The 122,450-nt window shown below is 41.1% G+C and overlaps 3 protein-coding genes and 1 long non-coding RNA gene across 6 annotated transcripts; 3 read left to right on the top strand and 1 right to left on the bottom strand.

The window, feature by feature from the left end:
* Positions 1-6,828: 6,828 nt before the first annotated feature.
* On the top strand, positions 6,829-13,840 carry GJB7 (gap junction protein beta 7). 2 transcript variants are annotated; one of them, XM_037391330.1, is made up of 2 exons: positions 6,829-7,522; positions 13,147-13,840. In XM_037391330.1, the coding sequence occupies exons 1-2, from the start codon at positions 6,829-6,831 to the stop codon at positions 13,281-13,283; spliced, it is 831 nt and encodes a 276-aa protein (XP_037247227.1). In that variant the 3' UTR covers positions 13,284-13,840. The 2 variants fall into 2 exon arrangements, with proteins under 2 accessions (XP_037247227.1, XP_037247228.1); XM_037391331.1 differs by lacking the exon at positions 13,147-13,840 and having other exon boundaries at positions 6,829-7,645.
* A 128-nt stretch (positions 13,841-13,968) lies between these two features.
* Positions 13,969-68,278, bottom strand: ZNF292 (zinc finger protein 292). Of its 2 annotated transcripts, XM_037391328.1 has the most exons (8): positions 67,934-68,278; positions 38,691-38,845; positions 38,084-38,162; positions 36,613-36,748; positions 27,469-27,671; positions 24,649-24,785; positions 23,309-23,450; positions 13,969-21,570 (listed from the first exon to the last, which is right to left on the bottom strand). In XM_037391328.1, the coding sequence occupies exons 1-8, from the start codon at positions 68,093-68,095 to the stop codon at positions 14,389-14,391; spliced, it is 8,196 nt and encodes a 2,731-aa protein (XP_037247225.1). In that variant the 5' UTR covers positions 68,096-68,278; the 3' UTR covers positions 13,969-14,388. The 2 variants fall into 2 exon arrangements, with proteins under 2 accessions (XP_037247225.1, XP_037247226.1); XM_037391329.1 differs by lacking the exons at positions 23,309-23,450; positions 36,613-36,748; positions 38,084-38,162; positions 38,691-38,845; positions 67,934-68,278 and having other exon boundaries at positions 27,469-27,580.
* Positions 38,859-41,523, top strand: LOC119149722. Its single transcript, XR_005104844.1, has 3 exons — positions 38,859-39,430; positions 40,239-40,292; positions 40,518-41,523. It is a non-coding gene; the product is annotated as an uncharacterized LOC119149722 (long non-coding RNA).
* Positions 68,279-86,790: 18,512 nt separating the features above from the next.
* Positions 86,791-95,911, top strand: CGA (glycoprotein hormones, alpha polypeptide). Its single transcript, XM_037392556.1, has 4 exons — positions 86,791-86,889; positions 92,792-92,898; positions 93,875-94,059; positions 95,514-95,911. The coding sequence occupies exons 2-4, from the start codon at positions 92,799-92,801 to the stop codon at positions 95,589-95,591; spliced, it is 363 nt and encodes a 120-aa protein (XP_037248453.1). The 5' UTR covers positions 86,791-86,889; positions 92,792-92,798; the 3' UTR covers positions 95,592-95,911.
* The last annotated feature ends 26,539 nt before the right edge of the window (positions 95,912-122,450 follow it).

Below are 122,450 nucleotides of genomic sequence, written 5' to 3'. Positions count from 1 at the left end.
TACTATAAAGGGGTGATGAGTCAAGAAGTGTATCACGAAGGCCTTTTTTGCTGTTTTGATATTGCAGTAAAGTTAATATTGAAGAGACAGCGTAAGCTGGATGAGACAAAAGTTAGTAATGAAGCAGCATCTGAAATGGGGAGCTACCCAGATCCTCCAGGTCCTTCCCGTAGGAATGGCATATGAAAGACAGGCTCTTTGCAGGGAGTCTTCTGCACACGTTCATGCATGATTGACTTGGTCAAGTGACTTCTTGGCTTGCAAGAGCACAGGCTGCATGGGTCTCATAGAAGGTCACTGATCATTGTCCGCTGCTTTGGACGCCCCAGCATGCATGCCTTCAGGTTGTGCAGTTGCTAACATGAAAGCACAAAGCATGCAGCGTTGGAGCTGATACCGATGAATGCTCAAAAGATGCAGATAAAGCCTGCGACTTTAAACAAATGCCATAGTTTCCTCCTATCTTTCTGATAATACAAAACACATCATGGTTCTGGTTTGAACAGTGTGCCAGGAGATGTGATCAGGTTTCACTCGTTTAGTTTATATTACCTAGGAGACGAGCAGTTTCCATTTTCAAGGCTTAGAGCAGTAACTCCCTTTCTCGGAAATGAATCGTTGATTGTTAATGCCACTAGAAAGCTGGGGTTCAGCTATAACTGATCACTGAGACTCAGGTAAGTTAGCATTTCTTGTTATAAAACAGTTTTACCGAACGAAAAGTTGTTTTTCTAATGTCAAACAGGCTTGATAAGAGTCTCGTGAAAGTGTCCCATCAGCCAGCATAAATCACAGATATAATCCTATTTTCATTGTGTTATTACAGTACTTTATAACTACTAAAGAGCTACAAACTGTAATGTGGCCATTGACAATCACTTGTTCGAGTGGAAATCTTCTGACTTAGTCAATTCAGTTTTTTTACAAGTTGATGAAAATGTTACAACAGTAGCCTGAATGGAGCAGTAATACTTAATGTTGAAGATCGTTTGATGTAGAGGGATTTTTTGTTGACATTGGAAGAGTATGGGAGAGGTGGCTTATCTCTTTGGTGTGAAGGTGATGAGAAATGCAGTAGTAGTTGTGTAGACGAAATACAGACATCATGACTTCAAAAAAAAATTAAGTCATTTTGGCTTTAATTTTTTTTAATTACATAGTTTACCAAAGTAACAAAGAAAACAGTGAACTGTGTCTGCCCTCTCTCAAAACCCATTCATTGCTGCAGAGGAGAGACCACAGCAATTAGCAGCTGGCAAAGCATCACACTCAGCAGCTGCTGGGTTATTAAGTGGTGTTTGTGGTTTCCCTAAGTACAAAACAAGATGGGATTTTGCCATCACTGGCTATAAAAAAGAACGCCAAGCCTGCTTAAGGTTACAAAGCCTACTGAAGATGTAGTTTAGAAGTGATATTTTCAGAGAAGTGAATGTTTGGCAGCTAAGATCCTGAAGCCCAGAAAGGAAGGAGATTTGTCCCCAGCTGCTGTGGAAGCTTATGTGAAAGTCAGGTGTAAAGGCCAAAGCAACCAGCTCTGGTCTAGTGCTAAATGACCAAGTAAGCTCTCTTGCATCTAGTCTTTTCCTTCCCGTAGTTAGTTGGTAAATAAATACCTAGGCTAATTTTTATGACTTCTCTGTTTTCTCTTGTTGACTCTTTCACAAGTGCCTGGAAATCGCCTTACACTGGCACTCCCACTGTTGGACAAGAAACAAAGGCACTGCAAGGTTAGTGACTCGTAGCAATAGTTTTTCAGCTCCTATCACAGATGTGCAACGGTTTGGATAGCTGGTGCACACGCAGCTTGGTTGGGTGACTTAGAATGGAGTTACACTGCACCTTGGTGTAGCCAGGAGGTTTCCTGCTCCCCCTTCTTCTGTAGCAGAGCACTGGAAGAGATGCACTGTGCTGGGGTGGGGAGGCTAGTGGAGCTTCCATCAGTTTAAGAGCAGACTGAACTGTCAGGAACAGTACAAGCGCAACCAAGCCTTCTTGGGGCCAGAGAATGAACCAAATCTGTTCCATGGGTAGTCCATGAAACAAGTGCAAAGACTCAGTGACCACAAAATGGTTCCTTGTATCAGGAACCAAAGAAAATAAGGGGAAAATGCAGTTACTGAATGAACATCTGAAGCTAAATTTCGTTCCTTGTTGTTTATGGAACCCACTGTGGCAGTATTTTTTTTTCTTTTCCTCGTAACACTGAGATGATCCTTGGTGTTAAAAAAAAGCAAAAAAGAGCCGCAATGATGCTTTAGGTTGTAAAACAAAAACAACAGAGGGTGAACTCTCAGGATTGTTACCAGCTCTGCTTTTTTATGATCCTATATTCTTCTCCGTGATTTTCTACTTTTACTCTCTGCTTTATCATTTTTGCCACAATTTATGGGTCTCTTTCTTCCCGTAAAAAAAAAAAAAAAAAAAAAAAAAAAAAAAGCTAAGTTGTAGGTGCAGCAAAATACTCCCATTAGCAATCTTTGTATCAGAATAAGAAAGTGTTTTTCCATTTCTCAGCATGTGAGGATTATTCAGCTTGCTTGTACAGACTTCATACTATTCCCAAGCTCATGTCCTTTCTGTTATTTCTCACCGTTCCATCTCCATTTCCTATAATACTGCACCTTCTTCCTGTAATTTGCCTGCTGCCCAAGCTCCAAGCTGCCTGCCCTCTTTGTGCCCCTAACACTCTGAATGCTTTCCCCACTTCCTCTCTACTTAGTTTGATCTTGCATTTTCTTACTTTTTTCCCCATTTTCTTCTACACAAAGATACCTTTTCTGCTTTTAAAGTAATTAAATTAGCAAAGCTGATTGAAATCTAGGTGAACTAATTCTCTGAGTGCTATGCTTTTCAATGGACGCGTTGCTCAATACACATTAGCCAGCCTTCTGTAGACCTCATTGAATGCCAGAAATGATTATTTGATGAATATATTCAACAACAACAGCATTATTCAAACACTTTGCCCAATAAATTACATTCAGCACAATCAGAAGTTAATGGTGTATTCAGGTTGCTGTTTGCTCATGAGAGCATGTGTGCAGCCGTAAGGAGGGAAATCAAGTCACTGATAACATCTGAGGGAAACGGGCTGTGGAGGCTCTTCTGGTCATTTGTGTCTCTAGTGAGCAGGACAAACTGTGTGGGTGTTGAGGGGTGTGTGTGTTTAAATCTAGGGAATAAATGATACATGTGAGGAGGAAGAGAGATTACCTGCCCCATTGCCTGGCTGGTAGCAGAAGCAGCCCAGGCACTTGTTTTCACGCTCATCCCCAGTACTTCAGCTAGAAAGGAGTACAACGAATCGACGTATCTCTAATCTTCAGCTTCTGCCCGAGCTGTGGTGTGTGTGCGTGTATGTGTGTGGAGCAGGTGGTTGAAGTAAATTGCAATAGAGGCTAAGTCTTTTTGTGGTCTTTATGTCCACAGTGCCAAATAGATCCCCTTTTAACCCTTTTGTTGCCTTTTTTTAAACCTTTGAGTAATTTCATTGTTAGCCCCAACACTGGATATTACCTTGATGCAAATTAATGTCATCTACATTTTCCACGATCTGCTCAATTTCTTTAGCCAGCTTCCTTTCTTGACTCCCTTTGATTCATTCTGAACCTCCTTGGAACGCTAAGGGTGAAATTTCTCTTTGGCTACAAGGATTTGGATCGCATTTTTTCATCTCTAGTCTTTATATTAGTCAGAATATAATTTTGCTGAAGTGTCATGCTCTGACACTACGCTTGGCATCTGCTTCCACCTGTACTGCCACTTGCAGAAGTGTTGAAAACCTCATACACTGTCATCTTTTTCCTGCTGCTCAATTGTGTGCTTACTTGAAGATTTCCCTTTTTTTGTTGTCTGAATCCTCACCTTGCTCTGAATTTCATACAGCCCATGTAATGTCTTTGTCTCCTCTAGCCTCAGCTAACTTAACCTCTCATCAGTCTGTGCCTGCGAAGTCAATTTTATTTTGTTCACCTGTTGAGTAACTCTTTATCTTTGAAGTCCATTTTATTTTTCCCATTCCATATGTTCTTTGCAATGCTTCAGTGAATTAATTGTATTTTCAAAGGATACAAAAGCGTCAGTTAACATCCACAATCTTCTATAGGAACAGTGGTGCATAAAGCAAACATAAGCTTTTAAAGGCACATTTGCAGCTCCTTTGAACAGAGGAGCTGTGCTGGTTACAACCCCAACAATACCATGAAACAGGGTTATCCTATACAACCGCTGCTCGACATCAAGTGAGGGCTGCAAGTGGAAAAATATAACCAAAGCTCTGCAGACTTCTGGCTGCAGAAGCACCGCTGGCTACAAGACCTCCCCAGCAGTCCTTCAAGAAATGTCAGTTTCTCATCCACAGAGCACACAGACCAGGAACCACCTTTAGTTCTGTGAAGTCCCTGCTGCCTCACTGCCAGACATCTAGGCGGCAGAACGTGTTGCTGTCTTTCAAATAGCTTTGCAGAAATTTAATCCATCCGATCTTCTGGCTGGCTAGAATTTGCCCATTGCTCAGGATCTGCTGGACATTTTCATCAAATCCTTGATCTGCACTTCTTTGGGCAGGACTTTCTTTTCCCCTTCACATCCTCCTCCTCAACATAGGATTGGCAAAATAAAGTTGTTCTTTTCTAATCCCTTTTGTTGCTCAGGTAAAGAAGCAGTGGTTCAGCTTTGGGAAAAAAAAGAGACCTCAAGGTAAATGTCTCAGTCTGTGTTTAGGTATCTGCATGGCCTGATTTCCACCAGTGTTGGTTCCCACTGATTTTTGTGCCTTGCTGGTGACCCAGCATGGCTTTCATTTCCGTCCCGACTTGTTCAGCTGGAGGCTCAGAACTGGTGTAACCCCAGTCATAGATTGACAGCTGACATTATGGGTTTTATATTAGTAAAGGGAAGGAGCAGCTCTTACGGCCATTAGCAAAAGGCCACTCACAGCTGTACTAATTTTCCATGGGATAACAAAATTCAGTCTTCCCTTTATCTTAAAATCCTAGGAAAGGCCTTTTGAGGTTTTCCTTCAGATCTCCTCTAGAGGACAGCTCATCCACAAGATGTGTTCATAGGTGTTAATATTCATGCTCGCTCACGTGAGCGTTTTGTTTCCTTGCCTGTGCTTTATCACATAGCAGTATCTTCATGCTTTGCCATTCACCTCCTTTGAGACTGATGTATTGACTGCATTACTTATCTAGAAAGCATTAAAGCCCTAGTGCTGATGTCTTGAAGGGCTTGATTTAAACTTCTTATTGAGCTCTAATTGCAGACATGGAGGACAGAAATAGCTCTTTAATGATAAAGTCACCACCCTGCCAAACATATTTAAAAGCATACAAGCGTATGTCTGATAGGATATAAACCAACTGATATTCCCCTGTTATTCTTTTTTATTTGCAGCATAAAGGAGTAGCTTGGTAACTGTTCTGCGTGAGAACACCTTTTTTTCAACATCCCTCCCAGTATAAATCAGCAACATACTAATTTCTGCAGCAGTCCCTCAGCTCCTCAAGTAAGTCACCAGCTCTCACGGTAGCCATGTAGCAACACCCAAATAGGCCATAGGCAGAGGTAATGATGGGCTGCAGAATCAAGGGAGAGCAAAAGAAGAACTTTCCATCTGTGTTAAGCTTTGTGATGCTGTGGCCCGATTACTTCTCGTACTTGCTCATACATCAGTACTAACTGCAGCTACAGCATTGGCAGCAGGATTTGCACGTGCCACTGCTGCCCCAGAGAGGTACATTTTTCTCTCCTGCTAGGCAGAGCTTGCAGGAGCAGTAGATAGGATGAGGACATTAAAAGATATTATTATATTTTATTCAACATATATATTAATATATATAATAAGTTACAATTATATATATAATATAATAGTATTATATTATAGATAATATTAAAAGATAGAAAACACAGATCTGGAAAATTCTCAGATTTCCCATCTCATGTCTCCCAGCCATTCTGTGTCCTGGGAATACAGCTACTTTTTGCTCTCACGAAACAAAGGAGCTTGGTATCCTTTAAGATCTGCACAGACTTCAAAGGTGGGGTGAGGTGGGAAGGTGACTGTATGCTTTCGGTGGTTATCTCAGGTCTTCTTTTGACTTTGAGTGTGGCTTCCAATGGCTTCTTAGGCAGCTCTTCTTTTCCAGAAGTGTTCTAGGACATGGTTGAGACTTGTGCAGAAAAAAACCTATTAAAAAATCCCATTTTTGAAGTAAAGTTCAACACATTTCTTAAATAATGAGAAATATGACAAATAAAATCTAATGAAGTAGGACAGGATTTAAAATATTGCACAAGTTTACCGAGAAGTTAGATCACAGATAAAAAGCAAACAATTTGCATTTTGTTAGTCAACTTATTATGGGACACGTGGCTCCTATACAAAAATTTGAACTTGAAATCTGATTTAACTGTGCTTAGTATTTGCATAACTGACAGGGCTAAGTTAAGTGTACCTCAGTGGTAGGCTGCTAGCCTGAACTTGCCAGAGAAAGCTCTACCTGACGCTTGGGAGACCCTTGGGAATAACAGGCACGTTTACTTGCAGAGGACAGTTTAACAGTACAATTAGGCTTCAGTCCAATTGACAAAACCTATTTTAACAGTAAATAAATTTTGTGTAACAGCCTCAGAAGGTACAAATTATCAGAACTAAGAGCAGTTTGTTGCTGTTGTTTTCCTTTTTAAATAATAATTTTAAGTTGCCTAGCTACTGGTTATGTTTCACCTTGAAATGAGCGTTTTGTTTTTCTTCACCCAAGAGAAAGCATCTCTCTGATCTTGTGTTTCTTCAATAGAGCTTTCCTTCTTTCCTTGAGAAGAAAAATGAGCTGGGGATTCCTACGTGACCTGCTGAGTGGAGTGAATAAATATTCAACAGGAATTGGAAGAATTTGGGTAGCAGTTGTGTTCATGTTCCGCTTACTGGTTTACATTGTGGCTGCAGAAAACATCTGGAAATATGAACATGATGAATTTGAATGTAATACCAAGCAGCCTGGTTGTGAAAATGTCTGCTTTGACCATTTTTTTCCTGTCTCCCACATCAGACTTTGGGCTTTGCAATTAATCATGGTCTCCACACCTTCACTCTTGGTTGTTTTTCATGTTGCTTACCGAGAGAACAGAGAGAAACACCGCAACCAGAAACTTTATAAAAGTCCAGGACAGATAGATGGTGGATTGCTGTGCACTTACCTTGTCAGCATTATTTTAAAAACAGGATTTGAAGTAGTGTTTCTTGTTCTGTTTTATAAATTGTACAATGGATTCAAAGTGCCACGTCTTGTGACATGTGACATAAGACCATGTCCCAATACCGTAGACTGCTATATTTCCAAACCCACAGAGAAGATGATTTTCCTCTATTTACTGGTGGCAACGTCATGCCTGTGCATTTTGTTAAATTTAAGTGAATTGAGTTATCTCATTTTCAAATACTCCATAAAATGTTATCTGAAGAAGTACATAAAAGAACATCAAGGCTTGAAAAGCAATTGCCACAAATCAAAAATCATCTGTGACGACAGACGAGCAGCTGCAGGACATTTCCACCACAGCTCCCTGTCCTTGTCTCTGAATATACAGGATGAATGTGGAAAAAGTTCCCTATTGCCTTGAAAGAAGGCTAGAGAGCACCTTCCTGTTACACAAGCTGTATCTCATGAATTGTTTTTCCAATCAGTGCTTTACAGAACTGGAAGGATAGCTACGTAAGAAATACTTTTTCTCTATTAGTTCCTCCTTACTTGAGCAGATATATTCAGTTGCATTATGTATGCCATACACAGAATAATCTAGATCTTTTCATGATGAAACGAGAGGTGTAGCGGTCTGAAAATTCTGTGAAGTTTTAATATAAACACAGATGCTTATGATAAATCATGTTGAAACAATTGCTCAGACAGTTGTGTCTTGAGTATTACACAGATTGCTTTGGTACAAGCAAAGAGGCTTTTTAAATGCAGAGCTGGAAGAACCTGGAATTGATCAAGACACTGAACAGTACGGTGCTGTACAGCGTTTGTCAGGTGGGTGGATGTGATAACTCTTGAAGTTGCAATTGGAAAGTGCTAGCATACAGTGGTTGCTAGTGTCTTGGAAGTGAGCTGGATGCTCACAAGCCCATTCCACTCTACCACTGTAAAACATGTCCAAAAAAAAAAAAAAAAAGAAAAAAAGAGCAGATAGACACATCTAGTTTAGCCCGTGGTGATAAAGACAGACCTGGTTATTTAGCTATTTGTGGAGCACCTCCTTCTGAAGGTATGTGAGTCCTTTACAGTTTTTAGGGTATTTCTCATCAGAACACATCATGTACAAAAAGGTACTTGCTCAGACTTCTACAGGCAGCATATATCAGAGTACGGAGTTAACTCCTGGTCACCTGCACAAAGCAGCTCCTGAGCCCCCAGACTTTTATTCTGCTGTGCAGCTGTGGCATTTAAGGGAAAAGATCATTCCTAGTTCCCTAGGATCTGAGTAGAGAAGTGTAGACTGCACAATATGGCAAAACAGTAGCCAGTAATCCTAGTATTCAGTAGCCAGGAATCTGGTCCCTTTAGTAAGGCTGAAGGCACTGCTACTCCTTCGGTAGGTTGCTCTGCCATAGAAGAACGTGTGAAATCTAAAAATATGAAAAGCCTCCAGGAGAAGCAAAGTAAAAAAACCCCACATCTATTTCCCCCATATCCCCCCCCCCCCTTTCAGAGCATCTCTTTGACACCACACACCTCTGCCCTTTATTATGTGTTGCTTGGGCTAACAGGAAAGGGACAGAAATTAGCCAAGACATTTTCTGGTAAACCTAAACCTAGACTTCTGAAATGATAGAAATGAGTGCCAAAAATTACTTATTTCAGGGTAGTGTTCTCTTTCCATTGCTGGGATGAAAGGCCTTCAGATAAGTACTGAGCCTCACTGAAATACACCCTTTAGAGATAACCACTGCCTGCAGTAAGCAGAGCTGCCTGAATGTTCAACCAATTTTATTGTGACAGGATAAAAAGAAACAGTACCAAAAGCATGTAACCCTTTTTTCACCCTAAAAGCCTCCAGCTTTAGTTACAGTGTGTTACTTTTATGAGTACTGGGGTAGCGGTTATTGAATTAAGAACAAATGAATAAGCTATCTGCTTTTGACTCTGATTTTCAAGCTTTTTTTTGCTAACGTAAATCTGCTTTTATAAAAGGTGAAATAACATTTGTTGCTGCTGAACTTAAGAGAGACAGCTTGCCAGCTTGTGGCCAGTTAAAGTTTTACATCATGAGTGGCGCTGAATCAGTGTGTATATTGAGACAATGCACTTTAGACAATTCAGAACATCTTCTGTTAAATCTCTACGTACACAGAATATGGCTTATGACAGAAATGCCGTTAGAAACTCTTGCAGCTACTGAGCAAAACCCACCAAGCAGTGCATGAAGCAAAGCCATTGCCCATCAGCCCTGTGTAACCGTGACCGCCACAGTTTGAGTAACAGAACAACACGCAAAATTATCTTGGCTCTTTTGTACCCTAATGCATCATTTTTTAAGACAAGGGCAACACTATCAAAATAAAAAATGCTTCCAAAATGTCTGTTTTTTACTTATTGAGGCCAGATTTTAAGACAGTACATGAATGAAAAAGTATTCATTCGTTTTTTAAAAACAAGTTTTATTTGAGGGAAAACAAAGAGAAGCAAACACAGTTTACTCAACACAGGTTTCTGATTAATTTTGTGCATTAGCTGCTCTCTAATAAAAATGTATATTAAGTCAGGGCTTCAGTGGTTTTAGAGCATCCCCTAAAGCCCTGTGGCGTTAGAGGTTCCCACTTAGACCAAAAATTTTCCTGTGAAACAAGAACTTTTAATTCTTTGGAATGTATATTCAAGGTTTTATTTCTATCTTCAATAGCCATGAAATGATAAATAAAATTCCAAAATCACCAGGTTTTCAAGTCTTGGAGGATACTTCAGTATTGACAAAGCCAGTACCTTACATAAGAAATATTCTGAAAAATTGTGTACAATCTTTGTGTAACCCCTGATGAACTCGTAGCAAACCACCAAGTGGCTTTTATGTCATGCGCTGCAAAATTAGGAGTGTTTGACAGAGCTGCTAATGAAATGAGCATCACACAAAGCAACTCTGTCAGATCTATCTAACCTGAGAGAACAGAAACAAACTAATCTACTTTCTGAACCATTGTTCTTGGCCAGTATTTGATCTTTTACTGGCTTCTTCCCATCCACAATCCTTTCCCCCACCTTTATACTTCTTTGTGCTCCAGTGTAATTTTCACTCACCCATCCGTCCCTGAAGTCATTTGCTCTTACACTTTTGGTTCAAATGAGTTTGTAGGCTCAGTCCCTAAACTAAAGGTTTAAGGGCTTTTTTGTGTATTCAACTTTCAAGTCACTTGGACAAGTTTAAGAAAATTTCAGTTCAAGTGGTATGGTTATTTATGAAGTGTAAAACTATGTCTCCTCAAACACACAGCAAATGGTAGGAAGCTGATCTAAGCCCACACTGTAATGAAGAAACATGATCACTTCATATACATTCATACAAAAAAATTACTTACCTCGCTCATATTTCAAAACATCTCTGCAAACACTAAAAGATCCAAGTCTTAAATAGATCCTCATTTTCTTTAAAAGCCAAGTAATCTCCTTGCCTTGTGACAGCTCAGGTTTGAAAAAAAGTCACAGAAAAAAAAAATTTGTTACTTGCCAATAGTTCTTTCCTCTGCTCCCATCTCCAGTACCCCTGGCCCTGTTTCCCACCCCTTCTACAGGACCATCTTCTCCGTACCAAGGCTCCAGCAAGCAGCAGGCAGAGCAGGAGCAGAAGCAGAAGCTCCTCTCGCCCAGCCGGCCTCAGCCTCGGGGCAGCGTGTCCCTGCGCCCGCAGCTGGGAGCCCCAACCAACTCCTGGGCATAGAAACCAATTGCAATACAGCCAACTACTTGTCCTCACCTGAACCAGTGGCTGTTTCTAGAGTTAAGTTTTACAGGCATTGCTCCCTTGCTATCTAACAGCTGTAGGCAGGACATCCCAGCAGAATACTCTAGGACCAACAGTCCTTCCATCCCGCTGATGACAACCACCCCAACACATGTGAGGACAAACGCACTACTCAAATTAGGCCTCAGACAATTTAAGATTTCTTTAGAAACAGCCAACCACAAGAGGCTGATTGCCAGTTTAAAGATGTCTTTCCATCACGTAACAGTCTGTATCCAGACTCTTTTGCCTTGGTTGCTTCCTGATCAGCAACTCCTGTTGTAGTCGTCATATTCCTCATGGTGACAAGGGTTTCAAAAAAAAGCACCTCTGCTCAAATGCACCACTGATGTCTGGAAGACAGAGACACAGAGGGGAAGGAGAGAGAGGGGAAGAGGACGGAGAGGGACCAGGTGTCAGGGCAGGGGCCAGCAGCACCTATGGGTGTCAGGGCAGCCCGCAGGCTGAGGTGGTGCTGGTACAGCTGGGCTCAGCCAGCCCGCAGCCCCATCCCGCCCGGCAGCCCCAAGGGCAGGGGTACGGCTCCAGACTCTGCAAGAGCTGTCAGTTCAGGCATGCTACTGCACCTATATAGCAGGAGATTCTTATACATCAGTCATCATAATACAAATACCGAATATATTTCCTCAAAAACTTTTGTTGGTGGCTTCACTAAACCACAGTGCCCTCCCCTTCCATGACATCTTAAATCACACCCTGCCTTTGGCCCCTTGCTTTAAGTTTAAATTTGCATTTTTTTTAAAAAGGAAAAAAAAAAATCATGATAGCTTACCTGTTGGAGAGGCTGTCAATACCCACATAAAAGGGAGTGTGCTGTGGAGGGCACAGACTATATTGGTACTACATCTACTTTAATTGGATTAATTGGGATAAGAATGAGACAGTATTTGAAATTTCATTCTCAGAAATTCAGACCCTACTTTCAGATCCAAACCAGAAATTATTTCCTGGCTATTTAGGACACCGGATTTTGTTTTTTCTTTTTTAAAGAAATAGTATTCTAGTGTAGCACTGTGGAGCTAAATAGTTGTATGCTATTCTCAGTCTAAAAACGGCAAATGATGCACTACGTACATTAGGAATGTCAATGTTGAAACTATTTAACTTACACAACACAAAATTATTCTAAAAATTAAGTTGTGAGGTCTGTCAACAGTTATTACAGTGGTTAGGTACATCTGAAAACATGATTTCAGGCAAGCTTTGTGAATCCACTCCAGAGGAGGTTCTTGGTCCTCTTCTCCCCTGCAGAAGATCCCCTCTACAATCACCGCGGCTGGCATCCAACAACAACCCCCATCCAGGGAGACGGCGCAACCTCTGGCAGGTAGAACATGGTATCATGTGCTTATAGCAAATATAATGATCTCTCCTCGAGTTAAAATGTAAGGATTTCTTTTGGTTTTATCATTCTCAGATAGCACCTTTGATTTACTAACTTTGCAGAATTATCAGTTTAGTCACTTGGGAGGGATTAAAGCGAGAGGAGCGAAGGAGCTTCGTTCAAATGGAAGCACGGGCCTCCTGTGCGGGTATGCAATTTAGCACCAGGTAGGAAACCAAGGGCTATGCCCAAGCTGAAATGTTGTCGCCTTTCTGATTTTCATACATAATCCTCACTCTCACAGGAAGTCGCTTCATTTGGTTGTAGGAATGTGCCCTCTGCATTGATATTCAAGTAAACTGTCAAAGATTCCAGGTGAATAGCTTAAGAGCAATCAAGTGTAGCATTTAATGCAAAGCTTTACATGGCAAGACAAGTTTATAGAAAAAAAAAGTATCAAGCCAATCTCTCCCAAGATAAAGACTATTTTATATTACTGAAGGTAGGTCACATCCAGTAATGAGAATAAGCCAAGAAAAATTTTTGGTACCACACAATCCAGCTGGCTCTTCCCAACCGAGTTAGGCATAATCACGCATGAAAAACAACATTTGAAGATTCCTGGGTACTGACCACTCCCACCAACGCATTCACACTTTTGGTTACTCAACAAAGTGGATACCTGTCATTTCTGTTAGCAGCATACAGAGAAATTGCTCCAATCCCGGGCACTACAAGCGGCACCGCTTCTGAGGCTTGTTCCAGTGTGGAAAAGAGAGAGGTGGCGAGAGTGCTGCCAGATACAGTCAGCGAGAGGCAGAAGAGCACGGAGGGAGTCTATGCCATCAATAGAGCACAACCACCGAGTTTATCTGTAAGATCACAATCTCACTTCCCTTTCAGAAAGTGCCTTGTTTATTCAGTTTTTAATGGTATGGCATAAAGACTCACGTATTCTATAGATAGATACCAAATTGGTATTATCAAAATAAACCATCTGTTTTATAAACCCACTATTTACAAAAACGGTTTCTGAAGTTTTTTTGTTTTGTTTTTTTAACAAAAATTAAACTATACACCAATCTAAGTTACAGAAACAAAAATAACCTTTATAAGATCACATGTATAAAACAAGAAATGAAATGTGATTTTATTTAAGGCAATACTGGGCTACTTCACAAATCACCACCTCAAATATATACACTGCTCCACACTACTAATTTTCTATCACATTCACAATGGATTCTTTAATACCAAATATTGTTTTAAATCTCCAATGTAGCAAACTATTTTTATTCACATTTCCATTTTTATTATGGAATCATAAATGCTTTGTATCCAATTAAAAGCAATGAAAAATGTAGCTATAAGAAAACTATTATATTTATGTGTTAACTACATATGAATATCATCCATAGATACTGGATGTTAAAATTTACAAAAATGAGAGCGTGTCAGTACGTTTAACCTATGAAATGTGATCTTATCCAGCTCCTCTCCTGTAAATAAATGCTTTATGCAAAATAAACTGGATATGACAGACTTAGCTAGTTTTAGTTCAAAAGTTCTTAATTTAAAATGAGTAAAGGACAGCTTTAAAAACTTGCTTACTTAGTTACAAATTAAAATTCCGAATATAAATGTGTCATTTAATAGTTTAGACTTACAGACTGCTGGTGGCAGCAAATGATTTACAATAATAAATATATACAAAAAAAATGTATCTACAAATAAAGAGTACTGTTATATAGGAGAAGTAACCTGGTGAAAGATACCAATCACAGACAACTCACAAAGATTTAGTTCATGGAAAGGACATCTGATAGAAAGTTGAGGTTTCGATCAAGTATTTACAAAACTGAAGCAATTACTCTGTTCTTCAAGTCCCATAGGGATAAAAACAAATAAGACATTTACATGACTCATGTCATGTTTTTTGCTAGATTAAATCACTTCAAAATAAAAGAGCTCCACAGTTACTAGCATGCTTGATGGCTTCCTATTCAAAATAAATTTTATTACAGATCGTGGTTAAACACATTAGGTTTTCAGTATTTTGCCTCCCCTTCCTCGGCACCCATAACAATTACTTTTGCAGCTGTAACCTCTGGATTATCCTCCCAACGTCCTTCGAGCTTTCTCAAACTGACGATAGGTTTCATTTCCTGAAGTTGCTTCAACACACGCTCAGCGCAGTCTTTAAGAGTCTTGTCTAAAACTATCTTTACATTATCACCACATGGAAGCCGTGATGGGTTGGCAAACGGTACGAGGGTTTCAGTTTCAGAACATGACCAAGTGACATTACTTGCTACGGAGGTCTTCTCATTGGACTTTCGCGAGTTTGAATGGGATCCTTTTTTGGTTCCGCTGCTATGGTACTCTCTTTCAGTGTTTTTCTTTTGCTTCACAGCAGACTCTTCAAGGAACTTAAGGAATGACACTTCAAAACCCATTGGCTTAAATGAGCTCCAGTCAAAAGCTGCAGGTTGCTCTTCAGCCGTTTGAATGGCGACCGCGGTCTCTTCCTCCCTGGGCATGCTGCTCACATCAGCAGGCAGTACTTCCTCAGTTTTTTCAGCTCTCCTCCTCTTACTCTGAGATACATTTTTTTCTTTGTTTGCTCTTTTTAAGTTGTTTGATTTTTGCTTTTCTGAGGGGCAGGAGGCGGTTTCCTGCAAGTCACTATTTACACTAGAAGAGATTTTCGCTTGATTTTCAGCGCTTGAACAATCCTCGTTAATCAGTTTAGTAATGAATAGTTCTGTCAGTTCATCAACTTCATCCTTCTCACCTTTTTCAGTTTCCTTTTGCGGTAACATAGTTGTGCTTGAATCATTATTGCTCACTACCACACTCTGTTCAGGCTCTTTCACATCACTTTTTTTCTCAGTCTCTTGCTCACCAGAGGCTTCCTTCACTTGTGAGACAGAGTGCTTTTTAGATACAATAAGCAGATTTCTGTGCTGGGAAGTAAATGCTTTGGACAGCTTGTGACATTTGTAATGCCTTATTATGTTACTTTCGCTTGTAACTACAGATGAACATCCCTTTATCATACATGGATACTGAGTTATGAACCTGCTTGTACATTCCGATAACGCATCGTTTCTAGCCTTTATTGAATAAACATGCTTGCCGCGTTTCAGTGAATAGGCCTTATTTTCTTGAACTTGCATTCCTTTTGAGTTTTTGTTTTCCAGGCTGACATTTTTCTTTCGTTTTGTTTTCGCTGACAGCCTGTTACCTTCTTTTCCCGATCTGTTTTTTAGTCCTCTCTGTTTGGACTTCAATGGTTTCTCCTGATTTGCTTTGCTTGAAATGTTTTCCTGACCTGGTGTCAGTCTCCTGGGTCTTATTAGGTGATCTTTATGCTTGTCATTATGTTTGTTAAAAATATGCCTCAAGAGGTTAGACCTAGTAGCATAAATACGGTCACAGCCTTCACAGTCACACTTGAATACACCGTCATCTTCTACTTTGTTTGGCCTTATCTTAATACCGTGATCTGCCTCAAGATGTACAATGTAGTTAAGATATGCTGTAAATGAAGACTTGCATTGAGACTGATCACAAGAAAATCTTCCTGCCTCTGGAGCAGATTTCATATTTCCAATTTGCTCTGGGGTCATGTCATGAAGCTTCATGTAATGTTGTATCAAGCTGGTAACTTCCTGGAAGATGCGAGAACAGTCGCTCACCTCACACCTGAATTCTCTGATGGTGGGTTTGGTTTCCACCTCATTGCGTTCCTCTTTGCCTGGCTCGTTCTCCTCCTCCACTTCAGCAGAGAAGGCAGGGAGGTCTGATTTGTGCACAGCTTGGTAATGAAGGATTAGGTTTTGTTGTATCGTAAAAGCTGCGAAGCAGCCCTGATGGACACATCGGTACGGTCTATAAGGGCTGTATCTAGTAGGAAACTCCAGAGATTTTGTTACGGGTTTCCTACGTTTCCTCTCCTCTTTTTCCTTCCTGTACCTCCTAACCTTCCGTACTTTGGCTTGTGCCTGTGTACTACCAATAGAGGCTCCATTATGTTGCCCTGGTGGAACAGAAGCCACTTGGGGAGGTTTTTCCAGTCTTTCAGGGATATTGTTTTCTGGTGTAAGTTTTTCCAAGATTTTTACAGGCTCTACAGCTTCCTTTATCTGAGCTTCTTTGACCAATGGAGCTGCAGCTTTGTTTTCTATTACTAGTGTCTGCAAAGTTTTTACATCAACAGGTTGTGGGGCTGTGTTTACAGTCTCATTTTGAGATCTTCTGCCATAAGGCCTTTTAATTTTTAATTTTACCATCTCCTCTGTCGTAAAATGATGTACAAGCTGACAGTGTGCTCGGAGATTAGAGTTTCTTGTGAACGTTTTTGGACAGGTAGCTACAACACATTTGAACGGGGCATACTTCAGTTGATGTTTCTTAATTTCTAGTATCATTTCTGCAGTGTACTGATGAACCTTGCCATAGTGTTTAAATAATGCATCTTTTGTCATAGCACTATAATTGCAGCCTGGATCCTGACATACAAAAGGCTTATTAACTTTATCACTAAACTGAATGTTACTTGCCTCCAAAGATATCTGGACAAGGGGTTTACTTTCAGTTGATGATACAACAGGAACTGCTGGTGCTAGCGTATCTGCTGGAGGACACTGGGAAACAGGCTCAGAGACCTGAATGGGTGAATCATTTTCTAGTTTCAGTTTTTGCAAGCCCTCCAAAATTTCCAGTATTTGAGTATCATCCTTTTGAGATGTCTCAGACTGAGCAGGGCTACTCTTTGCAGTGGTGACATTCCCCACGTGCACAGCAAATTGTGTAGGAGTAGGTAATTTTACACTATGTGCAGAATTTCCCAAGGAAGCCTGTGCATTATTTGCTTGTAAGCTCTGTCCTGAAGCAGCAACGGTATCCTGAATTTCAGTTTTCACTTCAAGTATCTGTGAATTCATAGCAGTTTTGATTATTTCCAGGGTTTTTTCAAAGTTCTGCATAACACTGTCTTCTGAAATCTGCTCCTCTGAATTTGCTTGGACACAAGAATTTACAGCCATCATTTGGGAATCCCCATTTTCAGTTTTTACTCTTAAAGGGGGTAGCATTGTATGAGCATCGGTATTTGTTTTGAAGTTGTCTTTGATATTGGCCACGAATAACTGATTGTCAACATTATTAAGTTTCTGTGTGAGATTTTCCACCACTGCTTGAGAGCCACAATTTGCCAGTAAGTTGGACTGAAAGCCTTCCCCCTGTATTTGCACATTTCCTTCAGTGCTTTTGGTTAGAAGTTCCATAGTTGTATTATTTACTGCTACTTTCTGTGATATATCAGGTACAAGCAAGGGTGTAGTTGCTTTCCTCTTCCTCTTTGAAGCACTGGTTCCCTTCTTATTCAAGTTGCTTGATCCTGAACTCTTGGGACTACTTATAACTGAAACTCGTGAACTGTTCCCTGCGAAGTTGTGTGCTGCTGCAACAGCATTAGAAAATGAGCTAGGACATAAGCCATTTTCAATAGTCTTTCGCATTAAGTCCTCTGTTGCAAGAACTGGCAAACTCTTGCATTCGTTTATTGGAGGAATTTTGGCATTGAGGGTCCTGTTTTGGTCTGTTAGCAGGGTACTGGGGTTACAGACTGTCTGCAGCAGAGGGGACGCAGATGAGTTGGAGAGAACAGCTGCATTTATTGGAGTCGTATCTGTGACGCAACTTGTTGTAACCACGTGTGGAAGTACTTCTGTATTATCAAAGGTACTCGGGATGCCTGCAGTTTCCAAAGCTTGTTTTATAATTTGATTTCCTTCTTCATTCCCACTGGTATTAAAGTTACTCACATTGGCCCGTGGAAACATGGTCTGCAGCAAGGCTGCAGAACGATTTTCAGCTGCAAGTAACTGCAGGAATGATGGATCTTTAAAACATGTCTCTGGATTGAAAGCAGACTCCTGGGGCTGCTGCAAGTTTAGTGAATTTGAGGAAAGAATCATACTGGCAAGCAAAGACTGTCCATTCGCTTGCAGAGCTTCTGGAGAAATTTCTGATCCTTCAAGAGGCTTACAGTAAGATCTCTTAGACAAGTGACCACCAAGTGATCTAGGATTAGTGAAAGCTCTGAAGCACCTGCTACAGATAAATTTGCCATCCCTAATTATTGCTGGCCACTTTGCCCGCTTGTTATGTTTTGGCTTCCTTTCTTTCCCATTTGGGCCCCGGCCACGATCTTTTTTTACTTTTTCTGAAGCTGCATGTTGAGAGCTAGTTTCACTGAAGTTATTTTCATTACCCAATCGCGAGGGAAATATCTGATCAACAATTTCCTCTTTTGGGAAAGCAGAACTAGTGTTTCCTTCTAGTTGTGATGAAAAGTTATTTGTGTCATTGTCCAATTGTGAGAAGACTGAATTTGGAGGATTCTCTGCTGATGAAGGAAAGAGAGACATTGGACCATTTTCTGCAGGCAAAGGCAGAAAAGGATCTGAACCCCCGTCAATATTCAGAGGCATAACTGTTTTTGCCAGATCGTCCAACTGGGAAGGTAAGGTTGCACCAGACATATTTTCCATTTGTGAACATAAAACACTCTCAGGCTCACTTTTAATACGAGTAGACAAACTTGGATTTATGACACTTTCCGCTATAGGTAACATAGGACTGGCCAAATTCTCTAGGTGAGTTGGGAAAAGTGTACTTGAGACATGTGGCACTTGACTGGAACAGGTGGGATTCAAATTAGGTTTGTTCTGTGCAGTAAAAGCAGCACCACTTGCATTTCCCACTTGTGACGGCAGAAGATACACAATCTTCCCATCATTCAGCACATTTTGCAGATTGCTGGATTTTCGTGGTTTCTTATTTTTACGCTGCATTTTAAAAGCAGCATATTCATCAGGGTGTGCTGCCTTCATATGTTTGCCAATGCTCTGTGATGAGTTGTATGTTCGAGTACACCCCTCAACCTGACAATTAAATTTCTGAATTGGAGCTGCTGGTAACACAGCTGGAACTAAAGAGCTGTTTATGTTAGGCTGCGAAGGAATAAACGTAATACTTTCTAAAGTTTTTAAAGGCAGGTTATATAGATTAGCGGCAGCCTTAATACTGTCTTCAATTTCAAGTTTGGGAATGGGTACGCTGTTTCGATATCCTGCCTGATTCTGCATGCTGAATGGATTTACAATACTCACTTGTCTTTCTAAGCTTTTTGATTCAAGGGCTTCTGGTTTTAGTGTGTCTGAGGTCACAGAAATATTTTGAATATTCTGAGTCTGACTGAGACAGTCTTCTTCCTTTCTCTCTTGGAAAACTGAAAGACAAGAGTCAACCGACGAGCACAACTGCTGGGCTCCAGGTTTAGTGGTATCTACTTTAACGGCAGTAACAGCCAATTTACCTCTTTTTACAAAGTTATCTCGGATCTTCTGGTTAACAGCAGGCACCTTAATGCTGCTTGCTGGAATTGCCACTTCTGTCTTCACTGAGCCTGCAGGAGACTGCTCCAAACCAGCATTAGGTAAGGAATCGCTTTGCCGCGGTATACTCACTGAAGTATTTACACTTTCATTCCCTTCTGGTTCTGCTTTGATTTGATTCCAGCCAGTGTTTTCTCCTTCAGTAAAACTACTCTGGTTGTCCGCCGGAGGAGATGTCAATTCCTCTTTAACAGCAACTTCGTTGGTATTTTCATTAGCTTTAGAAGACTGACTAAGATCAGGCTGATTAGTCTGGCTTTCAGGCTGTTGCACATTTTCAGGCTGCTTGTTGTGATCGTCAACGTGCTTTTCCAGTTCATTCTGAGAACGGTACACCTTTCCGCAGCCTGTGACTTTGCAGGTGTAAGTATTATAGTGTTGTGCTTCATGATCATAGAGTAAATAAGCTTCAGAAAACACTCTGCCACATTTAGGAAACATACACTTTGCCCTGAAGACTTGATGCTCTTTCCTATGTGTCAGCAGCTCAGCATAACTGTTAAAACCAGCCTTACATTTCATCTGTATGCAGATATAAGGTTTGCTGCCACAGTGCATTTGTAAATGATCATTCAGGTGAGTAACACTTACGAAATGTCGTCTACAGTACTGGCAAATCACTTTTTTGCTTTGCATTTCAAGAAAACGTTTAGCTTCTTCATTATCTTTATGCCCCTTTGCATGTGCTATCAGATTTTTAAAATACTTAAAGCCTTTTTTACAAAACGTTACAGGGCAGGTGAATTCATTAACAGGGAGTGGCTTTTGAACTGGCACTATCTCTGGTACATAAGGTTTATCTTTGTCATCATTTTCATCATCTGAGCCATCGTTATCGTTAAACACAATGAAATCTGTTGAATAGAGACTGTTCTTCTTAATGGGTCGCTGCTCCTGTTTGGATACAGAATCAGTTTTCTGATTCTCATTGGCAGCTGCTATTTTAGGAGGTCTTCCCAGTCTCCTCAGTGGTTTCATAGCAGCCAATCTCTCTTTGCTGGACTTTTTAACATGCAAAGTTACATGGGGAACAAAGTTTTCTTTAGAATTAAAATTTTGGGCACAAATAGGGCAACTGTAAATTCCATCTTTATAATGTTTTTGTGCATGCCTAACTATTCTATGACCTAGGAATTCTTTGTCACATAACACGCAATACTGCATATAAGCTTGCCAGTTCCTAAATCTAGCTGATATGAACCCCCTCTCTCTGAGTTTTTTAATTTCTCTCTTTTTCTGCTTTTCATCTCTGATACCCTTAAGGAGGCTTGTAGCTTCATCAAAAGTGCCAGCAAGCCCATTCACAGAAGTTTCTTTAGTCTCTTCTTGGCAATCCTCAACCTTCTCATAAACTTCACTATCGTTTAGTTCGTCTATTGATGACACGATGGATGCCTCCTCTCCCATAAGTGCCAGACACTGACGCTTGAGAGTTTTCCAGTCCCAGAATTCTGGATCAAAAGGCCACTGAGTTTTCAGTACAAGTAAGAGCTCACAGCGCAAAGAATTTGGTATTGGAAGATTCTCTTCATCATACTTCTGGTCAGGTTGATTATATAGCATTTCAACAGCATAATATGCATCCACAGTGGGTTCAAGAAGAAATTCACTCAGCTGACAAGCACGTTTAACCTCCAAATCATCCGGAAGCAAGCAGGAGATAGTCTTGCAAATAGATATCTTTACATCTGTATTTTCACTGGATTCCAAGCGCAATGCTTTCACACACAGTTCAATGCAGGTTGCAAGTCCAGCACCATCAATCTGTAAAGCAAGACTAATTTTAGTAAGTCACCTTATCTTAACCCTTTCTGTATTTGTAAATAAAAGATATCATTATTCAACCCCAAGTGTCAAAAAAAAAAAAAAAAAAAGCACCTGGAATTTGTAATACTACTTTTTACTTTAAGAAACATAGTGGTTTGCCTTTAGATGCTATTCCCTAAGTTTCGTAATTTGTCTTCATGCTACTAAAAAAAAAAAAATAATGTGAAAGTTTACATACAGCTAAAACAAATTAATTTTATGTCCTGTCTAGTTTGAGGACTTCAGGACTGTATGTTTGAGGTGTCCAGTTTAGCAATATTGAGCCTTTCCATGAAATAAAGCCTGCCAGTTGTGTCAACATCACTTGAGATGAGCTTCTATGGAGCCTTAAATTAACACTGGGTAGAATACAAACAGTAAAAAGTGCTACAGCTAAAAGTAAGAGAAGCAAGAGATCTTCTAAAAGATCTCTTAATTTGGAAAGCACTTAAGATATAAAAATAAACCTTTATTTTTAAAGATTATGCCACTTCAAAGTCAACTGACCTCAACTGAACACATAACTTCATTCCAACTGAAAGTGATAAGTATAGTTAAATGTTCCATCATTAAAGTGTTCCAAATGTCACATGGTCTTTTCTCATTCATACCCTCAGGCAAGGTAAATTACATTTACATCCACTTTACAGTCCCTTTATGCTGCCAAGGCTGCACAGAGAGACTGTGGCATACATGTGAATAAAGCCCAGCAAATTTATGAATACACAAGCCTACTACCCACATGGTCTCCAGTTTCTGCCATCAGTGAAATGATCCACGGCTCATGAGAGAAAAATCAGTATGGCATAGAACGGACAGAGCTCTTATGATCACAAGACTATGAAAGTTATTTTCCTCCCCCTCTCTAATGCCAATTTAGTTCAGATCTTTGGAAAAAAATAATCTTTAAGATTAGAAGTCCATGATTAGCCATACCAGAACACTGCAACAGTTAAAAAGGAATTTTTATTCTTAGAATATACCAAATTACAGAAAATCTCCCAACTAAAAGATTTTGGAAGAGCTCAGTTTAGCTATAAGCATTAAATAGTGCAACTACTACTACTAACTACTGAGAGGAAACTAGGAAAATTAGATGACAAGGTTAGCCGAGATAGATGAACAGAGTTTTTAATACAACATTGGATCTAAGTCCACAAAAGGCAAGTACTTCATTTATCAAAACAGACTGCATTCTTAAGTGGCAATTCAAAAGGGTTTTTTTTGTTTGACTGGGTTTTAAGCTTTTGTAATTTTCTTATCTACTAATATACAGCCTCCATTTCCTCTCCTCATAAGCTTTTCCTCACTATTTTCTGTAACAGCTGAAATATGGAAAATACTGAAAAGGTCTGTTAGGACCTGCTAACAGAAAATACATTTAGAGGACATGGACAATAGCAGAGGCTATAACCCCAACCTTCAGTTCTCCTTGATCTCAGTTGTGGCGTCCAGCTCTTCTGTTTATTCCCTTTTATTTTTCTCCAAAGGACCAAAGAAATTTTAATGATTCAAAAGGGACCAACTGATAGTTTACCTGCAAAAGGAGGTTGCTACATCCTTTCCTAAAACCAATTAGGACTGCCCCAAAACTGATGCTACAGAAAGAGACAGAATGTCTAAGCAGCTTTCATAAATTTTCCTGATTACAGTTGCATTAAAAGTGCCAAAAATATTCTTTCAGGAGTATCCTTACCTCTGAATTAATTACTTTAATCAGGAAGAAAATGTGATAAACAGTCTTAGTTAACACAGAAAGTTGGCGACATCTCTCTAGATACACTTGAATAGAAGGCTCTACCCTTTGCTGCAGTTTACTCCAGAAAAGAGTCAGTTCCCTAGAACAAGAGAACAATATTTCAGGGCCAGCAACACAACCACTAATCTGATCACAAGAAATGCAAGGTTGAAAACAGTTTCTATTTTTTCTTTGGGAAAGGAAAAAAAAATCTGAATTTATTCACACCTTATCTTACAGGGAAAAGCTTTTATTAATTTACCCACAGTATTAGTATCTGATTTTCAGAATTATTACCATGACTCAATTCTAGAAGGACAGATCAGAATACAACCAGTATTATCACAGTTTATGCTACATAATTTACAGACTTATGATGTGTCTTGAAAAAAGTCTTGCAAAGTAGTTTACTCTTCACAGAACAGAATTTTTACACCTCTGAATCCTTAGTAATTACTAACAGCTATAGGAGGATGGCTTTTCTCTGTTGTAGATACATTTTTCTTGAGCTGCTCTAAGAGCTGAATCTGTGATTTAGTGAGAAATTAGAACCAAAGCCAAACAGTATTACTGCATCTACATTAAGTCACTAGTTCATTCCTCCTTAGGTGCAAACAGCCAGGGGTATTTAGTACCTTGTGGAATGGTGTAACCCCCAAAACTTGAGCAGAATCTGTTAAAGCAAAATCCTGCATTAGCAGATGTTCCCATGCTGTTGCACATAAAAATGACATGCACAAAGAAAGCGAATTGTACAGGTTTGGAGTACAACCAAACTCAGCAGTTGGAAATTCAGACCCTAACAGCTCGAACAGCTGCCAAAGACCAGTTATTTGTTCTCACATTAATGAGAGCAAGCCTTAAAAAATAAGTATCTTCATCTAACTTATTATTTTTGTTATAGTAGCATAGACCTCCTTTTCTAGAAGTTTGTTAGAGAAAGAAATACTGTGTTATGATGTAAGGACAGATGGGAACTGCATTTATGCATTAAATGTTGACATAATGCTGACTAGCTGCCTGCAGATATTAAATTAGTTATTTCTACAGCCTAAGATTATTGTCAAGAAAAATCATTAACCAGCTACTGGTATTTGTAAATGCCTCATCATACCTGCAGCCTTCAAATTCCCATAATGGAAGCTAATCCTGTCAAATATTCTTTTTGTTTTAGCTTTGAGAGCCACACCTCCTTCTTGTTTAGCTCCTGAATTTTATCACCTGAAGTAAGTTAACTTATGGCTTACATACAAAACTAATTTTTGTTCCACTAGGCATAAAGCAATATTCAGACTCACCAGGCACAGTACATCTCTCCTTGCTGCAGCTGGCGAGATAGAAATGCTGCACATAAAATTAGAGCACTTTTTTCATCTCCATCAGATTCTAGGTTACAGATCATTTCTAGAGCATCTTTACAATCTACTTCCGCGATCTAGAAGGTAGGAAAGAACACAAGACTAAGAAAGTGGTTTTGTTTTCAGACACACAGTCATCTGATGATTTGTAAAAAGATAGACTGATTATGCCACCAGAAGAATTGTTCTATTAAAGTGAACAAACTTTTTCTTTTGTATCTACACTTCCTAAATTTTTTTAGGTACAACATTAATTATTAAAATACATTACATACATATGATAATTATAACAAGCAGATTTATAACTTCAAACTGCAGCATAACACAAAAAGATTATTACCTGAAATTCTAACATAGATTAGAACTAGTCACTGATATTACTACTGCTTTAATGCAATAGGCTGGGCTATTAATGAATCCAAAGTTTACCATGAACATCCCAGTATTTTAAAAAAAAAATCAAAGATAAAAAGAAGAGGAAAGCTGAATGCTCCTCTAGAAGAGCATTACAGTCCCTGCAATGCAACTTATTTGTTCAAGCAATGATGGAAGCACCGTATTTTTGTAGCAAAACAAAGGAAAAAACAGTCACCCAGTACTACTAGACTATCAGTCCTGAATCAGCACAGCTGTTACAACAACTACGATCTAATTCGATTTCCAGTAGACTGGTTTGATTACATCAATCATCACATCTGGCAGGACTTGCTGGTATTTATTCTTTGACACAAGCAGTTGAAGAATAACTTGACCACTGCAACGGCACTGTCAGAAGTCTCTCTTGAGAAATCACATCACCACCCAAAGCAAGAAACAGAAAGGCCAAACACCAGCTAGTTCAGCACTTTGGATAAAGTGGCAGCACAGCTTGGGGTGATCACCATGGTATCCAGGTGTCGGTCCAGCAATCAAGCTACAATTCTGAAGGGTAAAGGAACTCTTTTTTCACCTGAACTGACATTTTGTAAATATACTAATGACCCTTCATTGAACACCATTTAAGGTTTAGTAACCTCAAAGTCATCTTCTAAAGAAAACTGCATTTCTCAAGACCTTAGAGAAGATGCATTAAAATAACTGTTGTACCAATCTAGACTGAAGGTCTGCTTTGCTGAGCACCTCATCTCAGACAGGATCCATCAGTTCAAACCACAGGGAAGAAGATGGGAAACTGAACTTACAATAAAGGGATTTTTTTTCTGAAATGCTTTTCCAGCCCCTCAGAGTTCCTAAGGGACCCAGCCTGAGCAAAGGTCTGTACAGGTCCAGCCATCACATCTGTCAGTCTATCGTTTCACACACTGCAGATTTGAATTCTTCACATAACTGAACCAAACCATTAGACTAATCCAAGCTGAAAATGAGTTCAAATGCTACTTTTCTGCCTGTTCTGAATGGGTATCAAAATTCCCACACCTTCACAGAGTGAGCTATACTTCTTTATGGTTTACCTTTTTTTCCCCCATTTTCTTATTTCCTCACACTACAAAATTACTATCCTTCTCAGTTCAGAAGTTCACCTTGACATGTTTATAGCATATCTGTCTTCTCCTGGTAATACACAAACTTTCCAGAATGGTTGGTAATATTAGCTGAAGCTCCAAAGCTAAGCAATCCAAGGTTTGGAAAGTTCTGAATTAGGTTCTCTGTGATAACCCAGTCTGAACTTATCTGTATGTTATGGCATCCTAAGAAACAAGGCTACCCCGTTCTTTTTGTCCATGGGATTCACGGCTCACCCACTGACCATTCTGCTTTGGGAGCATGGTGGGGCTGAATAATGAAGGCAGCACGTTTGCAGGGTCACTAATTCCAAATTCCATTGAGTCTTCAGCAAACAAACATGAGACTGGCACAGCCTTGTCACAGCTCCTCCTGAGCCTGTTCTGGCATGGCCTACAGCAGCCAGGGCTGGCAGGGTAAGACCAATCCCATCCTACTGAGCATCAGCAGAATGTGCCCAGTGAGAAGCTGTCATCTTAGAACTTAGCCTCTATCTAGGGTAGGAGACTTCCAACTCTAATCACTGCATAGTTTTCATCCCTTTAAGATCAATTTTAAGATGCTTAATACTTATTAAAATAAAAAGATGACAGAGACAAAAAGAGAGCAGAGAGATGCAGACAATCAAGAAAACTGACAATTGCAGTTAGTTTTCCTTTAACAACGAAAAAAGGTCAGACGGGATGGGGTGAGAAATTAAGACATCACCTAAAGAATGCAGAAGAGCAAAGCTGTTATCTCTTCTTTGACTTCTGCATTTAAATAAGAAGGATTTTGTATTTCAAGCCAGATCAAGTATCTGATTTCACCTTCACTTTTACCAGGGCATTTGGGTCAAAAAATGCTACTTTCGGTTCAGAGAATAAACGTTAACATCTAAAGGGCCCCATTTATGTATGGGGTACTACACAAAAAGCTACAGTTAAAATAGTAGGAGTGGGAAAACCACTATCCTCACCTTACTAACAAGGTCTGAGGCAGAGTTCTAAAATACTTCGAACAAAAAACCCCATGAAGTTGTGGCAAAGCCAGAAATTCCTGCTAGCAACCTAGTATTACGCTTCCACAAGTGTTTTAATCAAGTCATTACTAGTCCATTTAAAAGTGACTTAAATGAAAAGAAAAAACAAAATATCAAAAATATTTTACATCATATTTTACAAGAAAAACCTCTTCTACAGAAGAACAGCCTACAATTGGTGACTTTATTATCATTAAAGAAATAAGTCTAAGAAAGTTCTTCGGTTTTTTACTTACTTCTTCCATTAGCTTTTCATTTGGTGATCCTGAACAAAGACAGACCAAGTACGTTTGCTTGAAATTGCCTTTTGCACTGATTTCTGGATGGTCAGAGCACAGTTTTGCCAGGGCAGTAGCCTGCATTAATTGCTTTGTTTTCATTAGGTGCTTAATTCGCATATCCAGCAGGACGGGACCTTCGAACACTAAAAATTCATTCACTTCAAAGAAAAACAAGCCAAATTATTACATACACATTTCACAGCAGGTCATAAGAGTTAACACATGTCATTTACTCATTCATGGTTAACCTCTAAAATTTATACAAATCACAAAAGCTACAAAAGGTATGAAACAAAGATGAGAAAAAGCATCTTTGAGAACTGTACTTGTTTATTATAAGGATTCCCTGCTACAGACCTTTTACCTACTTGCAGGTTTTAATTCATTCTACTTTCTTGGCAAAACAGCTGCATACAAAACAGACTTAAACATACACTTCTTAAAATATTTAGATACCATTTGATTATATTCTATAGAAAGACAAACAACACAAAACCACTACTCTCACAACCTTCTTTATACATATATACAACTATTAGCTATGCTATTGCTAATAGTTGCCTTTTTTTAAAGACCTTGCTATGAAAGGATAAATGTGACAAGTGTAGAAGTATCTGAAGTCCTTTCTATTGGTGTTAAATATTTTGTATTACACATTCACAGAACGCAGTCAAACTCCTTTATAAGTTTTTGTAGGAAACTTACTTGGCTGAAAAAGAGGCTTATCTTGTATAAATTTGGCTGTTTTATAGTTTAAAACTCAAAAGACACAGGAATGGCTGTATTTTATTCAATTATATTTTGCAGGTATACTACTACCAGAGTTAAAACTGTCTACACTAACAACCCAACTCCAGGTGCTTCAGTGGAAAGTATAAGAATTCTACAATAAGAAAGGGGAAGCATAGGTTAATGTTCCTACTGTTACATATACATCTCAGGTCTCATCCCGATCTTCAAGATCAGAATTGCTTCAGCTTTGAAGCATGAGGTTTAGTATTACTTCCAAAATATTTAAAGTCAATTATTAAAACTAAATAGACACGGAGACAACTGACTTCATTTAAACCTTTTCACATCAACCCCTCCCTGTGACAACTGTTTCCATAAGCTAGTTACAAGCTGTGTGGAAAAATCTTTTTTGGTTTTCAGTTATCCACATCTTAACTGCATTCTCTCATCTCTTAAAACCAACAGGTTTCTACTGGGTTTTTTTTCCATTCATTCACAAAAACCGGAAGATACATAATAGTCTTTCAGCATTAGGGTAAAATCTTGGTCTTTTCTAAAAAAAAAAAAAAATAAAAAAAAAAATATATATTTCCATCCTTTGAGTATTTTCTTCATCCTTTCTTGAAACCTTCTGGACATTTGCAGTGCTCACTTTCTAACACATAGAAATATTCATTACATCCCTCTTCATTTACTTGCCTTGAATTCCACTTGAATTATGTTGCCCATTCACCTCATTTTTTTTACTTCCAAAGTCCTGTTTGGTCTTGATGAAATAATTCAGTAATTTCAGCATATGCAAAATTAATTGTCTCTCTAGTATTTTCAGTATTAGTATACCAAACAGGTTTACTCAGCGAAGGAAAAAGAAAAAAAAAAAAAGACCATCTCATTTTATTCTTTGCTTCCTTCCATCCTAGTTGGTTTTTGATTCATGCCTGTCTTTCATTTTATCTCATGATTTCTCCTTCTTCTAGCTACTTATACAGGATATTACTAAAAGCCCGTCTTGCAACAGAAATTAGGTCAACGGTTTTCTTTATCATTTTAGTGCACACAATTTTAAGACAGAAAATACTGCCTTTTGCACAAAACAGGCCTGTTAGACCCCATCATTATCTTTCATGCATTTTCAGATTCATGGTTGAATTACCATTTCAACCAACTTAGTTGGTTAGTTATTTGGGATCCTTGTGCATTATTACAAATGATCAGCCATGGCTCACTGATGTGTAAGAATATTCAGTCGAATATGCGCTCTTTCTTCCTCTCTCCATGTTGATGAGTATATGACCAGATTTTTGTTCATGCAGAAATAAAGGAAAACTAGAGCGCAGTAACAGACAATTGGTAGACTATAACCATTTTTGTGTTTCTTAGAGGACATCTGCCTTTTAAACAGTAGAATAAACGTTCCTTTAATGTCATTACCAATGCTTCGTACTCAAACACTCATACTCTTTTGTCAGCCCACAAATGACCCAGCGATGAATTAAATTCAATAGTTTTAGCCTTGCTCTTCCTTCTACCAGGTACCTGTAATCCTTTCACCCACAGCATTTATTCCCACATAGTTTGCCTGGAATAACATTGGAACATTTTACCTTATTTCCGCAACAAGATACAGGAAGACCTTGGACTTTAAGCCATGTTGGTAACCCAAGATGTTTTGCTCTGATTTATTATTATAATTACTGCATTTAATATTGCAGAGACTGTGTTCTGTCTGCTAGTCCTCAGTAATCCTCCTCCTCTAGTGTTTACTGCTTCAGCCAGCCTACCTTGCATAAGCATCAGAACATTTTCCGTTATCTTCTCAATAAGATACAGGAAGACCTCAGGGTTAAAGCTACATATTAGCTCTTAAGCCTTTATTCTAATCCAAGTGATTATAATCATTACAGTTAACATTTGAAAGCCAATTCAAAGCACAAGTTTTAATTATATTTATTTCATAACTGAACTATGTACTGCATTTTGAGACAGAAAACAGTGCTGAGGTGGCAGAAGCAAGTCTATCATGAGGAAGAGTCTTAAGGACAAGATTTTGGGGTGTTTTTATGTAACACTTTGTAAACATATATTTATAGTGCAATGTCTATTTCCAAAGTTATTGTAAACAAATGTTTAGTTTACCATAACAAATACACCTTCACAAATACGCTTTGAGGCACAAGTGCTTTTTCAGTGCAAGTCAGAGCCTCTATGAGCACAATACCTGAAGTATTTAATGAGAATGATCTAGTTATCAATGGCATGGTTCTTGGAAAAATTATGTCATTTTTGTGCAATGCTCCACCATTCATTAAAATTCATAAACTTATGTTTGTGCAAGGCGCGTGCAGAATTCATATAAGATTACAGAACTAACATGAGAGGAAAAAAAAGACTAGCAGATGACATCTGACGGATGATACTATGATCTACTAAATCCAGCAAATAGACTTGGAGATACTGGAATCTAACCTTTTAGACACAGTTTCCCTGTTATTCCTTTGAATCCTATAGCGAGCATCTCACATCATACTACCAAGTGATTCTGTGTCAAGCCCGCAAGAACTACTATGAACTTTTATAGCAGGTAACACACCATACATGGATTAAAAAAAAATATGTAATCCATAGATTAATAGCACAAAAGAGCAGCATGAATAAGCCACAAGCACAGTACTGTAGTAGGAAGTTCTCTATGGTGGACAGTTCACACATATGTCCTGTTTTGGCTGACTGCAGAAACTGTAGAACATAAAAGCAGAGAATTTTTGCCTTAAAGCACTCAATCCTACTACTCTACACCAATTCTTGGGTACGTATAGATTAACCTACCATAGACCATGTCTTCTCAACCTCATTCTGGCCAAGGAGGATGAAAGCAGGTGAACGTACATATGGGCTATCCATCTCAAAGAACTTTAGTTACTAGTCAGTAACCTCTTTAGCGTTAGTCCACATGCATGTTCACACTGTGGGTGACTCTGAACAGTACTGCACACTTCCATATTTATCTGGAGCTGGGTCTCAGAATCCTTCACACAAACACCACCTTAGCACAATTCTATTGAATGCAGCACCAACCCTGGATGCTCCTATAATGGCATATTGTTTGGTGAAAGGGTAAGAGAACTTCCAGGTGGCTGTTTTGAATACACTCAGGATTTTTATTATTTTTTTATTATTTTTTTTAAAGTGAGGCTGCTGGTATCATTTGATTTCTGGTGGTGGATGCTCTGATTACTGAAAATTGTTCCATGCTGGCTGTTTAAGTTCTAACCTGCCTGTTATCCACCTTGATAATCTCTGAATAGCGATGGTTGTTTCCTTGAAGCTCTTTTCAGTAGGACATACTTCAGAAGTATGCCTACTATATTCAAACTTAGGAAAATTTCAAGAACTTACTTCTTGGCACCCAGGTTTAAATCTCTAAGGATAATCAGAATCAGACAAAAAAAAGCAGCAGCCATCTGGCTTTTTGTAGGATTCTCTCAGATATTTTCCTTCACTCGCCCTCAGTACCAGCTGAGGATACCAATGACAGCTTTGAAGGATTTGACCATCACTGCAAGAACATGATAAGAACAGAAAGATAGATTCACATTGAAGAGCACAAGCCACTCTGACAAATACTGAAGATGAAAGCGCAGTAGAGTGTTTTAACATCATATATAGGCTACCACATAGCCCAAAACATTGGGCATGCTTCCAATTTTCAGTCTTTGGTGCACTAAGCATTAAGGCCATACAGATTAGCCACACAATGTCAAAAAACCATAAATTTTGGTTGCCATGAATGCAGATCAGCCTCAATTCAAGATTAAAATCAGTCCCGATCTCAAATTAAGCTATCTGGTAGTTCAGAAGGAGGCCAGTAAGACAGAAGACCTACTGTCATGTGAAGAATTAAGATCAGCTTAAGGTTTCTTTCCCTAATCAATTAATGAAGCAGGGAAACATGGAAAATTCCTCTCTCTAAATGTAAGTGCTTCTTGTTCATCATACACAATCTCAAGAAAAAAGTAGTCACGCAGCTGAAACCTCAAACAGTAGCAGGTCCAGTCAACACGCAAATGCAATGCAACATCTGATAGTAATATGAAAACAGCTGACAAGCGCTAAAGCAGGTGAACCATTTACTTTCAGACTACTTAGTGATCACAGCTAATACTGCCATCTTGAATTTAAATGATGTGGATAATTTATTTTCACACATCTAGGATACCTTTCCAGATTTCTTTCTTCTTTGGTAGTGAACTTTTGGTAGTTGCTCCCACTATTTGAGGTGGAAACTGGTTGAGCTGTGCTCCACAGAGAGAATGTTACCAAAGCACTCAGTAACAGATCTATGAAGTGTTATTTTAGAAGACTAGTACTTTGCTATCCTCATGACCTGATGGGATCATGTAACTTTGGGTGATCTTTCAAGTCTAAAATGTCTGTATAGCATCGTGGACAAAACACGAAAATTTGATAGACATTCTTTAAATGCACAGGAGACAGTTTTAGGTGAAAAAGAAGAAAATTCGCATGAAGAAAACCCAAGTAGTTTATAGCTCTTAAGCACACTTTAAGAGATAATACTGCTGAGGAACCAGAATTTGAATCAAGAAGTTGCAGGCCTACTCACGTAATTGTCATGGGTCCTGTCAGGTAAAGACATAGGCAAGGGACAGAAGTAAGAAACGATGTGTAACTGGGGGAAGGACTTGACTTTGGCACTGAACTGCTCTGAGGGAGCAGAAGGTTGCCTGGGCATTCTTCAAATGAATGTAGATTGATCCATGACACAATACCAAACAGATTCAGGAAACTCAGGTTTCTCTCAGATGGCAGTCATGAGTAGTGCTATCAACTCCAGATGTCCACCTAGGGGGCCCACAAATGACATCCAAAGACCCTGCTTACAACTTAGTTTCTGCAAATAAATTCTCTTTGGAGTCACCAGTCAAGAATAAGAAAAAAATAACACTCCTCAGCTCAGTAGGAATCCAAATTCCCATTTCCAGGCTAGTCCTCCATACAAAAGACAAGCACAATGTGGGAACAAACACAGTCCCAAATGACAATGCTGATGTTTCACTTGCAGGGGGAGAGAGATAATTTTCTTCAGGAACAACTTAAGTGGGGTATCAGCATTACAACAGCTCCCAAGAGAAGATTTTTTTTTTTTTTTGGTGACATCTGTTGCACAGAATTAGGTAACTTAAAGCCAGGTTTCTCAACATCCATGGTCAGAGACAGGGCAATGTCAATGTTTGTCACCCAAGCAGGTGGCAAATCAAGTGGTCAAGAATATTTCCAGTGCAAAAAGATTTTATACAAGGACACAAAATCTGTATCTACTGTATGCATGAACTGTACTGTAAGAACTACAAGACAGACTTCACTATTTTATATCATAGTACTGTATGAACATCTTGTAGTGATGCAGTAATACTCATCAGCAAAGAAATCGGTGGCAGACATACTGTTCTTGTCAGTGCTTCAAACAACTGGCTATCCACCCTCCACTTCTTCTGAGCTCCTTAGTGCATGAATCCTTACAGACATACATTTGTCAGAAAACTGAGCTGTGCCCAAGGCAGTCAGGAGTAAGGCAATTACTTAATGACATGGCACTCAGAACGGTCTCCCTAACCTCTCAGCGAGTACTACCTGCTCATATTTAGACGGAACTCATGCAACAGCATATTCCCAAGAGGAAAAGAAGAGTCCAGTTCAGACAAGCCTGCATTTGCTTGACTGTAATCAGAACAAAGCAGCTGTGCTGTGGGGTCAGAGAAAATGAATTTGTCTCTCACACTACATCCTGAGTTTGTACTACTTGAGAACAGAGGAATTCAAAAGGATCTGAAACAGACACCTAGTTGTGCTTCCTAAAGGGGATGCAGAGAGGCAAACTGACCTTCAGGAGTCAACAACAGTGTACTTCAAGAAGAGTACTTCACTGACCTAAAATTGAGCAGATACCCAGTTATGTCAAAGATACTGAATAGGTCATAATTGAGACTACCAAGACTGAAATAAAACAAATATGAAGCAACAACTAAAATACAGGCAACAAAACCTTAAGAGAACGATACGAGGAAAACCACTTTGTCTCAACTAGTTGTTTTGTCTCCAACAGATGTTACACTAACCATTACTCAAAGACTGAGTTGATCAAATATGCCAAATTACAACATCTCAGTGTAACAAGCTGACACCCTAAATACTTGGGAACTTCTGAAATAGCAAATGGTAAAGGCAACATTAAGAACAAACACAAAATCCTGTAAGCAGAGTTTACAAATATTCCAAAGACTGTTATACCAGAGTTAAGGCTGAAGACTGCTGAGACACAGCTGTCCACTGAAAGAAGGTAAGTGGTAACCAGTGGGGGTGCTGGATTACAGTCAATGAAGTAGCTCTCCAGGCAATGGAGTTTTGGTATTACTAAAATGTCCTTCAAATTAGCAAGACTGCATAAAACCATGCAGTATTACAGAGCATTACAATAGCTACACAACAGCTTGTCAACTGAGTAACAAAAATGTCATATGTAATATGACAATCTTGCCACTGATACAAGTAACTGTAGCAGGAGTCAGTAAAGTCCAAGGCAGAAGCACCCCTGGGTAAACAACACTCAGGTGGCAAAAGGAATCTTGAAATATCCACCAAAAAAAACCAACCCAACCAAAAAAAAAGCTATGCAGGAAAACACCAACAAAACAAATAGTCATCAAAACCAGATTCATGAGGGAGTTCTTAAAACCCCCTCAAATATAAGGCAAGTAATATATTAATTAAACCTCTCTTAGAAGTACCTTACTGTTACGAGGACTAGAAGATGGTTGATATGAAGCTAGTGTAAGAATACTCTGGGGGACTCTGAGAACTGCATACCAATCCAAAATCTGTATTAGAAGCACAATAAATTATTAAAAGAAGTGGCAAAATGGAAATCTTGTGGAAGAGTAAGCGTGACTTTTGTAAAAAAAAAAATAAATAAATCTCATTATACATTTACTGGACTTATCTGAGGGAGTTATGATAATATGAATAAAGGAGATCCAGTTAGTTTTCTAAAGGTATTAAAAGAAGTCTCTCAAAACCCCTAAAGATACCAAACTATGTTGGCAGTAAAAAGAATATCCTCATATGGATAAATAATCAGGTAAAAGAAAAAAAACCTCAGTGAGTTCCCTGAGGATCTGCACCAGCACCTCTGCTGTCCAGCATTTTTATAAGTATTTGGAAAAGGGGCATAGAGAACACTGTGATAAAACATGCTGATAAAAGCAGGGTAAGAACATGCCACCAGTTATGGGAAAATCCCAACACTGAAATAGGTACTACTTCTTAGGAAAGAAATTGGACTAAACCAGACAACTTTAAATAAAACATCAGTTCAGTGCTCAGTCAAGAAGCAAGTCTACTGCTAGGAAACATTATGAAAGAAATGCAGAATGAAGCGGATGATCAGTACATCTACATGCTGACTGCTTTGGGCCCCCATATGAGGCATGGGACAGTAAAGCTAGAAGGTAGCATGGAACAGACTACAGGAGAGAGAAGATGGGATGTGACAGCAGTCTAACAAATCACATCTTATGATGCATTCATTAAAAGACATGAGAACAGTTTACTTAATAAATAGAGAGTATCACATGAAATAAGCAGGCATCAGACTAAAAGCAGGCAGACAGTAAGAGGAACTACTTGATATGAGAACTGTTAACTCTGCCAGACGCTTAGGTGTGATGGTTCATATAGATTCTAAAACCAATTAGGCAAAGAATCAAAAAGAGCAAAAAAACCAGCTAAGACTTATTAACACAAAGATACCACTTCTGAATTGCAAATCATTAACAACAGAAATAATACACCACGAAAATATCATTGTAAGCCTCTGCTGATCATACACTCTTCCCTGAGCAACTGCTGTTAGCCATTCTCAGAACTCTGGTCTAAATGAATCTTTGGTAATGGCCCTCTTTACATTTCATAACTGAGTAAATGCCATTGTCATTTTAAAAAAAGTATTTTTTATTTTATGTCAAGTAATTTTTGTATAACAGTACTGAAGCTACCCCACTGTAAAATACCCTGCATGTAATCTCCCTTCACATGGCTTATGAAGAAAATGGCAAGATATCTACAGGTATGATTACATTTTATGCAAAATACCAATGTTAAATAAATAAGCATTGCCTGAATTAAGAAAGTGTACTCCTAGGCATATACAAATAATTTATATATTTATGTATTTATATAGCTTATAAATTATCACAAACTATATTCAACAAAAGACTTCCACATATCATAATAATGTTTCAATGTATTATAAAATTTAGGCATATTTTATCCCAACCATAATTTAAATTTTACCTTTATCTGGATCCAACTGTTCCTGGGAAAGAATAGCACACAACACTGGGTTCTTCCACACTCCTTTCTCTTGTGTAAGTGTAGTTAAAATGTGCAGTTCCCGGCTGCCATTTTCCATCAAGTTTTTATGAGCCACCTGAATAATATATATTATGAAACAAAGTATTGTTAAAAAAGATACTAAGAATATGTGCCTCATTTATACCTTATGTCAAAAAAGAAAACCCCAACATCCTTATCACATAAAGATTAAATGTATTACAAACCAACCTTAATATTCAGCCTATATAGGCTTTATTTCTGCCTAGGCTAAGAAACCAAAACAACTGAGTGCTCCAAACTCACCTTGAGATTTATTAAACAGGACGGCTGCTTGGGTTTCTGAAACTAAATTTTAAAATAGGCCTTCCTTTTTAAAATGGATGAGCAAATTCTCTGCTCCACATAATGGTCCGGCACCAGCTGCTTAAATTCTTACTTTGGACTCTTTGGCAGCTCAATTTTTATGCACCCAGAGACACTGAAAAGAATATTTTTGTAATGGCAGAAGACTTAAACTCTAAGACCTCACCTGCATGGTTATATGCAAATGTGATGAAGGCAGGCTGGAGTCTTAAAATCAATTAAAATACTTTCTACTACATTTAGATACTAGAACAAATTCTGGAAGCAGATGTATGCTCAGGGGCAAACTAAATACCTGCAAAAATCTGTGGCTTAAGTAGCAATGCACAACTAACACTGGTCCTTAAAAAAAGGGGGCTCATGTTTTTCTCTTCACTTTTACTTTTCCACCTGTTCTGAAGGCTGTGAAACCTCCCAGCATCAGATGCATCCCTTGAGAATTGATTTATATCAGGCAGTTGCTAGTCAAAATTCACTCTAAAAAAATCAGCCTTGCACTTCCTGTGTTACTGAGGCTGAGAATCCTGAGGTAACTGTATCTAGGTTTTTTTCACTATTACTCCTTTCTCCTCCAAACCCCCCTTTTTTAACTGTAGGCAATACCTCCCAATGTGTATTTCTAACAGATAGCGAGGACCAGAATTGTTTCAACACTCTCCTTTCAAGCAGAGCTCTAATCCTTAACCAGCTAATGCCCTGTGGGATATCTAGCAATCCTGCAGTATTGATAGATTTTTCATTCACAGTCTCAAATGTAAAACCATAACTAGTAAACAATAATGTATTACTTCACTTCTAACAGTGTTAATACACAATCACCTTTTAAAACATGAGCTTTCTTTCAGGTATCTGAAAATATTGTTTTCTCCACAGCTGCCACATGAACCACGACAGACAAAAGATATGACTGACAGCAATTACTGCAGAGTACATAGGATTTCCAGCTGAAGGCCTTGATCTACATCAGCCACCAGGAAACAAGTCTTCAGACATACTACTTAACATCCCCGGGTTTCCAAACCATTCTTAAGAGCTGTTAAGTCTTTATTTCATGAATAAAACTCACCTGTACAAAAGCCTGAAATTCTTCCCATTTACTTTCAGGTAAATCAAGAGGCAGACACAGAAGTAGTTCAATACAGCTTCTGGAAGTGAAATGGAAATATTATTTGAGGTAATTTTTGGTTTTTAAAATGTATAATCAATTCTTTATTCTAGTAGCCAAACAGTTGTTTGAAACACCAAAGTCACAAACTAGTTTGGTTTCTTTGCACATATAAAGAAGAGGCAGTCACGTACACTTGCAGAAACTATAAAAGCAAACTCTTTCAAAGACACAGATTAAAAAAAGTAATTAGATTCACCATTGAAGTCCAAACCTGTAACAGCCTGCGCAAATTTATGCACTTTCATATTGCATGCAAATTAATAGTAGCGAAGTGTTTCAAGCCAGCGATGTTGGCTTGCCCTAGATCAGGAGTCACTCTCAAGACTGCCCCATTTCCAACAGCCAAAAATGTTCCCTCTCACATACAGCATTCACCATGAGGAAGGTAGGTGCTTCCCAATCTATTTAGAATTTCTATAGATTGTGAACTGGATTGGGAAAGCATTTAGGCAGTAAAAAGTTTATACTGTACAGGCTGGGTTTAGTAACTGAAAAACATACTCACAGTGCTAAACGTTCAAGCACAAACGCTACATTTTCACACTCAGAGGTAAGATAAGGTCGTGCTTTAACATAACTTCGGATAGCCACTGTATACACCTCTAACAGGGGCAGAGGGTCTTCCGATGTTTTCCACTTCTCTGCATATTCCAGCAAAGTCTGTTTAGGAAAAGGAAAAAACAACCCCAAAATTCAGGAACATATTTAAGTTTTTAGCTTCATACTCCTCACTAGTAGATTTTCTTTCTTAATGATTACATCTATCTCCCTAATATGAATTACATGTTCTCAAAGCATGCCTTTTTTCCTTTAAATTTACTGTTTCATTAACAGTTGGAACTTAAAAGAGTCCCCACACAATCATTCTCTGATCACATTAAAATGTTACGACTGACACTTCTGCCCTACGGTATCACCATATAATTCATTTTAAATTCATATTTTCCCAATATAGAAGCCTGAAGAGCATTATCTGGGAACATACATACTTTCCTTTTTTTCGGGATGTCACAATTAAGGGACTGAAAACTCAGACATTCACTTCTAACAGTTCAGCTTCTCAAGCAAGTAAATTTGAAAGTATTAGCCTTTACTCTAACTTCTCTGCTTTTCAGGAACAGTTTTACATTCCTTTCTCTTGCCGCCTTGCTGATACACACGAGACTGATTGAATCACCGCCACACAAAGTACAAAAGGCTGCCAATCATTTCAGTCAGGGCCAGGGGACTCGGACACACATTGAGGTACAGTAGCTAGAAGGGTTCTCATGCCACCATCCAAATCATAGTCCCCTTGGATCTCTGCTCTCAAGCCTGGGACAGCTTAACAAATTGCCAATTACACTATGGCATGTTGCAAGTCCGTCATATTAAAATGATCAACTTTGCTGTTTCCTTCTTGCGGGGTGTAACAGATAGAAAGCTGAGAGTAACATAGCAATTTTGGTTGTCTGACACCCTGCCCTAAGCAGGGCCATTAGAGTAAGTTTTTTGGAGTGATGTCCGATGGAGCTGTACGCATCCTGAAGAACAGAGACTCGACAGCCTCTGTGGGCAACCTGCTTCTGAGTCTGGCTAGCATTTATTGGGATTTCACCCCATCAGTACCTGGATGCAGTCCCACAGGTTCTCAGTAATGGCATTTATCTCCCTCAACCTGCTGGCTGCACTCTTGCTGAAGGTGTAGCTGATGCGATGCTGCACAGGCACACTGGTGGCTGTTCAGGACAGCTGGGTTGGTGTCCACAGAGCTGCTCCCCAGCCACCAGCCTGTTGGTGCATGGGGCTACCCCCTATCACACATAGGGCTTTGGGCTCACCTCCGCTGAACTACGTCTCAGCCCGTTCCCCCAGGATGTTGAAGTGCCTCTCAATAGTCTCCCTAATCTCCCATGTATTGATTGCTCCTGTCAATTTGCAAACATAAAGAACATACTTAAAATTCCCTTATTGGGCAGTGTCCAAAAGAAACCCTCTCAAAAAATGTCAACTATATTAAACTGAACAAAAAACTGTTTAGTGTGGTTGCTCACAGTCACAATATCACCACCAGGTTACAGCACAGCCAAAACATGGACCAAAGGTATGCCAGTCAAGGATGTAACAGGTAAGAAACATGCAGTTTCTGGTAAACTGTTGCATTAAAACCTATTTTGGTCTTAAAAGGAAGTCTTCATACACAGTCATCTTAAAAGAAGTTACATACCCTACCTGTCTGCTGCAGCACAAGATGCTTCTGTAGCACCTAGTGCTCCCTACTGGAACCTCAAACCCAACGGGAGTATTTATTGTCTGTTTTACTGTAACATCCAATACGATGCTCTCCTAACAGCAGCAAAAAACCACCGCAGATGATGGCACAGAAATCAAGAAAGAATAAAACAGAGGAGAAACACGGAAGAAGCAACAAAGGAGGACTGAATAAACAACGTAACAGTGTTAGCAAACATCTATTTCGGTACCATTTGGCAATTTTGATCAATACACTAGAATAATCAGAACAAGGGAGTATACTTGAAATCATCTTGAAAGAAACTCCAGTAGAAAGTCTCCCTCTGCCCAAATGCTTACATAACCAGATGTACTATGATTTCAGTTATTGATTTGTCATACACGACATGTTTAAGAATGCTAGCGGTAAAACGGCTGCAGTAAAATAACGAAGCTGAATCCTTCACTCTCTGGGTCCTGAAGCAATATTTTGGATGGAACAGGCAATGATTTCTTCCCCTTGTCCAGCTGATACAAGTATTCACATTAAAAGAGTTCAGGTTTACATGAATGCCACAGGCTTGCACGAGAAGCCCTTTCTCCTTAACTTGATGTTGTTTCTTATTAAGAATACAGAGCAATCAATGAGAGCACCTTTAACAGTATCGTACTACAGAAGATTTACAATGAAAAGCATACTTGTATAATCTTTTTCCTTAGAGAATAAACTTTTCCTTAAGTGCTCAGGTATAGCTTGTATTTTTGCACTGAAGAAAACACAGAACTGCTTTATGTGAAACGAATATTACAGCTTAACCAACCTTACACTTGCTTAACAGAAACAATTCTCCCTGTAAAGGAGAAATGCAAAACCAAGTGGCTGGTGACACTGAATAAAAGATGGACTAACATGATGACAAAACATTCTGTGCAGCTTACTGTTCATACGGATTCTTAAAATAATGTGGGAAAATTCTTTGTGCTAGCTTGGAATGCTACCTAGCTCAAATAGAGTCAGCTTCAAAACCAGAGATGAAGAGTAAAAGCTAACACTGTCATAATGAATTACTTTCCTTTTTCGATTTAATTTGAACAACATATTTCTTCTTTTAGAGTAAATATTAACACTCCCTTCCTGCAAAAAAACCCCAAACACTCCCCCAACCAAAACACCCAAGCAGAAGCTAGCTTAACAGACCAATGCAATAACAGGTTGCATAAACTACCATTCAGTTTTATCCAGCTGATTGTCCAAACTTGCTAGAGCTGGCCTGGACATCACGAATCTGCCAAACAGCTTCTGCCAGTAAGGTAAGTTCATATTTAGGAAGATGATATATGAAGTAATTAATCCTGTTTAATACTAGAAACACCAGGTTTACCTGTTAAAGACTCAGTGTATATTTGAATGTGGCCCATATACTATACTTTACTAGTGTCCTGTTCAGAAGACTGCAGCAAGCAACAAAATTAATGCAAACTTTGGTAAGTGAAGGCTACCAAGCCAGGACAACACATCCTGGAAGTCTCAAAGTGTTAAGTAGAGCAGAAGAAGGAAAAAGACGACAACAGGGATGAGGAAGGAGAAGAAAGTGGGGAGATGTAACTAAGCAATTGGTCATCCGAGAAGCATGACTGAAGAATTAAAGAGGATTCTTACCAGTTGTTGCAAAGACAGCAACACCTAAAAATCTAAAGAAGAAAACAATAGCCTCGGCAGAGAGACACTGATTCATAAAGCAACCCATGACAAGTGACCATGGAGACCTGCAACACCAGACCAGATCTCATATTTCATGGGGCAGGAAAGAGAGACCTTATAGGTATTCAGCATGCTAAAACCCCTCCAGCTCGGCAGTTTCACCATCTGATCTGCACAACAGAGAATACTGAAGACTGCAGGCCCCTGATGATGAAACCCAACTGGAATTCTCCTAAATAATTAGGAACTTTACTGAAATACCATGTAGTCATTAATAGCAGAAAATTCCATTGGGTAAGAATTACAAAAGCACTTGCAGAACCTATGAAAGCCCAACGAACACTACTCCAATCCACATCCAGATTAATAAGGATAAACTGAAGCAAATAAAATTTAGTTTTGAAAATACGAGGTTTAGTAGTAGTTAGCCAAAACCAAAGTAGATATAATCAACACTGACAAATTCTCAGAATCCACCACCTAACAAAAAAGTATTCAGTATGTTGGTGAACACTTACTACCAGTATAGTCCTCTAAAACCAGTGTGTACAGATGCAAAGACACTGTGTAAAGGAAGCAAAGGCATTTGCACTATAACATAGTGGCACTTATTTCAGTATTAGTGCTATTTTTATGGGTTTTGTATCTATATCAGACACTTCCAAGCCATTATATGAACTATATTAAATACTTACACCCACCACACCCTTCAAAAGTATTCATCAGTATGATAGATTTCCTTGTCTAGATGTCCCTAGACTATACAGCACTGCCACTGTACAAAGAAAATCAAATTCATTCTGCTTTGCTTAATGAATCATTGTTGTGCTCCGCTTACAACCATAAAAAGAAAGAATTTTACCCCCAGCCCTGGGCCTCATTAAGTTATTTATCTCCCTAGTCAGGACATGCTTGTTAATCAAACCAAGTGCTGTATTCAGAGCACAGCAGCAAAGTTCTGTTCCTCTGTGAAACTGAAACGGGCATTTTATTTCAGCAGCAGCTCACACAGGCAAGAATGCTCCAAAAAAAATAGAATCATCTCAATTTGTATAGTAAAAATCAGTACGTATTATATCTGTGATTTAAACTGTGGAAAATATTTAGCCACGGGTAATATTCAGGCAATACATCTTATCCTTTTCAATTATTATCAGAACCCTTACGTGAATATTGCAGTAGAAAAGCATCCTCTGGTGGGTGCACTGCTACTTTCAAAAGTTATACTGAGCAACCTGCTTTGCTAAAACTAGGCCTACAACACCAAAGTTGTGTTAAAATATGTTTCATACTAAAAGGCAGCATTATTCACCATCCACATATTTAACTCTTAAGATGAAATTCTTACCCCTGTAGGTATCTGGGTAAGGGCAAGCTTACTTAAATAGGTTAGAACATAACTGGGACTGCCATTTCCATTCCCTGCTAAGCCCAAGGGACTAAGAGGCAGGGAAAGTGACAGACAGTGGTCATACGATAAGCTGCATCTCCCAAACCACTCCAGTAACCAGCAAAACCTCTATTTCAGTGATGTCCCTCAAGCACACCATGCGGAAGAGTCCAAGCAACAAGCTTGATATGATAAAGTTATCTGGAGATCCATCTTTAGGAGCTGCACACAGAGCGGCTGCAAGAACTCCCTCCTGAAGTCAGCTTCTGCAGCGGCAGAGGTAGCCAAGTGATGACTGAGCTCCACACAAACAGCCAGGTTCAGGAGCAACAGCACTTCCCAGTGAGATCGGTCTCCCACTTCACGTTCACGTGGAGCACATTCCCACAAAGGTATGGTTCCCCTTTGGCTGGCACAACCCTCCAGTACCTGCCAATCACTGATTCAAAAGAGCAGATGCTTTCTACAGATACCATCAAAGGGTATGTTTCAAGAAAACAGGGCAAGCTTTTTTCAAAGCTGGTAAAGAATGGCTACAAATTCTCCTAGCATCAACAAGAACTTCAAAAGAAAGTGAAAGCTACAGTCAAGAACGAGAAAGAAAATGAGTGAAGCAGGTCTCCTATATCGACCATGCACATGACTTAGAAACCTTTTTCTTGGCTTAAGATTCTCCCCTCTGAAGAAGGCAGGTACGCGCTAAAGACCAGAGCCATTCCCAGGTTGTAGTATTAGATGGATCATGACCAAATGAAAAATTAACTTGGGATCCTGAGTTCGGTATCATCATATAGAGTAAGATGCAGAGATATGCCTAACGAGCCCAACACCATAACTGCTTCAGACAAAGCAGCTTCCACTCACTACTCTGGACTCGTTTATAGAGTTGGATGCTAGGATTAAAGGGAATGAAGGGAAGAAGACATACCATAACTAATCCAGAACAAAAACATCGTACAGATCAGGAGAAAAGCAGCTGACATTGCTTACTAAACTCTGCTAAATAACTTGGAATGTCAACAAACCCAAAGTATTGAGTGCAGCATGGTAGATTAGGTCTATCACAGTAATGTGGTTTGACATGCCGTATCAGGAATAACGTGTAGCCATGATGTGTCTGTATGGCGAGTATAAGGGATCATTCAAAACAAGAAACACTTTCAATGGGATATTACCTGCAAACTGAAGGCAGTCAGCCTCGAGACTTGTACACAAAGAGCACTTACATCAAACAGGTATTCAAGAACAGCTTATGTACAATGCCACCAGGCAGCACGCTGCAAGTGTGAGCGCACGGTCAAGGTCTGTTAGATTCCACTCCTGGGTAGAAAGCCCATCTACATGAGGCTTGTTAGTGGAAAACACCAAGAAGTGAATGTTAACAAAAGATTGCTAGTAGTGATGATGGAAGATGTAGCAGTTTGAGTAAAGGAACAAAGGCATTGCAGCAATGACTGTGGAACACTTATTTAGTCTTGACAAATGTCCTAGCAGAAAACCCAAACTAGGTGAAGTCCCCTTCCCACACCCAAATACTGAACTGGATGGGGCAGGGACATAACCTCTAGCAACACTTCAAGGATAAAGAAGTTTCTCTGTCTTAATATATACGTAATTCGCATATGCACAAATACATACACAGGCTATCATACCAAGACAAATCTCCTTTCAGTTACACTTTTCTTGCTTTGGAACTATGATAATTTGGTTGTTCTTACACCGGGTTGTTTTTTTTTTGTTACCTGAAAAGACTGAACAAATAAGCTACATTGCCAAAGGGGGTATAAATAAACTTAAGAAACTAGCATACCTCCAGAGATGGAAGCCTTAAGGTATGTTGTCAGTAAAGTATTTCTGTAACCACCCAAAAAGATGTGAGTCTTATGGTTCCTCTGTAAGAAAGCTACTCCTTTTCTAAATTCCGTATTATCAATTACCCTAAAAAACCCCAAAGACAACCACATTGGCTAATATACATGGTGAACATTTTTGGCTAGCATAATGCCATCTGTGTAAAGTTCTAAACTCAGCTTTGTGGCATCTGGAAATTTTATATAGCGAAACATATACTCTGTGGTATATAAGACATTTAAGTTCAGCAGTACTGGAATAAGCCAAACCAAATAGAGAATAATTCATATAATTTGTGAGTGTACTCCTGTTTGGAAAGTGTATAATTTTTTTGGTGGATGGAGATGATTTGAGATTGGTGGCGGGGATAATAAAAATAAAGCATTTACAATAGCATGAGAGATCTTCCAAGTTATAAACTCTCTCATGGACTCCTATCAAATTTGGTAAGTTCTAGAGTTGTGCTACTTAGTATGCATGGGAATTACTGCCAAATTATTACAGTAATACAAACAGAGCACCATGCTTCAAATTAGAGTAGCTATACCAATGCTTCTCCTTTCTCAGATAAGACTGTTGTGTTTCCCCTCAGTGTGTCAGAAAGTAAGGTAATTTAAATCTCAACCAAAGAAAGAAGCAAGATTCTTCACAATTACTGTGTGTAAACCCACAGACACAACCACAGAATATGACTGTTAATACCTACACTCTTAAATACAAACCCATCAAATCCACACATTACTTAAATAGCTAAGCTAAATAATATTAAATAATTATAAAACTAATTATCAAGGAGGGTGTGACACCCTAGGGTGTTCACTGACATTTTTGAAAAGTTTTGACTTTGTCTTCATTCACCATCCAAACACTGTTAAATACTAGGTGTATCAGTGAAGCACCTAAGTCAAGCTCCCAACCTTTCACTTCAAACTGCCTGAAATCAAAACTCATCTCTAATGTTTAAACAAAAAACCATGATATTTTTCTGCCTGTCAATGTGACCAGCAAGTAGTTCAGTATAGGAATAGATCTTCCAGGTTTAATAAGTACACACACCACAGATGTTGAAGGAGTTTTGATTACTTACATCACACTGCCAGCAACTGCAAAAACATAAAGTAAACATTAGTTTAAAATATGACTATTTAGTATTTAATTTGTGATGTCGTAACATTTCACACTTGGAACAAAAAATTCTGGTTGTCTAAATCAAAAGCCACCCAGATTTTTGGTATCCTGATAAACTTCCAACTTCATGTAAAATCTATTATCACAGCACTTATATTTTGTTATAAAACATGATTTCATTTAAGAATTAGCAGCTTGTGAAAATATTTATTTTGTCACTGCTTGTATTTTCTTGAAGATCTGGACTTGAAATAGAGGCTTATGATTACATAAAACACAGAATGTCTCAGAAAGAGGTATTTATCAAGACACCAGTATTAGTACCAGTATTAGTTAGTAGGACAGAGCTGATTTTGTGCTGAAGACATCATGAACATCCTCCTGTATATGCACAAAAATATGTGCAAAACCAGGTCCCAATACACTGATCCAGGCCAGAAAAATCAACCCTGGAGCCTGATCCACAGGTCTACAGCCCACAGAAGTCTTTGCTTTCATTTAAAAAAACCCACCATTTCTGGCTCTTGGTTGTCTTTTTTCCTGATGTTAGCTGATATGATGATATTCAGCTCTTCAAATGGCATACAACCTGCCCTTCCCCACAAAACACCAGCTCAGACCAAGATCCCTGAGGCAGTACTGTGAATTCAATGACTTCACTGACTCTCCCTCCCTATAAGGTGTCATCATGATTTCTAAACAGAACACCGGAGAAGTAGCAGCACAGTATATAAATCATTTAAATAAGTAATTCTAGTTTCTTGCATAGGCGAACTTCACAGTCTTTACTGCTTACAGTTTCATCACACGGGGCGAGGGGGGAACCCAAACCAAAACCAAGGCCATTGCCAGCTTCTGCAACAGCCCAAGATACACAGGGTAGACATGACCCCAGCTCACTGCCCTGTCTTTCTGTCTCCTCCAATGTAAGGCTATGGCAACATCTTCATTCTTCTATTGTTCCATGGTGGAAAGAACAGTTTTGCCCAGATTTATACAAACCAAGAAAGAACAGCTTTTTCAATTTCTTTCTGCAGCACAAGTTTTTAATATGCTCTAAAGAACAAGGACTGAAAGTAAAGATTTTACCCAGTGCTTCCAATAAGGTAAATGGCTTGTATCTTTCCTACGGGCTGCAGTGGTCCAAAATACTGAATTACATCTTCATCAATAAAGGAGTATAAATCAAACTCCCATAAGCAGTGTAGTGTTTTCTTTCCTTTTTTCCAGCATTACTGACACTACTGACGGTTTAAAGAAGTTGTAATTCTGTGTTTACTAGTAGCTTCACTTGTACTCTGGACAGCCATTTTCCTAATGTTTGTTTTGTATTATCTTTTAACTAACATTTATGGAGTAAGGGCTATTAGCACCTTAAGTCCATGACCAGAGCTAATCCTTCATCAGCAAGAAGTAAGTTTTAAGTCCTATCAGCTCCCCAAATATGCTCAGTGTGTAGGTTCAAGCGCTTGTGCCAGCACAAGCAAAGCAAGCAGAATAATTTCTTTTCAGGAAGGAAGTCTTAAGATGCTTAAACTACTGCCCGAAAACAGTAGGACAACTGATTTATCCGATTTCTTCTTTGAACAACACTAATACAAGCAGTGACTTCATAACTGCCTGCAGGAACACGTGTACTGCTTCTATGTTCCCTAATTTCATCTCCTGTACGCTGATACTTGTAAAACATGCAACTCAGATCCACTTTAATGCATTTTTTTGAAATGAGCAACCAGAATTTCCTTTAAAACAGTATGAAAATCAAGAACTGGCCACAGATGTTTCATATACATTCAATTCATGATTTGTGCATTGGGTATGACTAGTAATTAGAACTACCAAGAATTTCACTGGTCAAACCTAAAATTCCCCTCTTTGCTTAAGAGTCTTCTGAGTGCATTTTCTAATTCACTTCACTATTCTTCAGCAATCTATGTATGTTACTAAGTTCAGCTGAAGACCAAGCATCTTGTAGAAACTGCACCCTATCCAGAGCAACCCACTCGGGCATCATCTGCAAAGTGACAAGGCTAGATATAAGCCCCAAAGAGTTACTCCCCTGGCATCAGACAGGCTTCTTCTCTGGTTTTGTACAGTCTGTGTCTGCTTTATTTCTCAATTTTCAAAACAATCTTGTACAAATACTGTTATATTCAAACAGTTCTGATCGATTTAACGTATTGTCTCACTAAATTGAGAATAAAGGAAATCTATCTGTGGTATTTTTGCCTCCCTAGAAGATTATAACCTAGTGAAGAGAAATTAAGCAGCACAGAAAATACACATCCAGGACTTCTTTCTGTATTTGCCTAAAGTTTGTCTCAGACTTTGAGTTTACGACTGCTGTGGGAAAAATGTCAAATCATTATTCTTGCCAAAGAGTTAGCTCAAAAACATTTACTGCCAAAAATCTTTTCCTCTTTCCTTTTCTAAAAAGTACATGAAAACATGTTGCTTGTCACAATGCTATATAACTTTTCAGATACCAAGAAAAGCAGACAATTCTCTAAAAATAGCTTTGAATGCCAGAGATATGCACATCACACAGAAGTAAATGGTCAGTTAGTATCCTGAAAAACAAGGATTCTTTTTAACCTGAAGAAATAAACCACCTCACTGTGGCAATACTACTATCTAGCTACAAGACTAGGAGAGTGAGATATGCAAATTGATATGATTTAATAGATGTTCTTTGGAAGCAGCTATCTTCTACATTAGATCTTCTTAAAAACTCAAATCCATTGCCAGACATTGCCTTTTAAAAACATACAATAAAAGTGAAAGGGAGTAAATTTGTAGTACCACGTACTGTTTCCTCCATGTAAGCACTGCTCAAGTGCTACTCATCATCTGTGTAGTTTTCTTTTTCCATGCAAACTGTGGAAATACAAGGCTGTGTGTATTTATTTCCTGCAGGTCACGAAATACATTGCCTGGGGTCAGCTAACGAACAGCACAAAAAAGAGTGGTAACTTTAATACTGACCTTTAAAAGCCCCATGTTACTATCTGCTTGCAATTATTTCAACTCTTCCTCAGATTTCTTGTGCAATACTTCAGATGAGCAAGAGCTACCTTTCAAATATGCACAACTATTTTAAGAATGTAATTCACAATAATAATCTAAGATACCTCCTGCTTGTCAATGTTCAAGTTACTAAAGCATGCAATGATGAGACAGGTGAACTAGGCAAAGCCAGACACTGCCGCTGTAAGGATATGAAAATACTTATCGATGTTTCCTGATGTTAACTGACCGCTGCTGAATGTGAAGAACACTGACAATGCAGTCATACTGACCTATGAAGGAAACAGAACAGATGCTGCCTCCCAATTTTTGTTTTTATAGCACAATCCTCTCTTTTATATTACAAAATGTAAGCATAGTCCTGAAAGTAAGCTGTAAGACTTTTACAAAAACATCAACTGAAATTAAAATGGAAACTTTGGCCACTATACCCCAATACCCAGCACTCTACACTTTCCTCATTCTTAAGCTGCCATCTTTCCACTTTTGACACTTCTAAAAGTAACAAGCGAGATTTATTATTTCTCTTGTAAAAAATGTTTCCCCTTCATGAATTTATACTTCATTTTATCATCTTTTCCATTTATCTCTGTACCTTGCAGATAATCACTAACCGAACATAAGGATTTAAAAGTCTGACTAGTAGGCTTAGGTAATTTCTTTGCTGCATTACTTCAACAAAGGATCTGTCTACTATTCAGTTACAAAAATAGACCAATTTGTAAGATTAAAGACCCCACCAATACTAAGTCCAAGGGTCTGTAATCTTCAGTCAGTTTTCACTTCCAAAACTAAAACCTACCCGTTCCTCCCTGAAAATGTATTTTCCAGGCATATGCCTCACATTGTTGAAGTTTTTGGTATGGGTTGCAATTGATTGCTTATGTTTAACTACTACTCAAAAGAAAACAAAGAATGTGTTTATTGTTCTGTTCAAAAAGAACAGCATTTGAAACTGCTCTTAACTTGCCTTTCCCAGGGGAATTAAGAGCACCATAAAATATTTGTTAACCCAGTGAAGTTCTTGCGGCATTCATGGTTCTGCAGGAGATACTGTTCATTAGCCCTGGAACACGCACACAGGCACAACTCCATGCTCAGACTTGAGAGGTCTCCACCAGTTACATATACACAGCAGATGTATTGAAAGCTCTTACATTCAGGACCAGTATCTTAAAAGAGAAACAGAGGCATCTCAGATGTGCAGCACTAAGACAGAAGCATGCACAGCAACTGTGTACAAGCACAGTTCTAGATGCGTTCACACTAAGGGTGTGCACACATCCTGATGCTAGGGACACCAAAATATTTTGAGATTTCAGTATAATTTTGGTAGCTAGGCCATCAGATATAGAAGCTTCAAAAACCATTTCATGAATATACAGGTTTATAGAGTTGCTTTGAGATATCAGAAGCAAACATATTTCTTTGAAAAATTAATACACTGATTTTTTTAATACTGATAGATTTACTAGTTAAATATCTACACGAGATACATACAAACAAGAGGTATTTCACAAATCAGTGGGCTAGACTATTTCAAACTGCAATATGAAAATAAAGCTATTATACATAAAACAGTTCCTCAGATCAGAGGCAGAACAAATTTGGTGAGAAATAAAACACCTTTATCAAAGGAGTCAAAAAACAGTGAATGTCCACTGTGTAAGACACTGCTTTCCAGGAGTAAAGATAACAGGATAGAATGCTTTCTATTAGTTTTAGGATAGGCAAGAAGAAATTTCTCAACTTGCATGCAGAGGTGACAAGCCCCTAAACAGCAATAGAGCATGGGTCCTGGAGAGTAATCAAGTACTAAAAAATTGAAGGACAGCTTAGTTCACAGCAAAGTCCCTGAATCCTAAGAAATGAAACATGAGGAACATGATGACTTTATCTGTATTCTCAATCAAGTAGCTAGGTATACCGTCGTGATATTGATGACGTCTTCTGATTTAACACAGGAACAAAAAGTTTGGGGATTTTTTTCTGGGAGACACAGCTAATATGCTAATTCTTGGGCTGGAACTAGACATTCATCTCATCCAAATTTCATTTTTGAGGGCTGTGTTTTTCAGAGTAAAACTCTGTGAGCCTGAAGCATGATCTCGCTGGCTGCCACAACCATTAAAGAACTGAGCATGGGATGAAAATAGCATTGTTCAAATTCCTGGAAAGCTGTTAACCATCTACTTCCAAGGTGCAATTTATGCTGGTTTACAAACTAAGCTGGACTTCTGGCCTCAGCTCTTCTGTGCAACTCCAGCCCTGTGCCAGCATCATTACAGAATCAAATGAAGTGCCAGCCACGGAACTGAACCGGTAAAATAAAAACAAACCTGTAAACAACTGAACAGATCTCTCCTTTCGAAATGGAGCATTAGTCCTGCTTTGCAATGCAGAAATCATCCCTGTCCCAAGAACCCACTGCAATTTAGAAGATGGCTAGGATGATAGGCAGGACCAGTGGGCAAAAGAAGATGCACTGGGAAGTCATGTCCTCAAACCTCCAGAGCATCTAAATAGGAGTTGGTTCAAGAAGCATTTTCAGACCATCAGAACTTGGTTAAGTGAATGCAGCAACACTACCTGCGACAGCTCTCTTCTGTACCATGAGGAAAATGGGATTGACTTGTTGAGATAGCTTCATGGTTTGTTTTTTTTTTTTTTAAAGAAGTAGTTGGGATACTAAAAATATGTTAGATATCCCAGTTTAGACAACCCTTAAGTCACGCTTTGGTACCAATGCATCAGTACACCAGACGATCTCTTTCTGAAGCTCCACAACAAAGTTACATCCTAAAGGGACACGAAAAGAATCTTTACAGGTGTTGAAATACCATTCCTCTCAGCCTCAATGATCTACAGTTCCTACACCGAAGACCGCCTTTTTTTTTTTTTTTTTACATGACCTGCTCTCTCTCCTCCTTGTTGTTCAGCATTTTACCAGAAGATGGAGAACAAGTCTTTCATCACATAAAAAGCAGGAGTCTTCGATAACTGCTGCAAGTTGGGGGTTTTTTTGTTTGTTTTTATTAGAAGTTGTTAGGTTAAGGTTCCCATGAAAGGCAATTTAACTGGAGTTGGCTAGAGGCAGTTAAGGAGTAGCTGGGATGCAACCAGCATTATGTCCACATTATGTGAGGACAGCCTACCCAAATAAGATGTCAACAGAATAGTCAAGTAAAAACTTGATTAGTTTTTGAACTGCAATAGTTCTGCATGTCAAAAAAACCTTAGCAATACAATGTCTAATTTAAACCAAGTCTACCTCAGATTGCCCACGAGACTTCACTATTTAAAGAATTAGAAATAAATACTATGACAGATGATTTTAGAAGCATTTAAAAGAGTAAGCTAAATGTTTACATACAGTAATGAACCCCATTATACCTCCTGTCCATTTTGAAAAGCATGGGGGTGGGGAAGACGAGTATCCATTCCTTTTTCTGTGGTATGACAAACCTCTGACCAAGGCATTTCTCCCTATCACCATAATCATAATCCATCTTTATTTCCCTTTCACCTCTGCCTCCAACAACGAGCCTCAAACTTAAATGATCTGTTTCCATTGTAGTTTTTTTCTTAGTTGGGATGCTCTAGAGGCAAACTGATTTTTAGACTAGAATAAAACTTAAATAGAAAAGCATGGATATTTCAAACCTGCCCACTACAAACACTAGACAGAACAGCACCATATGAATTACCGTTGCCCTCACAGATATGCCAAAATAAAAGGTCAAATCAATATAAGTCAAAAAAATCAGTTTCTATTTAGAACAGTGCATGGAGAGGTAATTTTATATCAAGTCAAAACTTGATATAGAAAAAAAACCCAAAGCATCATACTTCTAATTAATTTCCAAAGCAGCTTAAGTAGGCAAATTAAAACTGCTACTAGTTATCTGATGCAGTATTTGTTTACCGAGGCTTAGTACTGCTACCTCAATTTTGTAGATAAGACAAATTCAGCAAGAGTATTAGCTCTTACATGTTTGTTATAATACTATAACACAATCCAGAATTGAACAGCAAAACTTCAGCAGGTACAGAATGAGACTGCATTTTCAAAACTAAGGATGACAATCAAATATAATTATCTTTCCTAGTGTACAAGTACTATTTAAATTATGGTTATGATCAAAGAAGATCAATCCCAATTTGTACTCAATTTTAGTTTTTAAACCTTTCAAGATTAAGTTGTTTGTGTGCTGGTTTTACTTTGAATGTGCCTTCCGAATTGTTTCACAACAAAAATTGTTAAGCAAAGCATAGCTCTAGAAAGACAAGATGCCTTTGGCTGAAGAGTCAGCTGATGTTGCTTTAATTCTGATGGAGATATTGACTTGTGCCCAGAGGAGAGGGCTAAAGCCAGACTCTTAATTCCATCACTTACTACAAGATTGTATTTAAGCAATTGTTTTCATTCTCAATTTCTGCAGGTGTGGTGCAGAGCTCTCCAATTTTTTTTCTTCCCATTACTACTACTCTTCTCCACTGATAGGTTGTAGTTCCAGTCTTCACTGTTTTTTGCTCTTCCTTCAAATGAAAACTCCAACTGCTTTTACACTGTACACCCCCATCTTAACACCATTAGCTTCTCTATCCTGCAGTTGAATGCAAATTCAAGATCAGTGAGTGCAAGAAATTACTCACAAAGTCAAGACAGAATCATTCAGAGATAAAGTTCAGCACTTAACTGCAAACTCAGACTTTGGTTTTGATCCACAAAAAGCTCACAATAGCTACAGCACTTCAAGTGCAATGCACTGCATAAGGAGCAGATCCATACAGCAGAAAAGCTGGTGCTGAGAACCCAAGTCCCCAGTGTATCCATCACAGGAGATCTTATTTCGGACTAACTTTCAGCTGGCTCAATTAACTGGATACTTATTAGTGGTTGAAATAGATTGCCTGCAGTCAGTTCTGAAGCACAGTTTGTGGTTTAGTTTCACCCAAAATACATTCAATTCCCACACTGTAAAGGTGCTCCATGATGTAAAACAAAGCGTTTTAAGCAGGTATGATCAGAAGATAAAGAGAAGTTCTTGTCTGACCCACAATGTTAATATACAGGCATCTGCTATTTTGGTTTGCATCTATCTTCTATGGATATGTTACCTTATCTGAAAACTGTTCTTTCAACCATTCGCCTTCTCGTTCATCTACTGAAGAGCAATATTCAGAACAATAAAAGTAGTTTTGTTACAGTGTACGAGCATTTAAGTTTTCATACTGTTGTCTCCATTACAATGTTTCTCCTTCCATGGAGGAACCCACACACACACACTCTGTTGTGTACTCACAGCGAAGTACCACCTACACAATGGCATTGATTTTTGTTACCTATGTATCTGGGTGTTGAAGATACCAGTATGCACTCTTTGGTATAAATAACTATCATTTATTAAGAACTAATGTGTTTAGGTGTTATTTAAACAAAAAAATACTCTAGCTGAAGTACTAGTTTTCTGAGCAGTTTTAAAGGCAAAAATTCTACCCTTCTATGAGCCTTCCCCCCCCCCCCAACACTGTCCTCTCACCATCCTCCTCTTAACTTTATCTGTTTTCAGAACAACGATGTAAATTTGAAATGCTGTCTATCAAACCAGAACACAAAGAAGAAACTGAATAACTGCACAATTTTTCTGTGGCAAAACTGGAAAAATAAAGATACAGATCTAAATTTTATGCTCAAGCCTCACCAGAAGGGGAAAAGTAGATGCAGAGAAAGAGCAAGAAATCAAGTCTTACACATATATCTTGCTTGTGTTCATGCTGAAGGAAAGCTATCCTGGAGACTTTCAGAGACAAGAGGAAATAAGTTCAGAGAAACACACATATGGAAAAGGTAATTGTTGAAGAATGGATACTAACTTCTATTTTTTTATTTAATAGAAGGAATTAGAATACAACCAGTAAAGGTGATCAACTAGAGTGACAGCAGCCCTGAGAAGACAGACTTGGGGGTGTTGGTGGACAAGAAGCTCAACGTGGCCCAGCAATGTGCGCTCAGAGCCCAGAAAGCCAACCATCTCCTGGGCTGCATCAAAAGAAACGTCACCAGCAAGTCAAGGGAGATGATTCTCTCCCTCTACTCCACTCATGTGAGACCACATTTGGAGTACTGTGTCCAGCTCTGGGGCCTCCAATGTAAGGACATGGACCTGCTGGAGAGAGTCACAAAGATGATCAGAGAGCTGGAGCACCTCTCCTATGAAGACAGGCTGAGAGAATTGGGGTTGCTCAGCCCGGAGCAGGCTCCAGGGAGACCTTACAGCAAAAGGGGGTCTACAGGACAGCTGGAGGGGGACTTTTTACAAGGGCGTGTAGTGATAGGACAAAGGGTAATTGTTTTAAAATGAAAGAGGGTAGATTTAGATTAGATAGTAGGAGGAAATTGTTTGCTGTGAGGGTGGGGAGGCACTGGCACTGGCTGCCGGGAGAGGCTGTGGGTGCCCCATCCCTGGGAGTGCTCAAGGCCAGGCTGGATGGGGCTTGGAGCAACCTGGTCTGGTGGAAGGTGGAAGGTGTCCCTGCCCATGGCAGGGGGGTTGGAACTGGGTGATCTTTAAGGTCCCTTCCAACCCGAACTGTTCTATGATTCTATGAACTACCCTGCAGTGAATGATTCATTTTCTCTGTTCAATCCCTACACATTCATACATCTTGTAGTAGTTTATATAGTGTGTATATATACACACTATATATAGTTTATTATGCAAAAAAAAATATTAATTCTTTAATACCATTCAATGAAAATTACAAAACATCAAAGTTGAGGAAAGATAGAAAGTAAGAATTATGATTAGCTATTTTTAGACTCTTGCCTAAAAAGATTTTCCCCAAATAACCACATCTACTTAGGTCTCCTCCATGAAAATTTTATTTTTAATAAATCTTACTACAGCCGTAGTTACCACGAATATGTAAAAACTACTCAAATATAAATGTTTCTGAAAATGCAAGAGTGCACTGATTATTTGAACCCTTTACCTACATTTATTTACACCACCTAAGGCGCTGAGGACCTTGATGGTTCTTAAAACTATTTCGCTGTAACTCACACTCTCCAGTTAAAAAAAAGTTAAGACTAATTGCAGGAAGAATCCATGTAATGATGATCGACAACATAAAGAAACTCACCCTTAAGATTAACTTTTGAAAAATTTTTTAACTATTGTTACAGTTCAATCATTAGCACCCTGAGTCTTCAGCACACAAGCACAAAAAAGTTAACTGCGTATCTCATCCAACTATTCCTACTCTACCAGGCAGATAAAGTAACAACAAAAAAATCCACGTTTGTCTTCTGATGTACGTACCTTTGAATAGTGGGCAAGTACCACTGCCCCCAGTTTACAAATACAAAACCAAGACAGATATTAAATATGCCATCAAAAAGTACATTTACATTTCTAATGCAGAGTTTACATTGGAGGAAGGTTTGAAAAAGAGCACCTCAATAGATACATAAGCAAAAACAGAAGAAAAGCTTGTGGGGCTCTGCTACAACTCTGAGTAGTAATTATGTCATCTACCATCACCAAGAAAATATCACAGAACACACAGGAAGGAAGAGACATGACTGACTGCAGAAAAGTTAATTACCAAACACAGAACCTTCTGTTAATGGAGAGATGTTTCTCTCTCTAAATGCAAGTCAAAAGGCACAAGCAATCTGGATGTTTTTCACCTGGGCATGCTGAACATACTGCATGAGCTCAGGTTTCTAATTATTAGATTGAAAGAAGGAAAACAAAAGAGAAATCACCTTGGTGTTACTTTTCCTGTTATTCTTTAGTCATTATTTTGCTTAAAATTCAAAACCCAGCTAGTTTTTTTAAAAAGAGCTAGAAAAACCTAGAAAATGAACGGACAGTTTCTGCTTACAGCCATAAACTGTTCTAAAACCATTATTGTAAATACCAGGAAGTAACTTCATTAAGCCTCATGCTTTGTCATATACAGTAGTTTAATTATCATTCTTTAGGCTTGCCTTTCATCTTTCAACATTTTGCATTCAAAATGCTCTTTCTGATCTTGCCAGTAGTATCTGATTTCTCTCTTACATCCTTACATAAGGAGTGAATTTATAGTCCTAGGCTACATTTCTCTCTATTCAGGTTTTCATTCAGGTCTCAATTTAATGTTGTCATCCCATCCTTAATATTTTAGCCTGTTTAGTTAAAACCAGTATTCTGCAATTGGCTATTTAACAGGCATTTCAGGAATGTGTTGGGATGGTAAACTTTTATCCACTGCCAGGAAATCTAATTTACCTGTTAATTATCAGACTGGCATATGGGCAGATTAAAAATAGGAAGATAGCCAGAAATAACTGTCTAATCTGAAAATATGAGCATTTCCTGCAATATAGGTGACTTGAACCTGCTGTCTTAGTCAAGTGAAATGAGACATTACAAATACTTCTGTAGTTCATCTCTGTTACGTTCTCATATTGGCTATCTTTATCAGTTGAATGCAACTTCTCCCACTACTGCTTCAAACCTTTTTAATTCTGATGAGAACTTAATTGATAATCTTCTTCCTCAGTAGAAAGGCTACTTAACTGCCATTTTAAGCTTGTCTATTCAGCACAAGTCAAATTGATATCCCAAAATATGCTTTCATCTGATTTAATTTTCTGTGAAAGAACAAGGCAAAGTCCACCCGATTCACACAATCTAATACCCAATTGTGTCCTTATACTAGCATCAAGGTACTGCCACACCGTGTACACGTGTGAGGAAGGAGAGGAGCCAAGTTTATACTTTCTCCCGAACATGTCAGCAGCCCTGAGCAGAACTTGAGGAGTTCCTGCCATCACACTGATACCGTTCATGAAGTCTGGCTGGGTATCCAAAAGCAGGGTTCTATTGCCATGCCAGTTTCAGCTAGATTATGCAAGTTCCAGGTCTGCAGAACTGGGATATTTATCATCTTCACTATTATGGATTCATAATCAGAAGTGACTTTTCTCCCAGCTATTCTCTTCATAAGAGCTACCTTCCAATGATTAAAGTAAAAATGAGGTTCAGATTATGCCTTTTGTGATTCTGAACATTTAATCTCTTCCTGTCCTCATCCTTGTGTTCATTCTGTTATAAAAATGTATTATCATAAGCTCCTGAGACAAGCAGGAATCACAAGACTGAGGAACTCCTTAGTCGTAATTTGATTTAATGCCTGATCACTGAATGTACTTTACTGATTCATCAAAACAGTATTCAGTGTATTAGGTACATAAATATCAAACAGGATTTAACTATTCACCAGAATAAATCCTCTCCATCGTTTTGAGTAACAGAAAACAAAAGAAGTCCTATCAAATTCTGTTCTTTATGATATACAGGAGACTGAGAAAGCAACACCATATTTGCTGTCAGCTCAAATGAAAGCTCTAAAGTTAACTGCTATATTCAACCTAAAAGACAAGAGAGACTTACAAAAGAAAAACTGGTCTTTAACCTAAAGAAATCCTGAAGAATTTTACTTCAGGGAGCTAAGTTTCTCAAAGCAACAAATGCATCTGTCCAGCAGTTAGGAGATACTGAACGCTAGGAGTCAGTATCTAAAGCTGGATGGAGCTTTGGCAGTTGTCCATGTTGCATGAGTCCCTATAAGGGCAAAGAATTGTGTACTAGCTCAGAATAATTACAAAATAATCAAGTGAAAACTACATGAGTTAGCACAGGATTCTCCTGATTCTCTGATGAAAGATTAATTTACTTTACCTTCATACAGAGCATCATGAAGCCAGAAATATTATATACCAGAAGACTATACAACAGTTACAGAAGAGAAGATAGAGAAAAATTTGATCAAACTATTCTTATCAAAAACTACAGGCACATGTTTTTGCAAGTTTATCCAATTTCCTATTGGATCAGGCCTATTTTCAGAAAATAATTTTATAAAGCTCCACAGCTTTTTTGATGTTACCTATACCTTCTGCCTGAATGTCTTTGTTCTGCCAAGTACTAGGTGTTATTAGATTAACTCTTCCCAAATGGAAGCAGTGCAGTTCATCCTTAGAGATAAAAGATTCCAGAAATAATAGTATAATAGAGTTGTCATTAATGCATATTTTGAAAGGCAAATAGGAAAAAAAATATTCCACACCTCAAAAAACACCTGCACACGTCTTAATATGTAAGACATTAAGTTCTTTATATGCAAAAGCACAGACCTAATAAAAAGAAGAGTACCATTTCAAAAGACAGTTTCAATTCAAATTGTTTACCTGTTATTTAAACTCAAATTTGCAAGCTGTTGTACATCGTCATTTTAGAGAAGCTGATGGCATAGGAATGTCATGCTAGTTTCCCCCATGAAAACTAAATTATACACACTGTACTGTAACTACTCAAGGACTTATGTGGGGGCCTTTAAAAAACAATTATATCTATCAAAATTTTTTTGTTAGCAATCAATGCCTGGAGCACTATTTCTTGAAGACAGGCTCCACACCTATACAAATTTGAATAGTTTATTTGGCTTGTGTATCATTTTAGGCAATACATCACACTGAAGAAACAGTATGTTGATGTCTCCTAATGGTTCCAGTTCGATCCCTGATTTAGGAAAGTCTCATGTAGAAACCACCTACAATATATTAGTATGTCTGCATAAAGCCTGGAGTAAAAAAAAATAAAAAAAATATGACATTTAAATGGCAGAGTAAACTGAAAAGGCCAGATGAAATTCCCCGATTCTTAATCACAATGGAAGCAAAGAATCCCCAGAAGTACGCTTTTTTTTTTACTGTCTCCCCTCAAGATCTGTGGTTTATGAGGTATTCACTCTCTAACAAAACCATCAAAAAAACCCACCTGAGACAGAAAATGGACTGAACATTCAAATAGATATATAACTTCTTTATCAAGAAACTGAGACACACAATGGGGATATTTTGGTAAAACGAGATGCCTTACTGAACATTAATATTAACAAATACATATATATAGATTCCTTGTACAGTCCTGCACAATAAGGAAAATGTTTTCCACAGTCAATATTTAATGTTTTTTAAACAGTGAATCTTCAATAATTGTAGTTTCAGAAAGCAACCTAGACAATGATACACATTATTCAAAAGCGGGGAATAAAGTTTGGATTTGTGGGAAAAGGTAAAGGCAGAAATATACGTGGCAGTACAGAAAGTAGCTAATAAGTTTAGTTATGCTAGCATAGATGCACAGCTATTGTTTACAGTCAACTACTATGAGTAAATTGAAATTTACAGTAAGGTCTTCAGATTTTTTTTAAATGGCTGGAGGACTGCATTAATCAGAATGCCTCTCACTCAGAATGGGCAGTAAGAATCAAGGATATCATGAAGAAAAACTAATCAACCACACTTCATACCCTGTAAGTATTAACTTCTGGCTAAAAGCATCTCTTGGAGAAATAGTAGTTTGCTGATAGTAGTTTTCCAGTAAAAGCAGCAAGTAACCAACTCAACAAAAATTGTGCACCACAGTAACTATGAAATTAAGTATCTATTTGCTGAACTGAAAGCTTTTTTCTTTCCCACAGTAACTAAAGTGGAATGCTTGATTTTAGTATCAGATGCAGCACCTTAGATAGAAAGGTGAGCTTTTGTCAAGATTCTTAAGTTTTACTAATTTTAATCTCTCCATCTACATTTTGTCATCTTCTTAACTACCTTCATTAGTTCCACTTCAGAGAACTATCACTCTTCTGTGGACTACTTGTACTTGGAAGGATAAGTAGTATGTTTTACAGGAAAAGTACTCTAAATCCTAAGTCTTACATGGGTTGTCACCTTCTTACCAAGTTTCCATCAGATTGGTGCCCTTCCTGCAGGTAAGAACTTCAAAACTGCATAGATTCCAAGGATATAGTAACAAAGCAAAAAAGAAGAGAGGGGGGCGGAATTTAAAATCAAAGACTACAAAAACTTTGTTCAAAAAAGTGAAAACTGGAGACTGAAAAAAGCCCTGAAAAAATTAAGAGGTGCTTCCAACAGAAAAGGAGCATGCTACTTTCCATGTCTACATGGGATAGGATAAATCACAGTACTCTTAAATTGCAACAAGAGATTAGAGATCCAGTTAGACTGCAAGGGGTGGGGTGGGGGGTGTTTGAAGGCAAAGATAACTGAACTAAAATGTATTATCCAGGGAGGCTTTTGACTCTCTCTTACCAGAAAGTTTTGAGAACAGGTTAAACAAGCATTTGTAGCTATGGCTTACCAATAATTAATCCTGCTTTGGAATCATGGTCTAGCTGACTGACTTCGATACAGGGAAAATCTGTATTAAAAAAAACCTTACAGTACAGAGCTCAGAACGAAGACTAACTCCAATCTGGCATGATCCTGAGGCTTGATGCCATTTCCAAGGACAAGGACTAAAACAACTGTGCTCAGTGGTTAGGGTTACCCCTAAGCAGTAGGGGGCTTTTTTTCTAAGCACAAACACATTATATCCAGATATGCACACATACTATTTTATTTGAAAGCAAGACAATTTCCCTGACTCCTGATAGTTTAACTTAAGAAAAAAAAAATCAGAGGGTGTTGCTTCCACCCCCCCAGGTCAGTAAGATAACATGACTGTTTGACATGGCAGGTCTTACAGTGATGAAGGAGCACAAAAATGCCTGAGGCAGCTCCAAGTTTGCATGAGATGACACAGTGATGACAGTTGTTTTTCTTCATGCACTTGGGAATCTGTGTGCCGTACTATACTTTAGTGGATTCCTTGTGATTTCTGGGAGCTGTACACCTCTCCCTGAACAGCAGATCATCCGGAGTTCACAAGTATGAAAGCAAAATGGAAAAGTATTAGAAGTTATGGTGGAAATCTTACACTTGTGGTAACATACACTGAAAAAGCTAGCAACTGTGAGACCAGGAAGAAACACTGCGGTAGAGGCAAATGCACAAAGACAGAAACATCAAAACAGAAGCTTTTAAGAGTTAGCTCAGTGCAGAAAGCACTCACTGGACTCAAAAGAAAACACTTTTTTACTTAAGGAAGTCTAAGTTGTAGAATTTGTGTGTACTCCAGAGACAGGGACCTGGTTACACAGGAAATCATTAAACTGAAAGTTCAAAATAATAGAACCTTACCAACACTTATTGCAGTAATTTGCGACTATATTACATAATGATCACAATTAGCTGTTGAGCCAAACAAAATCAAGGGTCAACATCTACCTACACACTCAATGCGAAGTTCAATGAATGCTGTCTGGAATAAGAGACCAGATGTGATATAGGAGGAAATGTCTTCTCTACTTGTATTAAAAGGGCAGCTCACGTTTTGCTGATGGTATTTTTCACTGTCAGTGAATGCCAATCTTACAGTCACATCAGGAGGAAGGACATCAGAACCTAAGGTGCTTGGTGAAACAGCAAATAAGTCCTTCAAAGACCGTCGAGGTGTTTATATACAGAACAGTCGGCAAGGTATCATACTCTAACTCCTACAGGGAAAAAATAAAGAAGCCTACTAAAACACTTCTCTGTCATTGGATTAAGACAGACTGGGTTTAGATAAATCCAGAAGTAACTAAAACATTTAAGAAAGAATTGGAAGTAAAGCCATAAAACCTATGGACAGAACTGAAGATTATTTCTGTCATTTTGAGTCTGAAGAGGAAGCTGAGAATACAGAGACTAAAAGGGAGGAAGATGATGACAATGAGAGGGTGACAACACTAGAAAATTGTGAAGTCTGAGGTGTGAAAGCTGGAAGTCAAATGTAGTAAGGTGTAAAAGAACAAAGTAAGACTAACCTCCAATGGAAACATAAATAGTGAAAACTTTATAACTATTACATATTGATTACAGGTATGTAATGAAATAAGCTTTTTGTGTAGAACTATGCATATTTTCCTTTAGGAAGGAATCCTATATTTAGATTAGTACAGTATATATTCCCCAATATTACCAAGATCTACTCTAGCATGTCAGCACACAGAAATAAAGAATAGGACCTTAAGGTACTATCCTAATACTTCACTAGAACCTCAACACACAATAAAAAGTTTAAAACAGCAGAAAAACTCTATGCAGTCACATCAGTTAAAAGTTTCTTTTAAAAGAAGATTTGGGGTTTCTTTTGAAGTAGCTAAAAATCTTTCATGTCACACACCCCCCCCACACACCCTGCCATTTTTTTTATCAGCATTACACTTTTGCTGCTAGTGTTCGTAAAATCCTAGGTTACTATTAAGTAAACTGTCTACACTAGAAGGATATTAATGTCTCCTAATGGCCAAGCACACTTGTTAACATATTTTAACAGGATTTTTCTCTTAATAGGCAGTCCTGACAAGACAACCAACAGATGAGACAAAAAGTACACACAAAGTTATTGAGGAAGGACCACATGACAGTCCAAATATTTTCTTACATATTTGATACAGGTCACTATATGTTGACAGCTTGTACATTAGTACAACAAACCTGACCACCTTACAGTTTTGAGGAATTTGTACCACAAAGCACACCAGAAGAAAAAAAGAAAATAAAAGGCTTCAGAAGCAGATTCAGAAGAGAGGAAAAGTCAAAAATACCAGTGGAGGGAAGACCAATAAGCTCAAAGATACAAGTACGTCAACTGTAGAAAAACCATCAGGATAAGCAGAGGCACCGCAAAGATTTCACAACTAATGAGCAACAAAGGAAAATTTGTTACCAGCCTGCAATTTGGTATTGAAGAAAATAATGGTCATTGGGTAATGACCAACCAGAAGGGAACACAGCCCACAGTGAACAGCTGTGATATAGCCACCAGCATCATGTTCACCTAGGTCTCAGGAAAAAAACCCAAACGTTTTGCTTTTCTCTAACTGAATATAATCAACAGATCACCCTTCAGAGCAAAGCTTAAAAAGAATCTAATCAGCCCCCACATGGTGACAAGAACAGCAATCTTTCTTTGGTCTATTCTGAGTTCCTGTAGAATTCACACTTTCAATTTTTAGTCACTACAGCTGAAGATACTTGTTTTGTCTGCCCCAGTGTGCACACATATTGTTTGTGACAACGTAACTGTTTGTCACAGATTTGCTAATTACCAAATTGCAACAGAAGAGCATGAATCACAATTAAAAAGTCATTTTACATATATCCATACGGATATGAATTTCACTTGATAGCAATTAAAAATAATGCTCTCTACTGCATGCTGACAATGGAGAACACTACTACATTCACACAGATATGGTACAGGATTAAGGTCCACTCTATAATCCCCTTAAAATTTAAGAATAATTGCATCATTTCACAGTGCAATCAGCAGCAAAACACAGAAATATTTATAGCTAACGAAACGCTGCATATAAAATACATCAAAGTAAACTTTATTCTTAGGAGAAGAAAACATACGGTTTCTGTCAAGGTACAAGGGGTCCAGTTTTTCTGTGTTTGTAACAGCTGCTCTACACTGTTTGGTTATAAACGTTTAAATAGTTCGAATTCAGATTTTTTTTCAAAACCAGATAAGGGATTTGGCTTTACAACTCCCACTTCGTTTAATGAGAGTACTTAAATCCCTTATTCCTATGAACCTAAGGATCTTTCAATGCCCTACTGCACATTCTTTAGCTTCCTCCATTATGAAAATACACTTATTTCTCAAATACTATGCTACCCACCTAATTTTAAAAAAATAAGTAAGTTAAAAGTTGATTTATGGCAACAAGCAACGTGGTTGCTGGGCTCCAGAGTCACTATCTGGTAAAACAAAATAAGGACACAAAACTTTCCAAGTTCTGTGTAGTTATCTCATGCCTAGAAACTAAGGATAAAGAAAAATAACAGGTGAAATCATACAGAGATAAACAATAAAATTTTTCTTCAGCGCTACACTTCCAGACTTAGGATACAAGTAAGACCAAGTTTTGTATGTATGACCAGTCAAATTACTCTCTCATGCATTCAAAGACTTTATTCTAGAAATGATGGCAGATGCCTTTAAACTGTTATTTAAAAGAGATTTCTGTTATGGCTTTTACCATTACATGAATTTTCTGTAACCTGTCATGCAATGCAAGCTAAGTAGCTAGGCCTACTATCTGAATCAAGAATACTATTTTGTGTTAGCCCCACTAAAAATGACTAAAACCATAGATGAGGATGAGTAAGTATTTTGGCACCACCAGCACAGGTGAACATATTAAAAAAAAAAAAACACCTCTGTTGAAGCAGTATTAAAAATATCTGCCAAACACCACCACTACCTAATACATTAAGCATCTGTTTAGACCTTGGTTTAAAATTTGAAAAGCAGGATCTTTCAATATTGAATGGGATGTCTCAACTCAGTGTTACTCACTAGTCTTCAGCCTGCAAAACCTGACACAGCCTTCCTATGAACCTTGGTGTAGAAGCGACAGTAACTCATTCCAAAGCAGCATGGATTCTTACCTAAGGCAGTTTCTACACACCTGTTTTGTTCAGTGAGATTTGTTTTAAGAGGTCTATGTTTAAGAAAATTAGTAAACCTGGACCTTACAATGGACTTTTGCAACAGCCATTAAAATAACATTAATTTTTGTTAAACTTTAAATCAATCAGCTACTGAAGCCGCTCACTAAGCACAAGCAGCCACAATTTCAGTGATAAAACTGCTTTAGACACCAGTAATCTACTCTGCACATGTCAAGGATGGCATCTTCATTCCCACCTACCCATCTACTTCAGTTCAATGAACAGCTCATTCACAAGTTTAGAAGTCAAGCCGGAGCCAGGAAAGCCAGATTTCCACCCCCCAGTGTACGAATTTAAGAAAGTAGGCACAAAGATTAAATAGACTGAGAACACAGTGATCTGAACCAACATAAACCAATCTTGTTTCTGTGCATCTACACAGACATTCTACCCAAATGCAAAACGAGGTAATTTTTGACCAAAGAAAAAGCATCTGAAATACAACTCTGATATATATGGAATAAAATATGAGAAATATGCTTAAGATACTTAGTAGTCAATCTCCCTGGCTAGGAAAAAGTAGATCCCAGTTTAATCCAGAAGCGACAAGACATCTAAATCAGCATGCTACAATGGCTACCACCAAGAATCAACTCTTTAAGGGAACAGACACAAAATCACAAATAAAACGCAATTCAAACCGACCACCTGAACTCACTCCTACCCGTTCCACCTTTTAACAATTTGCCTAGGTTTCATGAATGAGTGACAGTAACGTGTAAACAAACATTATCACTTCTACCAGATACTGTTAAACCCATAGTAAAGCTACAGAAGTAGCTGTTTCCGTGACTTTCTGAGGCCTAAAATATTTAGGAACTTGTTTTATACATTGGGTCGTACCTAATGCTAGCTGAAAAAAGGTCAATCCAAGATAAACCAGTGCAACATATAGACACGTACATGACTAAAATGGAGCTGGTTGTTTTTAACTGTAGAGCTAGGACCACTAAGTTTGTTTAAAAAGGGATACTCGGCAGGGTCTCCAGTTCAGAAGAAACACCTGCAAGCATCCCTGCTTCGGGAGCAGCCCATGCCCTCGGGAAGCAGGCCTTTTCCCGGCGGCAGCCGCGGGCACGGTAATTACACACAATGGTGCTTCCAGCGGTGCCAGCTCAGGAGCCCTCTCCCGAGGCGGGACTCGCTCCCCTGACAGGGCGAGAAAACGGCGAGCAGCACCGCAGACCCACCGACCCGCCACCATCACCGGCGGCACGGTTCAGCCCGCCGCCGCTTCACCGCCTTCTCTTTCCCAGGATGGCAAGAACTCCGCTGACCCTCCAGGATATGAGACGGGGAAGGGAGAGGGGCAGGAGCGAGGGGCCCGGGGGTCCTCGGGCACCGAGCAGGAGCCCCGCGCAGAGGGGACCCAGGGCGGACTTTCGGCTCCTCCCCGGCCGCTCGGCGGAGAAGCGGAGCCCCCATCTCCCGGGCCGCCCCCCCCCCGCCCTTCGCCCCGCGCTTCGCCTCCAGGGGAGGAGGGTGCCGGAGGGAAGGGGACAGGGAAGGGGGGGGGGGCCCTCGGTCCGCCACCGCCAGGAACAAAGGGCCCTTCGATAAGCCGAGCCGCAGAACACAACAAAGGGGCCTAGAGACCGCGAGAACCGGGGCGGCCGCCGGGGAGGGGGGAGGAGAGGCGGGGGAAGGGGATTACAGGCCCGGCCGGAGCGGCTCCCGGCGCAGGGGGGCGGGCTGCCTCATCGCAGCCCACAATGAACAGCGGCGTCAATCGCCCCGCGGCGCCCGGCCCGGAGCACTAACTCCCGGCGCGCCCCCCCCCACCCCCCCGCCCGGGCCAACCGCCGCACCGGGCCGTTGGCTGCGGCTCCCCGCCCGGCGCCCCGGCGGGGGCGGCGCTGCTCCCGCCCGGCCCCCCGCCGTCCCTCTCACCCGGGCACACGCACACACACACCCCGCGGGGGAGGGGAGAGCGCGGGCGGGGGCAGGGAAGGGTAGAGGCGGCCTGACCTGACAGAGCTGCTTGCAGTACTCGGTAGCCGCTTGCACTGCCGGCTCGGGGCTCTCCCGCAGCCCCGTCTCTAGCTCCACCAGCCGCTCCCGCAAGCGCCGCAGCTCCAGGAGGCCGCCACCTAGGCTACCGCTCTCCTGCTCGGCCTCCTCGTCCGCCATCTTCGCACCCCGCTCCGTCGCGTACGCAGCCCCCCCCTTCTCTGCCTCGGCCTCCCGGCCCCCCCCGCTCCGTTTCCAGGTCACGTGATTACACAATGCCACGTTCCGGGGAGGGGTCACGTGCCGTTGGAGACGGGCGAGCGCGCGCGCGCGCGCGCGCTCTCCATCCCCCACTGTGCAGGACCGGGCCGGGGAGGGGCGAGAGGAGGAAGGGGGCGCGCCCCCGCGTGTCACGTGACGCCACGCCACGCGCCCGGCGGCCGCGCGGCCACGTGACGCCCCTCCCCGCCCTCCCGCCGACGGGTTTTGGCGGCAAACGGCAGCAAATGGCGGAGGGTGGGGCCGGCGGGCCGTCTTGCCTGCCGGGGTGCTGCCGAGGGGCCTCGCCGGGCCGGGCTCGCCGCCTCCCCTCGAGCCCTGAAGGCAGCCATGCTGGTGGCAGTGGCAGTGTACATGCGGCCCGGCTGTACCAGGGCCACCTCCCCCTCGCCAGCCGCCACTGAGCAGAGCGGGGCCACGGCTCAGCCTGGCGGCCTGCCTCCCCGCTCCTGCCCGAGGGTGCCAGCCACTGCTGGGTAGGCCACGGGGCAGCACCACTGGAGCAGTGTTGCACATTCCCTCTCCTATCATCCTCTGCGGGCAGCAGCGGGGTGTGTTTGCCTCAGGGGTGCTGCCAAGTTGTCTTTCTGTACCTGGATTGTCCTGATTTTTTATTATAATTTGAAGTGAGGAGTGCGGTTTTGCTCTTCAAATGGTGCTGTTCAACAGCGGGAGGTTCTGGAGGGCTTTGTTGCCTGTGGGGCCTGGTGGCTGGGCTAAGTGCCCTCGCACATACTGGTGCTGTTCTCAGAGCAGTGGAGAGCTCCACTGATGGGCACTGACCTCCCCTGTATCTGCCCAAGGAGCTGAGGAGATCCTTTCACCTGTCACCAAGTATTGGAAATACTGGAGATTGACTTCAGGTATCGAATTGGATGATGAGGAAAACATGGACCTGATGGGCACTGAATTGGCAGGGGTACATGTTTTGCAGTCTTCTAGGCTGTGTAGGTTGACACAGGTTGACAGCTCCACACTCTTTGCGTTGCCAGTGTTCGTCGGGGAAGTGAGGAGGAAATGTGTTACTGCAGCAAGAACACTGTCATGTCAGGACTGGATTATTTCTCTTAGCCAGCAAGCAGTGAGAGAAGGTGCACCATGTTAAGTTGGGCATTTCACATCATCTGGAAAATGGGGAACACTGGAATTTTGCACTAACATGAATCAGGTGTAACACTTTTGGCTGGAAGAGACTGTAGCTACAGACTCCTCAGTATTTCAGGCAGTCTTGCTCAGGCCCAGGTTTAATACAATATCCTACACCCACCAACTTACCTTGTATGACCATCGGACTGATTTGATGATTATGTTTTGGAGGGTTTTTTTGTCACAAAGGAAAAGCGGTGCTACCTACTTCTTGCATACAGTTGAAAGTTGAGGCCTATGGTGGAATGAACACTAAATTGGAGCTGGAATTAGAAGAGGTTCCTCTGAGATTGCAGGAACATTAATCTGCAAGTGTAGACATTCACAGTGATAGTACTGAATATGCAACATTTTGGAGACAGGCCTGGGAGTCTGGTCCAAAACTGACCACGTTTTTGGTCATAGCAGTGGTCAAAGTAGTATGTTTCTGGTTTCCCATACAAGCAACGAAGTAAATACCTTATTTGCCATTGTAAACCTGAAACCTTTTAAGTTTCTGAATTTTACAGGGTACATGTGCATTACAAGGTACAGAAACCCATTCTGTTCCAAGCAGAAGAAAACTTTCAGCTTTCCCATTTAAGGTTTAATGTAGTACCAGAAAGTGTGACTGGTTTGCATGTATTCCTCACCACCAAACTGCCTGTAGCACCAGTACTAATGAGTGATGTAAATACTAGAAACAACTGCACAAAGACCTATTTATTCTTCTTCAATCACTTAATTTATCTGCAGGAGCTAAAATAGCTTCTCCTCTGGATAATTCTTTCAGTCCTATATTGCGCTATTTGTAATTATTTTCACTTAAGGGTAAACCACAATAGCCAAATTCATATTCATAGCCTGTCCGTGTTTTAGCTTGTTGTCTTGTTTCCTCCTTGCCCAGAGGGTTTTCTGAATTGAGCCTGGGCCAGGAAGGAAGGAGTAACGTGGAACATGAGTTTCTTGCTCATGCAAAGGTTCACACTTGGGAGATGGTAGAGTAAGGGTTTGTTTTGTTCTCATCAGGTTCAAGCAGAAAGGAACACATCCTTCAGCTGGCCTACCCTGAGGAGGACTTGCACTTAGGCTTCCAGGGGCCTTGTGCAAGGGAAGATTCCTGTCTTCAATCACGGTTCGCAGGCAGTTAATTGCTAAGCTTATACCTAGGAGATCAAGGGAAAAGTTACTAAATAGAAGGAATGACCACAAACAGCAGTGAATAAAGGAGGAGTTCCCTTTTTTCTTGTTTGACAATAGTGAGAGTATGATGACAGCTACTGAGGCAAGTGTGGCGGTGGCCTGAGGAAGAGGAAAAAAATGCTGGGCACAGCTAGATACAAAGCTGTGGTATTTGTCCTGTCTTTGAATCCTGACAGAAACTACACAGTGGTAGATAGAGCTTGTGGAAGAGAAGAGGTGGTGCCTGACAGCGACAGGAGGGAAAGATGCTGTGCACAGAAGACAGTCTTTTCAGATACCTGTTTTCTTCATGGAGTTATGGGGCAGACTATGTGACAGTGAAAGAAAGTAAATATAAGAGAGAGGATGCTTACTATTGCAGGGGAAATACAATCAACGAAGGCATTTGCTTTACTGGAAAATACAGAGAAGAAAGAAGCAGGTGAGGAACATGTAGGTACGCGGAAGGACAATGAATCCCCTGGGAGAGGAACCCAAATCAACCAAAACAGTCCAAGGAAGAAAAAGATGGTGGAGGCTGAAAGAAAGAACAGAAAAAAGGTGGAAGACTGAAAGGGGAAGGACCCAAGTTTACACCACTACAAAGATGGAATTTGTTGTTAAGAGAAATTGACAGGCTTATTATTAGCATGTGCTAGAAATAAAGATTTAAGTTAAGGGCTTGTGGCAGTAAAGATTCCTTATTATCAAAAATTCTTTTGGAATTCAGATACGCTCTTCCCCACTCTCTTGTCACTGCCTTGACTGACTCAGTATTTCCACAGTGCAATGTGTTCCTAGCTCCACACTTCTATTCTCATGTCTCAAATAAACCTAACATGAAGAGGAGGCATATCCTATGACTTCAGATACTCTGGTTGTGTGTTTTGGGATGCTGGACCTGGCTAGAAATGCATAAGAGAAAAAGGAGTCTTTGTGATCTAAGCTCCCCTATATGTGGGTTATTTACCTATCAGTTGTTGGAAATAGCCTTAAGAAACAATTTATGTGATGTCCCACTACTGGTTTTAAGATGTTGGAAGAGGAAAATAAAGTGAATAGCAAGAGGAGTACCAGAGGTTAGGGCAACAAACAGCAAGAAGAAGGGGTTGGAGTAGTGGTGACAGTATTACTTAGACTGTATGTAGCTGAAAGTCAGGAGGAGGACTATTAATTCTTCCAGGGAAAATGTTGTGTTAGCAAGAAACAACTGTGATATTTGTGTATCATTGGACCCTTGGCAACAAAACTAGATCTTTTAGGGATAACAGAAGGTATGACAGAACAAAAATCAGGACAGGAACACAAAAATATTGAAACACTCATGGTGTTTGGGAGGCAAAGGGGGCTGATAGAGGATTAGTTTTCTCAAATGTGATAGATATTAATGAAACAAACAGCAACAGGAAAGATAAAGTAGAACTTGTCTGAGTCAGTTTGGGGACTAGTGGAAGGTGTCCCTGCCCATGGCAGGGGGGTTGGCACTAGATGATCTTTAAGGTCGCTTCCAACCCAAACCGTTCTGTGATGAAGTGAGTTGGTGATGACAGCTGCATCTAGGTGGTCGAGGACTTACATGCGGAGAAGACTTGGCATCTGTCAAGTCTCTGAAAAAAAGTATCTGGAATTCATATCTCAGACAAGAGGGACATACCCAGCTGGATAAATAGCAACTTCAAAGGGGTTATTGGGAACAATCAAAAGCTTGAAAGGAATGGAACAAAATGATTGCTTGAAAAATATTAAGAAGGGTAAGAATAAAGTGAGAATTGTCAGAAGCCCAGCTGAGTTTCCTTACAAAGGAAATTAAAGCAGGGGCTAATGAGAAAGAAGAAATGAAAACGAATGTTTCCACATTTGAGGTGAAAGCAAAAAACCTATCACATACCCATCTGAAACATCAGAAGATCTTTATTCAGCCAGTAATTTCCATTAATGAAGTAGGTACAAAAATATGAGCTGTAATAATGAAATGTGCTGATGACACAAAAAATAGTGAGACTCTTTCAATATGAGAAGGAGCAAGACTAGATGACCTTGAGAACCTAAATAATAGAATGGACTAATTTTAATAACACAACATGCAAGGAGACTGATAGCAGTACTTTCTGCTAGGGGGGAACCTCATTAGTTAGAAGTGACAGTGGATAGAAAGTGCTTATTGTATTAGTTGGCCAAGTCATAAATATGATCGAGCTACAAAAAAAGTTACTAAAATCACACAACATGCCAGGTCAGCTATTCCCTTTAGATACTGCAGATAAAAATATTGGTCTCATCTCATATGAGACAATTTGTGCAATTCTGGTCACTATTATTCAGAAAGGATGAGATTGCACTGCAGGGGGTACAGGGAAGGACTCAAAGGATGATCAGTAAAATAGAGAATCTGTTTTATGAGAGGAGAATAAAAACAGTTCATTTAGCTTAGTGAAACAAAAACTGCAAAGAAGTATATTTTCAGTCTAGAAACACTAAAAGTAAGCATCCGTTAGGACGAAAGCTTTTCAAGCTAAAGGGATTGTACTGTGTGAAGAAAAACTGGTGTTAACTTGAATACGTCAGAACAGACATAGCTATCATGTTAGACAATAAATAGTGTTATTTCTGAAGCACTTATGTGTTCCTCCACAACATTACAGAAGAAACTTGTGAAAACAGTAGAAAGGTAGATTTGTGCAAGGTGATCTGATCATGAAAACTGATTGCAAATGAAACACAAAGTCCAAAAGGGGGAAGAAAATTAATCTCATATAGTCACAACTTTCTTAATGATACTGCTGGCTTCTGTCAAGCCTGGGACCATTTTCACATGTATTGAAAATTACTGATGTAGGTTTATATATTGCTCAGTAATCAAAGTGGTCTAAAAGTCAGCAAGAAAAAAATCAACTGTGCAGAGTGTGGTCTGTAGGTTGTCTTCTGCATGAACAGGGAGGAGGAAAGGAGGAAGTTTTTGCAACATCCATTTTCATATTGCATGGAGACTCTTTCTACTCCAGAGGGAGCAAATTAATGATGAGGAGGACAGCACATTTGAAAATACAGCCTTGGTCATGGCTGGAGCTGTTTTCTCAAAAGGCAATCTTGCAAAATAATTTCAGAGCTACCTTAAAAGCAAGGGGGTGGTTATGTTCTAATTTTACATAATTTAATACAAACCACAATACTCTTACCTGTAATTAATGGTGCCTTTCTACTTTTCCAATTGTCTTTTCTGTTTATCATTTTCCTTTGTTCGCTTCCCAGTGCACACTGCCTGAAGCTTCAATAGTTTTATTGTCACTGAACCTAACAGAGTTCTAGCTGTACTTCAAAAAAATATTAAAAGAAAGGGTGTCCTGGAGATGGAGATGTTTTCTCATATTTGCACTCTTTTCTTCATTTCCTTCCCCATTTGACAAGATAGCCATTTAAATGAGGAGGATTCCACAGAAACACTTTATTTTATTTTATTTTAATTTTGTGTCTAAGAATTGGATCTTTTTCATGAGCCCAGAAAAAGGGATTGTACATCAGGACAGGGCACCTCTTTTGTACAATTTGGGGAGAATGGGGAGAGAGTTTATTTAAAATAATAACTGTGAATATCCTGCTAAGAGGTAAAGCAAGCATTTGCTGGTAGGTGTGAGGTCAATTAAAGGAAGTTTTGGGGTTTTTTGTTGATCTGCATTCCTGACTTGGTGAGTTATTTTACAATCAGTTTATTACTTAGTAGTGGGACACAGCCCTTCACTGTGATAAAGCTGAAAAATGCATTGCAAGAGTATGTTTTACAGCAACATAATTATTTTTAAAAAGACTACTTCACTGAATTTTTCATCAAATTAGTACTGAAAACCTTTGGTGTAATGCAGATTCCAGTGTCAATAGAAAGAAAAAAAGGTACAGCCTGCAAAGGGCAGGAGGACAAGGTAGAGGGATGGGTTTTAAGCACGGGTAGTATAAATGTTCTGTAATCCCTTACCATTCTCTGACTGATGATGAACTACATGTACTGCCTGTTACAGCAATATTGATTGCAATCAGATGATAAAATCATTGCACAAGAGAAAGAAACCACTGCAGTGAAAATGAAAAGATGGAAATGTAATGAATTCTTGATTGAAAAATGATTTCTTGGAATAAAATGAAAAACTCATAGCTGAGGGTTAGTCATGGGAATAACAAAATGCTGGAAAAAAATAACCATTTTTAAATAAAATTCATTTCAAATTATGTATTTATCTTCAACAGCCATCCCACACTTTTCATCAACATTCCTGATGCTGCAAATTTTCCTCACTCACAGCTTTAGCTTTACTTACAATTAATCCACTGGTATTATAGTGATGGAGATTCTTGCTGGAATGCATTAACTTCCTCTCCTAAATCCCCCCTCAGGCAAACCACTTGAAAAATATTTCCTTTGTCTAGGGGACACAGTTTAGTAGCTCTCTTTTTACAGTGAGATAGCAGTTCTTTTGGAGTGATTTATGCATGCTATTCAAATACAAAAAATTCATTAAATTATGTTACGTTAAAAGATCTGAGATGTGCATTTCATTACTTAGGCACCATTGTGTAGGGGAAAATGTAGGTCTAATCCTGTTGCTGTTAAAGCCCATGCTTACAGAAACATTGAATCATTGTGGTGTGGAGTTGCAATGAATGTGAAGTTACTAGGAGCTGAGTAACTTTTGACTTACAGATACCAAACAGACCTTTCAAACTCATGGATGACCACATATACCTTTAGTATTTTTATTAATCACACAAATAAAGTTGCTACGTGCTATTTCAAAAGAAGTAGGATCAGGACTTTTGGAGGGAAAACTTCACAGCCTCTGAAATAGCCTGTTTCAATGCTCCACAATCCTAACTCTTTGAATGTAATCATAATACCCGACTTAAATCTCTGCTGCAAATTCATCTTATCTTTGTCCTTCCTCTAGTTGTCACGGTGGAACAATGGCCACCAAATCTTTTATGGCAGCTTCCTACGTTTTAGAGTGCTGCTGTAGTGTTCCACCTTGATCTCTTAATTTCTCAATTTACTGCCCTGTTTCTAAGCCACATAAACGTCATTCCTTTAGCTTTCCTCACAGCTGGTATTTCCTAAACTCTTCTTGCTGTCATACATCCCCCCTGGTTGATTGCCCTTATCTTTCGTGGGCTACATGACCAATGCCAAAGCCAGTACTACACTTGCTGGGACTTCACCAGAACTGGGTTAAGTGGAATAATTCACTCTTTGTCAAAGTCATCTAGTACACCGTTGACTCTTTAGTTTGTGATCTCCCACATTGTGTTCTGCCTACACAGTAATTTCCCTTTCTATATTTAACTTTCTGTCCTTGTTAGATTTCTCTTTCCAAAGTGGTGTTTGTATTTTGTCTGGTTGATTTTAGGCTGTTTCTTCAGTTTTGGGGGCCCATTTTTAGTGTTATTTTCATACTTAAAAGCACTTTGCCACCTCCCCCAGGCTGATGTCACTGCCAGACTGTGGCAGTGCACTCATCTGCCGTTACCCAGGATGTTCATGGATGTTGGGAATAAAAGTGGCCCCAGGACAAAGTCCTGTGACTCTCCTCTGGAAAAACCTGCCCAGAATGGCAGCAAACCACCAATTACTGAACTTTGAGAACAATTTTTCAAATGCTGTGCACCTACTGGCTTGCTAATTACCTCTGGAATGCACTGTCGTGGCTTGCTTAGGAAAATGCTGTGTGGGACAGTGTCAAAAGCTTGTCATTGTCAAGATGCATCATATCTGCTATTTGCACTTATTTGCTAGAGCAATTATCCTGTCAGAGGAGGAGATTAGCATCAATTGGTATGATTCCTTTCATGACAAACCCATTTTGACTGTTTTTTAATAATTATCATCATCCTCCAGGTATTTACAAATTCTTTATTTAATAATTTGTTCCGTTTCAAGGGGTGAAAGTTAGGTTGACAGGTATAAAATGCTTTAAGTCCTCTGTCCTCTCTTTTAAAAATAAGTCTTGCATTTATGCTTTTTGAAAGTTTGAACCTTCCTTGCTTGCTGTTATTTCTTGAAAATGATCATCAGTGATTCAAACATTGCTTCAGCTAGTTCTCTGAACATTCATGGTGAATTTCTCACTAATACAGCTCACATAGCTCACTAACTTAAACACCTCTAATGTCTTTTTCCCCTAAGTATCTCTAACTTCCTGCCCCCCACCCCCCCACCCCCCACCCCACCCCCAGTATCATGGGATCAAAGGCTGGGCTCTCTAAGCTTGTACTTGACAATCCTGATACCATTCTGCGGTGTGTGTGCTTAGTGTCAAAAAATTGTTGTAATCAGCAAAGCATGTGTGCTTATGTACAGCCCTGCTCAGCCAACGTGTGGGTACATGATTAAATGCTTCTGAAATCACTGGGACTTGCTACATTACCAAAGTTAGCAAGACTTCACACCAGTGGCTGCTCTACAAACAACTGCACATGGCTCAGCTGGGGATCTGGTGTGATCCCCTGTACTAAATTGTATTTGACTGTCTACTCGCTGTTGGAAATTACATCTTTTTCTGCATACCGGGATAGAAGGAGAGAGCATGTTGGTGGGGAAGAGAGAAGTAAGCGTGGTCACTGCTGGATGTGCTGGGCTGCTGCTGAGGTGTTAGGCTAGGATGTGTGCCAGCCTAGCCTCAAGCACCGAGCCTTGCCTTTGGCCTCGGGCAGATTGCTTGGGTGAGCTGCATGCCGAGCAGGGAAGCGTGTGCAGAGGTGCCTAAGCCATGCTGGTCCTGGGTACACGAGCAGTACAGCTGTACCGGGATATCTGTGACTCTGGTGACAAGCCTTGCTTCTCAGCTGAACTCAGTCATTCAGATGTGGCAGCATGCTGCTGTGTCTCCGCTTCTTTTGGGACCGAGCTGGTGTGTTTGTACGGGGCATACCACGCTGGTGGATGACCTGGCACTATTTGGTGTCTGCAGGATGCCTCTAGATCTGCATCGATACCCTCCTTGGCCCTTTTTAACCTGCTTTCAGAACCTCAGTATCTGTAGTGATGCTCTGAGATGAGCTGTAGTGGTTGAAATAGGGAATAGATACAGTAAATTTAGGCAGCCTTTTAAAAAATGAGTTTTAGTCTTTCGGGGCTTCCTGTGAGCTTTATCTGACCAAATGTAAGAATCTGAAGTACAGCGGTGGATGCCTACATTTGAGAGAGTTGTGTAGGTTCCCCTTTTAACCAAGGAGAGTGATCAGTTTATCTTGTCCTGAGACAGTTGTCAAAAAGAGGTCTACAAATGTCTTTTTTCTCTTTTGATTCTAAGGGAATCTAGACAGTCAGCTCAGGTGTCTATATGGCATTGTAGTTGCCTGCATTCGATGAGACAAATCTCTGGCTTATTCTAGTAAATTTTGCACACTATGTGTAGCCATACCCTCAAAAATGCATACCAAATACAGTAAATAATGAAAGTATCAGTTCATATCCACGCCTGCTTTTTTTCTCATTTCTCTTCCCCACTCTTTCATCTGCATTCAATTTTATTTTATTAGACTTTAATTTGCTAGACTGATGAATCACTTTCTCCATGGTTAGTGCTTGCTCATTCCTGGTTTGTAGATGGTACAGACTGCAACTTTGTATGTAGGATTTGGTTGAGTGGGAGGGGAAGCATGTGCATAGGATTTTAACAACTTCTTGCAAAGGTTTGCTAGGCCACCACCCAGATACCTCGTGACCCAGCAGTTGTTTGTGGACAGCAGGATGAGTAACATAAATCAAAGGTAGGCAGAGAGGACTCTTTTGTATACCCTGTGAAACGGAACCCTTCGCTCACTACATTCCCTGTCCTGCCTGTTTGCACAGAGCAATTCTGTAAGTTGTGCTCTGAGGACTACTGATCGTATGTCTATGAGTTCACAATTTGTTTAATATAGCTTTTTAAAGCACACTACTATGAGTATCAGGGCTGAAAAATTTCCCAAGAACATTGCTTCCTCTGTTTCACTGCATATTAAAGCAACATCAGTGGAAGAGCTAAAGCAGCCAGCCAGGAAACTGTTAAAACACAAAGACATTGGCACTGAGCTTTACTTTTCCCTGTCAGAGTGAGCTGATTTCACACATGCAATCCTTTAAACCGATAAATCAATGGCAAACTCGTGACTTTATTTGCTGTAATGAATCAGTTGTATTGCCCTGTTCTGCAGCATATCAAACAGCAGCAAATCTGGTTTCACTGGCCAGTGCACTCCGCCTGCTTCAGTGCTGCAGTGAAGCTCTGCTTAAAATAAAAAAATTCTTGTTTCAGCTTGATAAGGCATATCAGATATTAACATTTGTTACCTAGTGACACTTCACTTGGTGGTATTTGGTACTGGCCAACAGAAGTAGCAGAGTTGTGCTAGCTCTGAATTACCCATCTAACATATAGCTATGACATTTTAAATTTTAAAAAATATCGAAACAACTCTAAAGGATGTTCCCAGGAAAAAATGCAGTCAGTTAACAAATGGTGGCATTGAAATGTTTTTATTAACTTGCTAACCAAAAGGTCTGGCTGCCTTTTTGGAGCAAGGTGTAGCACACTGCTGAAAAAGACATCAACATCCCAAAGTCAGAGCTGAGGGTTTACTTGGAGGATTGTGTGTGGCACTCACCGGCATCATTTTGCTCTGGTTGGTGAGTGTCTGCCTGTACCAAAGACTAAAAGCTGAAGGACCTCAAAACAAGTTTCTGTGAAATCAAAGCAAGTACTGTTAAATGCATTTTGTGTTAGTCTGTGGGCTTCTTTATACCTATCAGGCTCTACGTCTCTGTGAAGTTATCCCTAACTGGGAATAGCTCTGGGAAGGTGATTACGTTTCTGAAAGTCTGCTTACTGTCATCACAGCAGCTGCACTTGCAGCACCATCCTTTATAAGGATGCGGTGCATTACCTTCTTAGCATCAAGCAAGCAGAGTGTTGGTCTGTAATGGTTATACTGTCTAGGAGCCCTGATCATGGGTAAAACCAGATTGAATAGAAGGATAGCATTTGCTTCAGAGAATTTTCAAGCTAAATATCAAATGAGTCAAGAGATGACAAATGAACACAAGCAAAGGGAATGAATCGAGGAGGTAGTTAACAGATAAGATCAATTCTTGCCTTCCTCCCCTTCCTAACCTCCTAGATGGGCTGTAGGAAGTTACAGAGAACTTGGGAAACAGCATGGACCTCAGATAGTCTAAGTGTAAAAAACCAAGCATGATTGTTTTTCTGCATATTAGCCACAAAACAAAAGATGCTTTGGGCTGGATTCATCTGGTCAAGTGCAGATATCTAAAAAAATGGATACGACTATTGAAGCCATTTTTTTTGACCAGTCTATAACCAGTGGAGAGAAACAAGCAATTGTAGGACATCACCCATTTCATCCTAAGGAGAGCGCTAAAATAGATTAGGTGAACTGCTCTCTGAAAATGCCTGTCTTCCCATTGACTGTAGAGGTAGCCAGACCAACCAGCTTGGACACTGTCCATCTGTACCACAGATGTCTAAAGCTGGGAGGAACTGAATCCCACTGTGGTATCTTCTCTCCTATGCACTTGTGCAAGGGTAAAATATCAATAACCTATACTTCTTGACAGCTTATTATTGAAGTGCATCCAGAAGTTTGCATGGACAAAATAATTCCTTACTGTTGAAGCAGGGAGTGATCCCCTAAAGCATTTCCCACTGCATTTTCCATGTCTGTAAAGAGGACACACGCACCATCTAGACTATTTGAACTAGGAGATTTTATTTAAACTTTTCTCAGCTCTTTCGTTTTATAGTCCAACCTTAGCTAAGAAATAACCTGGACCACAGAGCAATATAAAATAGCATCTTTAAAATTTTTACTGGTTTTTGGACCACCTTCCGTGCCCTCTCCCTCCCCATAAATTTATAGCTTAGACCTTTGCAGTCAACTTAGATAGACATTTAGCTTAAATTTGAGGCATAACTGTGATTCATGGCTGGCCCTCTGAGGACAGTCACGTAATGTTGCTGGCAGTGGATGGCTACTGTTCTGCCTCTTAGAAGTGGCTAAACTTCAACAATGTGGGAAATCAACTCTCAATATCCAGCTTTCAAAGCACTGTAAGATCTATGTTGAAGTGTTATTATGTAAATGTAAGCCCTTTTTATTTCTGAAAGGCAACTGTACGGAGGTGGGCAACATTGGCCTGCTTTACTTTCCAATGTGGCATTAATTATAATGCACTAGCCCATTTTCCATGCACTGAGTCACACTGATAACCAAATACCGCATGTAATTCCCTTCATTTTTTGCTCTGAAAGTCTCTGGCAAATGTGAAACATATGCTACACACTGTTCCTCTGGAGGGGCAAGTGGCTGAGTGAAGGAATTGTTTAGATGTGTGATCAAACGAGACCACTGTGAGTGTGGGAACTGACCTACAGCACCGCATAGACCTAGAACTTCATCTGGAAATTTTGGTGAAGCCAAGAACATCAGTTTGAGGTCTGATGTCTTCAGAAAAATGCCCAAGTGGGTGGAGTGGGAGGAGTTTGAGGGAACAACTTTACTCCTCCAAAGCCAGTATGAGATGGCGAGTTCTCTGGGGCAGAGGACTGTCTCTGCTTGGTCTCGATGTGGGTTCCTTAGCTGCTGCTGCAATATGGTTCATAAGTATGGTGGATTTTTTATTCAGCAGAATAACCTGGCAGCCAGGTTTCTCTCTGCAGTGACACCAGAGAGGGTGACAGCAACCTGGTAATAAACCTCTTGGTAATGTGATAGAAATAAGCTATTTTCTTCAGAATCCCTTTTCCAGTTACGTTTCTATGTCAGTGCATTTTTTTTTATTATCAGCACTGTAGGCTGCTTCTTGCTTACTGCAGTTTGATTGGAATTTGATGAACTTCAGCGATTTTTCTGCTTTCATTTGTAAAAAGCAAGAAATACAGTTCTATGAAATGTGAAAGCAATTCTTAATAGAAATGTCCACTAATGGAAGAGGTGATACGGTGAGCACATGAACGTGTTCAGATTTCGGGCTAGGAAAAGATAAGAGCTAATTGTCTGAACAATTATTTCTGTATTAGATAATGAGAGTTGCTGAAAGTGCTAGTTGTATAAATGAGACATCCTGCATTATTGATCAGGCTTCTTTGTTTTAGCTGCTCTGGATATACATTCCACTTTTACATGGCAATTTATCAGATCTAAACCTGACATGAAATGATCCATTCATATGGTAATTTTTTTTTTCATGAAAAAAGCTAAATACTGAAATATGTTTAAAGTAAGGCTGCATTATTTATCTCTCATGGACTACCCTTATGGTGCAGGAACATTTTGACATAATCAGTTTGATCAGCAGTCTATCTAGTCTAGTGGTTTACCCCTGTCTGATAATAAGCACTTGACGTTTCAGGAGTCTAACAAACCTGGTTACTTCAACTGCGCAATGTTATATGTAGCAGGAATAGTCCTTCCTGACCTTGTGAGCTGGTTTAGTCATCATATGAGGTGTCGTTACTTTTATTAATTAACAGTAGAGATAAAGAATATTGAAATACAATCTCTAAAGCCCTTGAGGTCAAACCTACACGTTAATGGCATTTTGTTTGCCATTCCACAATGCTGTGACAGTTGTAATATTATCTATTCTAATTTTGCTCAAAGAAATTGGATTTCAAATAAACCTATTCCAAATAGAAGCATGAAAACAGAGCTAAACAAGCCATCATCCTGTTAGAACCATAAGTTGCCTAATAATGTGTCATCATTAAACATTTTGACTTTGACAAGTTACAATAAAAAAGGGGGAAAAGCATGGTATTCCTTATAATCTTACTATTTTTCTTCAAAGGCACAATTTTTACTTAGCTTTGGTGAAATAATTATCATTGCACATATTTCTGAAATGCAATTATCAGTAATGTTAATTCCTTTGAAAACAAAAAAAAAAAAGATATGTATTAGTGAACCCACTTTACACTATGGTTTTAGAATAGGAGAGGCTTTGCAGTCAATTATTTATGTGCAATAAGTACTGAAAGCCTTATTATCTCAGAATAATCAATGTTTGGCTGAAGGTTGAGAACACTAATAGCTAATCTTAAAAGTCCTGATCCAGTGTCATTTGAAATAATGGCAGAACTCCCATTGATTTTATGTGAAGGAAGATGCGGCTGAAAAGTATTGCTTTGAGAGATAATTTTAGATAATCAGTTGCCAACATCTGTAAAAGAGCAGAAAGCTTGACTTTTGCTTTCCACATATTATGGTATGAAGTATTTCAGCAGACAAGAGCTCCTGACTGCAGAATGGTGTATATCTGTATTTTCTGTTGCCTTGGGGAACCTTGTCTAAGTGTATGTCTACTCAGCTGGTGTTCCTGGCTCTGGGAATAAATGGATTGCAACTGGAAAATTTACGAGCAAACTGGGAAGGAGAGGGGAGACTCAGTGAAATATTGAAATACCTGTATATCTTTTTGTTCAACATGCAAATTACTTCTTTTTTCCTTGAATCCCCAGCAAATTTTTCTCTCCAGGATATGCTCTCTCTCATTCTGGTGGGGCCATTTGTTGTTATCTCTCTTCAGCAACTCCGATAAGTTGCCTGCATCAGTGCAGAGTAGCTTGTAGTATGTGGGAACCTCTCTCCTCCTGGTATGCCTGGGAGATAACATGAGAAATGAAGGAAGTGACACCAAAAATGCAAGAGATAGTACCAGTGCTTCAGGATACTTTCTGGTGCAGGGTATGGTGCAGGCTTGGGCTCGTGTGTGCTGTGTCAGCTTGCAGGGCAGGGCTGGCCAAAGAAGCCAAGGAGGTATTCACAGATTGCAAGGGGATAGGAAAGAGAAGCTTCTGGCGTTCAGCGAGCCATCCCATTCTCAGGTTGGGGGGCTGCTGTTTTCTGAGTTTGGTGAAGGGTGGATTTTGGCTGTGTTTGGAGGAAGTTCTGAAATGTGATTTGATTATTATTTTTTTTTAAATTCCTCCAGAACTCAACCTGCTTGTCCATCCAAGCCAAAAATGCTATCAGAACTTCATTCCAAAGGCTGTTACTTCTCATTTGCTTATCTACAAAGAGTAGGAAAACCAAGAAAGAAGGCAGGAATGGTTCTAATTAAATTAAATTAAATTTTTAGAAAAGTAGGTGTGCTCTGTACTGTCTCTTCTGTTGGGGCAAGGTATAGGAAACCTTGTATTGCCCTTATTAAAAGTAGGTAGATTCTGTTTAATAGCGCTAATCTGTGACCATGCTTGTGTGGGTGTGTCTGTTTATTGATTAAGTGGAGTTATTTTGAATGGAAGAGTTTATTTTCTGAAGCGAGGGAGCCCTTTCCCATTCTTTTGCTGACAGCAGGGATGCCCAGCACTGTCAGTGCTGAATGGCAAAGTAAAAAAGCTTTCCTCTAGGGAAGAAGAGGCGGCATCAGGAAGCAGCCTGCAGATAAGCAGATATCACTAAGTAGGGAAGTAGGACAGATACCCTGAGACAGCATCTGGCAGAGCAAGGGAAGAGACATGAACTCTCCTTTCCAGAGAAAGCCAGAGAAGGAGCTGTAGGGACCCAGCTCCTCGAAAAGAGCCAAAAGTTCTGAAACTCCATAGTATTTAGGTATCAGCTCACACTGATTTCAGTCTTAACAAGTGCTATATTTAGTTTCATTTACGGTTCTTAGTAAAGTCCCAGTCCAATTTAGGAACATAGCAGCCTCAAAGAAACTTGAACATTTTAGCAGTTTGTTACCTTTCTCCACCCCTGAATAGGAAACAAAATACTGACCTTGCCGAAGCATGTTTGATGGTCCAGTTTGGTGCACGTATTTGCCTATCTTTTCATCCATATACTTATACAGGTTACAAAATCATATCAGAGTGTATCAAAAAACCTGTTAGAGTATTGTTAAGCGATTTGAGAACACCCTGTTTGATAAACTGGAGCCCCCCCTCCCCAAAACAGTGAGCCACATTCTCTCATTTCTCATTCAGTCACACATTAAGACAGATTTGACCAAGTATTTTTAGTTGGAGATTTGGAGCGGCTAAACTAAGAAATCCTCTTAATAAAAATAGGAGCTTTTTTTAAACTGTCTTTTATACCAATGTAATTCCATTGACTTCACAAGATTTATTCCTAATACATTCTGAAGGAAAAGAGTACCAGGTTGTGGGCACTTTTATTTTTCTTTTACACTGTGGGGATAGCCTTGTCACTGTGCTTGAGTCATTCTAATGAAAGAACTATTTTGTACAGCATTTCCTTTTTACTAGTTGATGACATACTGCAATACACAAGCAAATAAGTACCAAATATGAATATATAATACAATCATTACTTATTTTCCTGCTGATGAAGATAGTTTTCTGGGTTTTGTGAAGCATCACAAGTCATCTTGGGTTTCCCTTTGGACTGCAAGCTGGAGTGAGTATGAGATGGGCAGCACAGAGCCAAGTCAGAGGCACTCTGTAAACTTAAGCAATTTTCATCAATTTGGTTTGAATGACAAGAAATATTAAGCTTCTGCCTTCCAGGGGAATATTTCTCAGTAAACTATGTTTACCAATAGCTTTCAAATGTCAGCCTTATGCTTTTGTTATTAAATGAAGCAAGACTGTAGGGAGAGAGACTTTTTTTATTATTATTTATCTTTTATTAGACCAGCTCATTTTGTTGGATAAAAACAAGACAAGCTTCCAGGTACAGAAATCTGTCTTCAGTTTTGAAACAGAAGCCAATTTCAAGCTGAGCGTAAGCTGGGGACAATTGTTTTGAGTTTAACTTTGTTATAGTGATCAGTTGAACAAATAGAAGAGAAAGAGGTGTCCAACCCCTTGAAGCAGGTGAGGATGTTAGTGAAGTCAGTGATAAGGTTGCAATAAATGTGTCTGAAATAACTGAGTCAGGGGGTGCTGCCTGTATTAGAAAGAGAGTCAAGGCAAGGGACAAGAAAAGAGAACCACAGAAATCTGGACAGGTGCAATTCATCAAATCTGCCTATATAATAAACATTCTGGAAGAGACTGAATGGCAAATCAAAGCCTCATTTTCATAGAACATAAGAAGCTACAGGGGTCCCATTCAATATTGCATCTCCAACAACGAGTGACAAAAAGTAGGTGCTTAAAAGGTAATTCTAAGCCTTTTGATGTTTAGGAGTTTCTTAAAGCTAATAAAATGCTCGTAAATCTTTAAAGATGAGACAGTGAGCAGTCCAAGCTAGTTACCCTGGGCTCTCAATGGTGAAAAATAGGTGCACTGGAAAAGTAACTTGGTCTTGTATCAAAACAGATGTTTAAGGCTATTTCTCTCCATTGACTATAAAGGCAGTCTAGAGCAGTAACTCAGGTTTAGACAGCTAACTTCTGAAGTGAACTTCTGACAGCTGAAGTGACTCTCCTTCATGCCTCCAGGACCTGAAAACACAACAGAGTTGCAGGAATGGCCTTAAGAATGACCCAGGACTGTCTGCATTGCCAGGGGCTGTTCCCGGTAGGCTTTGGATGTGTGCCTCCCCTTTGGGAAGGGGAAGGGAAGAGCTGAGTGGATGCAAGCCCTGCTGTGCTGCTTGGCCTCGGTGCCAGAAGGTAGAGTGGGACCTGTCTTATTTAGCCAGCACTGGCATAGACTCTGTCACTTGGAATTGAGGACATAAAAGTCCCTAAGCTTTTAGAATCTGCACCCTAGTGCAGTTTTCAGAAGTGCCTCCATTGCATTAGCTTTACTAAAAACAAGATGAGATCTTGCCAGAAATCTTACCTTTATTAAGGTAATCTTTCTGTATTTATCCCTGAATTCATTCTCTGGGCATTAAATTCAAATGGAGATTCATCTTGTAAATGTTTGTATAGATCACTGCTGCTCTTTGTTTTGTTATTCTTTGCTAAAAAAATGCCATTGCTGTACAAGTGTTTTATTTTTGGTTGGTTGTTTGTTTTTTTTAAAAAAAATATTATTCTCCAGTTTAATAAGAAGCATTAGGAAACCTTAGTAACTCTTCCTTTTTTAAAATGAGATTGTGTTCACTGAAGACTGCAGCAAATGACTGGATGCTTGATATTTGAGTTCCCCAGGAAACTCATACAGCGTTGGGTTTGTGCTCGTAAGCTGACCTTTCTTTCATTATATAAGGAAAAAAAAAATCTTTGTGGAAGTCAAGTTGCAGATAAGATCAGCATGGTGGGCTGGTAATTACATAAAGTAATGTTCAGTCATTAGGTAAAATGTACAGTTGATCCTATGGCTTAGATGTGGGCGAGGAATGTAATCTAGCTTTACTGGTATAAAAGAAAGATGCAACTTTTTCATACATCAGTTTCAGGAACGTACATCCAAGCGTCAAGGACAATTTACCTTCAAACACCATCCTGCAGTTTCTCAGCTGTCTGATTTATTCTTGTTGAACAACTGAGGTAATATATTTTTAAATTTTTGTTACTGTTAAAGAGAAACAATTGCATGTGTTTTGACATTCTCTTCCCCTTCTCTCCAAAAGTTTTCTTCTCCTTCCATTCTGTCAGTTTTTATTTTGAAACTTAACTTAAGGATTGCTTTTAGACTAAAACATCAGTGCTTTTGGTTAAACTAGCTTTGTAAGTAAGAGAAAACAAGGTTTTAGAATTGTACTAATGTTTGTATTTTGTGATTTCTCCTAGGGTCTAGTAATTCTTAATCAGTAACGTGTTTTTCTCCTTGGTCAACAGTGTTGCTGTTAAATGTTGAATGTTACACTACCTGTGGTGTGAATACATCTTTTACAGTCTTTAAATTGCCAGTCGTGATTAAACATGTTAAGGGAAGGGAAAAAAAACCCCAAACACGTTAGTGAAGGTTTCTCGGTCTTCAGCAGTTTGCTAGCCGATTGCTGTGTGCATGACACTGGGCTGCAAGTGGAGCACTGGCAGTTGTTCATTGTAGCTGTCACACAGCGGTATCTCGTGTCCAAGCATCCCAGAAAGAAATGAACACTATGTGCAAAGTGTTTTAACTTCTGTTGGATATGACAATACCACCCTATGAAAAAGTATGGAAGGACATCCCAAGTTTACGCTGAAAACATCAGGTTATTTAGCACAATCAGTACAAAGGATGCCCGCTGAACAGAGCTTGCGGGCATATCTGTTCCAGGATATGGACCACAGGGTTAGATGAGGGATTCTGATCCAGTGGAGCCTCAGGTGAATGTAAAAGCATCCACTGAGTCCCGTGTGTACCTGAACAGAAGACCTGTTTGCAAATACAGATGATCCCCTGTCTTTGTGATGGTAACTGGTAACATGACAACTTATTTACAGGAAAAGACAAGATATTGTAAATAATGAGGTGAGACTTTTAACTGCTAGGGAAGACTCAAAATTACCATTTTTCCGAAGAGATGCTGAAATTCATGCATTATATAATGTTCCAATCGCTTAAGAAAGATAATATTTAATAGGGCAAAGTAAAAGCTTCCTTTGATGGTGAGATGAAATGTAGTTAGTGTAGACATTAACTGTAACATGTTAACATGTTAGCAGCATGGGCACAGTCAAAGAACCAGGTAATACCATTAGGAAAAATGGCTGTTGCAATGGAAGAGTAAAGGAGACCACATCTGGGTGTTAGTGACAGCTAGCTCTTTGGTGGTTTTGGTATGAGCCTGACAGTCCGACTCAATAGAGGAAGTGCAAAACTGCAATTTCAATTCCCCTTTTGGTTATTGTAATGTAATGTAAGTTAAAGAACTTCCCTCTGGGATTGCCTGAAACACTTGTACCAAATCGTAGCATTGTGTGTTCTTGGAAAAATTGGGATGGAGAGTGCCACCGTGCCTTCAGCAAAGAGCATGAAATCACGGAATAATCAATCAAGGGTTATTCCTGTGGATGCCATCTCACTGGAGCCATTGGCACATCCAGACTATCAGAAGGCTCAGGATGGCGTGGAAACAGGTAATTTGGAAAAGGCTGTCTGTCTTCTCCTGCTGGTGCATGAGCCCCTCCAGCCGGCTTCTCACGCTCCGGGGCATGTCCCCTTGGATAGAGCAGGGCTTGACATTAAACTGTGGAATTGTGTCCCACTGTAGACAAGTCTGCCGGCAGTCACACCCCCTCCATGAGGCTGGAGAGAGTATATATAAATAACCTTTAAAAAAGCCTTATTTACTAGAGAGAGGGATCCAGACAATTTATTCAGCACAACTCCATAGATGCAGCTGAGCTCACTTCAGTTCCCAAAATGTTTGGCAGGACCGTAGGAGGCTGTGGATCTAAGTGGTGTGAGGGATCACCTTTCTCCTGAGGACACAGGTACTCTTGTTGAGGGAACAGGGTGCAGAGAGCTGGCAGCTGCTTCTCAAAAACCTGAGAGCCATGTTCAACATTTCCATGGATCTACCATGTTAATGGCATCCCCCGTTTCCTTTGTTGCCTGTTGACTAACATCACAAGACTATTTCTCGTACTTGAATGGGGTTTTGGTAAAAGCTCAAGCAGAAATGAGTAACTACAGGTTGCGCTCAGCCTGCATGTGTACATACATACATTGAACTGGCTTTTTGATACCTCTTCCAAATGCTTCTTTCCAGTGCTTCCACAGCTGCTGCCCGCGGGTTTTCTTCTTCATTACTGGCTCCTTTCAACTCCTTTGTGCTCTGTTTTCTGCCAGCATGAACTGACTCACTGGGCAGGTGGGAGGGAGGAAGCCAAGTTACTTGTACCCAGAACCCAGCCCTTGCCATTCATTAATTGCAACCTCATTGGCCTCTTAGCCATTCAGTTTAGCTGGGCTTTGGATTGGTCTCTTATCTCTAGTTTTTGCCATCTTAAATAGAAAGAGGCTTGTTTCCACTTTTGCACATCACTCCTGCTCATAAACTTTGTTTCTTTCCACTTTGCTAACCCCAGTCAGGCAAGGGCCATGTGATTGTCATCCTGCATTTGGTTTCATCCTCACCTGCCAGGGCATGATCTTCTTCTGATTGCTGCAAGGATGGAGCTGTCTTTGATTTTTTTTCCGGGTTTCAAAGCTAACTTCTAGGGCCTGTGCTCCGCTGCCATGTGAACTGCTGCCTTTGATGACTGTACTATAGGTCTGTTTACTCAATGAACCAAGACCTGACCTGTGCGTAGCAGCCTCACATCCCTATATATCTCTGGAAATTTGTGTAGTGATGGAGCATCCCTTGCTCATCAATACAATTTTTTGCACACATGCAGGTGTGCCAGATAATGATATCGGGCAAGTGGCTTCACTCGTTGGACCACCTCAGGTTTCCCTCTCCCTCCAGATGTGCGCAGGCATTATTTGAACATTTGCATCATTGTGGCAGTCCTTGTAGGGATTCTGCTGGGTAGGTGCAAAATCTACAAAGAAATGCATTTCCATTATGTGAAAGCTATCTTTGTTTAATTATACTTGATTTTCTACCATCTTTCCCGGTTTGGGTTGGCAGTGCCTTCTCTGATCAGTATAGCATGCTTAAATGACGTCTACACCAAATCTCAAGATCAATTTCTTTGTTGCTGGCAGAGTTGTCCTTCTCATTGTCTCCTCATTTTCAGAAATATTTGGGGCCATAATTTGATCTGTCCCTGGATAATATTTATCATGGAGCAGCAGCATTGACTGGTGTATTTGGAAGAGAGCCTCTTAAGTAGTTAAGGACTGAATGCCTTTTTTTTTGCTTGCTTGCTTGCTAAGCACTGTAGTTTTTTAGTATCTAAAATGTATATATCTGTTGTCAGCTTGGGGCCTTATCCCACAGATCAGTCATTAGCACATCATGCTCTTGTGTGACAGTTTTAGTCTTTTGAAGTCAAGGGATCAGGTGATCTATGCAGGCACAGAAACACTGTCCAGAAGATCCAGTTGCAGTCTGGAGATGCCCTCAGCACTGCAGCTCCGGCTGTGCCCAGACAAGTTGTGGGTTAGCTCCAGGCATGGCCTGGGGCATTGCCTGCAGAGGTGGAGAGAGACCTGTGTGTTCGTTTCTGAGAAGGCAGGTAAATAGTCTGGTGATTGGAAGCTGCTGGCTTGGGATGCTGCCTGGGGTGAAGCCAGTCACCAACAACTGGGGCCAGCGAAATAGGCACTGCTGCTCCTCTCTCTTCAAGGTGAAGGTGAGCGGTGCTTAGCCCAGAATCCCTCACACGATCATCTGCAAGGGCAGGGGAAGTCCCCCTGTTGAAATGTGCTCTGTGACTCAGCAATAAGAAGACCCTGAAACTCAATCCCCCAAGGCAAGGCTGTCCCCCAGCCAGCCAGGCTGGGCGAAGGAGCGCTGCTGTCTCTGTCACCTGCACAGGCTGCCCTGCTTTGGGAATTTAATACTTCAACATCCTTTCTACTCCTTTGCATATATCCTATATCCTCTTTTGTCCACGGACTCAATTAGTTCACCATGGGATATAAGTAATTCCTGTTCATCTCTAAAGGGCGGGCTCAGCTCTATGCTTTGGAAGAAAATAGTTTTAAAGGGGGAAATTCTGCTTTCTGAGTGAGAGATTGGGCCAAAATGGTCTTTGCTTGGGCACAACAGAATTGTCAGTACAATAAGGAGGCTTTAGTGCTTGAGAAGGAAGGTTACAAACTTCATACCTAAATTACTACATTTTAATACTGACAAGAGCAGAAGTGAGGCTCAGTGTTTTTTTTATGTGTTCTTAGCTCAGCTGAATCCATGATTTTTGAAAGTAGCGTTAGCTGACCAGTTGTTTATGACATGGAGATCTGAAAATATGTGTGGCATCTTTAGCCTAACTTAGATCCTGCCTGACCTTCCAGTAAGGGAGGTCCTCCCATAGGCACACAGCAGTTCTCTGGCTCAAAATAAACAACAAGTTTTTATGACCATTTTTTTTGTCTGAGCAGGCTCGTACGAAATACTTTTTGGTAACTACCACAGGACCTTTAAAATTATTCTGAAGCATCGTGCTCATCTTCATGTAGCCCTTACTTAGTAGATCTGATGTTTGGATAGAGAGAGAACTGAGGTTTCATTCCCCCCACCCTGACCAGGAAATCTCATTGTGAATAATAATGAAAAAAGTAGATTAATTTAAAAAAAAAAAAAAAAAAAAACCAAGCAGATAATTTTGTATGATATTCATACTGTTACAAACTATATATTCTGTATCTTTAATATTATGGTTCCCCCAGTTATTCGTATCAGAGATATGCATTACCCTGTGGCATAGATTTGATCTGGATCAAATATAGCCACACAACTACATTTCTGTTGAATTACCCAGAGAACAAGCGATATGCTATTTATGGCCACTTCATCTTGTGCGCTAGCTGTAGAAGGACAGATGTGCAGTGCTGCATGTAGCCTTCTTGCACAACATTAATCTATGGAAAAAAATCGTAAAAGTTTGAGCCAACCAGGATATATTTATATCAAAGCAGCTTTCTGTTACTCAGAGCCCAAAAGCCAAGGTGCTGCCACAGTAAAATGAAGCCTAAGAGCCTAAAAGACCCCTGACCCTGGGTGGTGGAAGTGGCCCTGGGGCTGTTTCAAGCCCTCCTGAGCTCGGTCTGGCACTGTGTCTCCCCAGGTGCTCTGGAGCACGGTGTGCAGTGCCTCTCTAATTACATAGATCGGAGGAGCTTTCTCCCGCCAAGGGACAGGACTGTGAAAATCCGTTCATGGGGACTTTTGCACTAAAGAGATCATAGAATCACAGAATCATTTAGATTGGAAAAGACCTTTAAGTTCATCGAGTCCAACTGTTAACCTGGCGCTGCCCAGTCCGCCACTAAACTGTGTGCCCAGACATCTGCCTGTCTTCTTAATACCTCCAGGGATGGTGACTCCACCACTTCCCTGGGCAGCCTGTTCCAATGCTTGACCACCCTTTTGTGGAACGAAATTTTTCCTAATATCCAGTCTAAACCTCCCCTGGCACAGCTTGAGGCTGTTTCAGGAAATTATGTCCTGATGTGAAATTATTTTCTCTGAAATTAGTCTCTCCATATCCCAGATTCTGCAGATTCTTTCTTCTTCTCCATAAGCGCTTGCTGGATTTATCCAGTCTACCATAAATATTAGACAGTTATGACATTTGATATTCGTGTGTTGTGGCTTATGTTAATATTCAGAAAAAAATTGTTAAGGCCAGAAAGAAAGGCAGATTTTTGTTCTTGTGATGAAGGCAATTTTCTAAGCCCATAAAATGCACATCAGTACACTGCATTTTCAGTTTCCAGTCCTGGTTCTAAATTGTCTCTGTTACTTGCACTGAACGCGCTGTATCGGTGTGTAGCCTGGATACCAACCAGTACTACACCCAGTTCAAAACAGTCCTTTAAAGATGTGTGTGTTTGTGTTTCCAGACAGATCATGGATTGCTACGGGAAGTATGCAGCTGTCACTTTGACCATTTTGTCTGTATTTCTGCATCTTCTTCATGCTTTCCCCGATGGAGAGTTTCTCATGCAGGGTAAGCTGCTCTCAGCATTCAGGAATAGGGCAATTAGTCGTAAAGAGTATTAATTAAGTTTTCACATGTTTTATAAATGTGGTCATAAATCTTATCATTCAGTTGCGTTTATTGACACTGAGATATGCAGGTATAATAAATCAAGGTAATTTTGCTATGAGTATGCTTCCTATTTCTTCTCTAAACTTCATTTCTTCAGGTCAAGAGTCTCCCAGATGACTGTGCCTTCATGTTGACGTGGGTGATCTTAATCCTTGAAACATTATCAAATAGAAGCGTTTTGGTTTCTTGTACTCCTGAAATCTAAATGGCAACATAATGTCAGGAACAGCAGAAGCCTGGCTTCTCCTCATAATATGCATAATATTTTCCCTCTGTAGATCCCAGAATATGGGATGTTGGTGGTGTAGCAGTCTATAAAAGGGGCGTATTAGGAAGATTTTATTATTTTTGGGGGGGCGGGGGATGCGTGTGTTTGAAGGTTGTGGTTTTTTTTTTATTCGGCCTCAAACTGAATATAGGAAAATGCAGCTACAAAAATCTCGGGATCACTGGGCATTTTAAAAACTTGATAACAGAGTCTTGCCTGAAAACAGGGAGCGTCTGAGAAGCACTACAGGTCATGCTGGCGCTATTTATCTCTAGCTAATAGGAAGTTCTCTCGGGACAGCTAGTGCAGTAGGACATACAAAAAGCCCTCCACAACTGTCAACAATAGTGAAAAGAAAAGCAGAAAAGATACAATAATGCTTTTGCCTTACCTAGAAAGCCACGGTCTAGTTTTACAGCTGGTGTGTGTTGCAGAGCTGAAGGACCTTGAAGAGGGGATCTTTGGTGTCTGTGACTGTTCTGCAGACAGCAAGCAGCAGAATGTAGCCAGTGCTTCCTCTTACTGCCCGCACTTTCCCTTTCTTCTTGGAAATGAAAATACAGCTGGAGACCGAGTAAAAGTCTTTTCCTTATATTTTTATGGCAGGTTGTCCAGAGTGCAAGCTAGGGGAGAACAGATTCTTTTCCAAGCCAGGAGCACCCGTTTACCAGTGCACTGGGTGCTGTTTCTCCCGGGCCTATCCCACTCCGATGAGGTCCAAGAAGACCATGCTTGTTCCAAAGAACATTACATCAGAAGCAACGTGCTGCGTAGCAAAGGCTTTTACCAAGGTGAGGGTGTGAATGAGACCCGTTTAAGCTTCTTTTAGGATGCAGTGTGTTTGACTGAAGCAGTGAATAGAAACGGATATGTTTTTGCTGGAGGACATTGGAAAACTATTTGAGGGAAGCATCCTTGGCATTTATATCCTTTGCAGTTGGGTTCTTTCTTTTTTCTCAAGAGGAAATTAAAGTGTCAACCAGTACTGAGTCTGATATTAAGTTGGGATGTGGAAATTGGTGCAATGCCACTGACTTCAATGAAACTGCTTTGTCTCATGACACCTGCAGTTCTGGTGGTGGACTTGTCCCCTCGTTTCCAACTCTCCTACATGTGCACCTTGCCCTTAAATGCAGTGTGCATTGGATTTTAACAAGTCATTTTCCTTGCTTCTTTCCTGCATAGGCAGGAGTTCTCCAGGAAGGTGGCTGGTCAATACTATCAATTACATATATGGGAATGAGGGACCAAAACCATCTGTGCTCATTAGATTAACTGAGATTGTGTTTTAATAATATAACCAAGAGGAAACTGTAAGCGTGTGCAACTACTTTGAGCATTTAACACACTCATCTGCAAGGATCTTTTAAAGAGAGATTCTGCTAAAGTTGATTATATTGGGAGTGATTCTGCTCCTGGTAAAGAAACTTTAAATTGGATGTAATAAACTGTGGGCTAGTTGAAACAAGCTATGGTGTCTATCCTATGGTGATCTGAATCAGGCTCATTAAGTGTGTCAACTGGAGGCTCAGTTCAGTTGGCCACTCACAGATCTGGTGCCATTTGAGATACCCTGGGGTGCTGAAGACACCTGTGTATGGCTGGCAGACAGGACCCATAAAAGACCTTCTAGAGTGGCACCTGGAGGGTTGACGAGATCCCCTCTGACATCTCAAATGGCAATTGACAGCTCTGTGTGTGCAGCTGAATGGAGCGCTGGCGCTCCACTGGCTGTGATGAGAGCCCAGATACCTGACTTACCTACAGCTGAACCCATCCTGGCTCTTCATCTGAGTAGAGCATAAACCTTTTTCTAGACCACCAATATCATACTTGCCCTGAGGCAGCAACTAGAATTTGATTGACATTAAAAATGAAGATGACTTGTTGTGTTTGTGGCCTCAGTTTTTTTAATCCCCATGTGAAATATTATGAGGACACTTCCTGATTTTTCATAGATTGGTTACTTGACATCTTTTGAAAATTAGAGACTTTAAGATATGCCAAATTAAGGACACCAGACTATGTCACTATTGAAAACCTTCTCTTTATAGCTCCAGAAGTCACTGATGATGTAGCTTCACAGGCTGGCATCCAGAGGCTGTTCTAGTACACACACCCCAAGGAGTCTGTGTACCTTGTGGCTAAGAAAAGGGCTCCAGACAACTTTCACTTGAGAATGCTGGTTTTACTGTGTAGCTAAATCTAATTATTTGTTATATGTGTGTGTTTTCTTTTTTTTAAGATTACCCTTAAGGACAATGTGAAGATAGAGAACCATACAGACTGTCACTGCAGTACCTGCTACTATCATAAATCCTAAAGCCAGTCCGTTTGTTAATGATCAAGGACAACGGTGAATGGATTTCAGCTTTTATAGCACCGCTGTGTAAAATCTTATGTTTTCTGGTCAAGACACTGGGTAGTCCTTTGAATAAGATGGATGGCTGTTTTATTTCCTCTTTGCTTCTTCATGCATATAAGTAAGTTTAATTATTTCCATTAGGGATAAAATACAGCACTTGCATCACAACCAAACGCTTGATCTATTTTTAAAATAAACTGTCAGTTAGATCATCAATGTTTCTTGAGGAAAAATGATGATTTAATAGCTTAAAACAAAAATGATTCTGCTGCAGTTAATTTCTAGATTATTTTTTTTTTGTGGGAGAGGGAGGGAAAGAGGAAGGGAGGGATGGGAAAGTGGACAGAAAAAGAAGCAATAATTTCCCCTTATTCATTTAGCAACTAGATTTTTTGAAGACTCAACAGTTTGGTTCTCCTGTTTCTCTTCTGGTTTTTTCTTTACCTTATGGGCAGAAAGTGTTACAGTGTATCATCTATGCACAGTGCTCTGTCTTTCTGTGCCATCTTTTATTTTTCTTTGAAGTTAATCTCCTCCCATATAGACGGGTAAATGGATGCAGAATCAGTCATTATAAAGGATTTTACAGTTTCAGGTAGCAATGTGGAATAGTGGAATAGAGGAGCGGTGCAATAGTAATAGCTGTGTAAGGTGTGTCTGAGCAGCATGGTACAGGGCTTTAGTAATACCCAAATACAATGTGCTGGACCCAGATACACAAATGGGAAAGGCAGGAATTATGTTAGATGAGAAGAGAACCACAGAATATGTACTCAGAATCCATGACCTTAATAACATAAACTGGGATTTTAGAGATAGTATTTGTTCAGTTCTGGTGGGTTGGATTCAGGTCTCTGGAGGAACGGCTTGCAGGTCTGGAGCCCACCCATGGGAACCGAAGTGAGTGAATTCGCCTGCTCCTTTCCCTAATTTTTGGGGTGAGAACACCAGCCTTGCTATGGTCGTTAGCTGCAAGGGTTTAAATGTGCTCATTCAAAAAACCTCAGATATATTTGTGGGGTATTTCCCTGCAGCAGATGCTGTGAGGGTAGCAGTAAGAGCTTCTAATGGGGACAGGGAAAGCTGCCTGAGGTGAGGCTGTGAGGGTGGCTGGTCTGTCCTGGGGCACGGCCATAGCTAATATGTGCTCAGTGCCAAATGACTGAAGTAGTCTCCAGGGCTGAGCTGTGATGGGGCACTTCAGCAGGCCAAGACCAGGATCTAATGATGGTTTAAAATCCACGATTCATCCAGTATGTCTATCAGAGTGCAAATTCAGTGCTGTTTTCTAAGAATACAATCATGGGGCTTTGTGGGGAAGAAAAGACCTCTCACAAATAGGGAAGATGAGGTTCTTGGAGAACCATTATTCAGCATATGTCCAGTAAACCTTATTTTCCTGATCTCCATGCCTTAACCCCTTGATTCAGCCTCTCCCCCCTGGGACTCACTGATCTGGTCCAGCCCCATGTCCCAGCACAGAATCAACTGCACTCTGCCATTCCTGGGAGATGTTTTGCCTGACTTGGTCTTGAAAAAAACCTCAGTGGTTATTCCAGAATCTGCCAAGGAGACCGATCTTGTTGCTTCACTATTCTTACCATGCTGGAAAATTTCAATCTTCTACAACGTTTTCCCTTAATGTTTTATCTATGTCTATTTGCTTTGACATTACTTTTGGTAAAAGGGGAGGTAGTCTGGTAGGGTGGTCTTTAGGATGAGTTTAATAACATCAGCAATACAGGTTGTCACAATAGGAAGTTGAATTTCTCATTCCAGATCATCACTCAAGACATTACAGGAATACATGTCAAGCAGCTGCTATAGCTGACTCATAATTCCAAGTTGTTGCACAATTTTATTAAATGTGATTGGTGTGGGTACTTCTGCAGGAGAGCCAGGTCCTGCCTGGGATTTCTGGGCAACAAGAGAGGAGTGATTTGAAGCTGCAAGGTGATTAGGTTTGGGAATGGTATTGCATTTTCTCATAACTTTGACAGGACTGCAAGGGAGAGCGGAGAAACACATTCTCCGAAGTTCACTTGCAGGGGAGATGGACCTTTTCATCTTGCCAAACTTCTTGGATGACCTCTTCTTGCTGAAGTGAGCTCCTCTGGCAGTATCAAGTATTTGCTTGTCTATCCATGCCTGTGCTGCCCACAGTAGCAGGTTGGTGACATGATAAACTTCTGTTTGCATCTTCGGAATCGGTTTCTGTATTTTGCGTTGTAAACCCATAGAAATACTGAAAACCAGTAACCAGTTGGAGTGAAACCCACGCTTTAAGGAAGACCTGAGATACTGTAGCCCTGTGTCATTCTAGGATGTCTCCTCTGTTTTTCAGCGGCTCTTCCCTCCTGCTTGTTACAAAGTCATTTAGTCATGAACTTCTCAACTCACATCTCTCTCCCCCCTAAGGTGACCTCGGGCATCAGGAGCTCGCGGGGTGTGTATGGGGGGGATGTGGAATGCGGGAGCATTGCCTCGTTAAGTGACCCGGCTCCCACTCTTCAGAAGAGATAACAAGGAAAGTGACAAAATAAACACGCAGATACACAAACCTAACAGCAGGCAGTAAGGGAGACGATACGGAAGACCAGACCCCTTGGGCCGCCGGTTGATGGGCCGTTAGGGCCGGTGGGGGAGGGGCAGCCTGAGCTCTCCGCTTTGGGGGGGCGGGCAGGGCTGCCCCCGCCGCGGGGTGTCAGCGGGGGGCACGGGGGGGCTGCGCGAAACCGCGGACGGGGAACCCTTCGGTACTTGTTAGAGGATGTTCAGAGGAAGGGCCAAAGGTGGAGAAAGGTGGTGGCGGGGGTGAGGGTGGACTGAGAGGAGCAAGCGTGGGAACACAGGGGAGAGGGGCGGCAAAGGGGCCGGCCGTGTGTGCAGGCGTGTGTGCAGGCTGCCCGGCAGTGCGCTCGTGTGACCGAGCCCCTGCTGGATGCTGCAGCCTGTCCTGCCTCCCCATTAAACCCTTTACTTAACTGGTTTGGTTTTCTGTATGATCTCATTTTGTATCCCACGTGTGAGTGCTGCAAGGTGCCAGTGCCAGCAACTGGGGAAGGGACTCGCAGGTCTTGGTGGCAGCATCTAGAGAGACCAATGTGCAAGAGAGGCGTGGGGGATCCCGGCTGGAGGAACCGTGGGACTCATGGAACTTAAGGCTTGGTAGCTCCAGGTGTCAGCAACTGGAGGGGCTGGGGTGTATGTTTGTGTGGGAGAGGTCTAAATAGCCGCACCTGTAAATACCAAAGTCTGTTTATTCCCCCCCCCCCAGTTAATTTAATCCTGTGTGTACATGTATGTGCAATTGTAAAGCAAATTTTAAGCTGGGCTAGTTGGTGAGCAGGAGGCAGCCTGCATCTGGAAGGAGTTGAGGTCCGAGCCCATGCTGGGTGAGGGGACCCAGGGTCTGGGCACAGGAAGACTGAGGAGCTGTGCTAATATTAAAGGAATCCATGGCTGTGTGGATGCTTGTGAGACAAATGTGTAGCACATATATCTGCCTGCGAGCAAACTTCAGGCTGGACTGGCTGGAGAATGGGAGGAGACCTGCTTACCTGGTAAGGGAGTGCGGGCATGGGTGTTCGAGGGCTTTACAGCTGTGCTGGGCAGGTATTCGAGGATCTGTGAATGTGACTGTGCTTGCGATTCTAGAAGGTGAGGGCGTGTATGTTTTCATAGGGGACTTCAATCTGATCAGCCAGAGAGGAGGAACAGGACTGGGCTTACTTACCTTTAAAGTGAGGGATGTTGGGTTTTGTGTGAGTGCGGCTGAAGACAGTGGTCTGTCGGGTAGTCTGCATGTCCAGCTGCCTTGGTGCCCTCTCTGTACCTGTGTGTGTGTGCCCGTCTGGGACAAGTGCTCACCTTCACTGCTGGCCAAACCTGCACACGGGGACAGGACCCGAGTCCATCAGGCAGGGATGGAGAGACCTCCTGAGTCCCTGTGTGCCCCTGGCTGGGCTGCAGCAGTCAGCAAGGAGGGATCCCTGGGTCCTGGAGTCCACGGGATTCAGCAGCCAACCTTTACATCCTTAACATATATTCTCTGAATACATTTTTTGAGCTCATAGCTGTTAGAATCAGGTCAGAATTTAACTGTTTTTGTTTGAAAGTGAGCATAAACCCCCAAGCCATAGTCAGAAGAGTGGTGGTGGTAGGTCAGTGAGCCTAACACAGCCAGGGCTAGGAAAAACCATGCTATGTGTCGGTAGGAAGTTAATACAGCTGACAGTAATAGAGAATAAATGGGATACGAATGGAAATATATGCTGGAAGACAAGCTAGATTTACGTCTGTAAGGATTTAATACCAGATTTCCGGTAGAAATGGAAAACAGAAAAAAAATACAATATAGTTTCCTTACAATAGCAAATGGCTGAGACAGAGGCTAAATCAATCATATATATTTGAGAGGGCATGGAGAGACAATGTCACAAAATCAGAAGAAAGACTGATCTCTTGTTTACACAGATAGCCAATGTGCATCTGTATTTTAAGAACAGGGTAAGAGATGCATAGAGATAAAATGAAGACCTTGTCACTGTGGTTTATAAGTAGTAATAAATCAGTCATGCTGATTCCATGGATTAAAGATGCTGAAGATCAAGCAGACTGAAGATGAAAATGATGTGTCTTTACTGTCACAGTGACCTATATAAACCTACATCACCATAGTCCTAGTAACAAACTCATTCTGTGAGCAGAGGGTCCAGTGAAGCTTGAATCCCTGACGGTCTGTGCCCTGCCTCACCGAAGTTCTGTTTTGCCTTGCCCTCAGCAAACCCCTCTCCCTCCTCCCTGGGCAGTCCCATGGGGTGCCCTCCTGAGCTGCTGCCGAGCCATCAGCCAGAGCCAGGGCTGCGCTGCTCTTGTGTGTTTGGTGTGTTTCCTTAAGGCTGCTACTGATTTCTTTTCAATCAGACCCCAATTTTTATATTTTGCCGTTAGCAGGTGATGATTTTCACAAAGCTGGTAAGACCTTCCGAGGGCTGAGGTCATTACCCATCACCGGAAAATGCTGAGAACTGACCAAAGGGTTAAACAGCTGCTGCGGATCAGCTGTCTGACAGCTGTGTGGACAGACAGACAGACAGTGTGAGGGCCTCGATGCTTCAAGGTGCCAGCCTGAAAATCCTTTGGATGATTCACAGATAGTGGGACTTCCAGTCCACAGCTGGTGCATGCAGGAAGGGTGTCTCCTCAGCAGAAAGATAAAGCTGTCAAACTGTAGGGATTTTAATGAACTGAAATTTCAGACCAGACTTCTTACTCCTAGCAAGACTGAAAAGTGCCAAGTGAGCAGTAGCCTTCATTTTCGCTCCCTGTCACCCTGCCTAAACAATGATTTTAAATAGTGGTGAGGGGGAAAGAGAAGGTTATCTCAGGGCTTGGTTGGATAAGTGCAGGCTGTGCATCTCCCCTTTACAGCTGGGTGAAAGTTCCTTACTGACTTGGAAGTCACTAAAATATATTCATATATAATAGGAGCCTCTTGCAGCGGAGGGGAAGTGCATTTGGCTGTGTCAAAGAAGATTGCCATTAAAAAAGAGAGATTTGAAGATGATGTTAGCAAACATGTAAACACATTTGGTGATTTAATAAAACTAACAGTTAATCACTTCATTAATGTCTGGTGGATTTCCCCATTTAAGGGGTTTCCCTGTTGCTCCACGGTTTCCCATGTCTCTGGCATATGTTAACCCAGCACTTGGCCCGTGATCAGGTTGAAATAAGATGCCATCTCGTTATATGCACATGTGTAAGCAGTAAATCTAACAGTTACTGTCCTGCCAAACCATTCTGGGTGTTGACGTACGAGAGAAACCAGTATTCTTTTGGTGGAGGGAAACATAAAAGCCAGAAAATTTCAGCTCAGTGTACTTCCGTGGGAATTGGTTTTTTATTCATTTGATTATTTGTTTTTACAATCATCTGTCTCTCTCCATGATTTGGATGGTCTAAAAGCATAAGAAGTGCCTTTCTGGTCAAAGCAATCATCCTTCTAGCCCAAGTACTGTTTCTGACGCTGGCAATATCAGACGCTGTTTATGGGAGCACATGGGTCTGGCCAGTTCTTGCAGTCAGTTTCCCCTGTGCCACCCCCAGTATCCACTGGGGAGTATTAGAGGGTACTTCTCTGCCTTGTTCTTTTCATATCTACCCATGCACTTCTTTTCTATGAATTTATCTAGTCTGGTTTGAACTTTCTGATATTATCTGCCTCCGTTACCTCCTGTCACGATACGTTAGAGAAGTATAGAAAATAATCTGTTTTAAACCAATTTCCTAGATATTGCCTTCATTATTTTGTAACACTCAGCTGTTCCTCTTCTTAGTGTTTTCCTCTCCATCACAAAGAGCTCAGCGTTTTTAGGCTTTCCCTTGTCAGGCAGCTGGTTGATCATTTCGGTTGGTTTTCTCCATACCTGCTTTAACTCTACTACATGCTTCTGGAGATGCCGAGAGCAGACCATGTACTGTACTCAGGTGTGGTTACACCAGAGTTTTATGCAGCAGCAAAATGATGCCCTCCGTCTTGTTCTCAGTACCCTTCTTCATGATCTGCTTTTGGCTTTTATAGATGACCAGAGACTTACTTGTCAATGATGACTCTTAAGATCTTTTTTTTCTCTGGCATGCCACTCTGAGTCCTATATTCAGCATCATGTAGGTGTGGTTTGGTTTATTTTTCCCTAAATACATAACTTACATATATTTACTCTGAAGCTTATCTGACGCCTGTTTGCCCATTTTGTTTTGTGTGGTCTTTCTGGGGTTCTTCACAATCAGTGTAAGGGTTGGCTGCCTGAAAAAGAGTTTAGTACAATCTGTGAATATGGAGATCTCACTGTGGATTTCCTTCACTAGGTCTCTGATGAATATATTGAATAAAATTGATTCTAGCATTTTCCCTTGAAACTAAAAAAGCCCCGTTAAGCCTTACCCTTTGTTTCCTATCCTTTAGCCAGCTTTTACTTTCTAAGAGAAGCCTTTCTTCCAACTCTGTGGCAACTTGAGTTTCTTTCAAAACACTCTTTCAACATTATTTTGGCATGTCTTCATTTTCTGCAGTGTTATAATTTTAAAACACCCCAAATCTTAGTATCCAACTCAGGTTGCCTCAAGCTGCTGCTTGACTGAGATCGAAAACTGCCCAGTGACTACTAAGACTGCCTTCACCCTGCCGCTGGGTTTGGAGTCAGGTCTCCTTTCAGCTGTGTCAGTTTTCCTTTCCTGAAAATTTCATAAGGGTATTTTCTTTAGGAGCAAGCCTAGTTATAGTTAGGCTCAGAGACAGCAAGGCTTGAGCTTTCTAGCTGCGTTGCCACTTCCTACACCTCTGCATGGAGAGAGCCTGGAGAAGAATCTGTCCAGAAATAAACCCACCACTCTGACCACGGCTCCTATCCCTGCTTCTCCTCTTTCCAGAAGTGATTATGCTAAGTCACTTCTAGCCTGTATCAACACAGTAACTTCTACCACATGGTCACAGCTAAGCTAACCGGTGTTTAAAGAGGAAGAGCGAACATGGTCTTTTTTTCTCTCTCTTTTTTCTTTCCATTTTCTTCCCCTTCATCATTCTCTACCCATCTCCTCCATCATGATACTCGAGTGAGTGCAGAAGCCCATCAGCTGTCATCCTCAGCAGACAGGGAGACAGGATGTTATTCCTTATTCTCCTTGACATGAGTGTACACTCATTAATTTGCCTAGTAAGGTAAGGCCAGATGAGGGCATGAAGGAGGAATTATTTTTTTCCCTGCCTGTAAGTTTTTGTGTTAGCTTGTTTTGGAATAGCCGTGTTTTTACATGTGTTTGTAATTTCACTTATTTTATGTCTTGGTATTAAGGCATAAAGGTTTTAGGGGTGTTTGGTTGCTGGTTTTCTGGAGCGGCTCATGTTGGTCTGTGGGTCTTTGATATATAATAGCTTGTAATTATCTCCCTGATAGGTTATGAGGCCTAGAAAGAAGGCGATGGAGTTACAATAGTCCTGCACGTACAACCTTGTTCTCCCAGCCTGTGCACTATTCTTCACGTCAGGGCTTGAGGGCAGGGAGAGGCTCTCAGGGAGCAATCTTCTTGTCTTCTTTTACACCATCTGCTCAGAGGACTCCTTATCAGATACAGACCCTGTCATAGAATCATAGAATCATAGAATAGTTTAGGTTGGAAAAGACCTTTAAGATTATTGAGTCCAACTGTTAACCCAGCACTGCCAAGTCCACCTCTAAACTATGTTCCCAAGTGCCACGTCTGCATGTCATAAGTGGTTCATAATGTTCCTTTCATGCAAATGTACTCCCAGAGGAGGACACAGCAACAACGCAATTCTGAAAAGTCACCAAAAAAATTAAAGTGCAAAACACTGAGCCATGTGTTCTTGAAAAGACATAAGGGTGTGCAGTTGCCTGGGAGCTTGAGGGAAAGAGCTCCAGCTGATGGGGCCTCCAAGTACAGGGCTGGAGGTAAGAGTCTGAAACGGCTCTAACAACATTTTAAAGAGATGGGTAGTTGTATGGCCCTTAGTAACATTTGCAGCTATGAATGCAATGACATCCTGGCTTGTATCAGACACAGTGTGGCCAGCAGGACCAGGGCAGTGACTGTCCCCCTGTACTGGGCACTGGTGAGGCCGCCCCTCGAACCCTGGGTGCAGGTTTGGGCCCCTCACTGCCAGACAGACACTGAGGTGCTGGAGCGTGTCCAGAGCAGGGCAGCGGAGCTGGGGAAGGGTCTGGAGCACAAGTCTGATGAGCAGCAGCTGAGGGAATTGGGGGTGTTTAGCCTGGAGGGAAGGAGGCTGAGGGGAGACCTTATCGCTCTCTACCACTACCTGAAAGGAGGCTGTAGGCAGGCGGGTGTCAGTCTCTTCTCCCAAGTAACAAGTGATACAATGAGAGGAAATGGCCTCAAATTGTGTGTGGGAGGTTTAGATTCGATGTTAGGAAAAATTTGTTCCACAAAAGGTTTATCAAGCATTGTAACAGGCTGCCCAGGGATGTGGTTGAGTCACCATCCCTGGAGGTATTTAAAAGACATGCAGACATGGCACTTAGGGACATGTTTAGTGGTGGAGTTGGCAGTGGACTTGGCAGAGCTAGGTTAACAGTTGAACTCAATAATTACAAGTTATCGTATATCAAAGACCCAAGGACCAACATGAGCCTCTCCAGAAAACCAGCAACTAAACACCCCAAAAAGCTGTGCGTAGCTGGGTTTTAAGATACTACCAGCTGTTGTGCAGAGAGCACTCCACATGCCACATGGGATGTCTGAACAAGGACACATCTCCAGGGATGTGAATACATATATATCTTTCATGAGCTACTTGAACGTTACATACACATTTGCTGCAATAGGAAGATGAAGCCCCATCAGCTGTATGCTTCTCTTTGTTGCAGAGTGCCCTATATAATACCTGGAGAAGGCCACATTTTAACTTAGGTATTCTCAGATCCCCCTCTTTTACCCTCTAAGGCATCTGTCCCCTAAGCCATGGCAAAATGCTCACCAGAAGCAAATGTATCCTGTAGCCGTCGTGCCCCACATGGAACTAAACTGCAGCAGAGCGGAGTCCTGAGTGCACCACCAGAAACGCTGTGACGAGCACCCCAGGCACTGCTGCCGGAGAAACGCAGCTCACCAAACACCTCGGGTGAGCAAGACCAGGCCACCACCAGCAGTCACACTCTCAGCAAGTGGCAGGAACAGTGGTTTCCCAAGGCCGACTTACAAAAAAGAGGGAACTCAAATTCATAGCTAGGCTTTGTTGCAGAAATTAGAGACTTGGCAGGAACGCTGGTTTCCTGGAATACTGCAGCTTTTCCTGATGAGTCTTTCACTGCTTGTACCCCATCTTTATACTGCAGAGGCTGTGGCTCAGTCACCGCTCCTCTTCCAAACCTTTCTTGTACTACTGTGGTGAGCTGACCCTGGCTGGGCAACAAATGCCCACCAAAGCCCCTCTATCACTCCTGTCCTCAGCTGTAAAGGGGAGAGAAAACATGACAAAAGGTTCATGGGTCGAGGTAAGGACAGGGAGGTCCCTCAGCGACTGCTGTCATGGGCAAAACAGACATGATTTAGGGAATTAAGTTTAATTTATTACTGTTCCAATCAGAGTAGGATAATGAGAACTAAAAACTTAGAAACACCTTCTCCCCACCCCTCCCTTCTTCCCCGGCTTAACTTAATTCTTGATTTCTCTACCTCCTCCCCCTGAGCGGCTCAGGGGGGCAGGGAATGGGGATTACGGTCAGTCCATCACACGTTGTTTCTGCCGCTCCTTCCTCCTCACACTCTTCCCCTGCTCCAGCGTGGGTCCCTTCCATGGGAGACAGTCCTTCAGGATCAGACTGCTCCAGCGTGGGTCCCCCGTGGGGTCACAAGCCCTGCCAGCAAACCTGCTCCAGCCTGGGCTCCTCTCTCCACGGGTCCACAGGTCCTGCCAGCAAACTTGTTTCAGCTTCCCATGTGTCACAGCCTCCTTCGGGCACATGCATCTGCTCTGGCATGGGATCCTCCCCGGGCTGCAAGTGGGTATCTGCTCCACCACGGACCTCCATGGGTTGCAGGGGCACAGCCTGCCTCACTGTGGGCTGCGGGGCAATCTCTGCTCTGGCACCTGGAGCATCTCCTTCCCCTCCTTCTTCACTGCCCATGGGGTCTGCAGAGTTGTTGCTCTCACATATTCCCACTTCTGCCCCAATTTTCTTGTGCAGATTTTTTTCCCCTTCTTAACTATGTTATCCCAGAGGCGCTACCGCTGCCACTGATGGGCTCGGCCTTGGCCAGCAGTGGGTCCACCTTGAAGCCGGCTGGCATTGGTTCCATTGGACATGGGGGAAGCTTCTGGCAGCTTCTCACAGAATCCACCCCTGTAGGCCCTCACCCTGCTACCAAAACCTTGCCACGCAAACCCACTACAACCACAGAGGTGCAAACTGTCCTTTTCTTTAAAATCCTTTAATTGGTGAAACTCAGTAAATATTGCCTGCTTGCAGCTAGCCTGAAGCTTGCTGTGCTCTTTCAGACTTGAGGAGATGCTCATCTGTTCCAGAGCTCACCCTTCTTTCCTGGGTATATCAGCTGGTGTGTAAAAGCAGCTGTCTTTCTGCAAGCCTGACCCCACCTGCACTCCCAGACACTTCTGGCTACACCCTCACAAACACTGTTACTACTGTGGGGTGTTCTTATCTATAAAAAGTAACTCAGTCTGTCTTTATTCTTAATGAGGCTGTGGAAGTGCAGGGTGGTTCAGGTGAGAAGGGACCCCAGGAGGTCTCCAGCCCAACCTTCTCACAGCTGTGAGATGTGGTGGCTTTTAATGGTGCTGCCTGGTGGTAGGACAGGTCTGAGCTTTAAAGAAGGAAGACAAAGGCAGAAATGCTTTAAATGCTTTTTTGTGTGTGCAGGTATTGCACAACCAGGGCTTCATGCCTCTGTAGACCCAGGGTCAAGTTAATACGTCTCACTTTTTCTCTCCTTGTTGGGTCTACATCTGGAAGGAAAAGCAAAAGTCTCACCCAACTGACTCCTGCCAACCTGTATTAGTGTTGGTGTAGACTCAGATGCCTAGATATGACTATTGGATTCTTCTAATTGAAATACCGCTTTCAGATCTCCTGTCCTGTGTCCTACAGGCATATTCGATTGCATCTCAGAGGAAAGCTCCTTTCTCCTCAGAAACTGTTTTTTCATTTTTTCCGGATTTATTTCTTTGGAACTTCAAAACCATGAATTTATTACAGAAGCATTACCAAGAATCCAGAGGCTTTGGACGCTTGGTGTTTTTAATTTTCTAAGAAGCAATTTCTTTTGCTGCAGTTCCTGGTGTATTTATGGCCCTTGAATGCCATCCAGTGGTGGAAAGGCAGGGCATCCCCAGCCTCCTGATAAACTGCCTCCAGCCACAGCAAGTTCACACGTAGAATTACTTCTAATTAACAGTGTACCATTCCTGTGTCCTATTTGTAGTCAAATCAGAAACCATAAAAATATCTTTTATATGGCAGGTCACAGCAATAGAAAAGCCATCTGCTGTTTCACAGTTTTTAAAATGTGAGACAGAAATACACCCTATTTATAATTTGAACTTTTCTAGCTTTAAAGCTCAAGCTTTAAAGAACTGCAAGGGCTGACTTTTTCATCTTCATCGCGATTATTTTAGGCAGATTTTTTTCTTGGGATTTGCTAGATCAGGAGAGCTTAAATGTGAACTGGCTTGGAGGGAGACTGCTTCATTAACCATATCCATGTAGGGCTTTGGAATAACTGGGTATTTCAGAGACTTGACATGCAGAGATTGCAAAATATGCCTTGTTGAGAATATATTGTTACTTAAGTAAGAGTACTTACTGACTTTCATATGGTGTGGATTCAGTAAGGATTTGATTCTATGCAATTACAAAAACACAGACTGCAGGTCAAAACAAACTCCATCAGTTCAGCCTGTCTGATAAACAGCAGGTTTGTTTGGAAGTGAAAAATAGACAGTTTTTTGAAAAGTTTGTTTTTTATAAAAACACCCAAAGAAGAAATGTATAGAATAAGCACAGTTCTTCAAATAGTTGTCATTGCTCAGTTCTTAAAGCATGGTTTAAAAAGTCAGGTTTATAGTGTTTTCTCACTGCGCCCAGTTTCTGCTTTTCCCCATCCCTGCCACTTCATGACGGCAATGTAGAATGAACAAAGAGGTAAACGACCAGAAACCAGAAAGAAACAATTAAAAAACCACCCCAAAACGACAATAAAAAGGCTTCTATGTGGACCCCTGCTCACCAATTGCCTCGCAAGGATTTGGAGTGTAGAGATGGATGGATATCCACGTTTCCACCTACCAGGTCCCCTCTCCCTGGCTACCCTCAGACAGTGGCAGGGGACATCCCCAGCTACTTGGTCTCATACTGGTGACCTGTTAGCACAGTCCATGATGTCATGTTGGTTTATGCCATCCAGCAGAAGTCTCAGACCTGCTTCTGGAGAGAGCACTGGGGACTGTTCCAGTATGGCTCCAGTGTTGGAGGACAAGTTTGGAGAAAGATGGAAAGCTCCTGAGCTGGCCTCAGGAGCTGGGAGCAAGAGTTTGTACTGTTAGTTGGCTGTCTGTGCCTTTTGTGTACAAGCCCTGGGCTTCCAGCATATAGTGGTCACGTATCGCCCTGAACCCCAGACACTGTTTATAGTGGTTTGGCACCGGCTTTAATGGCTGCTCAGTCCTTAGCTGTTGTGTTGAGGCACTAAATGGTGCCTACTCCTGTTTTCATTTCATCCTGAGTATTTAAACAGTTTGCATGTTTGGGAGGACTGCTGTGGGATGGGGACTATAGGATCCGCAATGCCACTGACTTCCCTAGGTGTAAATTTCAAACAGTGGCTTATATTTTGGGATTAATGCTCCAAGTCTGCCTGTTCCTGAACACTAATCCCAGGAAAGAGGTATTACTGAGTTCTGTTGGTGCTACTTTTCTTTACTGTTTGCTTTGACAGGCATATTCCCAATGCCTTTTTCATGAAGATCCTGCGTACACTTCTCTTAAGGCAAGGCACATCTCTCTCCTATTCGCCGCATTGCTCAAGGAACAAAGTGCTCTTAGAAACCAGGGTTCGTAGCAGTTCTCCAAATGCTGAGCAATAAGAACAGATCAAGCCTCAAAAATTATGGTTGTAGCGTAAAATTAATGAAATTATTAGCAGCAATAAATTGTAAGTTTATTTGCCTGCTAGTTTTACAGCTTTTAGTGGTACCATGTTTTGAAGCTTCCCTGCTTTCCTTGGACCCCCACATCTTGGAGGAAGGCACCCAAGTGGAGACAGGTAGAGGCAGGCAGGGCTCCCTGTGGTCCAGGGTGCCTGGTCCTTCCAGCATCTGCCTCTGCTCCTCACTTCTGACTGTCCTCTTCAGGCTGCCCAGGGCGTTCAGCGTCTCCCTCCATTGTTGGGGCTAGCCAGGAATTCCTGGTAGAGGGATAGAAGAAGCTGATTCAAGAAGCAGAGGGGGAATGTGCCTTCTGCACTGAGTTAATCCTGACACAGGTACCGTTTGCACGGGTGTTTGTGCCTGCCTGCAGGATACCCTGCAGTCATTGCCACATGCCCTGCTGGACTCAGGATGGTGGCAATGCCAGCAGGCAGCACAAATCTCCAATGTCGGCAGAGACAGCCCCAATTTGTGCCGTACACCTGCTTTTCTGCCAGTCCTACGCAATCAGAGGCGGTGGCTCTCGTGTCTGGAGAGGCTGACAGGCACATTTTGCAGCCATGTCGAGACCTGTGCTGTCCTAGTGCCGCACAAGCATGCTTCTGCCTTGCAGCAGGGCTTCTGCCTGGACCCTCTCCTAGTATTTCTGAGTAATGTGCAGTTTGATGTGTTCCTCTCTATTTGCATGTAGTGTAGGTAAATGTTAAATGTAGTTGCATGTAGCATTTGCATGAAGTGTTGCTTCCGGCAGCGCAGGAACAAGCTTGGATGCTGGGTAGAGATAATTTCCTCACAAAACATCCTCGTTTTCATCGGGACCTATCCTTACAGTTCTGTCTCACTTTGTTTCCTGTAATGGGGGTGCAAATATTCCTGTTGACAGTCCGTGTCTGCTGGCTCCTCTCTGCTTCGCAGCAGCATATCCCATGCCTGCCAGCAGATGCCATCAAAACTAATCAAATGTGAGAAGCTACAGGTTCAGGAGGGGAGGACAGCCCTGCTTCTTTGCCACTTTCTCCTCTCTTCTCCACAACAAGGCCAGAAGGGGGAAGGGGGGATTAAAGAACAGACTAAAAATAATTCAAAGAACAGGTCAAAAGAACATGTAAGTTTGACATCTTCAGGCTGACTGCGTCTGATTAAAGAAGTATGGAGAGAACTAGTCAAAGCCTCCACTGTGTGATTAACAACTATCACAGGGAATTAAAGGAGTGTGGGGAGGCTCAGTGTGCTTGCGTTGAAGAAAAGGGCAGACAGGGCTCGAATAGTATCATTCCTAAAACATAAAAACCTTCTACAGGCCCAGCCAGACTGACTCTGACACCTGAAAAGATGTAGGACGTACTTTTAAGTAATCAAACTGTATATTCTGAAGCAAAAAGAAATAGTTGGCATAGATTTGTTGAAAATAAATTGTGTCAAAGAAAACTAGTTTCATTCTTTGACAGGATAATGGCCACTCTATGAGGGGAAGTGAGAAATGTAATCTACCTTGCATTTAAGTCAAACTCTGGTACAGCTATTGGATAAATTACTTTCAAATCATTTCTGGGTCCAGAGAAGATTTTCATTCCTAGATGAGTGCACAACTAACTGAAAAACTGTGCTCATAAATAATTTTCAAGGATTCACTGTCAAAGGAGGAAGACTTTGCAAATGCAGTCCTGTGGGACAAGAACTGAGGGCAGCTTTAGTCATTATTTTTATTGATGACTTGGATGATAAACTACCTGGGACTTTTGCAACATTTGCGGATGACATTAAGTAGTCAGTGGTTTTATGTAGCTTGAAGGAGGAGAATTCACATGGATTTTGATAAATTGGGCAAATGTTCCAGAATCAAGGAGATGAAATAAAGACAAAGGCAAGTGAAAGCGTAACACGTAGAAAGTCTAACACAGAGTACATATCTAAAAATAAATATCTCTACAAAAGCATTTCAGCAGCAGAATAAAAGCCCCTTGTCACAAGCTGCACGGAACAAATCTGGCATTGCTAACTCAAAAACAAAAAGCCAAAAGACACCTCGTACTGAATGAGATGGACAGGAGTCTGCAAGAGAAAAAAGTATTTGCTTGGCTGTGTTCATCTCTGGGGGAAGAAGGCATTTGTGGGCAGATTGTGTCTTATCAGGGGTGCAGGACACAGGAGGTGTGAAGGAAAGCTGGAGGATGTGGGCTTGTTTGGCCCAGGAAAGAGAGAGCTGAAGGGAACTTAATAACCTCCTGGCAGAACAAAAATTCTTGTATAGACATCAGTAGAAAAGGTGGTGGGACAGGACAAGAAAAAAAAAGAAAATGTCTTAATGTACAACCAGCAAGGTTTAGGTAAAAAAAATCAGGAAGAAAACTGTGGGTACAAAGGCCGCTGGAGCAGGTCATCGCTGAGTGGATGAGACCAAGCATACCCCTACCGGTGGCCAAGGTGCTTGGAGCAGCAGCTGTGCAAGGAAGAGGAGATCATCTCCCACCTGTGTTCCTAGAAGTGATTACTGAATTCATTGAGTTTTCTTTGGGTGCGCTTGAGTTTTGTTTATGTCCCGTTCATGTGAACCCAACCTGAAGTCAGGTGAAGAGGTTTTGTTGCTTTTCTGTGGACTGACCTTTTCCATCATGTAGCTCAGCTGTTCTCCTGAAGACTTCTTGTGGTGAATTACCTGAGTACATGGGTGGGGTGGGTGGATAGTAGATAAAAAACTGGGACTGCAGTGTAATCGCCAAGTAGCAGGAGAGAGAAGTTTGACTTTAGTCAGTGCAAAGCTAAGGTTCTACCCTTGTGATTTGGGAACGCTCTTGGGGGAAGAGGAGCCTTAAAGGTCAGTAGGCTAGAGAGAGTCAACATTGGAGACCCCAAGGACTAGGGGGATCTGAAATTAAACAAACCCGTAGGACAAGAAGCTGAATCAGATGGCACTGTCTTTCCCTTTGTAGAGGATAACTACACTGTTTTACACTTTGTTTCTTTGTCAAGAGAAATCCAGGGCCGAAACATCTTCCCTGTAGAAGGTGAGTTTGGCAGAGTTCAGTCCATCGAGGATGGATGGGAGAACTTCCGTGAGAAGGTACTGTTTTGTGATGGCTTGTTAACTTTTTAACTAGAAACCTCTTCCTGTTGCTTTACTGGAAAATGCATTAATATTCTTGTCCAGAAACCATCTGCAGAGCTTTGACAAATGCTGCCTGTCAATGCTCTACTGTAATGCAAATGAATGGAAACTTTAGGTGACACTTCATGAAGTCGTTTACTTTCCTGTTCCTTCCACAGCCACAAATGAAGCTTGGACTTTGATTTTTCTGGGGACTCTGCCAGTTTTGAAAACACACTTTCATGGTGTTTCTGCTACTTGTTTCATGGAAACTTTTTTCAAGGAATTGTTAAGATCTGACAAATAAATATTAGTGAGTTAACACTGAGGTTAATTGGAAACACTGCTGTTTCAAGATGCCCAAAGCATGAGTGGCGGATGGCTGTGCTGCTGGTTTGTGTTGAAAATCTCCTGAAATAGATTCCTTTGTCTAATTTTCTCCAAGGGAGGAATTAAACATTTGAAAATGGACTTTAGGAAACATGATTGCTCTGGTCTGTCTTTGATGTTGTTTTAAATTCCCAGTGGTTTGTAGCTGCCACTGCACTGTGCAACAGTGTAGGAGGAAGAGGAGAATGTGTATAGTTGCATTAAGGCTATCTTAAATACATTATTAAATCACTGAACTGTAAACTGCTGAAGAGGAGATATTTGTGTTCTTAAGCCACCCTGCATCTGCAATGGTTACCTGGGGAAGAGAGGTGGAAACACACATAAGAGCTACAGCTGTGCCAGCTGAACTCACCACCCAAAATCAGTCAGTGAACGCTGGGAAGAAGTTTAGAAGATGGGGGGCTGGTTTCTCCAGGCTGAGATTTTGATTATCACACTGGTATCTTGGAGTTAAAAGATGGAGAGAAGCTCAAATTCTATATCCAGATTTTAAGTTTGGTTGAGAATGATGGGCATGCCCATATTTATGTATTTCAATGGAAATGCTGTAGTGGTTATCACTGAGGTATGCACAGGCTGTTTCCATCAAGTAGCATGTTTAGGACCACTCACGAAATCTTAGCGTGCCTTACTAATTCTGCACCACTGCTAGCTGTTACAGTTGAATCTCCTACCAGTAATAACCAGATGTGGTGGGTGCTGTATTGGGGAACAATAGAAGGCATTCCCTGACCATGTTCTGGAAGGAAACTAGAACTTTTTGTGTGATTTACAACCAAAAGAAAAAAGAATTACTTTTTCAGAATGGTCTGAGGCCCTGAGCATGGTCCATGTCTACATTCAGAAAGCTCAGTGCACAGGGGATTGAGACTGCTGGTCTCTGAAGTGGGGTGGGGTGGGTGCAGAAGCAAAGAGAAGTGAGAAATTACTATTTACATAGAAATCCTAGTCAGTCAGGGTAGGCTGAAGCCTGTCTTAATATAAGTGTTGACCACTACAAGACAAAGCTTATGTCAGGCATGTGGTGGGATAAATTCTTGCTCTTTTGCAAGGAGAGGGAACCTGAAGGCTGTGACGCTGTTGCCTTGTGTGCTGTGATTTCATTTATACCTTTGCAGAAGAGCTCAGAAAAGTGACAAAACTGGAATTTTCCTCTGGATTTCTAGTAAACGGACCTGAGTTTTCTCCCTGTATTGGTTCTGCAGCTCAGGCATGGTGAGAGACAAACTTAGTCTTACCCATTTTCATGTATATACATGACAGAATCTCATTGTCCCTTGGGACAGAGGTAGGAGAGAGGTCCTTGGAGTATGTCAACACAATGCAATGGAAGTCATGGTCTGCTGGCATCATGCAGCAGTTCCTGTGGTTGCCTTGGTTTGTACATGGGCTGGAAGGACGAAGTGGCTGCCCAGTGCAATGGCAAGGGTATGATGCTGTGGGTGTCTTCATGTGCTTGACTACCAACTTCTGGGAGCTAATCTGGGGAACTGTCCCAAATTTATTGGAAGAAGAAGGATGTGTCACAGACAGCTGAGTCCACCAGCTTTCCCAGCAACATTACGTAGACATACGCCCTCTGCAGCTGTGATAGCCCAGGCTGTGTTTAAGCAAGCACTGCTGTACTCAGAGCCCCTGGAAGAATTAGAAACTGAATAGTAAGCTGTCACGTTTGTCCATTCAGCAATATTTTGATAGCTCAGAAAGCCATAATGTAGAGGTAAGCCCAAATCTATAATGCCACCAGATGGCTGCTGAGGAGCAGCCCATCCCAGCACATGGGTTGAGGACCACTGAGCTTCAAGCTCCCACCGGCTCACACTGTCAAATCAGTGGGATTTTGGAAGAAACTCCTGTTCTAAGGTGCACAAAGAAATAGGAAAACTAGACTCAAGTGCATGTGGTCTGTTTGTAAAAGACATGGTATGAAACAGCGTTTGGGGGACGGCATCAGGGCAGAGACATGGATATCCCATCCAGTCCTAGGTTTACAGATATGCTCTCTCTTACCTCGGATTGGCTCTGCTGCACAGCGTATGTGGAGCAAGGAGAGAGACAAGACTGAAGTGAGAAGGGCTGGCACTATTCTACAAGTTGGTCCTAGATGTGCTAGATGGCTGGATTGCCATGCCAGCTGCTAGCTGAGCCGGGAATCACTTGAGCTCTCCTTCCCTAGTCAGAGCCTGCCAGGGATATTTGAGAATGCCACCTAAGGATAAACGCTTAATTTTATATACAGGGCTTATGTACTTCACTGAAAAACAACTTTTTCATACATATATGCGAGGCATATGAAAAGTGATTGGCTGTAAAGCCTGGAGCTGAGAGATGTGCCTGAGATTCCTCTTGCTGCTAAAGGTTGTTTCTTTTTCTGGTAAACATGTGCTTGTTTAAATGGTGTGTTTCCTGGAATAGTTCTCTGTTGAAATAAGAGTTGCTGAAGAATATTCTGGTAGCTAAATGTATGCTGTGTGGGGCATTTCATACTTGTAAGCACTTCTTGTAATAGGCACTCAGCTGAAGAGGGATAAAAAGAAAGTGTGTCATTCTGAACCGCTTGTTGAATGTAGGCTGGTTTCTCATCTTCTGCTCCTGTTGACTCGAGCAGGAGTTGATGGTCGTCTTTTTCACTTACAACTCACGGGTCTCAAAGTCCTTGGGCACTGAGACCTGCAGAAAAACAAGCATCTTAAGAAAAGGTACTTTTGCAGTGAGGCTTTGATACTGACCTTGACATCTTCTTTATTACGTGTGAGATGGTCCTATTTTGTTCAAATTCTGTTCCTTGTTTGAGTTTTGTTGGAAACTATGTGATATCCAGTGGCTTTGCCATTGATGATGCAAACCGTTTCTCTTCACTGGGAGTGGGATTTGTTAAATTGCCTGGGTACTAGGGCTACCCCTATAAACGGTGGAGGGAGGCACGTCCCTGTACAGGGGTCATTTGTGTCCTTGTCACATAGTGGAGAAGACTACATGAGTAGCTCAGGTGCCTCATTTCTGTGTGGCCAAAACTAGGTGAAACGAGTCCTGCCTGTTTCCTACAGCACCGTTTGCTAACTGGTGAGATGAACCTCAAAGTCCTGCCACCGTTATACATTGTGATGGTAAAGCAGCATCCCCCCTGTTGAGCTGTGCTCATCTTGCTGGTTTGGGCTCTGCAGTGGCACTACTGGGACCTGAGACAGAGAGGAGGGCACTGAGGAAGAAGAGATGGTTGATGGTGCCTCAAGGAGGAGGCTGGTGGGTCAGGAGATGCAGAGCACTAAGGAGTCCAGGAGGCAACTGCGGGTGAGGGTGCAGGTAGGAGGTGATGGTGAAGACTGATCTTAAATACCTTCTTTTGCAGTGTGTGTCTTCCTGCACTGAACACTGAATGCCTGTCTGCAGAAAAACTTTTTGCCATGCTTCCCATATATTTTTGTGCAGCCAAAGTTTATTCAGCAAATATTGATATTAAGCAAATTTGAAATTTGCTGTCAGCAAACAGTCTCAGCAGAAGCTGGAGTGTAAGTATTAGTGCCTTCTTCCGTGGCTGAACTGAGCAGAAGAGGTCTCAGGGGGTTTAGTGAAATAATTGCAGCAAACAGCAGTCTTCAGATTGGAAACCTTAAAAACACATGATGCTTTGAGGGAAACTTTTCCGACCACGATGTCCGAATAGCTGCAATCTGTTTGTGGGTAAGTCAGAAACAGAACAGGAAGGAAGATGTGTGAGGTGAAAGTGTTCAGAGGCTGCTGCAAAGAGCAGTGCATTTTTCTCCCCTCTTTGTGATAGACAGGGTGAAAAGCAACATGCTCCAATTGCAGCAAAGGAGATCCAGGTTAGATAATGAATAAAGCTTTCTGTTGCTGAAGGAGGTGAATCAGGGAAATAGGCTGAGGAAGATGAGGCATCTCCATCACTGGAGGATCTTAAGAACAGATTGAACCAACATTTGTCAGAAATGACATGGCTGCAGGTGACCCTGCTTGAGGCTGGGGAATGGATGAGGTCCTCCCAGCCTCATGATCTGCTGGCTGTCTGAGATGGATTATCTACTACGGACAAGGCTGTCAGTATCAACACTACAGCAATGTGTTTGTCAGACTGTTAGACCACTGCAGGTACAAACACTAAATCTAACAGCCACGAGTTTAATGCTTTGTGTTTAATTGAGGTTAATTTCCTAAAAAGGAAGGGAAGGAATTGGGGAATCTGTTTAGGAAGCCTATTTCAGAAGGTCTGAGTGTAACACTTGCTGCTTCTAATATTGCAGACTGGGGTCATTCGGCACTATGCTTTCTGAAGAACTGGGGGGTGGTTGTTGGTTATCTTTGAAGCGTGAGTTATTCTTCATTCACTTAGGACTGGAATGGTGTCAGACAGACCTGTGTGAATTACAGCATCTTCTGACACTGCCTTGTGCCTGCTGCCCCTTCCTCACGTGCTCCCTGTGCTTCCCTTCCTGGCTCTCCCTTTCTTGTTGGGCTTTTGAACAGAGCCTCAGGTAGCATGATATATGTCCTTTATGGGACCTACATGGACCAAAACTGTGTCCAAGGTGGTCAGCTGGCTGGGTAAGAGCCCTCCACACTGTCTAGTCTGCTTCCACCTACTCAGCATCCACTTCTCACCATTTCGCCACAGTGTGTGAAATGCACGGATTGGTGACAGTGGTCTAGGCAGTCTCCTTGGCTCTGGCTGGTCTTGTAGGTAGTACCAGCTGGTCTTCAGCCACCAAAATCTGTGCTTGACAGCGTCAGGTGGGAAATGGCAACACTTTTGGTCTTCCAGTGAACACTGTGATTGCTACGATGGTAGAATGATGGTAAAAATGGTGATAAAATTGGCAAGTGTCATCATCATTACACCCTAGGTGTCAGTATAGGTACATGTCTTACGGAAAGACCAGGGCTCCAGAGTTCGACAGCATGGCATTTGCAAATGATGTTGGTGTGTGTGAATCGTGGCAGTGGCTGGTGGACCCTCAGTGCATGAAGAAATTGCTCGTCCTGTGACTGCAATAACCACTACGTCGCTTTGAGGGATACTGCATGGGATATAGGTGTCCAGTCAATGGCTCCAAGACAGTTGGGCATACTGCTTCTATGGGAAGGGGTGGTGAGGTCTGAACTGGGACAGGGGAGGAATGAGCTGGAGAGGCGGCAGATGACAGTATGACTTGCAGGCTTCTGTGATAAAGATGGCCACCATGAACTTGCTAATGGTTAGCTCCTAATGTGGGGCAGAGGGGATAGGAAACTGATGTGACCGGCATTCAGAAGCGAGTAATTACCCATATCTGTGCTGGGATTGAGGTCAGGACATTGGTGAGCTGTCACTACAAAGCTGGTGGCTGTTCTGGGCCCAGGACCATGAAGATCCACATCCTCAAATTAGTGACTTAACACTCTCCCAGATCAGAAGTATAGGGTAGTCCCAACAGGGTTTGTGGTGTGTCCAGAACAGTCAAGACATAGTAGGTCTATAACGCATGGCAACAACTCCAGACAATGGGCCATACTTTTGGTATGTGAAAGACGAGCTGTTGCTGGGAGTTGCTGCTGGGGCTCCAGCTCCTAAGATACACCTGGGATATCTGCAGTACAGGTGACAGAGAGCACTGTGGCGTGACCCCATGTGCCTGGAGTGTGCAAGGATCTCCTGCTGCTTTTCTCTCCCTTCTTGAGTGAGTGCAGGAGGATGACTGGAGGTGAGACTAGGACGGGAAACCTAGCTGGAGTGTGTCACCCAGTAGCCTGTGACTGATATTACTCTCTGTCCAGCAGTATTCATGTGGTCGTGACAACCTGACAGAGCAGTGAAGCCATGGTCCTAGAGACTAATCCCTTAACCATGCTGCTTCTCAAAGCGCTGATGCTTCTCTCTTGTGCAGCTGTGCAAACCAGGCCGTCCTGGAGAGCACCTGCATGAGGCTGCGGCTCATACATGGATGCATGGCTATTGCCGATTTCCACCGTGTTCGCATTTCCTTTCTCTGCCTATAGACTAAAAGATGTTTTTATATAGTCCATTGCCACATATTTCAACAACACAGATACACTGTAAAAACAATACCCTCAAAGAAAACTGTGTTAACACAGCCCATGTAGCACATGAGCTTGTGAGCAGAGAAACTGTACTACCTCGGCTGCAACAATTATTTTTAAGCACCTTTTTTTTGGTACAGAAACTTATTTTTACCTTCAGGTTTTCACATCTTTTGCTTGGAAGTAGGTGACCCATAAGACTGGCTTTGTTTGCATCCCTTTTCCACTGCGTGCTCATGTATTCACTACAAAAAGGTGGCTATTTCCTTCATCTGAACATAGATTCTCACCTTTATTTCCTTGGGTGGCCTTGCTGTTTCTAGGACCCTGTTGATTTACACATGACTATCTTGAAGAACTGAGGTAGAAAATACTTTTATGTGATTCAAAGAAAGACCAAAGCAAGTGCCTAGTGGGAAAAAGAAGAAAACTGTCCCTAGAAGATGGGCTGTTCATAGGCAGCATGCTTCTTAAAGACTTCATTTTAAAAAGGTCACACTAGAAAACTCATTCTTGGATGATCATGTTTCACAGTTCAAGTGTGTACATGTAGTGGCCTACAGACAAGGCAGAAGTCCGAGGTCCCACTGGAGCCAGTGAGAATCTAGGGCTTAGTTCAGTTGCCCACGGGTAGGCACCTAGTGATACCTGCAGTACCCTAGTGTCCTGCTGTGGCTTTGCAAAGGTACAGATCTGTGAGGCTTGTGTCGTGCTTGGGTGCCGGTGTCTCCTCCAGGATGAAATGAATCACAACTCTGACTTCAAAGGCTGCATTGGACAGATCTCTTTTGGCTGTAATGGGAGCTGGCAAACCCAGCACACATGCAAGTACTTCTCAGTATACATGTAAATTTGGGTGTCTTTGTATGCAGCCAGATCCCGTCCCGTCTGTCTCCACTCCAGGCACTCCCCGATATCCCTCTTGTGCTCCTGGTCTCAGCCTCATTAGGCTGGAGATATGGTGCAGCCTTGACCATCTGGGATTTCAATTCATTTTGCATCTGCTGGCAAAGAGCAGCGGAGCTCTATGCGCTCTCGTTTTTGAGCAGCGAGTTAGATGAAATAATCCGAACTTTCATTTTTGTCTTTCGAAAGCAAAGTGTTGATGAACTGGGCGCCAAAAAGCTTTGGATCGTTGAAATTTCTATACCCCAGAAAGCCAAGTACTAAATTTCCTGGTCTAGCAAGGAAATGAGGTTTATATAAGGCATAATGCAGCAATTACATCGACAGGAGTTAGAAAAAAATGTGGCAAAGCTGCTTTAGAGTCAACGAGAGGTCTTACAGCTATGGGAGCCTTTGATTTCTGCTGTTTAATTAATGTGGCTTCTGAAGATGCTCTCTTGTCAATCACCTTAAATAAAATGGTAGATAGGTTAAAAAGATCATGAAATTGGGGGTTACCAGGAAAAATGAAAAGGCTAATGTGAAGAACTGTGTGCCTAACACACCTGATGAGCAGTGAAAACAATGTGGGCACTGAGTTGGTTAAAAGCCAGAAAACTGCTATTGGAAAGTATTCAGTGTAAGGTAACTGGGAAGGTTAGAGCATGGAGGCAGTTTATCAACGTAAGTGGAGGCCTGCAGGAACAGATTCATCTCCGAGCACCCCTGGCTGTTTCCTTCTACTTAGATCAAAATGCCCTTAAAAAAATATCATTTTTCTGCTGCTTTCAATGAACATTTTAAACGGGTTTTGCTTGGTTTTTAGGCTTGTGCATGTTAATTTTTGGTAACACTTTGGCAGATTGTATGTCTAACAAATGATGTTTGAAGCCTGTTTGTGAAACAAACCCTCCTAGTAAGAAGAACGTAATTCTTAACTTAATAAACAGTAGCTTGCCTTTTTCAGCCCAAACTCCTGTCGGGGTACTGTAGCTCTGCCACAGGCACTTGTTCACACTAGAAAGCAAGCTGGGTGTTTAGGAGTCTTTCTGAAGGTGACAAGCTCATGGCCACCCTGAGAAATGGAAGTTTCCAGCTGCGGGAGCTGGGCGTGCAGCCACTGCCTTCTCATCCATGACACCGACGTACCCCTGGGGCTGGTGGCTTTGCTTTTGAGCCCGGGGGGTGTGCCTAGCGGGGTCAGTTGCTGGCTGAGTCATCAAATTCTTCAGTGATGTTACAAAAAGTATGTGTTGTCAGTTGCAACGCGGAAAACAAAGTCAAACTCAGTATAGGTAAAAGTGCTGTTTCTCTAGCTTATAGCACATGGGAGAGCAAAGTGCATTGCCCTGCACCCAGCTTCCTTGGGGTCCCCAGCCCCATGGCAAAGTTCGTTGCAGCTGGATGGATGAGAAACAGGCTTTGGCTAGAGGCTCACTTCCATACCTCTGTTTGCCCTGCAATGTATCATCTGCACCCTGCAATCATACTCCTATGCAGAGGAAGACAATAACTTGACAGCTGTGAGCTAAACCCAGACTTAAGCTGTGTCTGTGTTCAAGGTGAGCAGAGCATCCCTGACAAGTGCCATGGGGGTGGCAATGTAGCGCGTGTCTGCTCCGTGACAGCTTAACATCGGGGCTGGGGCTGGGGCTGACAGCCCTCCTCTGCCTCCTGCATTACCGGCCTGTGTCGGGGCGTGAAATTACGTCTGCCTGAAGCTGCTGCCCTGCCAAAGAGGCAAGGCTTCTTATTAGGGGAGTATGCCTTTTAGCTCATATGACAGCAGCCTGTGGTTTTCATGCTGCTGATGGTACTTCTGTCCTGAAGGTGCACATATATATGGAAAAGGATAATACATTTCACCTGTCACTTCTTTAGCTTGCTCAGCTTTCCCCCTATCATTCCAATGACGGAAGCGTTGATCTCAGAGTACTGCAGTGTGTTCTTGCAGAGAGAATACAGAATTGCAGAGAAATATAGTGAGGACATTTAGGGAGAAAATCAGGAAGGCAAATAAACCCTCATCCTGGGTACGCTCTACCTCTGCTGGTGTTTCACATCCTGGTGCTCATGTTTGCTATGGCTTTTGCTTAGCAGATTGAAGAATACACATTCTAACCTATGTGCTGCTGATGAAGTCAGACTGGCCCACTGGATCAAAGGTAACGGTTCACAGTAAAATTTTTGTCCAACAGGATAATGGGAGAGTGTGTGGAAGAGGGAGGAAATCGAGAGATGGAATCAAGAAAAGATCTCTCATCTAAAATAATCAGCAGACGTTGGTTATTGTAACCCTGAAAGGCAGATTGTAAATCAAGTTTTCAAGCAACCTTCAAAAGCAGCTCCAAAGTTTGTGCATCAAAAGACTGATTCAAAGGTAGTTGAAGGCAGTACCAGGTGTACCGCTGACTTGTGTGAATTTGGATTCAGTTCCCAAAACTTTATGGATGTACAATCTGTAAAAAAATTAACATGATGAGTGGATCATTGTGCTCCAGAATGTCTCAAAACCTTTTCCTCACAAAACAATTCTCCTTTAGAAGATACTCTACAGGCTGTTTCTTTAATATAGAAATAACTGTAATCTCCAAAGGGAGTGCAATTGGCCCAGAGGAACTCCAGCCTTTGTGTGCTGTTAGTCATCACCATTGACTTGAGGCAGCTGTATGGCTCCGTTAGGATCCATCAATAATGAATGATTTTCCAAAGA

Source organism: Falco rusticolus, chromosome 6 (assembly GCF_015220075.1).
Source record: "Falco rusticolus isolate bFalRus1 chromosome 6, bFalRus1.pri, whole genome shotgun sequence".
Taxonomy (NCBI): domain Eukaryota; kingdom Metazoa; phylum Chordata; class Aves; order Falconiformes; family Falconidae; genus Falco; species Falco rusticolus.
This window is presented reverse-complemented; position numbering and strand designations above follow the sequence as displayed.

Excerpts from the sequence above, each read along its gene's own strand:
- GJB7 (XM_037391330.1), top strand. The coding sequence starts at position 6,829 with ATGAGCTGGGGATTCCTACGTGACCTGCTGAGTGGAGTGAATAAATAT. Across the intron at positions 7,523-13,146 it reads CCACAAATCAAAAATCATCT|TCAGCGAGAGGCAGAAGAGC; the intron begins GTGACGACAGAC and ends TGCCAGATACAG.
- ZNF292 (XM_037391328.1), bottom strand. The coding sequence starts at position 68,095 with ATGGCGGACGAGGAGGCCGAGCAGGAGAGCGGTAGCCTAGGTGGCGGC. Across the intron at positions 38,163-38,690 it reads GTGCTTGAACGTTTAGCACT|AAGCTGTATTGAACTACTTC; the intron begins GTGAGTATGTTT and ends TTTCACTTCCAG. Across the intron at positions 36,749-38,083 it reads AATTTCAGGCTTTTGTACAG|GTGGCTCATAAAAACTTGAT; the intron begins GTGAGTTTTATT and ends TATATTATTCAG.
- CGA (XM_037392556.1), top strand. The coding sequence starts at position 92,799 with ATGGATTGCTACGGGAAGTATGCAGCTGTCACTTTGACCATTTTGTCT. Across the intron at positions 92,899-93,874 it reads TGGAGAGTTTCTCATGCAGG|GTTGTCCAGAGTGCAAGCTA; the intron begins GTAAGCTGCTCT and ends TTTTTATGGCAG. Across the intron at positions 94,060-95,513 it reads TAGCAAAGGCTTTTACCAAG|ATTACCCTTAAGGACAATGT; the intron begins GTGAGGGTGTGA and ends CTTTTTTTTAAG.